General features: G+C 42.1%; 5 protein-coding genes across 8 annotated transcripts; 2 read left to right on the top strand and 3 right to left on the bottom strand.

Annotated features, from left to right (window-relative positions):
* Positions 1–4,786: 4,786 nt before the first annotated feature.
* On the top strand, positions 4,787–9,077 carry RAMAC (RNA guanine-7 methyltransferase activating subunit). The gene is made up of 3 exons (XM_069026011.1): positions 4,787–4,851; positions 6,168–6,342; positions 7,934–9,077. Exons 2-3 carry the CDS (start codon positions 6,176–6,178, stop codon positions 8,121–8,123), a joined length of 357 nt encoding a protein of 118 aa, XP_068882112.1. The 5' UTR covers positions 4,787–4,851; positions 6,168–6,175; the 3' UTR covers positions 8,124–9,077.
* Positions 9,078–25,690: 16,613 nt separating this feature from the next.
* On the bottom strand, positions 25,691–28,577 carry C10H15orf40 (chromosome 10 C15orf40 homolog). Its single transcript, XM_069025564.1, has 4 exons — positions 28,491–28,577; positions 28,285–28,411; positions 27,362–27,489; positions 25,691–26,489 (listed from the first exon to the last, which is right to left on the bottom strand). The coding sequence occupies exons 1-4, from the start codon at positions 28,560–28,562 to the stop codon at positions 26,397–26,399; spliced, it is 420 nt and encodes a 139-aa protein (XP_068881665.1). The 5' UTR covers positions 28,563–28,577; the 3' UTR covers positions 25,691–26,396.
* A 403-nt stretch (positions 28,578–28,980) lies between these two features.
* BTBD1 (BTB domain containing 1) lies at positions 28,981–42,373 on the bottom strand. Its single transcript, XM_069025616.1, has 8 exons — positions 41,940–42,373; positions 36,912–37,068; positions 36,565–36,670; positions 34,954–35,151; positions 34,506–34,698; positions 33,878–33,965; positions 30,984–31,130; positions 28,981–30,106 (listed from the first exon to the last, which is right to left on the bottom strand). Exons 1-8 carry the CDS (start codon positions 42,338–42,340, stop codon positions 29,948–29,950), a joined length of 1,449 nt encoding a protein of 482 aa, XP_068881717.1. The 5' UTR covers positions 42,341–42,373; the 3' UTR covers positions 28,981–29,947.
* An 8,539-nt stretch (positions 42,374–50,912) lies between these two features.
* On the top strand, positions 50,913–70,919 carry TM6SF1 (transmembrane 6 superfamily member 1). Of its 4 annotated transcripts, none has more exons than XM_069025329.1 (10): positions 50,913–51,062; positions 52,993–53,096; positions 53,585–53,682; positions 54,655–54,758; positions 55,603–55,685; positions 57,027–57,148; positions 61,657–61,761; positions 63,797–63,889; positions 64,869–64,988; positions 70,547–70,919. In XM_069025329.1, exons 1-10 carry the CDS (start codon positions 50,971–50,973, stop codon positions 70,736–70,738), a joined length of 1,113 nt encoding a protein of 370 aa, XP_068881430.1. In that variant the 5' UTR covers positions 50,913–50,970; the 3' UTR covers positions 70,739–70,919. The 4 variants fall into 4 exon arrangements, with proteins under 4 accessions (XP_068881430.1, XP_068881431.1, XP_068881432.1 ...); XM_069025330.1 differs by having other exon boundaries at positions 70,667–70,919; XM_069025331.1 differs by lacking the exon at positions 50,913–51,062 and adding an exon at positions 51,477–51,575.
* Positions 70,920–71,158: 239 nt separating this feature from the next.
* HDGFL3 (HDGF like 3) lies at positions 71,159–109,319 on the bottom strand. Its single transcript, XM_069025333.1, has 6 exons — positions 109,206–109,319; positions 86,873–86,949; positions 83,477–83,615; positions 82,031–82,189; positions 80,313–80,459; positions 71,159–73,476 (listed from the first exon to the last, which is right to left on the bottom strand). Exons 1-6 carry the CDS (start codon positions 109,287–109,289, stop codon positions 73,471–73,473), a joined length of 612 nt encoding a protein of 203 aa, XP_068881434.1. The 5' UTR covers positions 109,290–109,319; the 3' UTR covers positions 71,159–73,470.
* Between the last annotated feature and the right edge of the window lie 413 nt (positions 109,320–109,732).

The raw sequence follows: 109,732 nt of genomic DNA on the forward strand, positions 1-109,732 counted from the left end.
CCTTCCCATTTGTACAGTACCTACATCTAGGAAAGAACATAACCTGTGCACCAGATGTGCTGTGTAAAACCTCTGCCTGCCCCCCAGCCCCAGCATGTGTGCCCCACGGGGTCTAACCCACCTCCACCCCAAATGAGGAACATATGGAGCACCACGAAGGGCAGAAACAAGACTTTGCTTTGAACTACATTCCTCCTATCAAAGGGTCCTCTGTCTTGCTTTCTTCTTCTCCATTCCTCTGGGTAATCATGAGGAAAGAACCGAACATTCGGAAAAGCCTCCTGGGGACAAATTCATTGCTAGTGTAACTCTGCTGAAGTTAATGGTGTTGCACCTTGGATTAAAATGGCACCATAATATTAAAAACCAGAGACAGCATACTACCCTGTAATTACTGTCTAAGAGAGAAAAAAACAATAAAAATGATTCATTCTTATAGACCCCAAAGGGCACAGCTGGCTTAGTCAGTTTTAAAGGCGAAAATAAAGGAAGGCAGCTAGAATGTAGTGATTTTTAGTTTGTATATATGTATATAAATATATAAAAATGACAGTCAGATTTTAATAAAAATATGCTAGAAATATAATTTAATGTGACTGTGGGTTTTAAAAGACAGACAACAGAAGTAGCTCTTAGGAAAATTAAAGGCCTTCTTTCATACTGGCATAAATTAGGAATAAATTCCTTCTAATCAAGCATTACACTGTTGTAAGCTTAATGCAAAGGAATTGGGCCCCACGGCACCAAAATTGTTATTCTGTAACACAATCAAACACCAGGAATTGCATTTTCCCCTTTTTAAAAAAGGACAATGTTATTTTTTTAGCCAGTTAACATTTAAAGGTCATTGTTACGGGAAGGAAACATTTCTTGTATTAAGTTTAGTGAAGTTGTTAGAAACACACAGTCTGTTCCTTTATGGACTTCACTTTACAACACCATATGGAGGTGTGTGGAAGACACTCTGAAGCTCAGTGATACTGTACAGTATAACAGCAAAGGCAAAGCAGAGATCTGACAGAAGAGCTGCACGGGCTTCAGAGGCATTTGTCAGCAGCAGCCGTTGTATCTCCGTCTTGTTATTTCAGTGAGGTTCATCTAGGCAATAATCCTTTCCAGTCAAAGGAATAAAACCCCATGGTGACAACTCATCTTCTGAGCACAGGAGGTCCTAGAGAAAGAGCACAACCCCCAATATTTCTGCAGATTGGCTAAAGAGTATCTCTGCTTACCTATCTCTCAGTGCAATGAACGATTGAGCAAACACTTGGAGCTCATTATCGCTCAGATGTCCCCTGGTGGTCTTACAGCCTCTCGTGCCCACAGAAACACAGCTTTCCTTTATGTCTAATCAATAACAAGGCTGCCACGCATGCCCTTTGTACCTGCTGTAGCCAGAACACAAAGTCTTGCTCTCCCTAGCTGTGCCAGACATCACCATTTCCTAGAATAAATTACCTGGGGAAATCAGGTTTCGTTGTACAAACAAACCAGGCTTTCAGTTACACAGTAACTGACACATTTAAAAAGAACGGGGGGAGAGGGAAATTGGCTGGCAGGAAACCACCCAGCAGTTTCAGCAAGCTAAGGAAAAAAATCAGAGTTTTGAAGAGAAATTTTCACCAAAACATTTTCTGATATATTACTCTGTTATTAAAAATCCCCAGTAGGATCCATAACCATCTATGGAGGTTTTGCTGCTTATTCATTTGTAGACAAATATTCCCTCAATCTGACAGGCCCCAATTACAAGTGATGCTAGTTTCTTAGCTGATTTCTCAAAGTAGATATTAACACTAAAGAAAAATAATTCCTCCTGTTTAAAGATATAGAAATGCACAAAACATTATGTAGTTCTCCTTTTCTCTTGCTACTCAGATAGACACATGCTGACTTTTCATTTAAAGTGTGACAGCTGTCAAGCTCTACTGAGACAGAGCAATGAACACAGTCTTAAAGAAACAGAAAACTGCAAAATATATAAGATTTTAAACAAATAAAATTTGAACAATATTTTCCTTTTGCCCCTTGGTTCTGGCGGGTTATCCTGTAGAGCAGACTTACCTCCTTTCCCAAGAACTGTCTGTAATAAGAAGGGCTAGAAATTAATTTTCAAATGAAAGTTGAGTATAATGAAAATACATGAGTCCAGAAGCTGGGGATGTAGGCAAAATATCAAATACAAAGTCCTGTGACAGAACAGCAAGAGTTATCAAGGCTAAATAGCTATAAAAACCACTGTCATTTTCCATTGTTTCAAAGCAAACAAGACTTAGCTAGTTTTAGCACATATTCCTTTGTTCAGCCAGGAAGATCCATTCTACAAAAGCTTAATTAATTTCCAATAGGCTACAAGGAAGAAGTCTTAGTTTAAAATTTAGAAGATAAGACTTAATCTAACAGCACGTTATTTAACATAATGAAATCCACAGGAAAAAAGCAAACCCTTCGAGGCCTTATCACACTGCAGTAGACTTCAGAGATGCTGATTATGAGATGGTGTTCACACAAAAACAACACATTAATTACTCAGAGAGCCTTGAAGTGAGCAGAAAGATTGCAAGAGTGGATTATCAATTTCTCTGTCTTGACAACACTTGGAGCTTGACCTTTTAAGTACTCAGGCACCTAGTCTGTAGGTATGTGCTATGTGAGGCATTTAGTGGGTGTTGAAAGGTCTACCCAGTGACAATACTAATTTTTGAGTGCCTTTATTCCTTTAAAAATCATCTGTCATTTGGGGTTTTTTATATGCAGTTTGAATTTCAGAATAACATCTATGAGAGACCTTAGGATATTGCCTGGATCATGATCTCCTTCTTGATGTTATAACCCAAAGCAGGCACAAAGACATGTAACGAAAAAGAACAAAAGCAAAAGCATAATGTATACATATATACTATATGTAATTGTTTGCCATTCCCTGCAAGTGTTTTTATATGCAAAATATGCTGATGAGAGCACCTTACCAAAACTGTAATTTCTGAAGGATAGTGCTTATAAGGATTACAGGGGCCCATGCCTTCAACAGAACTTATAATGTCTAAATTATGTACATGCTTAACTGTATGGATGACTTGAGTCTATAATTAAAAGTTTAATATTAAGTTTGATCTTTTAATGAAAACTGCCACCCATGAAACAGCAGACTAGAGCCTCAAAAATAAAGAAGTGTGTACCTTTTATTAAGAATCATCTCATTAACTTTATGCATGAAATCCTCTGTAGACACACCTGAAACTGCAATATCCAGTGATCAAAATGAAACATGTCTGGAGAATAAAATCCTACTTACTTCTGCCCATTACAAAAGGGCAGTCAGTAGGAGAGGGATTATATGGGAAAAACTTAAGTGAAAAGATACTATTTTTTAGCCTCAATGACAATTTGTTTGGCTTAGAACTAGCTAGCCAGGCTAAGGTGTTTGCATTATGCTGTTTGGATTGAGGTCATCATTTCCTATTCTGCAAGTGACAAACACACCTGCTGTAGGTCACACAGGAGAGCAGATTGTAATTATTGCTGTTTATATCAAACAAAGGGCACTTATTCTGTCCTAATATTTTTGGAGAATTGGATGCTGCTATTGCTGTTGCTGGGGTATTTTGCTTCAAGTGATCTACCTGATTATCAGTCTCTATGCTTTGCTAGTGCCTGCGAGCGATAGAATCTCTAGCAGAGCTTGTAAAAAACCATTGCTTTCTGAAAGGGTCCTATAAAAAACCCATTTCTTATACACAGCACAAGAGACCATTTAAAAAACATTGGCTTAAGTGTTGTGGAAATTAGTCAGCACTGCAAAGACATCGGCGCTGTGGGAACAAGGCAAACTGGAGACCAGGGACACCAACACCATTTCTGCTGCGGGAAGGTCTCGATGCCACCAGTCCTAACCTCACCCGTACCACAGGTGACAAGCCTGAAGTTCTGAGGCTCACACATGACTTCACCTGTTTTAAGGGTGACAAGACTGACCGCTATCTACAGCATCAGCTGGGAGCGCAAATGTGTTGCTGGAGCAGGCGCCTACACAGAATTATTTTGGTTTTCACGGAATTATTTACCTGCCAAAAAGCTTCACGTCATCTTACCTTCTTCACGTAGCAGTCAACACATCCCTAAGCTTTTTTATACCAGAAATACACTTAAATGGCATTACAGAGAGCCACAGGCGCCACGCTCACTTCACCTTTTTCATTTGCACCCTTCTGTTAAAACCCAGACGTTCCAGGCGTCGCCTCCCCAAAGCCCGCGTGGCAGCGAAGGGGGGCACCACACAGACCTCAATACGATCGCTGCCACCGCGCTTTGGACCCAACCCTAACCCGGGGGAATCGCTTGTTCCACCCCTGCCCACCCCGGTGTGCCGTGTCCCGCCCCGGTGTGCTCCGTCCTGCCCCGCTGTGCCCCGTCCCGCCCCGGTATCCCCTGTCCCGCCCCGCTGTCCCCTGTCCCGCCCCGCTGTCCCCCGTCCCGCCCCGCTATCCCCTGTCCCGCCCCGGTGTGCCCCGTCCCGCCCCGGTGTGCCCCGTCCCGCCCCGCTATGCCCCCTCCCGCCCCGCTATCCCCTGTCCTGCCCCGCTATCCCCTGTCCCGCCCCGCTGTGCCCCGTCCCGCCCCGGTGTGCCCCGTCCCGCCCCGCTGTGCCCCGTCCCGCCCCGCTATCCCCTGTCCCGCCCCGCTGTGCCCTGTCCCGCCCCGCTGTGCCCCGTCCCGCCCCGCTATCCCCCGTCCCGCCCCGCTGTGCCCCGTCCCGCCCCGCTGTGCCCCGTCCCGCCCCGGCGCGGGAAGCGGCGGGGCCCGGCCCGGAAGAGGCGGGATCGCAGCGGCGGCTCCGGCGGCTGAGGCGCGGTGAGGGGCGGCGGGGCGGCTGTGGGGGAGGGAGGGAGGAGGGCTGTGAGGGAGGAGGGAGCGGGAGCGACCCCCGCGGCCGCCCCTCAGCTCTGCCCGGCCCGCTGTGAGGGGAGAGGCCTCCGGCGGAGCCCTCCTGGGGGAGCCAGCCCCCTCCGTCGCTCCCTGCTTGGCCTTGGGTGCAGGACGGTGCCGGGTGTCCCCGGTCCCGGCCCCCGCGGGATGAATGTGATATAAACAGGACAGACCGTGAGGGGAGCAGCTCCAGCTGCTCAGGAGGAGCTGTAGCGGCGGGTCCCCAGGGCAGTGCTGCCCCCGCCGCCCTCACCCCGACTGCCCTAGACTTGAGGAGTAAAGTTCCTTGGAGATAGCTCGTAATAAAAACTAACGAGGTTAGCTCCGGGCAGAGGAAAGGAGGATGCATCCTGCAGGAATAACTCCTACACCTGCCTCAGGGAGGTGTGCGCTGCGTCATTGGCGGGGGGAAGGCTGCGCAGGGGCTCTGGAGGCAGCAGACACCGCCTGTCTGGGGCTGCTGAAGGGGAATTGGGGCCACAGGAGCACCGCACTCATTCCCCGGGAAAGGCCTTAGGCCCGGTCTGCTCATGGGTACAGCAGACAGAAGCCCCAAACTGGGCTTGGCCATTGAGGGTGTGTATTTTAGCTCTTGTGTTCCTGCCAGCAAATCTTTGGGAGACAGCAGAAGAGCTTATTCTGGAAGTCCAGAGCCAGACACCATAAATGCTGTAAATTACATGGGGCTTGTTAAAACACTGGGCTTAGAGCCTTTCTCAGTATTTACTATTAAGACCAGATTTTGCTGATGTAAAGTCCCAGATAACACCAACATCTGAATAGGAAATGCATATATACAAAAACAAGGAAACTAAAGCCTTAAACACAAATCCCATCAGACAGGCATACTGTGAGGTAATTTAGCATCCTCTTAGGTGGTGACCTTTCCCTGAATCAAGTTATTAACACATACGTTACTGTGAATAAATCTGTTTATTTTGCCTGTCTTGCTGGTTATGTGTATCTGTAGGCTTTGTGTGATCTTCTACCTTAGCAAACTTTTCAAGTTGACTGCAGGAACGTTTTTCCTGCTAAAAGTGGATCAGGAGTAGATGGGGAGCGTGTTCTGAAGTACTTTTTTCTGTGAGACATCTGTGTTGTCTTCCCAAAACCCAAGAGCTGTGTTAATCTGAGTGTAACTTTTCTTTGTCCTTCATTTTCACTATGTGGATTTTGGTGGCTATTACAATGACAGACTTCATACCTTGCTAAAGCCACTTTTGTTGTGTTTGTGTTTAAAGTTTTCAGAATGACTTCCTTGGCTGACATGCCCCCGAATTATGAAATGATGTTTGCTCATCGATTCACATCAGATGATGAAGAATACCAAGAATATCTAAAACGCCCTGCAGATCCCCCTCCTATAGTTGAAGAATGGAGAAACAGATCTGGTGGCAACCAGAGAAACAGAGATCGGTACTGATTTTTCTTTTTAATCGTGGTCATTTCACAAATACAGTTAAATGATCATTTATTTCAGAAGAAATATGGGAGTCTGTTCTGTTCATACAAGTTATTTCCTTGTTACCTCATAGGTAACTATGTTTAAGAGAAATATAGTCTTCTCTGAAAAGTAATGAGGTTTTACATTTTCTGTGTATTGAGTGGCAAAGTTTTTGCATTGTGTACAAAAGTGATAAATTACTTGCTTTTTAGTAAAGAATGAGCTGGAACCACTGAACCCATTGCCCTGGGGCTTGTTCCTGCTCACCCAGGACCATTTTTCCAGAGGGGAAAGATGAGATTTCTGCAAAACTAAGCACCCTGTCTTATGTTGGATGATAACTGGCAGGAAGGTGTGCAAAGGAACGAGCTAATAGTGTGATTATCTGCTCTAGCTGTCCAGAAAACATTTCATTTGTAAGCTAAATGTTTGCTGTACTTTTTAAGATTAGGCTGTATTTCTTTTATTCAGTAGAAGTGACTGTAAAATCAATCATCCAATCTGTCTGGCAAGTACAGTGTTACCTGCCAGAGCAAATGACTTTGAATTACTTCTTTAAGATGTAATTGCAGCTTTTTACTGAATTTTGGACAGATTTTTGAGTGACTGAAAAACAACAATTACAGCATACAGTACATTTGGGAATACTAACATCAGCCTTTAATATAAAGTAGTTAAACTCAGTCCAGCCAGGAATTGGAAAGACTCCTTAGCTAAATATCTAAATAGGATTTCTGCCTTATCTGAAGGAGGACAACATTCTAACTTCTTCTCACTTGAGAAGCTTGTCATTAAGTTAAACACAGGATCACAGAGTAAAAAAAGGTGACTGTTTAAGATGTTCTTAGAAACTCTGTGGCTCTTTGAACTGATGAACTCTTACACCTACACTATGGTCACAAAGTGAACTTTATGCAAATGTTGTTTGTCTACACCACACCATTCCCAAACAAAATGACTGACGCAGCTCAAGCGTTGATGGGAATTGAGATAGAGCTGAAAAGACAAACTTTAGATTGAACAATGGCTAAATGCCACTGATAAGGTACTGTGTCTTGAGTGTGGGAATCTGCAGGAGACTGTGGTAGCAGTATTTTAGTATGTGTTTTAGGGAATATACAAATTCCAGGACTCAGTGCTGTTAGGTGGCTGTAACTGTACCTAAGCCTGCTTTGCCAAAGCTTTCAACCACGAAGCCACTGGATGGGACCTGGCTTTGATGCACTACGGATGTGCCTTGGGGTTGTTTTTTAGATTTATGGTCTGTTGGAGTCTCTGTTCAAACTTCCAGCAGTTCACCTAATGCCTGGGAATGGTTTGTGTAAGGAAACAGACTGTCCTTCCTAGTTTAGCAACTAGTGTGTTGGGTGAGAAATTCATGAGTGATCTCAGATGACTGTAGATATGTTTTGATGAGTTTGTCATACAAACATACAAATATTTGAGTGTATTAAGAGTTACATGACGGTTTTCATGAAAACTGCTAAATACAACAATTCATTATCAATCATCTTTTTAGACTTGATAATTTATGTCAGAATTTGATATATCTCCTCACTGCAGGTTTCAAGATGGCAGATATTTTAGAGGGGACAGATACAACTGGCAAAGTGACTACAGATCTAATCAGAGGCCAGAAAGAGGTTGGGGTAACAACTACCAGCAGCACAGGCAAGGACAATCCTACTCATCCCACTACGGACAATATGGCTACAACTCCTACAACCCAGGGCCTCGTTACCATCCCTACTGACATCCTTGTGGGTTGAACGTCCAGTGATGCTATGTAACAAATTCAGTTAGCTTTTAGTTCTCTTATTTTTTCCACAGTTTTGTAGATAACTGAAGAATCAGTGTAAGAGTCCATTGCTGTTTTTCTGTAGTGTGAAATGAAAAAGAGAACTCCTTTTATGAATAATAAAAGCATATTATGTGGAGTTTGTTTAGAGTCTGTAGATTTTAGATTAAATTTCTATCTCATTCTTTTGTCTGAATATGTACTAGTACATGTCTTTTCTTCCATCACTGAGATTTCTCTCTGTTACATTTTAGAAACCAAAACAGGTGAGGGGAGGATAGCTGTGGTTTGTATGCAGCCTGTAGCAGTGGTGCATTGCCTTAAGACAGCTCTTTTTGAAAATAACATACTGTGTCTTTCCATGGAGAGAATTTCAGAATTCCTTAGTTTGGCTTTTGACAGTGAGAAAAGCTCAGTTTGGTTTGAATTTCAGATGCCTTAAAACTGAGAAGAGAAATCCTATTACTGAAATATTTTATGGGGTCGGCATGGTGTCTGTTGACTCAATGGCTTCAATGCATTTGCAGAGTTCCTTTTAAAAAGTGATCTAAAAGTTGGATAAAAAATAAGTAATTAGATATATATCTTCTTGTAGCAGTTCAGTGATACATAACTTTTACCTGAGAAGTAATATCAAACTTAGATTAATCTGTGTCATCTTCAAATAAATTTGGTGTGTGTGTAACAAATTTTGGAATTCCCATTTCAGTAAAGCTGTAAAACTTGGACGCTACTGTAGTTTGTATGAAATACTTTGTGCATGTTATAGAAGAAAAGAACTATGATCAGTACTGGTCTGTACTTTCTTCTGTGTGGCATAAACAGTGCAGAGTGTTACTCAGTTCTTAGAATTTAAGATTTATGGGTTTTTTTAAGTATTCACACAATAAAAACAGAGTGCACATGTAAGGATGTTTCTGAGTATTTCTGAAACCTGCTTTTGAGACATTCAGGATTGCAGCATTTTCTCGTCAGCCAACAGCTGAGCAAGGAGCTGGACTGACGGATAAGTGCTAGCACTGGACAGCTGTGGGCTTAAGTTAGCAGAATGGCCTACTCAACAGCAATCAGAAGGATGAGACACGCTGTAATTAATTAGAAGTCTGGAGTGTTAATCCACTATCTGCATTCTGCTCTAATAGGGTCAGAGTTCTCTGTTTACCCATTTACGTGATCAGCTAATTTGTATCAGGGGAGCAGTGCGTGTCTTTGTACTTGACATTTTCCTCAGCTGCTGTGCAGAAACAGGGCCCCATCCCTGCTGACTGCTGTAAAAGTCATGGCATTATGTGATAAGGAGCACAAATTAGTGCATCTTGATTTGAAGATAAAGTACAGAAGTCAAAAGCAGAGTCCCCCAGCTCATCAGATGCTTTTAAAAGCTAAAGGGTGTGTTTACACAGAAAGAGTCACTAGAGCTCTTACATAGGCTGTCATACACAAGTGTCTTCACTGACCTGCTAAGTACTTGTTTTCTGCTTTTCTTGTAATACTGTTAGCTCTGATACAGGTTTTAATATCCCACTCCCTGAAGTATTTGCCTCAAATTCAGTTAGAAATCTTTTCACAAGAGGTTTGTTTTTCCTCTAAGAAGTTCTACTGGATGAAATGCACTTCTTTGAATCCTCATTAATACAGTGGAGCCTTTACAAAGGGAGGTACAAGATCATACAAAGTTCTTACCTCTGCTCTGTGGAGAGCCTGCAAGTTGGTGCCCTTGGTGGAATTCCCTTTTAATGCAGAATCATGTGCAGAGTGCCAAACACCCCAGGCTCCTGCCTCCAAGGAGGGAGTGCATCTCTTCCTGCAAAGAGCCCGACACTGCCAGCTATGCCGCGGAAGTCAGGCTGTACCAGGATGTTCTTCTTCCTCACCATCTGGAGTAGCATCTCAGGTTGAAATGAAACGCAGCAGAAGGAACAGATCTGTTTCATCTGTTGCCTTTCCTCAAGCTCAATAACTATTTTATTATTTTGATTATCTTTCAGCTAGTGAATAGGGAGCCCTAGAAGGGTTTGGGTTGGAAGGGATCTCAAATATCATTTAGTTCCAACCCCCTGCCATACCTTCCACCAGGCCAGGTTGCTCAAAGCCCCATCCAGCCTGGCCTTGAACACTTCCAGGGATGGGGCATCCACAACTTCTCTGGGCAACCTGTGCCAGTGTCTCACCACCCTTGCAGGAAAGAATTTCTTCCTAATATCATCTAAAGCTGCCCTCTTTCAGTTTGAAGCCATTCCCCCTTGTCCTGTCACCACGTGTCCTTGTAAAGTCCCTCTACAGCTCTCCTGTAGCCCCTGTAGGTACTGGAAGGTGCTCTAAGGTCTCCCCAGGTTCTTCTCCAGCTCTTTCCATCTTCGTGACAGTGTTGTGAATCCCACTTCGCTGGCTGTGCAGCAAAGCATTCCAAAAAAAGGCCAGGTGGTGTAGTATGCCAGAAAATGGCAAATCCAATTTTCAGCATTGTGGGTGGACTGTAGAAGCAGATAGATCACGATGGTCTAGGTGGAAGCTATGAATTAGAATCACACATTTTATGGTCTCAGCTGTCTTACTTTGAGTCTCTTGACTGAGACCAGGAGAGAGACAGGCCAGTGCAGCTTCCCAGTTTGTGCTTTTATATTCATAATTCCCACATGCCTCACCAGTAGAGCTCTCAATTCAACTTTAAGGGCTTGTATTATTTACAAAACTTTTCCTTAGAACAATTATGGCAAAAGTTTAATTTGAGGAGGTGGGGGGAGAGGAACACATTGCTAAATAAATGCACGCCTTGCACCAGACAGAAAAATACATAAAATCCAAAATATATTACCTCAGTTCCCATTTAGATGAATTAGTATTTATGATAAAGTCCAGTTTACCATCTCTTTCAAGCTAAATAAAACCAGCTAAGTATTGCCTGCAATTACAGTTTGTGCATTACACTGTGTTACAGATGATAAAACTGAAGCTGGGCAACTTCAATATTTGCAACTTCAGACACTATAGAAATTGTTTGCTTTAACTGTGCTGGAGATTGCAGGGTAAACATTAAAATTCAGTGTCTGGAATCTGACTTTAAGAGATTTCTTCCATCTGACATTTGCTCAGACATCATAATTACCATGAATAAAACAAAGATAAGTGTTATGTATTAAAAAATGACTGCCACGTTACCCAGAGTGTGAATGCAAAGTTCTGAATAGGGCTTTGCAGCAGTTCTAAATCCATTCCTGAAGGCATATAACAATTTTGCATGGACTGTTAATTGATACTGAAGAATAATCATGCTAAATTACAGGTACTATGGCAAATAGCTAAGAAAAATCAATAGCTTTTGTACAATTTCTTAACTAGCATTTTAAAAAATGCTTAAAGGCTTTCAAATCACAGCTAAGCCCCTAGAAACTTGAATGCAAAAGAATGTGCACAGTAAAAAAAAAAATCTTACTGTGATTTGTGAGATCCAGTCTTACAAGTTTTCACTGCTATTCAACCTCTATTTCATTCTGTCTGTGCAGCTGGGAACAAAAATGTGCAGATGTGCTTTGAAAGGTTAGTTAGAAGCTGAACTACTTTCAAGAAGCTCTCTAGTAGAGACTGCAGACCAGGCAGACAAATGTCATTTCAGATATAAATATAATCAACATTCAACTCCTTGAACAAGAAAGATACTTAATCTACTGTTTAAATATATTTTAATATATTGCAGCAGTTATATATTTGAATATATTTAAACTCATACTATTAATTTGCTAATAAGTATTCTGCTTAACCAAGAAACATGTCCACATTTGCTTCTTATACTGAGATGTTGGAAAGGAAAAGCTTTTTGTATCAAATTAAAAAGAAGGTTTTCTCTGTCACCATCCCTATTCCTTAAGTAAAACAAAAATCTCCGAATTACACAACTCTGGGGAATTTTTCTGGCTGGTCCAACTGTGCTGTCACACCTTCTCTAATGCTGACAAACAAGAGGAGTATGAACATGAAGCAAGAAGGAAGGGAAAACAGGACTGCACCTTACAGCAGCTACTGACCACCTTAGGAGCAATTTGGCAAAACTGCATTTCCTTTGCCTTTCACTTGCCAATCAGGAAAAATTGCTATAATCTGTCTCCTTGTCCCTGAAGGTTAGAAGAGAGCTACATAACCCTGCTTGAACTATGCACAGTGCTGATACTCTCATGCCCAGAAGCTGAGCAAGATTATAGGGCAGATCAGGTTTCCCTGAAAGCACCTAGGAAAAATTCAGCCTGTTTCAAAACACACAGAGGGAAATCCAGAGATCAAAACTGAGTCCAGCAGCTCCAGCACTGCCAGGAGAGTCGATGGCAACCATGCTGTGGTGGTGCACAATGATCTTGCCTCTCAAGAGGCTTATTTTTTCATTAGGCTCTGCAGGCTGGAATGTATTTTTGTGTTTACCATGGCCTATATTTTTCTTCAGAAAGCCTGGACTGCGCTTAGTGGTTGTCAGTCCTCATTTGCTTGTGTGAAAGAGCGATGCCAAAGTGTTATTTCTGTGCAGCTCGCCCCTGACTAAGTACCCTGCCCTGTTAAAATGCATATTTCTTACAAGAGATGGTGGAAGTTGCTAATACCTACCTTTTACTCCAAGTCTGATAAACACACAACAGGATAAATCATATCACCATCCTCAATGCATAACTTCCATGTTATTTTTGACTAGCATGAAAACAAATGAATGTTGTCTTTATCCTAACACAGAGATGCCTTTTTTTAAAATCAAATCATACTTCAGCAGCTGGCTTTTCCCCCCCAAGTATGGGTTCCCTTTTATTTTGGGGGTTGCTGTTGTATACTGTAGAATTCAAACTTTGCTTCATTAATAAAAGATGTCTCAATAACAAGGATCAAAACTGATTCTGCTCATTGTTTGAAGAAAAAACCTTATCTATTCAAGAAATGAGCTAAAGTCATGAAAATAACTTAGTTATTTGTTATAGAACTACAAAAATAATTAATGCTCAATCTCATCCATGAAAAAAACAATCTTCAAGGATTCAAGCAGAACCTTCAAACTGAAACATGTTACAAAGAATGATTAAGACACTAAGCTTTTTCAATGCTCTTATTCTGTGTGAGGAAAGACAATATGGTATTTAAATATCCACATAAATCAAATACTTAAGATTATAATCAGTACTGCTGAGGTAAAAGTTAAAAGCCCAACTATATTTTAAGACATTTCACACAGCTTTTGGCCAGGTTTAGCATGATCAGAAAGTGGATCCTTTTTGTCCAAAGTCATGTCTGAGGTTTGTTTCTGAAGAAATGCTTGAAACGACACATTTTTCTATTGAAAATGTGCTCAAGAAAAATAAAATTACAGTAATAATTGCCAAAAGCAACCAGCCTCAAATGATTACATATTCTTTTTACGTAACAAGAAAATTATTTTTTCCACAGCAAAGGCCTGGTTTTCAGTCCTCATATCATCTTGATTTATGAAGGCCACTGAGACCTAAACCAAAGCACATTGAAGAATACTGCTTCAGTGGTTTTAATGGTATGAGCATTTAAATACAGCATACAAAACCCCTGGAGCTTAGATGAGTTTAGTGCAGGAGCTCTGTGGGGACACACATTCTTCTCAGATCGAGTTCATCTTACTCATTTGCAAGCCACACACTTGAAACACCCGCTCTGAAGTGAGCTGAGGGAGCATCAAGCCTGGGGAGCACATATGTTCCTCTAAACCCCAGCTGAACTCCTGTAAGAATGTAAAGGAGCTTTACCTTAAATTGCCAACATGGGCAAATCCTATTTCTCCAGCCCTGTGGCTCAGAGGATACTTCCATCAGAAGGATTTTTTTTTTTTGGTATGTTCTAAGAGAAAATGGGAGTGGAGGGATGGTGTTAGAGCACTGGCAATGAGGGCAGGGAACATGGCTGAGCTAAAGGATTCTTTCATGGCTGTTTCCCCATGTATCCTGCAAAGGACAGTAAGGAGTGTTGAGATTTGACTGCTGGTCATCAAGTGACTTTATGGCCACATCACAGCCTGAGGGGAGGGAAACAAAAAAAATGAAAAACAAAAACCAACCAAACAAAAAAACCACCAACAAAACAAAACAAAACAAAATTTCTTCCTCCACAGACTCCAGGGACCTCCCCATCACAGAACAAGCTGGCAAAATACAGAATCTGGACACAGTTAAGCAGCTGGCTTATTACACTGGCACAGTTTAAGTCCTTAAGTAAGGTGGACAGATCCAAGGGACAATGAACAAATCACTGTTTATTACATATGCTGCAGTCTGGGTAAATCCAATTGAAGAACCTCTTTAGACCCCACCAGTAGGATTTCAGGTTTTAGAGACAAAATGGATTTAGTGCTAGATAATAAAAGCTAAACCTAATCTTACTTCTCTGCACACCTGCATTAAACATATTCTCACTACTGACCTAGAAATGCTTTTTAAATCTGATACTGTTTTCACTCTTGCCTTCCTATCACTACCCAGGCACCAGGCCAGTTATTTCAGATATAGCTGTTTTACTAGCTTCTCATATCTGAGCACTTCTGAAGACAAGAACTCTTAAAGCTACTTTAAAATTCTAAAAAGACAATTTTGCCACAGTTCCAGTCATTCTTCCAGAACTAAAAAGAAAGTGAAAAGGATGTTTTCAAAAATAGAACCAGACATGCGTGTTACATGCTCAGCTACAAATCACATTTAACGCTTTTGTGTCTCAGCTTCCAACTGTGGTTCTCTGCCCTGTTTTCCTCTTCTGTGCTCTGCATTTTGGCTACAAAACCTACCAGGCAGCAGCTACTCCATATAAAACGTAGGTATGGTATATAAATCTCAGCTGGGGTCTTTATGTCCCAACACAATGAATTAGAAACAATCTGGTGAGCAAATTAATTTATTTGTTGAATTTAAAATATTTTTTAACTAAACCCAAAGATACTATGAAGGCAGTGACTTGTTTTAAACAGTGTCTTTATGTCACTCCATAGTTATAGAGTGTATATATATGTATATACGGGATTCTGTAGCCTAGAAAGCTCTCAAAGCTAGACCTGCAGTAAACACTATGTGATTCTAATCCTAGGGGCACAGTAGAAAAAGCCTTAAAAAATTTAAGCAGCATAAATACAGCCTCATCATAACTAAGAAGTGTGGGTACTCCAACTTGATAGTTAACACTGAATTATATAGAGGTGAATTAAAAACGAGGGGGCAATCTACTCAAACCAGATTCCACATCAATAAAGCTTGTGACAATTACTGTATTGAATGTGCTATTAATGTATATTTCATTGATTTTATAAACATTCTCATACACATCATACAGTCACAGCAAGGGTGAGCAAAATTCCAGACTTAGAAGTAGTACAGTGCTTGCTTTTTTTTAAAAAATCCAAGTAGATGCAAAAATGTTGATACAAACAACTAAAATTACATAGTTAAACATCTGAGTTTCAAAAAACATAAAAGGTAAAGTTGTTCTTTGCACCTACAGGAAAAGAAAAGAAAATACAGTGGTGAAGGGAGGAATGGATGAGTCAGCTATGATGGAAGAGGGGATGTACTGGTGAAGGAAAAGAGTGATAGATCTGCCATTGCAACAAAAGCCTCTTATCAGAAATAAAGTCTTATTCTAGAAGAGCCTACTGAAAGGTCAGTGTCCTTAGTAGCTGAGAAGATGAAATCATATAACTGAAGGTTAATTAAAAATCTATTTAAAAGACATTTGTAATTGATGAGAACTGGAGGACAAAGATGGCATCACAGACCATTGGCAAGAGAATTCCTCCATATGGCATCTATTTCTCATTAATTCTCTGGGGGAGGATCCTAGACATCCCAGCAGGTCCTGTCGTGTCTTTGGATTCAAAGCTGTCCACGCACTCAGCTGCTCTCTGGCTGAACTCCACTTTTGCTGCACATAATGCACACAGCAGTGCCAGGAACATGGGCTGATGAACAGCTTCTGTCTCCTTCAATCACACCTCCCATACCACGTTTGGAAGGTGGAAACCTGTCCCTAACCACGCCACCCAAGACATGGCTCAGAAAATATTCTCAGATTCTTCACATTTTCTGCTACTAGTATAGAAACTTTCAGGATTCCCTCTGAAAGCTATTCTTTGAAGCCCTGGGGCTCATTGCCAATTCCTTCTCTCAACAACAGCTTAAGCCTGAGAGCTCTTCACCCACTACACTGTTTATCATCAGCTATGGATTGGTTATTTTGGGACAGCTTCATTGTGGAACAGTGTGTGGCGGTGACTTTGTAGTATTTTTGTCTGCACCACTTGGGATAAAAGCAGCCTATCTAAAGATCCCAGCTGAGTTCAGGATCCTTACAGCCCCTACCATTAAAATCTCTATGGAGCACCCCTACTATTGCTTGCAAGAGACAAGAGGAGTTTAATATGACAACCTCAGTAAATGACACAAGAGTGCCTCAGTTTCAAAAGCTGAGAGGAGGTTATTAAACAAAAGAAAATTACTGTAGGTAATAAAAATCACTGACACCTCACTGGGAGTTGCCTGGTTTAATACAGACAGGGTGGAGAACACCACAGACTTCAGAAAGAAAAGGGTCCAAAGAGCAGAACTGATTCAAATTCCTATGGATTAAGCAGCTAAACAAACCCCATTTTCTTCTATGAGCATAACAGATATAAATATATAGGAGCAGTCAGTCCACTGCAGCATGCTGAGAACCTAAACAAATGTTACAATGCATGAAGGATCTCGTGTGTGTAACATCTGCACCACAGCCGGGGTGGGGAAGTGCCACGCTGGGGCTGCTGCTTCCGCGGCCCCCGATGCCCCGTGCGGCCCCGTGCCACTGCCAGCCTGCAGGCAGAGCTGCACCGTGCACAGTCTGGTAGCAGGGCTGATTATCTGCCAGCAGCTGATAAACTGCACATTCCCATGCAGTAACAGCACGGCCTTCTGTTTTAACTAGCAAAACACTACAGCAGAATCACTTAGCTGTAGTTATGATTTTATTTAATTCATTAAATTGTTTACTCTGTGTCCACATCTTACTCCATTTCCAAGTCAAATTAACACATCACTTCAGATTAGGATAAGCAATACATCCTGAATACTGATACAGGCCAGAATGTGATTATACTAAACTCAGTTTATAAATCTTCTTCATTGACTCTTTATCAGGAAAGTTCGCTATACACAAAAGTAAATAAAGGAATAAACCAAAGATCATATACTTAAGAAACAATTAAAATGGGTATTTTAAATCACATTTGTCACTTTCTAAAGAGCTTTCAAATTTATATGACTTTAAATAATAATGATTTTGACAAAAAACATTTTTCCTCTGTGAAAGGTATTAACAGGAAATTGAAAAGCTCAAGGAAAATGAAGTTCCATTTTTAACATTTGTAATGAGCCTACTCTGACTGTGCAGTGGGAGAGGTATTTAGCATGCATAGCCTGTCCTCCTCCTTGGATGCTGTCTTCCAGTTTGGACTGGAAGCACTGTGTGTTAGAGGATCATTAGCCAGGGTCATGTACATCATCTCTCCTCACAAATGAACACTGTCAACACTGCAACAGCCACAGAGACACTGTGCAATCAGGGCCCAATGTACACATTGTGGCTCACACATGACAAAGCAGACAGACTGAACTGCACAAAAGAAATCTGTTTTTCCCTAAAACACACCCATCCCAAAGCAAGGGCCAAGGCAATGGCCTCATTGCTGCAAGGCTCCTTGGAGCTGCTCTATCCCACATGCAAAGCACAGACCTACACAGACACCTCTGGCCATGACAGATCCTGCCACCAAGTGTTACCACGAAATTCTATTACCTGGCTTCCAGATGGACAGTGTTCTTATCCCTTGGATTACACAAAGTTTCAAGCACGTGACAGGAGCTTTATGCTGTGAACACATAACGAAAGAAGACTGGAGAAAAATACCACCTTACACTGCCTTGTAGAGCAGCCAGATTGCATGGTGAGAGGTACAGAGGTATATGGAAGAATTGCTTTATTCACACTTATATTCCTGTCTCTGGGCTCTAAATGCAGTATCTCGGATTATCTCTACTACTGCACGGCTAAAATTACAGGAAACTAATTACTGAAACTGAATTAATTTCTGCTTAGTTTTTCCCACACAAACCTGTCTTTTACATGGCACTCTTGACCCCTAGCATTTCAGAAATCATTTTAAGTTCCTCTTTTTGCCATAAAAGAGAGGAATGCAATGCAGTACTGAAGAAAACTGAGCAAGATTTTCTTCTCCTTCCAGGAGTCTCATGATCCACTCTTCAATCTTTTTCCATTACTATTTAATGGTATTATAATTACTGTTAGTCTCCAGTGTTCAGAATAATCACAAAACAAATACAACCTTGATTATACTCATATTATTATTTGTATTACAGGGGCAACAAGAGATTTTGAGCTTTACCAAAGGAACAGAGGAATATGCATCTCCAAGAACCCCCCCCCGCAAATCTAGAATGAGAATTTGTAAGTTATTATAAACAGAAAAGACTGGAGAAAAGGGGCAAAACCCAGAGGTTTCTATACCTTGTTTATATGCTCTTATTTTCTTACCTAGAAGTCTGACATTTTTCTTTTGAAAAGATTCTGTCCTTCATGAAAATGGACACATAAGGCATATAGGATAATCAGCAGTCCTACTCTCTACAATTGGCTCAAACCTCATTGTTTAGGACAAGTTCTTCTCTAAAACCCTTAAATATAGTTATCTCCTCTGCTGCCAATCCAACGTTCGTGACAGTCTTGATGGCTTATTCTCTGCTGCCAAACCTGCCTCCAGTCACACTTTTTTGTTGCAACTAAGAAGTCGCAGATTTATTTATCCTCTGAAACTGTGGGCTGTATTTATCCTCTAAAATTGAACAAGCATGTAGCATTAGACCAAAGGCTCCTTTGTGGAGAAAGCACATAATCTGGAAGACAGGCAGATGGGTGTCTCTTTGGCTTGATGCTGTTCACAGACAGCAGAGCAAAGGAAAATTAAGTGTTTGATTCACTCTCTCACATACTACACTATCAAGTGAGTCAGTTAATCAGAAAACCTGATTTAACCATTCTCAAGTGATTTCACTTAAACCATGAAGTGTCATCCTCTTTTGCTATTTGCACTTTTTCCAACAGTGACAATCCACACAGCAGAAGGGCTAGGTCTGAAATTCAGAAATCAAAGGTGCCAATGATGGGCATGAATTTCTCCAAGTTCAAATTTATCTTTAATTAGCATCTTAGCACTTCCTTTTCTGACACAGAAGAGCGTGTCTCATATTTAGAAACATTTTTAATACAGTCCAGAGCTCTCTTCTCCTGCAGAACCAGCTCACCATATCCTCTAACCTGACTGAGCACTTCTGGCAGCAGCTCCTCCTGGTGCAAAAGGTTGGAGGCTGGGCTCCCAGGGCTGCCAATTCAGCGTCAGGTGAACCTGTGGGAGACCTCACAACAATTTGGACAAAGCTCTGCAGACAAGACCCAGGAGCTGCAGTTGGCCTACCCTGGAGATGTGCCAGCCCCTCACAGCAATTACAAAGTGTTAGCCCTGCCTTGCTGTGAGGGGTAATAGTTCAGCCACCAACACAAAAAAATATTGGCAAGATGTAGCTGCCTTTGTAGAATCAATTTACTTAAATAAGATGGGAAGGCAGAATAGATGAACTACTTATGAGCAGTTCACCAACTTTTTCATCTGAATTTGTATTTTAACCCATACAACTCTCAACAACAACCACATCAATAGATGCTCTTTTTAAACCACACATCAGTGGCCCTCACATGAACCTGTAATTTCAGAAGATGAATCTTTCCTGTTTGAAAATTTCAGATTGGCAGGATTCAGGAGTCACACTAAGAGGGCCATAGGTAATATCCTTTTTCCACCTAGATTCCCAGATTGCCAGTAAGAAATAACTGTGAAACTCCTATTGCAAATTATTAGATTTATAGTCTTTGAAAACCTGACAGGTTTTTTTCCCCATTCTGACTTGAGTGCTGAACAGCAGAAGAGGTGCTATAAAACATCTAGAGTCTATTATGCCCTTTATTCTGTGTATCTTCCTTCCCAGCAGGGTTTAGAAGGACATGCAGAACAAGCCTGCAAAGCCCATAAGCCAAGCAAAATTGCTCCTAGCCCAATAAATTAACCTTTGATTAACAAAATTATTCCATTCCTTCCTCTCATGTTTTATTTTCTTTATTTTTTGATTTGAGAAGTTAACATGTTATGCAAACCCAGGCATCAAACAAACAAGGTCTGTTTCTTCACAGAGTCTCATCAAGGTAACATTGGATAATCACAGGGCAAAGCCAGAAACCCAGCCTGAAAATAGCTAAGTCCTTAAAATGAGCTAACAGGAATTGCTTATTTTAAGTTTGGAAGTCCAAGCATGTAAAACCTGGAGCACTGCTCTAAATTCCTCCCCAGGCAAAAAGACCAAGTTGGTTCACTGAAGTGAGCAGGAATTATATGCAGCTGAGAAACCAAAGGTTTTCTACAGGTTTCCTGTGGAGGCCTACCTTACAGCAAGATCAGCAAACAAAAATATTTTCAAATTCAGATTTGCAAGGGCAGCCCCCTAAAGCTGGCAGAACAGCTTATGGCAAGCTCTGGTATTACACATTCTTTTTGTCTTTAAGTGCACAAAATGTATATCAACACCTCCTCTGGCAGGCTCACTTTACTTGTTTTTGCATATTTAGGATTTATATACTTTTCAGACTACTGAAAGTAGTGTTTAATTAGATCTTAAACCTTCTCTGCTTTTACACACACAGGTACTCGACTACTGAAAGACAGGCCTTGCCTCATATCCACAATTTAACAACAGCTATTGTCAAATTAATGTTTTCAGATGTTCTATTTTCACATTTATCTTCTGCCAGAAATATTGCCTGGAATGGTATAAAATAAAGAAAAAAATTTATTCTGGCTGGTATGTGACAGCAATCACAGTAACCAGAAGTCATAGACTGAGAACATCATTATAAGCTGATCATCTTTTAAAAATATTTAACAAAAAGCTCCTGGGTCTGCTTTAGCAGCTGAACCTGAACTCAGTGAGGAAGTGACTGAAGGGAATCAGACATTCTCATTAAGTGAAATTAGCCAAGTGCAATTAGCCTGGCTGGTTCCCTCTATGTATTAGCATTTATATTCAGTCAGTGATGAGCCTAATCAGGTTTTTCGAACAAAAAGGAAAAATCTCGTCAAACCCCATAAACCTATCAGGTTTATTAGTAACAGTTTGCACTTCCATTGTAAAATGGCAGTTAAGAAACTGAAGAAAATTGTCTGTTCAGAAGTGTATCTGAGTAGCTACCAGCAATCTTTCCTCATGGCAGGAACATGACCTCACCTAGTGCTGGCTGATTGCTGCCAGATTTACTGGAGACAAAAGGAGACATTTCATTAAAGGGCAAATGCCAGGAGGCTACAAAGAGCTGCCACAGGGCCTCACTGGAAGGGACAGGCTTGGACTCTGATTGCAAAGATTGTATCACAAGGTCTTTTCCCTCCTTCCACAATGAATGCATCTCTAAGGGCTGTCAGGCTCAAAAAACAGAAAAAGAAATGTGGTGGCATGTAAGGAGATAAGTGTCAGCAACAATGCTGATGTGACAAATAAAGTGCAGAAACAGCCCCAGAGAGCCTGGTCCTGCTGGAGGGCACTTACCTGGAACAGCAGGAGCAGAACTGAAGGTGAGAGGCAGCAAGAGAGCCCAGATGTGGTAGGAAGGTGGCTGCTGGGGCTGAGCATGTGTGCTGATACCTCCATCAAATGTAACCCCACAGACCTTCTGAACATCAGAAAGGAAGCAAAAAACCTTCATAGATTTTAAGACAAACTATGGAAAGTAGCACTGGTGGAAATAAAAGGGTTCCACACAAATAGCTTGTTTTATAAAATTCAACTTGGCAATGCCCCTGTCAGACAGCTGGGCACAAAGTATGTCCTAACGCATGTTGAGAGCTTTGAAATTTGTTATAAATTATGCTTCAGTGCATCCTGGTTTGCAAAGCACTATAGCAACAAAATCTGGCCAAAGGAACAGCATTGCTGCAGCCCTTCCCACGTGCACTGCACACCTACTAGGTATTAGAAAAAAAACAACTTAATTACAATCACCCCAGAACCATAGTTTGTAACCCCAGCTATTCTCTTAAGGCAGACAACTGCTTTATCTGAGCAGCAGGAAATGAGGCTTTGACCCTCTGTTGTTTGTTCTTTTTTCCTTGGGTCCACAGCTAACTGCTCTCTTTACAGCACGTTTCTATAGTGACCAACTGCTGAACTGATACTCAATATATTTCCCTTTTCACCTGCCATACTTCAGATTTGGAAACTCAGAATGTTATTTAAACAATATTCCAAAAACTTACCCTCAGGCTGTAGTAAGATGGCACAGTGGATACTTCATCACTCTAACTTCCCCAGCTCTTGAAAGAACAAATAAATGCAGCATTTATAGATCAAAGAAAATTTATCACAGCTCAGTAACAGTTACTTGAGAAGCCAATAAACAAGGGACCAGGAAGAAATGAACTCCCAGTATCTCAGAGAAGTACCAGACCCCTCCTTTCAGGCAAGCATTTCATTTCTTCAGCAGCTTTTTGGCTGTTTATTGTGCCTCAGTTGTATGAAGAGCACTTTGCCCCAAATGCAGCCCCTTCCTAGAGAGTAACAACCAGGACAGGTTTTACAGGAGGATAAAGCACTTGTGTTCCCCAAAGGAGACAGGGCAGCCCATTTTAAAACAGTCAATATCACAATGAATCATCCTCCCAAGGGAAGGACTAAAAACATTAAGAGTGGAATACAGTAGGTAGAAGTAATGAAGAAAAAATTTTAAAAACTCAGCCAGTTCAAGGTTTACACAAGCAAATAAACATTATAAGAGGGGAAACAAGAACGAGATGTGAAGAACTGAGCAGGAAAATCAGGTGTACCTATCTTCCTGGAAGCAGGAAGACATTAAACTGTGCTTTCTGCTAAATTGCTGCTGCCAGTTCTTGACAAAGTCGTCAATTATCCAGGATTATTTAGACTGATGATACCTGAAAAAACGAGGATTTAGAAACACTTGGGACTAAAAGGAGGGATAGGAATGCGCTGCAGATGATAAATGGAGTGGATTGAAAGAAAAAGAGCAAAGAGGCCAGTTTCAGAGGGTATAATTAAATATCCTTAATTAGCATATTACACTACTACAATGAAACCTACATCCAAAGCTGGATTTTAGAAAATAAATGTAACTGAGTGGATGAAAGACTAAGACCCTTCCATGCCATAAAACTGGCACAGAATTTATTCAGATAACTTCTATTTTGCTAATGTTTAAATAACTTAATTATACTTAAAAATTGCACTGACTGCCCAGGCCTGCAAGCAGTAAGATACTGAATCACCATCAGCCAGATTTTACTGAAATTGGTCAGACCATGCATTAGGGAAAGAGGACAGTGTTTGATTTCAATAGTTGAGTAATCATGTAGCTTAATGCACATGGATAAAGCAGGTACAAGTAAAAGTTAGGCAGCAACTGGCACCACAATGTTAAATTTTTAAATTGGTCCAGGAATAAGAATTTATTTTGAGCAGGGATTTGTAAAGTGTTTTGAAATTCTTGGAAGAAGCTTCTTACAATATCACAAAGCTCTTCTCTATTAAAAACATACTCTGCTGGAGTAAGGGATATTTGCTACCACAGTTTTTTCAATAGAATGAAAGACATTTTACTGTGTTCATGAAGAGACAGTTGACAGGTTAGGATTTCAATGCAAGATTTGTAGGAGCTACGCCTAAATCACAGTTTTGGCATTGTTTGGTCACACAAGTTGCTTAACCCTTCTCTACCTCTCTTTTGATATACAGTGGACCAGCAGTTCCTGCCTCCCAAGTATTTCACCAGGTTACATAAATCCACAACCAAGATGTTAGGGATATGACTGGAAGACAGCACAAAAACCACTGACATAAGAGGCTGTCAGATATTAAATATGATTCTATGATTCTATATGGCAATACCACAGTGTTACTTACACTGCCATTCTAAAATAATTTTGGCTACTCATATTAAATAAATTGTACATTCCCAGCATGTAAAGGCTTTATTTGCCACACTACTAGAATTCAAGTTACTTTCATTGATTAGGAAAAATAAATGCAGAATGCCAGCTGAAGGTGTTTAGGAAAGGTGAAGAAACCAAGGCAGAAGCCAGCAAAGCCTAGGCAGAACATGTTGACAAGACAGAGAGGGCACTGAAAAACTAAGTTAGCTATTGTAGATAATCATCATTGAAGATCAATGTACTTCAGAGACTGTATCTGTCCACACAGCTCCTCCCTCAGTCTGTGCCTGAAGTCATGGGAAAGTGTAATACATTATTTCCATGGAGTATAGAAGCTTTCAAAGAAAACTTTATAATGTTGCAGCATCCAATTCCAAATGTAATTTATAAATAGAGAATTCCTCAGCCTTTTTATTGTTGTTTTCTACTCGTGATAGGAAGTTTAGGAAATAAGAGAAAAAACCCCAACAACAAACAAACAAACACCACTTTGCCTTGGTTTACTTTGCCTTAATTTTTCTGCAAGACACGGTACCCCTCTGCTGGGCAAGAGCAGATCTAACAGCAGAGAGGGGTGAACCAAAACTGATGGAACAGTAAAACAAAATCAGCCTGTGCAGACTGAAAAGAAAAGTAAGGAAAGAGGACTGAGGCAATGTATGGCTGCCCAAATGCCTGAGAAAGTAAGGGGCTCAGGTGGAAACCATTAAACAGAATTCAGAATTTAGACTTATTTCTCCAGAAAGTAACATTTTTCATAACTTCTTTAAAATGAGTCGTCTTGGAGCTGTCATCTTGACAAACACCAGTGCTCTAATTCCAAAAGCAACCACTGCAATATTTAGGATAACAGGAAACTGAAAGAATTCCCTAAAGCAAAAGAATTTTTGCCCATGAGAAAGCCAATTATGAGAGATGAAGCTTGTACAGTATCAATCTGGTAATGCATCTGCATAAATGCTTATGCATTCATAACATTATTTTCCAGGACAAGCTATGACAAACCTTAAGCAAACCTTCAGAACAGTTTATCTTTTTTCCTTTAGCCATTACATTCTTTTTAACATGACAGCCACAGGACAATTGCAGACATCAGCAGTGATGCAGAGGCAAAAACAAGCCCCTACCAGAAATGTGTGATATCACACACATTTTTTGGGAAATGCCAGTTAAATCTTGCTCTGACCTCTGAAGAGTGATAAAGAGAAAAGCTCAGCCTTCTTCTCATCAGCCCTGAAACTGGAGTATAGTTGCCCATTTTGTTTCAGACTTCTTGTTCTGTTCTACAAATGACTCTGCTCAGTTCTCTAGGGGTTGCACAACTACTCATTTTTGTACTACTCATCAGATTGTAACAAAAGGCTGTTTAAGAGTAGCATTCCATTACATGACTTCTAGGAAACAACTTCTTTCTTTGTTAAAAATATAAACACAATCCAAACTTTGGTAATACTTTTTGCCCCTTTTATTAAAAACAATCATTACAGGTAACATACAACTGGCACAGATACACATGATCATATCTCTACCTTTAAGGAATCTATTTACAGACTATTACAAAGTGACCCCAGGTGTGCAATTACTGGGTTCTGCATTGGTTTTTCATACTGAAAACCTCTGGTTTTCTTTCAGTTGTTCAGGTGATTCTACTTTTAGCTTTTCTGTGTGATCAACAACAGCACATTGGCTTCAAATACATTTATTTTAGATGTCTATAAGTGCCCACAGTGAAAAGCTGCACACAGTACCTGCTGTAAGGTATCAGAGGGAACAGTCTTCTTTATGTCTCTGCCATCCAGACTTGTCCTTTTGTACCACTTTTCACATTGAAGGCTGTCACTCCAAGCCTCTCACTTTGTTAACCAATGTTTGCTTCACTAAGAAAAACATTTCCTAAACCATTTGTTTAGGGACCAGGAAAGAGGACAACTCTTACCCACAGGAAACTCTCCAGAGCAGAAGGAAGTCTGTAGTGACAGAAGCAGATACAGCATCTCAGTTTTCTAACCAAACCTACAGAAAAACTTCAGCTATACAGGGGGAAAGAAGTATCTCTGTAGTCATTACCCACATTCTCAACAGCACTACGTTAAGTAAGAACAAATATCAGTCCATATACCAAGATGCACTGTCCCATTTCCTGCTCTTGTTTTAGGTCAACTGGAAGCTTCTTTTTTCAGTTTTTCTAAAATCTCATCTGGTGTCATTGATACCAAAATCTTCACCACTTTGTCACGTGATTTACCCCCCTGGTTCAGACAAACACAGAAAAAAAAACTATCTTTCAGAGAATTACCCTTTAAGTTAAGAAAACAGTGCTATTTGTAAAATGTTGATAAAAAAATTAAGCAGTTTGCCCGTGATTCAGGAAAAACAAGACTCAAAGCTTTTCATCTCTACCTTTTCACAACACAGTGCTCAATTCTTTGGTCATCTTACCATTTACCACTACTCTTTAAAAGACTTCTACAACTACTCTGTTAAACCAACAGATAAAAATAAAAAGCACCATTTTTCATTGTGCTCTTATGGTCATAAACTATAAATGGAAATGGCTGGAAAGGCTGACTTCAAGTACAATGAATTAATAAAATAAACTATTTATTCAGTGCAATGAATAAAACAGAGTTTCCACTCACTGAAGTAAAGACATGTAAATTCTAACACAGAGAAACTCTTGAGGTCCAGCTACAACCCAAGTGCTAACATACCCTCTTGCTTATATGTGACAGTTAAATGTCAGAACATTTTGACTCAAATACAGAAGTTATTTTTTTTAAAAAGTGAAAAGTTATTAATAAAATGCACATTCTCTGCAAGACAAATTTTGTGAACTCATTTGACATGAAAAGAAGAGAATCTTTGAAGAACACGGAACACATGAATTACAGATTTGCAAAACATTATCATGGTAACTCTTTTGATTAAAGGATCTCAAGATCAGCCATAGTTCTTCCTACACTAAGTTAGTTCTCAATGAATCATTCCATTAACTCAACTAAACTTTTTGAAGTGTCTTTCAGACTGAACTTGGAGTAACTCCCTGTACTCAATGTGTGAGTTTCAAAATCCTGAATTTCAATTGCAGTAGGGCAAAACTGAAAGGAAGAAAAGGAAGTACCTTCTCTAAAGTAACGTCACTCTTCTTCACTTCAAGCACCTTAGAGAGGTAGCGACACAGCTCTGCATTTGCCTCCCCTTCTGATGGAGGGGCAGCAATAGCTACACCTACTGCCTCAGCCGTCACATCTGTAACAAATAGTGTGAGGAGTTTATGCTCAAAATATTTAAAACAGCTAGTCACTGTTCCCTAAAAATGAATGTTTATGCTTTCAAAAGCATTTTAATTTAAAACCAAATAAATGTATAGATTAGCAGGATGACATTTCCGTATTTCATAAATTCCCTCGACTGTCAGCCAGTACAATCAAATATAAACCCTTGACATCACAAGCAGTGAAGCCTTCATGCCGTATCAGAGTGCAGTCATGAATTACCAGCCTTCTCACACGGGGGCACCGCTCGGAGCTCCTCCCAATTGCCCATGCTGGTGCAGGTGTTTCCTGCTCGGCACCACGTAACAAGACTCAAACCAGGTTACCGCCCCAAAAGCCGCTCGTTAAATTAGCTGCTCAGGGAGTTACACTGTCAGTAAGTTCCCTGTGTCCCCAGCGGAGCCTGGACACTGCCACAGCCCGCGGTTCTCACACACACGCGGGGTGTGAAAGCGGTTCCAATGCGTGCAGGCGCAAGCCCAGGGCTGCACAGGGAGAACACGGTTTATTAGAGCGAACTTTTACGGCTCTAATAAAACCGCACAGACTCCTGGGACACAAAGAGCCCGCACTAAACCACGCGTGCCAAACCGAAGGGTTTAGCATCACGATTCACCCCGTGCTCACCGCGCCACCCAGCGCTGCACACGGGGGACGCCAACCAGCTACTCCCGGAGAGCCGAACTACTCGCTTTAGTTTTCGGGTGGGATTTTGTGCGTTCCCTCCCTCCGTCGCTGCTCCCCAGCGTGCCCCGGCCCACAGACCCACCTGTGACGGCGCTGCAGCGGGCGCCGGGCTTGGCGCGCACCGCCACCCTCACGGAGCCGCCGCCCGCCGCCACCACCGGTCCCGCGGCGGCGCCCGGCTCCGCGGGCCCCTTGGCGGCTGCTTTTCCCTGAAACAGAGGAACAGGCGCGGTCACCGCGGGCACCACCCGCCCCTGCCCCCCTTCCCTATCCTGGCCCTGCCCGCACCTTCCCGGGCATAGCCCTGCCGCACCGCACCGGCGCCGCCCGCACCCGCAGGAAGCCGGCGAGGCTCGGCATGGCCGGGGCGGCCCTTCCGGCAGCCGCGCTGGGCCCGCCCCGAGGCGCCTGCGCGCTCCGCCCGCTCCGGCCGGGCCTGGCCCCGGCTCCGGCTCCGGCTCCGCGGCGGCTCCTTCGGCTCCGCACGGCCCGGCCCGGCCCGGCTCCGGCTCCGGCTCCGGCTCCGGCTCCGGCTCCGCGGCGGCTCCTCCGGCACGGCCCGGCCTGGCCCTGGGCCCGCAGCGGCTGCTCCCGCACAGCCGGGCCCGGCCCCCCCGTCCGTGCCTCGGAACAGCCCCGCGCCCAAGGATAGGAGAGTGCACAGAGCTGGGGATTTGACAGACACTTGTTCTACACACGGGCTTAGGACACTCCAAAGCTGCATGACCGCCCGGCCTTCCCGCTTAAGAAAGGAAATTTTCTTATTTTTTCTCCTGCATTCTCAAATTATTACTTTAGTATAACTTGGGGGAGGGTACAGGTCTTTGAACACGAAGACATTCTGTTACTACGTGGTACATACTGCAAGACACTGAATACTATATATATACAGCAATTGCATCAAATTATTGTATGCAGTCTATAAAACTCGTTGCACACAAATAATCCTTAGGTTTATACTAATTTTTTTTAGTACTAGAATATCTGATGATAAAATAACATCATTACAAGTCTTGTATTCTCATTTTCACATTATACATTTTTTTATAGGCACATATGTATATACAGTGGCTATTTGCATAACCAGTTCTATATTCCAAAACAGCCCTTCTGAATTAAGAGAGATTAGGAGAGATCTGTTTGTTGCTGAATCTGAGTTAGTATTTATTTCTTCAGTGCAGCTGCAGATACTCTCTGCAGTGCAAAGTCCATTAATTCTCCATGGCTCTTGGAAAAAGTCAAGATGATGGCAATATGAGTCCAGCTTTGCTGATGTACTTAAAAAAAAATACAGTAGCAATCCATGTCCATAGGGTCAATCCAAGGTCATTTTGGAAAGAAGTGCAAGATGGGACTACAGCAGCAGCTTTACTGTCTTTTAAGGACAGATTGGAAAAAACATACACAAGTTGTTCATAACAAGTAAGAATTTTCCAGTTCAAAAAATGAATTTTACTACATGAGAAACAAAGGGGTGAAAACACAAAGTAATTAATCACAAGGTACTATTAAAAACAAACTTTTCAATATACAGGGTACTTATTCCACTTGACATTTTGTTTAGAGGAAAAGCTAAATTACAATCTACCAATAAATGCAGGAAAAAAAATTGCTTTTCTGGTAGCCCTCAAACAAATTAGTTTTGTTTTTACACATTGATGTAATTTCACAGAATTTTTAAACTGCTGCCAATAGTGAGCTGAAGTCCACTGACACACCAACACATTCCAGATCATCATGTAAAACTAAGTATAAAATATTATTTCTGGTATCTGTCCATCTTCTATTGATGTACCATTGTTGTTACCTGGTGAACTATAAAAGACAAAGCATGTTTTGCTAGCAGTAGGAGATTCATGGATCACTTTCTTCAAACCTTTTGTTCCATAGTGGGAATCAGGACCCTGAAAAACATCACAAGAGATTAGCAACAGAATGGAAGCGGGCAAGACCTAAAAACTGCTGATGTTCAAACACTACTGACTCAGGCTATTTTAGTAGTATAAAATTTCTGTACCCACATCACATAAATTATGTACAAAATCTCAGACAACAGAAGCAAGGGCCCTGTGTCTAAATAACAAAAAATATATTTCTCTGACAGCAGACTTAAACCAGTTGATTTTATCCAACTACTAATGAATACTTTCTAGTATTTCTCCTTATCACAAAGGTTGTCTATATTCTCACTTAGTTCCCTGCCTCAGCTGCTTTTAATGTGCAATATTTTTTCCAACCCACTCAACTCTGGTTTCTGTATTGGTAATTATATTTAGAAGAATATTAAAAATTTTTGGAGAGATAAATTTGTCCACAACACTAAGGGGAGACTTTCTGAAAACAAGTAATTCTTGCCTATTATTTCAGCACTAGTATATAAAAAGTGATGAAAAAACAGCTGTTTTCTTGACTTTAGCTAGTGGTTAGAATATCCTTGAGAAAAGAAATCAAACTTAAATTTTGATAGAGAGCTGCCAGATTACATATTCTAGATAGTGCTTTTTTTCTCACACAGAACCAGCTATTAGAACTCATTCTAACTCCTACATCAAGCAAAAAAAGTGGGAAGGCACAAAGGATCCAGTTATGAATTCCATGCTGTGGCACAGAAGAGATGTAACAGTCTTACAAGTTACAGTGGAGTTTTTACTACATCCTTCTTTAGCCCTAAACTTAAAACAAATTCAAGATCTAGAAGACACTTTCCCATCAGAAGACTGATAAAAGAACAAGTCTTGCATCAAAGTTAACACTTTCTTCTGTCCTGTTAGACATTCTTACTTTCAGCGTTGCACAAGCTGTGTAGCAAACCGTGGGCAGAATCTCGATGGGCTCTTTGAACATAACTCTGAAGGTACTGGCTGTTCCATCACAGCTAAATCCAGTGTCATTCTGTCCTAGCGTCTGATTCTTCTCATAATCAATTATCTGGACAAAAGCATGAAAAGTGTATTTTTATGTTGACAAGCGTGAGAAAGGTTCTGATTGTATGCACATGAGAAGATTACAAGCAAACACTTGCCTACCCCACCCTGCCTAACTGCAAGGACAGTGCAGTCTCAGCTGGAAAGAAGCTGTGATTTCCTGATACCACTGGAGCTGACGCAGCAGGTCGGAACAGTGGCTCACGAGTTTTACGAGGGCTGTGGGCGCTGCTCCAGCCAGGTTAAAGTCTGTGCTTGGGAGATGCAGAGTAGCTTTCAGACCTTCAGCTTCTGACCTTCATATACAACATCTAATCCTGTGCTTGGATTTGCTGATCTCTGTACACATACACAGCCCACATGAGGGAAGCTCGTTTGCTGGCTGTGGCTAGTTTAGAAAACAAGGTTTTACAGAGCATGTAGGCAGCCAATGACACCTTCATAAAAGAAAACATGAACTTGTGCTGTTATGTTTTATACAATTTATTTTTTATCTTGACTCAATACAAAAATTACACTCAGAATACACCGTATTTATTTTGGCCTCAATTTCAGTGGCAAATAGGAATCACTAGTTCAAATGCAGTAATAACAGACACCTCCCTTCCCATTTTGGATTGCAATCCTGATCCATGCTGCCCAATACCTCTTGCAGAAGTTGGATATCAGAGCTTTAGAGTAGAGCACTTCTCGTGATTACTGCACTAAGAAGAATCCTATCAGCTTGAATAGGTTATTATTAAATTGCCATATAATTTTTAGTATTACACAAATGAGATGAAGCTTTATTCTAGGCAAAATGTACTTTAATTTTTTCCCCAGCCACAATCAATAGAAATATTAACAATTACAATGCTGAAGTCCTAAGCCCTTTTCACATAAAAGATGTATTTGCAAGATACATTATCACTACTTTATGACTAGTTTTAAACGTTTAACTCTCTGAAGCTCTGCTAGAACTGATGCAGAGCCAAGAAGAAAGCTAGAGGCACAAGACTTAAATAACTGTCTGAAAAGATTGTGACAAGAAAGTTTCAGATTCATCAGTTATTAGGGGTACTTCCAGGATAAAGAAAAACTATATAAGATGGACAGCCTTAATATGAACCATAAAGGTTTATTTAGTCTTTCAGTTTGAATCAGGAAGATCTTTTTCAAGTGAATTTTCTGATCATTCCCACTTAATATGCATTGGTTTGCTCTGAAAATATCTAAATTATTTTCAGATTAAACAAATCCAGCAAATATCCTGAGGGAATACACCGAACGCTTGCATCTGCTAACAGGAATTCAGCTGAGAGGTTCAAAAAAGGGTTTATATGAAGTAAAAATCCCCAGGTATGTTTAGTATAGCTGCTAGGTTCCTGAGATCAACTCTTTTTGTCCTAAAGATCCTGTCTAGTGCACTATGCTACTCATTTACATGGATGTATAGTTTGACAAAACCAAACTGAAGGTACTTCAAATAGAGGAATTTGCAAGTGAGTTTTTAAAGTGAGGAATGTGGAAAAGCCAAATTCCTTCAAAACCTCATTCCAGATACATTCTGTTTGGAACATCATTAAGAGGAAAGGCACAACACTTTTTCCTTAAGAGACAGAAATCCCTATCCTTAAGTACAGAGTAGTCAGATAATAATAATAATCATCATATAGGAAGCAGAAGACAAATTTTCATTTAAACAGAATGTCCACTAAGGAACTGAAACAGCAATTCCAGCACATGCTAGAAGTCTAGAAAGATAGGGACAATAGAATTTCTGCCCCTATATGAAGTCACAGACTATTTATTTCACAAAATTTCTCATACACCTAATAAATCAATGTGGCATGATAGTACCAGGTTATGAAATACACAGCACAGGGTAAAACTGTGCCAGTCATGGAATGCTAATATTTGTTATAAAGCTTAGAATCAAAACAAAACTAATCTCTGCAAGAAAAACAATTCAAATAGACTGAAATTCCACACTTAAAAAGGAAAAAAAATAGAGTGCTGGATCAATACTACTAGAAGACAATCCTGACCACAACATGCTAAGGGATCTAATAGGCCACAAGAGCAGGAAATACAACTTTAGTGGTGTCTTCAGTTACCCGCTGGGACCGGGCAAGGGTCACATCAGGACACGAAGCAGGGGGACATTTTTAGATGCTATCACTGGCCACTTTTTGAGCCTGCTAACCAATTGCTCAGTAGGAAGAAACACATCCCTTGATTTGGTACTGAGCAATGAGTAGGATCAGATTCAAAACTTTATAATGGAAACACTATGTAACAGTGTCCATAATATACTTAGAGTCAACACTCCCACATGAACAACAAAAGCAAATCCCCCACAGCTTTGCTAAATTTCAAAGAGAGGAAAATGAGGAAGCTTGTTCAAAAGAAACTAAAAGGAACAATTAGGAAAATCAAATCCTTTTAAGAAGCATGCAGGCTACTGAAGGACATAACATACCCAAGTACTGTATCAATACATATCTCCTATTAGGAAAAGCTTGAGAAAAGCTGGATGTTGGAAAACACCTACACTGAAAATGACTGAAGGACAGGAGAATACAGGAGAAAGGGAGCAGAGTTTCACAGTGTTCTTCCTTTTGCCTAGTCACCCACTTATTCCCACTTGTGACAAAACACAGCTTAGACTCCTGACCTATCGATTGCTCCCTCCCAAATATAGACCAAACCTTTTGCAAGTGCTACAAGTGTAGTTCCTGTACAAGCCTATTTAAACATAATACACTGTACCTGTATATTAACTTGATAGTCTGTGGGTCCATGAATAGATCCATATAATCCAAATCCCACTATGGAAATTCTTCTGTTAACTGTGAACCTGGTAAGGCACAAGCCAAGAAAGGAATTCAAACAACTGTGGTGAGTATGTTACCTTATTTCAAGTAGGAAAAAAACTCCCACTGAAGAGTAGGGAAGCAAACTAAGAATGGTATTGCATTTCTTTTTTAAATAGCATTTTTAATTTAGATTTCAATACTAAGAAAAATACTTTGTCAGCTAGTTAAAAGCTTTGCTAATTCCTCAAGATATTCAGTATTACTAAACAAAACATAACCAGATTCTTTTCAGTATCTCCAAAACAAATACACATAAGACTTGGTATTTCAAAAAGGAATATACAGGTAACACCCAATCATTCTAGAATGCACCCAATCCTCCTAAACCTCATTCTTTGCTAGTTTGTATTTTATATGTGTAATAGCCCAAGTTATTAAAAAAAAGGGAAAAGATCAAACGTGTGCAACAGAGCCAGCATGTTTGCAACTATATCTTATATGAAAATGTCAAAGTTGAATGATTTGTTCCCTTTCTTCCCACACATTTCTGCCTCTCCTTCAAATAGTTTCCGAAGTCCTACCTAATCCGGTCGCTTGTTCCACTGTAGCCCCAGCGACTCTCCACCTGCTGGAACCTATTAATGCTGCATTCTTTCCCTCTAAGGCAACACCTTGGGCGGTCAATATAATCTACTTTAGGTTTAGGATTGACAGTAAAGTGCAGAAAGAGATTTACTACTTCCCGATCCGACAAGATTCCAGATTGAGCAGGGCCTGTGAAAACATAAAACTTCTAAGATGATTTGAAGGATTACCCCAGCTGTTGCATTTAAACCACACATATTCACAAACTGAAGACAACAACATTATTTTCCAATGGCCAGAGCATAATCTGCAGAATGTTTTGCTTCCATTTGTGCATCACAACTCTTATTAGTACAGTATTAATAACAGATTTGAGTGTTAAGCATCTAAACACAGTTAGACAGTACTGAAAGATGGTCTAAGACAAAGAACTCCAAAACTCACCTGCTGCAAACTCTTCGATAGTCATTAGTGGAAAACGGATTAAGGAAAGGGCTCTTCCAAGGACTTTTTGTTTGTTCCCAAATGTCACAGGCAGTTGTTGTCTTTGACATTCTGCTTCTGCCCAGCGAACAACAGCTCCAAAGAGCCTACTTTCTCGAATACTGAGAGTGTCCCTTTCTAGAACTGCACATAATGTATCTAAAGACAAAACAGTTAGCAGCTTTAAATCAGTTTTCATCCAAGGCAGTAACAGTGCTACATTATGTAGCTTAAAATACTGAGCACACACTAACATTTATAATAAGACTATTAGCTTTGCATATTGTTACATGTTATATGTGTGTATATATGTATTACATATAATTTACCTTACATAAAAAGTAATCTCTCAATGACACATAGACTTCAAACTAAAAATTAATTTTCCTGCTATGAAGACAGCATATGAACTTTCTTCTTGATTCCTAAGAGTGTAACTAACCTCTGTAGTGATAACCAATATCCCAAAGAATTTCCATGGCTAGGGCAACATCAAAACTGGAAGTGACCAAGCAGTGAATGCACACTACTGAAAAACCAAGTTACTCACACTGACACCATCATACTCTCATCTGGGCAGCCAGCTGCCCATCTGGATCAACTATAGCCACAAGCAGCAGTGGTGCACACAATACCAGTTTAAAGATACATGAAAGTGATCTTAAGCATTGACATATTTGCCATCCACAAAGCCTGAAGGTGAAACAGAAGATCTGAGGCAAGGTACGTTTTACAAAAGCAACTTATCCTGTATTTATCACTCCTGGCCTTCTTTGAATAACAGGTATGCACAAATTATCATGGAATACAAGTAAAAAAAATAAATGGGTTTTTATATTCTGAATCTTGTGTCTTTGGGAATTTTTATCTGCCTTGAATTTAAGTAAAGCATGTTTGCAGTTATAGAAAATAGCATATTAGAAAGTCAAAACAGATTGAGACTTACCAAGACTATAGGTCACTCACAGTCTTGGTACAAATCCCACTGAACATGAGTTAACAATGACTTTACAATTTCTTTAAGCAGTGAAATACCTTCCTTCAGTCTGACTTTTTCCCAGAATCTAGCTGAATTGCAGTAAAACCGTAGACACACAGAGTGGCAATGAAATTGAGTAAGCAAATTTACAACTGCTAGCTTTTGATAGAAGATTAAACAGAGAAACCAACAGTTTATATATTAATTTTTTAAAGCAGGTTCCATTAATTGTACCTGATCTGTGCAACTTTGAATAGATAAGTACCATGTGGCAGCAGAACAGTGTGACTCCTGCTGCACATACAAAGCAGGTGTGGATGCCTCAGGGATGAGGCACAACCCTCAGCAAGTGAAAGCTTTGGCTTCAACGTAAAGTGTGGTGTCACCACAGTGGGAGCCCTGGGACACCACCCCTGCTCCAATGGGGACACAATGCAGTGGAAGCCAGCTCAGGAGTGAAGCTCAAAGGAAAGCACTGCAGGGGTGGATAACCAAGAAGGGAAGAAGTGCTCGGGACTCTGTATACTCAGATGGGGGAAGGAACTATCCTGGGGTACTGTGATTTCATGCTTGGAACACTCAGAGTGACTTACCTATGTCGATATCTGTAAAGCCTTCTGCACTTATGGCATCCATTGTGCTTTTGTCTATTGTGTCAAGACAAAGACTAGCAAGCTGAGGTTCATCAAACAAACGAGCCTGAAAAGATAAAGAAATGCATCTTAAGCATAAAGCTGACAAACTGCTAACCTTAAAAAGCAAACTTTTTACTCTAGTATAGACATAAATTAAAATAGAATGATTTGTCTAAGTACTCTTTGTGTTTATACCTTGAAGAGCACTTAAAATCTCAAAGGAGTACATAATTAAGGAGAATTTATCATTTCCCTCCAATTACCAATTTTCCTAGTAAATCAAAATTAAGCTTAAATTTACCTACTTGAGTAAGCAGCATAAAGGCATTATCTGCTCGGAGATGCTTTGTTAGGAAATCCACACAATGTGCTTCCAGGGCAGGGACTGCATACTTTTTAGCAGTGTATAAAGTAGTCATGACTGTTTCTGGACCAATTTGAACTTCATCTGAATAAAGAAACCTATAAATAAATACACAAATACAGATCATAAAAACATATCTTTAGCGGGCAGCCAAACACAACAATCTCTCTGCATTTAGAAAACAGGCCAAAGATTTGCATTGTATACAGTGCAACAGTTGACCTCACTGCATTTTTATAAATAAAGAAGCTAAGTTAAAGGGTTGAAGAAAGACTATTATGTTAACCTAATGGCATACATTTGTTTTAAATATGTATTACTCCCTCGGACTGATCTGGCTGTACTAGTTATACATAGCTCCCCAACTGTAAACAACAGCTGAGCTGCAGAATTACTTAACCTACAAATGCATGCTCTCAGTTCATCAGGAGAATATCAATGCACAACCCTCTATGGCTGTATTCTTGAAATTCATTTACTGACAGTGTACACTGGCTTCCCCTCCATGAGGGAATAGTGTCAAGGACTTAAATTGTGAGAACATCTTATGTCAAAGTTACCCCTCTGTAGTATTCAGAGAGGAAAGGGAGTACATTCTAGCAGATGACCTTGACTCTTCTATTCCTGCCACAGCAAAACACTCTGGCTTGTCTCTACTGCTTGAGGCAAGAGGATTGGTTAAGATTTTAGCATAAGCTGTGAACCAGAAGATAGGAGCCTCCACCAATACCAGGAAAAACCCCCATTTCCTGAGCAGTTGTTATTTGAGACTAGACAAGATCAGATCTATTTTAAGGTTCTGTATGGAAACGATGACTTTTTAAAAATAACTTTTCTTACAAGTGACATTTAAGATAATTTTAGCAAAATTTCATCAGCCTTTCAGATAACAATCAAGAATAGTCTGTGATTTACAAAAATACATTTGTCCCCAACACATAGGTAATTAAACATAAAAACCAAGGCACACTAGCAAATGCAAGAATTCCACAAGGAAAACTAAGCCTTTCCTTTATATTTCTTAATATTTGTTCTTCAGAACATCCTGGAATGAATGACACATGGAAACAGAAGGTGTGTTTAGAAGGTTTTTTAAATGTAGCAATAAGCAGTTTGTATCCAACAAGAGAAACTTGTGAAAGTAACAGACTTGTTAAACCTCCTTGCAACATAGAGAAATCAAAGTAATACAAACCTAAAGTTTCACAGAAGTTCTTCACTGTTTCCATTTCTTATACTACAAGGAAATTCTAATTGTCAGTAGTTGCTAACACACACTAAATATAGTGTCCAACATTAAATTTGCTGCCACAATACAGGTACATATTTACCATTACAAGACTCCACTCTTCTCAAACAGCCAGCTTGCACATCACTTTGGAGATGTGAATGATACTCTAGATTAATTTTTTAAACTGGATTTAAATTGAACAGCATCTAGGAAGAATTAATTTAATTAAATGCTAACTTTTTTCCTAAGTAAAAGTTTCATACAGCTCAATTAGAACTGATTTATGAAAGCTACGAACTATTATTGTCTGTTGATGAAAATGATGGGCTGACTTGCTAGTCACAACTGCTGACAAATTTACTTTTAAGAAACTAATATTTCATAGGTACAACTTTTGCATACTAAATTGACAAGTTCTTCATTAAAGCACTAGAACGGTGCATTTACATTTTGGTTCTAAGATTTAAAATAATCAGTTTAATATGCCATAACTTTCATTGTATGACTTTATAGGAGCTTAGAGTCCAAATCATCTAAGTTGATTAAAAGGCTGTAAAAAAAAGCAATACTGCCATGCAAACTACAATCTACATTTTAACTAATCAAAAAAAAAAAAAAATCCCAAGTTGGTTTTGGAACATGATTTTGACTTTATTCCTTAAGTGAATCCAATCTGAAGCCAATGAAGTGACACACCAGAGGAGCTCATCTGGCTTGTGTTTCACTTTCTGCTCTACCTTCTAAAGAAACAGGGTGCAGTTCTAGGTGTGTCTTCCCTCTAAAAAAACCCTGCTCATATGTGGCAAGAGCTGTGTCTCTGTTAACTCTCCCCTCTGTGGCACGCCTGAACTAGCACAGCTTTATGTTTACACCACTGTTCCTCCTCCACTTAACTCAGTGGCACCGAAGATCACTTATCCTTATTCCCTCCTCTCTTTCCCTTTGAGACACAAACAACTTAATCTTATTGGCATGCAGGATAAGGGAATGGGAAGCTGGGGGGTGTATGTGCATACTGGAAGAACATTTTTAATGACCAGAACAAACCATTTTTCCAAGTGACCATTCAATCATTCAGTCTACATAAGTCTCTCATACATTTTATGCTCCTTTTCTTTACTCTCAGGTTAGCACTTCCTTCTCCCCTGTTTGAGCATCCTCTCAGTAGCTGAAATGTTTTCACCATTATAAAAGTACACAGGAATGTTTTTTTCCTGTTAGTCATGATTACCCCTCTATTTACTGCTTGCCAAAAGTCTCTGCAAAGATTTTTTAGAAGACAGACTGCTAATTTGTGCCATGTCATCACTTTCCTTTATCCTATGATCAAAGGACAAGTTAGCTTACTGTAAAATATGAATGAAAATTTAAAAAAAAATCTTATTAAAACCAACAAAAAGAAACCCTAAAGCAGAACCCTACTGAGACAACTTGAATTTTTTTGATCATTGCTATTCAATTTGCAGTTAGAAACAGGAAAAAAAAAGTTGTTTCACTGGGAAACAGATCCCAACTTTGTGACTTTGATATTATTTCAGTTCTTAAGGATTTATCTGTCAAACTACTTCTTTTATTCATCAAAAAATCTTTGACTTTAATTTAAAAGTAGCCTTTGCCAGTAGATCTTTATGAAACATAAACTATAGACATGACTTGACAAACCACATGAGTAAATAAAATGGAAATGAGCTGAGGAACATTAATTAGAAAATTATCCTTTTAAAGTTTTGCATTACTTAAACATTTCCCTGACCTTATGTTCATTTGCTATGTGTATTCAAAGATGCTGACTTAATTTCTAGCCAGTATACCTCAGACTGCTATTTGCAAACATAAAAGAAATGTCCTGTGAAGGGTAACTATCATTATGTGACCAATTTACTAATGATAGATAAAAGAGGCCAACAGTACAAGGTATCATTCCTGCCTCTTTCAGTCAACACCAGGAAAAGACCCCATATTGTTTCCAGCATGGAAAAAGTCCAGTACTGGCATGTATTAAAGAAGTTCTCCTTAGATATGTTTTTAACAAGGTATTGCAAAGTATATTAATTTCAATATAAGCTGAGAGAAATATACATAACATGGAAAAATGTCCTAAAAAGCTGGCACAGACAGCAAACCTGAGATGTTTCAGCAGTCCACCAGTGTGGTGATACTCAGACAAGATACAAGCATAATCAGTTTACTGATGCAAGCCATTACGCACTGGCAGCTCTACCGACACAAGATGGCTTTTGTTTGCTTCCAACAACACCTCTTCGTTCACTTCTACAGTTTTGAAATACCATGCTTCTTATCTTTACTTAGAAATCTCTTAGAAATCTCTGTTTCTGTGTTTCTATTTTTACCCAGACAAACTTCTCTGATTGTAGCCACTTTTCACTGTCCAGTGTTTTTGCACATATACAAACACGAACATGTGCACTGTCATTTACTTTTAACCTTGGAAACCAATCTGCTCTCATTCCCCTGCACAAACTCTCCACCTTTGCTAAAAATCCACTCACTAATTGTAAAAACCCACTAAGAACAGCTCCTTTGCTAATAGCAACAGAGAGACATTGCTGCTGCATGGGGGTTTGCCGGGTTTTGTGCACATCACTTGCTTCAGCTCCTGTGTCCATGATTACCGAAGGACTAGGTGACTCTTTTAATTGTTCCTATCTGTTAGGCCTCAGCAAAAGAAGAAAGTTTGCCAAGACTTTGGAGTTTTTCCTATTACAAAAAACTTTGAGTCTCTACATACTTATTTCCAGGCAATAATATTACTTGTTTCCCAAATCTTCATAACAGAGAACTGCTTTATGTATTTTTTAGTTTTGCCTAGCAGTGGTTTCTTTGATAATAACCTTAAGGTTATGCAGTTTAGTCGTGTTACCACACCACAGCCCAAGGCACAAATAAACTATTAGTAATTGTTTCTATGAACACCATAAATTTTATTTGCCACTACACTGAGTAAAGAGAAATGGTAGGTGAACTCATCAGTTTCGTGAGCATGCGAACTAGCAGATCCTATTCTGCCCAAATAGAAATCACTAACACACTTTATATCATTTTTGCTATCACTGCACTCCCAGTCTCACACTCAGATGGTCTGGGAGTAGAAATCAGCTGGTTACTGCCTTCTGCTGCTTGTTCCCTCTCTGCCCAAGTATGACTACAATGGGTGTTATTATGGCAAAAATATGTAACAACTTATAACCATCGCTGACAAAGAAAAGTGAACAGGAAGATGACTCAGACTTCAAAGTAAGTATCAAATTTCAAGTAAGTATCAAATGAAACGAAAAGCTTGGTACAACAGCCTCTGTCCCTTCTTAGTTATTAGAAGATGGCTGGATAGTTGCAACACCAAGGGGACGCACTAATTCTCATCATTTTACTTAAACAAACCAAAACATTGAATCCAAGAGCCCAACCAGACACCCACCAAGTGCTTCCCTAAACGGACAGTCAGCTGCCATGGAATTAGGGCACTTCTCTTGGGAGAACAGTGCAGGCTAAAGAGCAAGAAGGGACCAAAACACGTTGGAGCGTAACCTTGCGTGGAGCCCACAGGGAATTTCCGCGCCTTCCCCGCATCTCCCTCCGGGGACGGGCAATAGGGAAAGGCCGGGCTCCGTGGGGACAGGAGCCGGGAGGGGCCGCGGAGCGAGGAAAAGGCACCGGCGGCCAAGCGGGGCCCCGGCGCGGAGCCCCCTCCGTGCGCGGCCGCCCCCGCCCCGCGCTGACCTGAGGAGCGCCAGGAAGGCGGCGGGCTCCACGTCGGGCAGCTCGATCTCGGCCGAGGTGGTGGCCATGCCGCCGTTGAACATCGCGTCGAACACGGCGCTGCCGGCCGCCAGCACGAACCGGTGGGCAGGGATGCGCTGCTGCCCGGGCCCGGGGGGAGCCGCCCCGCCAGCGCCGCCGCCGCCGCGGGCGCTGCCCTTGCCCACCACGAAGTGCACGTCGCTGAGGAGCTCGTTGGAGAAGAGGAAGGCGAAGCGCTCCCGCAGCGAGCCCTTGGTGGCCTGCCAGTTGTACAGCGGCTCCCGCTGCAGCACCGCGCCGGCCTCGGCGGCGGCGACACCCGCGGCGGTGCCGGGCGGCGTCTCCGCGGGCACCCCCGGGCCGCCCCCCGCGGCCGCCATCGCCCTCGGGGCCGCGCCGGGCCGGGCCGCGCCGGCCGCTCCCTCAGAACCGCCCGACGTCAGCGCGCGGCCCCGCCCGCCGGCCCCGCGCACGCGCCGCTGCCCCCGCAGGCCGGGCCGGAGCCGCCTGGTCTGACCCGGGATGTGTCCCTGGACGTGCCCCGGGATCTGACCCGGGATATGCCCCTGGACGTGCCCCGGGACTGTGTCACTCGCCAGGCCCGTCAAGGCGCCTGGGACCGCCCTCGCGGACGGAATGCGCTTCCAGGGCCGCGGAGAAGGAACAAGCGGACGCGCCGGGTACAGAGCGCCGCGGCAGGCGCGGAGCTGATAACGCTGCCCGTGGGAGCGAATCGTGGCAGTGATTGTGTTTGGGCACGTGAAACGCAAATTCATTTTCATAACGCCTGCTTCGCTGTGGTGACAGGGAAAACAAGGGCTGGTGGCCTATTTTAACTCTTTCTGAAGTAACGTTGAAACATTGGCGGCTTTTGGCACACACGCCTTAGAGCCCTTGCGCACGTACAGTGTGTCTCGACATTCCGTGTTTTAACTTCTGAGGAGAAAAGTGGAAGCAGAAGAGGCCGCGGCGGCGGTGGCAGAGCGGCAGTGCGGGCTCGTGCCCCAGCAGCGCTCGCACATCCACCGCCCTTGGAGCAGGGGCGCGGGGAGGGGAATGAACCTTCACGGGCTGTGCGCTGTCGTGCTGGCTTTTAGGAAAGAAAGGAGAGAGGAATAAGGAGTGTTGGCGTCTTCCCAGCCCTGTCAAACCGCTGCTGGTGCAGGACTGAGGCAGTTCCTTTTGCCATCTGCTGGGGCTGTGCTGTAACCACAGCGGCGATTTCCACGGTGGCGCTGGGAGCTGTTTGTCATAGCTCCCGACCTGTCAGCATTTATGGAAACGTGTGGCTAAAAGAGGAATAGAACATGTCACCGCTCTGCATTCAGGTTTATAATTAGGACAAAACTGAGACCAAGCGAATGTGGTCCGTTTCGCAGAACAAGTTTTTGAGAACCTTAAGCAAGATGGAAGCAATTTCAGCAGGGTAAACTATAGTGGGAAAGGGCACCAGAAGATATAGTGTACCAACCAGAAAGCAGCAGCTAGCTTTGCACAGAGGCTATATTTAAAAATATAATCATACTGCTGACTTAGAAGAATGAAGGTATCGTCTCTGCACTTTTCTTTTCCCAAGGTGGGCAAAGAAGGGAAAGAAGGAGAGCCCCACATTCCCTTGATAGCTTAGGGACAGAGATGTGAAACACTGACACCATTGGCACAAATGGATAATTTCCATTGAAATGGACCTTTTTTTTCAGTGATGGGATGACCTGGGTATTAATGAGCGTTTCTGTCTTTTTGCTTTTATTGTTCTGTGCTCACTCACAGGTTAATCTGTCAGCTGAGAGCCAAGAGCCGTGACTCCTCTGCTTAGAGAGGACCTTGTTTGCAAAAAGTGTCAGTAACACTCTGGAGGAAGTTAACAAAGATGGAAGAGGGCTAAGGAAAAAGGGAAAGGTACACCAGAGATCTAAAAGGAGGTCGGCTGGGGCAAAGTGTGCAAGACAGCTTCAGGGATGAGAAATCAGTCATAAGAAGGCAAAGCTATGCAACATAGGAAAAAAATGGAAAGACCTATGTGATGGCCTGAGAAAGAAAATGGAGAGAGAAAATGAGGGGGAAAAAACAGAAATAAAAATAAAATAAAATAAAACAAAAGTCTAAAAAAACCCCAAACAAACAAAAACCAAAAAAGGAAAGGAGACAAAGAAAAGGAGAAATGTGACCAGGATGTCCATCTGATCTCTTCAGCTAAATGCCAAATGCACTAATTTAAACAGTTTTGAAAGTGAGAACTAAGAAAATATTAAGTAAAATATTTCCTTTTGACACTGGGCTTTTATTCCTGTAGACAATGAGCCTCAGACATTTGTTTCACCTTGTAATCTTTGTGCTAGCTTCCTTGAAAAAAAAAAAACAGCCAGCTTTTCTTTGGCATTCTCAGTGGGTGGATCACAGCCATTTTTAAATGTGATGTCATGGGATTGTATTTGCCAGTCCAGATCAGAAATAATACACAATGCTTTTCCCAAAAGGGCTACACATGAATGCCACTAAAATGCCATCCCATTATTTACTTTCTTAGTGTGTTCAGGTTTTGTCTAGGAAATATAGCAGAAATTAGTATAGGAAAAAGATATTTATATAAGCAATTCCAGAAAAAAGTTTTTTGTTTGATCTCATGTATCAAAATAGTTACAAATCAAGGGCTGCAAACAAAAGTTCAACAGTATTATGTTGTATAGCTGTGAAGGTTGTCCTGATCTCTAGCCAGCAAAACAGAAGGTCAGGGAGTGTCTACACTTTTGAGCAGCTCATTTTTGAGGTCTACATAATAGCCTGAGCAAGCCCATGCTGACCTGGTGCCTTTTCTCTGTGGAAATTGTGAAGGAAGTACTCTCTGAGTCTTGAGGTTCCTTTACCTGTCAGCAGGGACAGAGAGCACAAAGTGTGTTTACACGTACTGAAGAAGAACCAGAGAATGCCATGATCAAACTGCAGGGATTTTTGAGATACCTGTGATGCCAGGGATGTCCCAGAGCCACAGGAATGCCTGCCCTGTGGCCCTGGCCTTCCCTGCCCCTGAAACGGGGCCAGTTCTCAGAGAGCAATCAAAAAGGTTTAGGTTACTAAGAGTATTGTTTTCAATCATTTGTTGCTGAAATGATTTAAATTCTCCTCCCTTTCCTTCTTTTCCCCACATGAACTCAGCTTTGTGTATGCTCCAAGGAGCTGTTTGTTGTTATGATCAGAGTTTTTGAGCTGGCACATATTTTCACAGTGATTAGCAATTGTTCTCATAAGCAGTTAGCATCCTTTCTCTGCTTCAGGAGGGAAGAGAATAATTCAGAGTAAATCACAGATTTGTTTCTGATTAAGCTTCCTGGCTGGGGCCATTTGATGACACATTTTCCTTTCCATGCTCAATTAGACTCTTAAAATCCCCTACCTCTGATCCCTGCCTCTGCTGTGAATGGCAGACATGCATATTACTGTTCCCATCACTGAATTAGCAGTAGCATTACCGTTGCTCAGATGTGTAATTTTTAATAACTATGGTTAATAACAACAACCACAAAAACAATGTTATCTCCTTGGGCTTTTTCTTGTGGTTGTTATGGTTCTCTTCTTGCATTAGCCTGTACTGTTGGGATGTGGGGTCTGAAGATAACAGGGCTTTTTTTTGGAGCACAGGATCCACTCAGGCACAGAAAACAGTCTTCCATCTGAGGAATGCTAAGGACAGGGATTAAGTTTTATTCTTATGTCTTGTAAAGTGCCTGTATAATGTTGATTTTTAAAAAGCCATAATAAGAGCAACTGGTATTTTTTTCTCTGCTATGAATTCACCCGTATTCTAAATGTGACCATGATAAATATGCAACTTTCTCAGAATTTTAAAAATTCATAATTCTTTGCCCTATCATTTCTACAAGTAATTCTTGTGTCTGAACATTTTATTGCACATTTTCAGCTGTGCTGGCTAGCTGTCCTGGAGTATTAAGGTAATTATGTGTCTTGTGCACTGTATTATATTAATACTTTTCTCATTTTTAGTGATAATACTAATGATTTCTACTTTAATTTCTATTACTGTATTGTAATTATTACTTACAGTACGCTGTTGCCATAAACATTCCTACTAATCAAAGCATTTCTGTGAAAATTTTCACAGAAAATTGTGGCTTAGAGATGTGTTCAACTGATACAGATATGACATGGAAGTTTTTGAGGACTCTGGTTGTGGAAGTAGCTCTTTCATTTCTCATTTGACACATTTATGTATTTCAAGAACATACAGCAAGGGGCAACAGCAACATTCATCACATCTTTTCTCTGAAAGTAATTACAAAACAAAACCAATTATTTAAGCCACAGAAGATTCTACTCACCACGTACCTATTTTACATATAATTTCAAATACTGACATGGCTGGTTCTATGAAAAAACCTATATTTAACATATATTTTAAAGCATTAAAAATATTCTGCTACTCCATTGCTGGAGAAGCAAAGGAGAGGAAATTATTTTATTAGTTATTACCACCATGTCTTTATGACTGACCACTGACTATTTTGTGAAGCTATTTACCTTTCAATCCCTGCTAAATGTGCTGAGGCACAGCAGTGTTCCAGAGAGAATCCTTATTTCCTGCACTTCTACCAGGCTATTTAACTAGCTGCTTAATTTCCACATAATTAACAAGATTCTACTGAGAAATGACACTTGCCTTTACAGTTCAAGACAAATAGTACAATTGACATGCTCCCTTTTAATATAATGCCTATTAATTTTCCTCTGGCATGTCTTTTTTCCTCTTAAGATCATTGTTTGGTGAATAGAGAGGTTGTAGCACAAAAATCAGCTCTGTTTTTAAGATAGTGATACTCAATTTTGTAAGTGGAATGGTCACAAATCACTAATTCCTCCTTGGATTCTTCTTTGATGCTGTGATTGCTGCTGGTGAATCCCCCCAAATCCTCAGCAGATCATTAGCACATGGCCTCCTGACCCCCAGTTCATACCATGTGAGCTCTGATGCACCATGCAGCCTGAGATTTACAAGACAGCATCACTTATCACCTGTTACACCCTCAGCTAACAAGAAATTCAGAAACAGAAGAGGTTGGCTTTAAAGCTGCTAAAAGATTGCAGTTATGTGTGCTCTAAGCTGCTCTCTCAGCAAATTAACACATTAACAAAAGACCCAAACGTGAAGCTTTTAATTAATCTCTTAATTCATCTCTTAATCCACCATATTTATCTGGACTATTGGTTACTGACTCCTCTTGCCTTAGAATCTCACTTGTATGTACAGGAAAGTAGACCCTCCAAAATGTATCAGCTCAAATTGAATGACACAAGTTGTTTTGTACCAGGATGGCATTTTGTAGCTGGCATCATAATGCAATGAAAGCTTGCTGCTTGGCAGAGCCCTGTGTGAACACATGAGCTTCCAAGAGATATAAATAGTGTCTCTTAATCCTTGCATTGATCTTCATGAGCTTGCTTAACATTCAGCTACCTATGTTTGTTTAGATTACTTGGATTTTGATTTAAAATTAAGACAACTATGTCTTAATGTAATGTTAAACCCTACAAGTAGTCATGATTCAGTGGGCAGTTATCAAAGATAAGAGGTGTTTCTTAGGCTAAAAGTAGACACAAAGACCTAATGGCCAGTTAATCACCTAGTTTGTAGCTGACCATTAATAAATACATATTTTTACATTCTCCACATTCTTTTGCTGGCGCACTTACAAATGTCTTCTCAGTCCTGACATCAGAACTGATCTGCCACCGTTTAGTACAGAGACAGGAGAGAAACAACTTCTATATTATAAAAACTGATTAGTGTTCTAATTGAGAAGCCAACAAACAAAAAAGCCCAAGCATATTGCTCATGAGTTGAGCACTGCCAGCACACAAGTGGAACTGGCTTCTTGCTGTGGTCAGGATTCCCAATGAGGAATCTGACATGTGGCATAAGGCTGCTACTTGTGATTTGACAGAGTTGGGTTGCCTATTTTAAAATGACTATTTAGACAGAAATGATGTAGCTTCTGACATGAGAATGTTGCAGCGTGGTCAAGGATCACCAGTTTTGGCGCTGTGCTGCTGGAAGTACTATCTTTCAGATGAAACATAAGTTGAGAACTCTAGGAATCTCTTGTTGTCAATCAATATGATCCTTTGACAATTTCTGCATGGGAAGGGGTCCCAATTTTCATGTTTTCATTACTCCATTTTGCTGTCTGAAGCTTCACTGCAGTTTGGGTAGCCTATATGTATTTTTCAATCTTATTCTGACATCTAATATTGCAAAATAGTTAAATAGTTGTTTGAGTTCCTACAAGTCAGGGCATTCACATGCCTCATGATGATGTTACATTTATAAAATTCAGGAGGGAAAAAAAAAGAAAAAAAAGATTTTGCAACACCAAGAAATGAATATAATTGAGTATGTGACAGGGAGCTGGGAGGTTACACTTATTCTGGTGACAGCAGCTTATCAACAATGCTTTCATATAACACTTTAATTAGTAATTATGTTGTTAAAGACACCCTATTCCTACCTTCATTTTTATATCACTGTTCTGGTACATGTGAATAGAGGGTGGTGTTTCAAGCAGTTGAAGTTGAAGTTCTTCTTTCCCCTTCCTCCCCCACAAGAACACTTAGAGTTGTCAAAAAATGCATGTGTTAGTTTTTGAGGACTCCTGGTTTTCAAGTGAGGGTGTTGTTTGATCAGTGAGATCATTTGCTCTTTGACTTAATTTCTGACTTAAGCCTAATTTTGAGCTATTTGCCTTTGGGGAAGTTGATCAGTGATTTTGGACTGCTAACCAAGCAAGTTTTCCTTTTTCTGTAGAACTGGTTTCAACTGTAAAAATAAAGTCACCCAGAATGCTGGTGGTTTTATTTTCTTCTTAAAGCCTGAAATAGAAGCCAGGATATTTTGGCACAGAGCAGGAAGGCCAGAGTTAGAAGGAACTGTAGCTAGAAAAAAGAAGATTTCTGATATGGAAAGTGTGGTATACCAGAATCCACATGTTCAACACTATCATGGGTGGACTTGGGGGCCTCCTCTGTCAGGACATGGTAAGGAAAGATGGAGCTGGAAGGCTCACTAATGTTTTTTTCATAGGGTGAGAGATTAAAATGAAAGGGGAAAACATGCCCTTTTGAACAAACACTTCAAATTTCCCGTTTCAGGGGTTGCTTCTGCTACCAGATGCTCATAATTACTTTTCTAATCAAAAGTGGATAGATCTCAACACAATAGACTCAAATAATGCACCTGTAGAGTTGAGTTGCTATGTGATTACCATAGGATGTGCCTTGACATTTTCTACTCAGAAGTTTAATAGGACTTGAGGAACAAGCTGGATGCAAATCAGAGCTGGAATATACTGGCAGAGTGGTAAGGAAGAAGTTTCCCATATAGTGTTTGACTTCAGAGACACACGAACTGAGAAGCAAAGCTTGAGACATGAATCCTGAGACTGCACTGTGGCAGCTGCATACAAATAAGCAGCCTATACATTTGAAAGCTTGAGAAGTAAACTGGCTGTGCATTGAAAGGTAGGCATTTGGAGGTGGTAAATTTAGCCCTGACTCATCCAATGGCAATTTTGACACTTGGGTGGACTAAATTACTTTTAGGAGTTGCATCATGTTTTTACCAGATAGTTTGATTGAGCATGGTTTAACCCATTTGTATACCTATGGCCAGATTCTAGATCTTTCTCACTTGAAATAACTACGCAAGGATTTGTTTGTGTGTAATACACAGGGCATAGATACGTTCTGTGAGAGATGTTATATCAATTAGTCTGTTGCTTAAACTGACCCAATTTACTGTAAAAGACTTAGAAGACCCTTTATTTCTCATAGCTGTTTCTGAGAGCTAGTGACAGTTTCTGCACAGCTTTATCCTTCAAATAAAGAGTTCTTTCCTCTCACTGGTGTTAACTCCTCAAGTATTTACAGAGAGCACTCTAAGCCAAGCTCTTCAGCCTTTCCTGACAGACAGATGCCCTGTTTCCTCAGCCACCTCAGCAGTCCTCCTTTGTATCATTTCAACACGAGGGAATCTGAATCGCGACCATTATTGCAGAGGGTGCTTTTACAACCGTGTTAATTCTTCCAGAAAGAGCTTGCCTGGCACGCCAGAAGTGCATTTGCTGTTTTCTTCAGGCAACACATTCTCACTTGCCAATGTCCTGGAATTAAACGCTCAGTAAGTTCTAGGAACAGCGGTTTTCATTTCTGTTTGCCTTGCACACAAGGCTCATTCCACCACTGACACTTCAGTGTTGATACTGAGGTATAAATAAAGTTTGAAGCCAGAAAGAAAAGGCTGACGGATAAGGTCAAAAATATACCTAGCTTTTGCTAAATTATTTTGGCATTTAAATGGAAAAGGTGAACTCACTTTTTCTTTTTTTTTCCAACATTTTTAAAGCACTAGTGTCCTTGTTCTTAATAACCCAGCTAAATACTGATGCAAAAGAGATGCATCATTTTTTACGGGTTTCTCAGGGAGTTCTGCACTAGCCGGACCAAGGGACCCTCTCTCCATCCACCACCTCTCTTGAGACCGGATCGCTTCGGGGGTCCCGCGCCCCGGCTGTCGCCGCCCCGGTCCCTCGCAGCGCCGTCAGCCCGCAGTTAACCCGCGCCGCCCCTGTCGCGGCGCTCCGCTCGGCTGTCACAGCAGCCCCTCGGCACGTCGCCGCTGTCGGTCACCGGAGGAGCGTCCGTCCCCGCGGGGCTAGACCCGCACCCCCGGTCCCGAGAGAGCGGCATCGCCCGTCGGGCAGGGGCGAGAGGGAGCGGGGCGAGCCCCGGGGCGGGCGGAGGCGCTCCCCGAGCCGCAGCGGGCGGCTCCGGTTTCCCAGGCGGATTTCACCTTTGCGGCGCGGGGCGGGGGGGCGGCCGTCGGCGATGGGGCGGGCGGCGGGCCGGGGCCGGGGCCGGGGCCGGGGCGAGGCGGCGCCTCGGGCTCGGGCGGCGCTGGGCCGGGCTGGGGCGCGCAGGGCGGCCGCCGCCTCCCGCCGCGGGGATGAGCGCCTCGGCGGCCACCGGCGTGTTCGTGCTCTCGCTCACCGCCATCCCCGCCACGTACCTCTTCAACTGCCTGGCGGCCACCGGCAGGTGAGGCGGGACGGGCCCGGCGGGGTTTGCGGCGGCGGCGCGGGGGGACGGGACGGGACGGGGCGGGCGGCGGAGCGGGGCGGCGCGGGGCGGCCTCGCCTCGCCGCTGCCGGGTCCTGCCCGCGTCCTCCGAGGGAGCCGAGCCGGGATGCAGCGAGAGCGGCCGCTCGCCCCGGGACCCTCTCGCCGCCGCTTGCCATCACCCGGAGCGTGTCCCGGCGCTCCCGCCTGCGGCTGCCCCGGGCCGGCCGTGCCCTCTGTGCCGCGGCCTCCCCACGGCTCCTGCCCGGGCATTCGCAAACAAAATCCACTTCTATTTCAAAGCGAGTGCGAGAGCTCGCCAGCCCCGGAGAGCTCCCGAGCCGCAGGCTTCCCGCAGGCACCCCTCAGCCTGCGCGTGTGACTGGGAATGACCGTGTGCCCTCGCTCTGCCAGAAAACCGGGATCCCTGGAGAAACCGCAGGACTAGAAAGGGAAAGTCTTTCCTCATGGCAAAACCCACTTCACTTAAAGGTCTGTGTGGTATTTTGTGATCCCACAGCCCGGGGTGTTTTGCAACTTTACTGCACAAATATTTGCTTCTTGTTTTTAGGGTTTTGCTACATCTGTTCCTTCCTCATTTTCTTCCTTCTGGCCGATAACTAAATTTTTTTGTTTTTCATTGCTAATGTCGAATAACACATGGTGACTTACTTGATTAACTGCCAGTATTTATTTCAAACTGATAGACTGCAGTGAAAAGTCACTGCAATATTAACAGCTGTAGCGGTATGAAGAAATTCATCACTGGGAAAACAGACTATCCGAAGATTCAAAGCATAGAATAAATCAACAAGCTAGTACTGCTCATCCTGACTCAGAAAGTATGTGTGTATATTTTCTGAAATATTTGGTCTTGCAAATTCTTTGCAATAATTTTAAGTCAAGTTTCACTAAGGCTGATATTGTCATAATATAATTTGTTTCTGCACAACCTGTTTTCTTGACACAGAGTGGTACTATGTAAAAAATGATGTACCAGATATTTTTAGCTTATGCTTCTGGACTTTGCCTAATTTTCTCCTCCATTTTTTTCCCTTGCACAAGGACAAAAGTGAAGACTGAGGAGGAGAATCTTGCCTTAAAGAGAGCTAAATATAATTTACGCACTTAGACCTATGAAACAATTTTAAACTGATTTTCCTAGCTTGCATTTTCTTGGGGAAGGAGACAAATTTGTTTTGTGCCAAAGATTTTTTTGTGCTTTGTGCCACTCCCACTTTTCATGCAGTAACATTATAGCTCCATCTCCAGGGAAAAGATCCTCTTTCCTGAGCCCACCTGCACTGATCACGGAACCCCGCTCAAGTGGTCCTGCCTTGTAGGGCCAGAGAGACCTCTGGAAGCACTTCCACAACTGAACATTAAGCCCAGATCCATCAGAGGTGCCCCACTCTGCTACTCCTATTCCATGGACTGATGTGTTTTATTTTAGAATTTCTAATTTCCTGAGTAGATAATTTATTGCTGAGGTTAGACAAAATGTCCCCAATGATCCTTTCTGGCCTTGAAATCTCTGTGGGTTAGATCCTCATCTTTCATTGGCCTTTAATTTTCCCATAGTTTCTGTTTATTTTTGCAGATACCAGTATGATTTTTGTCAGACAAATCTAGATTTCTGGATATGTTGTTTATCTAGCTATTTTCATATTTTCTTTTTTTAGCTGATCACATGTGAAAAGAGAGGCACATAACTTCTGCAAAACTATAGGATGAATACTATGGCAGACTATGCAATAAACTTTAAAAACTGTATTTTAAAGTATTAGAAGTCACCTTATGAGTATGTGCGTTTGAGGACAGCAAGCTGAAGAAGCAAAATTCTACCTGTTTTTCTTTTAAATTCTTCTCTTTTTCTCTCTCTTTTTTTTTTTTTTACATGCTGTTACAGTCCCTGGGTGATCGTTGGCGTTGGATTGCTTGTTCTGGTTCTTATTGCTCTGTCAGCTCGTGTTGTTGTCAAGAGAAAGCCACCAAAAGACCCACTGTTTTATGGTATGTCCTGGTAAAGCTGAATGTCCTGGCTCACTGATAGCTTTGGTCTAGGCTGCCATGGCTCATGCACTTTGCCTTGCTCACCTGCAAAAATGGCAAGTCGCGTTTCCCTCTCCACCTCCTTTTTGTTGTCCTTCCTCCTTTCCAAGTGATGACCACAGTCAAGGCTGTGAACTTCACGTGACCAAGATTTTTGAAAGGCTGCATGGTCCTTTCTGCAGACACTGACCTTCCACGGAGGCTGTGCCTACAGCTCGACAGAATTTCACATTCCTCAGAAAAGCTTCCTAAGAGCTGTGTTGGCCAACCAGTAACTAAAAAATACTGAGCTATGTGGGAAAGTCTTATTGTGTGTTAATAATCTGTGACCTCAAAGCTGACACATCCAGTTCGATAGATCCCTGCTCGACTGAATTAATTGGACTGGGAAACAACTGTATGATTCCAAGTATTTATTAATTTATTTTTTCCCCTTTATCTTGTTACAGTTTATGCTGTATTTGCATTTACCAGTGTAGTGAATCTAATAATTGGACTGGAACAGGATGGAATTATTGATGGATTCATGACTCATTACTTGAGAGAGGTAAATAATAGTTTGGCTTACAAATGTAAATAAAATCTTCACTATAAATAGCTTGGTGTAGTATTTGTCACAGAAAAATAGCCACTTACACATTTGAAAGGGTCTTGAATTTTGTAGTTGACCTGCTTCATTATTGCTATGGATAAAACCTTCACTGACTTGCAATCTACTGACTCATTTGGGAAAAATAATGTCGCTTTCAAGCTCCATTGTTGTTACACTTAACTTCAGTAGCACTGTTCTGTGTTAACTTCTGTGGGAATTGAATGGACTGCACATGATTGCAGAAAACCACAGATAGCACTCACAGGAGTGCATGAGTACTGCAACACCAAAATGTGTTACCGAGAGAAAACCAAAATCGCTCCTTTATTTCTGCCTAATCACTTTAATAAAAGGAATTAAAGTAGAGTTAGAAAATGGTGATGCCAGATACCTAGTCAGCAGAATCTGCTGGCTGCTGAATATCAACATCCACCAAAAATAGCTCAGTAAGAGCTTGACAGGAAAGTCACTGAAGTCATTGAAAAGATTCCATGAACTTAAGCGTGAAATGAGTTGCACCCTACAAGGTTATACATTGACATCCATATATTCAGTACTGCTGTAGATCTCCAGGTTGCTAAATATATCTGTATTTGTTCTATGCTAAATCTATCTTTATTTTGTAGTTTTTAATCGCTAAAATATGGAAAAGTCATATTTCCATAACGTGGCAGAGCAATGCTGACAGTCACACACAGGAGTTTCCCCTTCCCTCTTGCACCCTTCATTGCAAATCTAGAACTCGTGCAATTTTCCTGATCCTGCCTAGGTCAGGTCAGTGCTTGGAAATGCGTGGTGGTGTTTCAAGGCTGTACCACTGGCTTGAAAGAACGCCAGTTACTCTTCTGAACTCGTTACTTGCTGCTCTTTATTCATTGTTACTCTTGCCCTAAGCACTGTGTCTTTTTCCAAATGGACGTTCCCCAGGGCGAGCCGTACCTGAACACGGCGTACGGCCACGTGATCTGCTACTGGGACGGCTCCGCTCACTATCTGATGTACCTGCTGATGGTGGCAGCCATTGCATGGGAGTGAGTCTTGGATTTGTGCACTCTTTGCTTTGCTTGCCTTCTCACATAATCTACAAAGGCCTTTCTTTTCCATGCAGTGTTTAGATTTTTCTTTCGGGGTGGTTTCGTGTCGTAGGCCAAAGCAACGCTGTTAAAATTCCATTACTTCCAGGGGTTCTATCCTTGCCAAGTTACCCTTTCTCTCAGCTGACTAAGCCCAGCAAATGCATGGAGGTGCAGCCTGTCTTCACCCTGCAGCAGAGTGGAGCACATCTACATGTCTTTGTGTTAGCTAAAAGCTGAAAGATGATGTGCATTAAAAGCATGTGTGAAGAAAAATTGTTTTTCAAATAAAAGATTTATGGTAGGAGTAATGTATTGCTTAGCACCACGATGATCTCTCATCCCTGTTAGTGTCATGAAGTTTAAGAGCAAATGGTTATTTCTAGAGATTCTTATGCTGCTTTCTGTTGAATAAAGAGTTTTAGATAGTAAGTACTTAAATTCCAGAGGCAAATGTACCTGCTGGCAATAGTAGCATTACCAGTATGAAATTAATTATGAATTCTTTTATAGTCTTGTACAGCCTGTGATGTGCAAACTCATGCAGTCAGCCTTCAGAGGAGTGACACATAACAGCAAATAACAGAGTATGCCCAAAGCCTGTACTGTTCATGTGATAACCTTCTCCCATATGAATTCCTCCGTGACCCCTCTCAGAGGCAGCAATCCACTGTTGACTTGTGGTACAGATTTTAAAAACCTCTACTTACTAAAATTAAACCATGGCAATGAATATAATATTTAGAGTAGGGAATTTTTAGAAACTGTTCAATAATGACGTCTTGTTTTCTTTTTTAAACAGACAAAGCTATAGAACCATTGGCCTCTACTGGCTGGGTTCCATTATCATGAGCATCATTGTCTTTATGCCTGGAAATATTGTGGGTAAGGAAGTAATTTATATGACCAGCTTTATCCTGTGAAACATTTTCTAAATTCAGCATCGTGCTATCTATATTTTAGTGCAGTGTTGGTTCATTTCTGTAATAATATGAAAGGAATTTTAGGAATATCAGTAAAGAGATGCAAGATACTTCAAAATTTAAATATGAGGAAGAAAAGATGGAGACTAGGGGAGAAAAAGCCCTTTAAATTTACTTTGCTTTCAAGGGAAAAAAAGGAAATATTGTGTTTTGTTATATCTATTAGGCTTTCATCTAAACCAGGTTTAAGTAATGAGACAATTCTGTCTCAGTATCATAGAAATATAAATCCTACTTTGCATAAAATTTCCAATTTGCTTAGAAGTCTGACTTTCCAGCAGCATACAAGAGGCATCCAAATCACCTTTAAAAGTAAAATCTGGAAGTTATTCCGTTTTCAAACTGAATTTAACATTCCTAGATTTCTAACATAAATCTGTGCATAGCTGTGCAGTTAGAGGTGAGGATTGCAATAAAAATATTTACATCATTGTTACTGGCAGGTGAGCCATTAAGGGTGAAACCTTTCTCAATAAAAGATTTCCTTTTTAGCTAAGGAAACTGTTGCAAAGTTGACAAATGCTCAGCTGAGATAAATGTTGATGTATCCAAAACCTGTAGTCAGTTTTAGGGAAGGTCGCTCTGGTCCTGCTTTTTATGACAGAAGAGGAATATTCATGGTGCAGGCTGGGGCCAGCCCAGCTCCCTCCTCTGAAGGTAAACTCACCACGGAGAAAACAGCAGATTTAGTGTGACTGTCCCTTCCTCTTTCCTCTTGGGAAAGCCTCTCAAGAGCGTGCCTGCCACCTTCCTTTCTGGCACAGAGAGTAGACAGTGTCAAAGACACACATTTTCCTGGTTTACCTGAGGCTGAGGAGAGCTCTCTGAAAGTTTTGTCCTCAGTACAGGCCTGTGGGAGAAATCAGCACTTTGGAAAACAAATGCAGATCTTGAAAAATGGATACATCCCCCCCCTTCCCATTTTTAAAAGAACAAGGTCTCTATTTGAAGCAGGTTCCATTGAGAGATTTGAAAGCTGTCCCATCCTATAGGATTACCCAATGCAGAGTGACAGAGGTGGCTTCCCATCTTCTCAAAATGTCCCTAATTCTGAAATGGCTTCCTGTCTCATAGACTCTCCTTTACCTGTGTCTCTACTTCTGTTGGGCATGTGACTTTCAAGAAGATTTGTGTGTTGATTTCTAATGTTTTGTTTCGGCTTTGATGTTGCATAGCATATTTTTTAATTCTTCTGCAACAGAGCTTACAAATTCTCATAAATCTTGTAATAATTTTTTAACAGGCAAATATGGAACAAGAGTGTGTCCTGCTATTTTCCTAAGTATACCATATGTCTGCCTCCCCATATGGGCTGGGTTCAGAATTTATAACCAACCTTCGGTGACTCACGACACTCCAGTCAAGGTAATTTTATTGTATTTCAGTGCTGGCTACTGTTAGGGAAGCTGAAATATGCTGGCTGTTTCTGGTGGGTTTTGTAGGTCCCCTGGTGAGCATGGAATGTGCTGTGACTGTTCACTCTTATGACAACTGCTGCTGGGCTGTGAAGACACTGCAAAAATATCTATACTGCAGGACTATTTCATGATGGTGGAATAAAGAAAAAGCAAAAGAATCTCATGTTTAGAGTAAAGAACCCATTCATAGGTGTGATTGTGTTTCTACTCTCTATCTGTTCAGTTTCTGACTGTTTCAGTTTCTTAGCTGATGGAAATACTGGTGTTTACTAGCTTCATTAAGCACTACAAAATCCCGTAGAAACACTGCAGGAAAGTACTCTTCTGCATATGACTTACAGATTTCATGTAATTTAATGATTTTTTGTATGTGCTTTCTGTAATATTAGATTTTACAGGTGAGACACTACATAAATTGATATGGAAATTCTTTACACATTTCTTATAAAGAAATCTGTAAAAATGTTAACTCGAAATTTTTAGACTTTTGTCTTTGAAATTACTAGTTGGGTTGCAATAAGATTAACTGAGCAATCAAAACAATGCATTAATAGTTTATGCACTGTTTTATTTCAAAAAAAAGAATTAAAAAATCCCTGCAGTACGTAGCACAGAACAGATCTTTCAGTTGCTGTAAGCAAGCCAGCATACTGCTGCAGCACTCCGTATCAGTTGTAAGCAATATAATCAATTAATATTTTTGCATCACAAGAGCCCCTGAGTCTCAGTCAGGTTCATTCAGTAACTGCAAACATGGATAGAGGTGAAGGATTGGTTGCTGTTCAGGGCAGCTGAGTGCCAGCAGCAGAGCCTGTGGCACAGAGTGACAGCAGGTGAGGCAGGACAGGCCTTCCCAGAGAGGTGTGAAAGACATCATCCAGCCATCCTTTCAGCAGGAAAGAGAGGGACAGACAGATGTTCACATCTCCTCAGGGCTGAAGAACAGCAAAGGAATCACAGCTTTCAGGGCAAATCCCTATGAAAGGCAGATTGGGGGAATCTTCAGGTGCTAAAGCTACTCTCCTGCACGGGTTTGTAGGAAACCACATGTCCCATCCCAAAGCCATTTGAGCTGATTTGTTTGAAGGAGTCACTAATTCTGGCCAGAAGCACTTTCTTTAGACTCATCAAGTGTAGTTAAAGGTAGTGATGGAAATTTTTACTGCACACATTAGTGAGAGCAGCCTTTCTGTAGAGCATGGATGAAGGTTTCAGTGTGATTTCATGGTAATAAGAATACCACAGAAATAGACATTATAGAAAATATGTGATGGGCCCATGACTTGCTGAAATGCAGCCATGTCTCCTGGGCTTACCAGGAGCTAAACTGATTACTTAGGTTTGATATTTTAATTTATTATATATTTCAGAGAAACTTAGTTCTAAAATTCTATTTCAAAAAGAGAGTGCATGAAAAGATGGTGATGTTAAAATTTAACATTGCCCTTCTTTGTAAATTCTTTCTTGTAAACCTAAGCTTCCTTGCCCAGAAGATTATAGGAAAAGCCTTTATTCCATTCACTGGAACTTCATAACCCACCCAAGTTGTTTATTTTCCAGAAGTTGTATTTAATCCTCATAGGTAAATTATGCTCCATATCTGAGCATGCCTTTAAATCTTAATGTGACAACTTGTGAATTTTCATATGACTCTTTCAGTCCCAAATTAACAATTGTTTCCAGGAAATAATTGTGTTTAATGCTACTAATCAGTGGGTTGATCATTTTAAGTCCTGAATATATCAGTAGGTCATTGGAATAAGCTGTAAAATTTAGCTTTTTTTCTAGCTATCGTTATTCAGAGTTGGCATTAAAAAAATTAGGAAGAAAATGTAACAATAGTTTTAAACTAACAATTGTTAGTATATAGGAAAATACTTACATGAAAGTAACAGAAGCAAAGTGTATTCTGTTGGCCAAGGTACACATTGCTATAATATTATTACAAACCTGTTAGCTAAAAAAAATAATCACTGTGGGGGCAGAGGAGAGGTATTCAAGTTTTGGGTGTTTTCTAATGGAGGGGGGTTCAGGGGAGTGGAAGGGAGCTATGCCCTCATTTGGAATCAAACCACCTGTGCTGTAGTCTTTATAAAGCCCAATAGATTTATCTACAACAGCTCAGAAAAGTTTAATATAATTCAAAATTCTTTAACAGAATTAATACACAAATTCAGATTTGCACATGAATTCTGAAGGGACTGACTTTTACAGACAGCACACACAAGATTATTCCAATTCCTTAAAACTGATGATGTCAGAAGCCTCTCAGAAGTTATGGAAAATAGCTTTTTCCTGCAAGTGACAGAAGTTGCAAAGTGTTCCTACCCACTTCCTTGCTGCACAAAGGAATCCCTGGGGCTGCAGAGATCTGAGCAGAGTTCAGCGTTGTTTGCAGTTCATGGGAAACCTGTGGCAGGCCAGATCTGCTTGGCCAGTGTTTGTAACATGTAATTCAATTTAGCACGGGGTGATGGGGCTTTGCTGGGTAAAAGAAAGATAAGGAAAAACTACTCTGTAGCTGAGGCCTGTCAGCAAAGTGCGTCCTGTCTTTCAAACTCCTGCTTCTGCTTTTTTTTCCTTTTTTTTTAAGCCTTGCATTTTCATTTTGTTTGCATGTCTGTATGAAGAAAAAAGGTGTGAATTTTCTGTACCCTGGCAATTTCACAAACTAGTACTGCAGCAGAGGCTGCTTCCACTTATATTGGCTTTGTCTCCAAACCCTCTAAGCACAAAGTTCTATTGTAGCTTTGTGGTTACATTTAATACTTGAAGAGGAATACTGAAATATTTGAAAAGAGGAGCGATACATACACACACACACACACACACACACACACACACACACATATATATATATATAAGTGCTTCACACATAGTCCAAAAGGGAAAGAAAATATATCAGCTTTCTATTATCCCAGGTAGTCTACAACTGAAAATTATTTGTAACTCAGCCATGAGAGGCCTTTTCTTTTATAGGAATACACATTTGAATTTAGGCATTCTTTGCAGGTAATATTAAAAATACTCCTACACTGTTACTGTGAATACTGTGAAGTGGCACCATAGTGCCAAAACCTGTTACTTGTGTTTGAAGAGCAAACAAAGGTGTCACTCTTTTTTTTTTTTGTCTGAAAAAGATCCTTTGAAAGAAAGATCCAGAAAAAAAATTGTTATGAAAGGGATGGCCTATCTGTTTGCAATAGCCTTATTTTTGTGAACCTGTAATCCAGATCTTGTAGCATTTACTCAGAAATTGTGCTTGCAAGATTGGTTCTCCCATTTCAATAACTTTATTGTGAGTATCTTGATCCTGTGTGCTTTTAACTGTGCCCCTGCATCCTAATTTTTGTTTTGCACTTTGGAGACAATTCCACAAGTGTATAACAGGAAGGAAAGCAGGTTTTTCTTTTGCTGTCTGCATGCCAACAAATGGCCAATAAAAAGGAAGAGGAAATGAGTAACACATATACATGGGGAAGTTTTCCCTCTGAACTACAGAAAGATACTCTGATGTGTTTATAATTTTGTCTGTGACTACACACTGCAGAAAGTGTAGCTCAGACTACTTCAATGGGTCTTGTAGGTTTTACTGTATAGGCAAAGGGATGCCTTTGGCTCCCCCAAGCCACCTTCCCCGTTAGATACTGAAATGGCCTTTGCTCCTGCAGTGTGAACCCCTCCCCTCCCTGCAGCAGGGGGGATTCCTGTGCTGGGGAAAGGAGGCACAAGAGCAGAGCCAGAGGCTGGAGGTGCCTCAGTGCCCATCCCAGGAATTCACAGGGCCCAGGGATAGAAGAAGGGAAGGGTTTCCACGTACTCGATGCACACACATTTCATTCTCTATTTCTGTGTTGCATGCTAAGATACAATATTTGCTCACTGAACTCAGCAGAGGACTCAACCAGCCACAGAAAAGCTTTTATTTTATGCCAGTGATAGTCCATTAATTTTAATAGTGTCACAAGCTGCTGAAAACCAGCATTCAAAAATGAGATGGACCCAGTCTTTTTACAAAGCATACTAGATTCAACTTCAAATGTTTGAGACAAACCTACATTTCCAAGGCTTTTCTACATGGGGACATTCAGGAAAACATATTATTTCCAATTATAAAAAGACAATTTTAAAGAAGTCATGCTGCTTTAAAGCCTTAGGTGATTGCAGAGTTAGTTCATTTGATTTTAGGTTGCTTGAAATGACACTAATCTGTATTGAAATGGCTTCAGTTGGATCCATCCATTTCTAGAGTTTATCCAGATTAATTTTCCCCACTACATCCTATAAAGTCTGAAGTCACCTTTTTAGTGGAAATCTTCTGTCTCTGAAATCAATGGATAGATGTGATGGTTCATGATGTTTCACCACTCCACCCTCTCTGCAGTGACTGATCTGGAGTTAAATACACCTGACATGGAACCAGGAGGTCCCCACTAAACACGTTCTGTGTTGCAGGTGGTTCAGGAAGTCCAGAAGAAAGGACTCTTAAGACGACCAATAGATTTAATGTTAGCTGCATACCTCATTCTAGCCACGGGGTTTTGCATATTTAGGGGCATGGTAAGTTGAACATATTTTAATAATTTAATTTTCAGTCAAACTTTTAAACTTGAGCCTGTATGAAAAAGCATGCACATTGTGGCCGAGGGAAATCCTGTAACATTGGGGTTCAAGTAGGCCTTAGATATAAAAGGAGAAATTATATATGATAACTAATGGTGCTTTGCTTCTCCATTTTGTGCTGTGTGCAGCATGTTTTTCGAATGGAGGTGCACAATCACCAGAGTAAATAGCATCCCAAGAGGAAATCAACACGACCTAAAGCTGTTTTCATTGGTCTGTTGTTACATTTATGGCCAAGAACAAACAGACAAAGCAACTAAAGGAATTCTGCATTCATGTTTTTCTAAGCAGTAATGCATATTTAAAATTATGTACAAAACCACATTAGCTTACACGGCATGAGATAGAGGAGAACATTTCCACCTAAAAGGAAAAAAAAATTATCCACATTACCTGAACAACACACATTGTTTCTACTTACCAAGAGACAATTTTTTTTAAATTGTTGCTCTCTAAGTATAGTTGATTGAATTAAAATTTCTGAGGGAAGTAAGTAAGCAGTACTGAAAATGCTTTCAGGAGTAAATCCAGCAGTAGGGAAATCTATTCCTTTGTCAGCTCTAATGCATTTTCTGTCTTAAGCAGAATGAAACTTGTGTATCATTCAGTGAGCACAGCTCAAATGTTTAGGCATCTCAGATAACTGCCTGCTTGCTTGATTTGTAGATTTGATCCTTTCTAGAATAATTCAAGTAGGTGATGATAAATACCCAAGCAACATTTTATTTACCTAGTGCAGATTGTCCTTTTGTAGTTGTGCTGCTCACATTCCTCTCTCACCTCCTGTTTCTCTTAAAAATTGCTTCTCAGAAACACTTTTTTCTTCTAATTTGCCAGACTGCTTTATTTCTTATAGATCATGTTACTTCAGAGCACCACTGATACAGGTTAAATCAGCTGGTTTACCTGTAATTTCACTGTGCAAAATGTTGGTCTCAGAGTCTAACTTGGTTCTGCAGTCCCACTTCGTTTCTCAGAGGAATTTTTTTGTTGTTGATTTTGAGACCCTGGTAATTTCCTTATATATTTCCTTCACCAAACAGGAACTGCTTATACATACAGGGATCAACTGAACATCTCTGTATAAGCTGCAGCAACCATAATTTTGTGAAAAAGTTCATAAAACATAATCCATTACAGCCCACTCAGACCTGCTTCTTGGATGCCTGTGTTGGAACAGAACAGGGGGGAATATTGACTTGTTTGTGAAGTTTTGCATCACCTCCTCAGAGCTGCACAACAAACGCACATGAAATCAAGTGGTGCAAAACTCTCTGGTCAGCCCTGCAGCTCAGGCATTAACGATGCCACAGACATGCTCAGGGGCAGCTGCTCCCATGGATTGCCACTCAGTTTAGAGCAGGACTTTCTGTAGTAGTTTTAAGGCCTCCCATGAAAAGGAACTACTTTTGCAGTCTCTCCATGTTTATTTGGAACTTGTTCTTTCTATAGGAATGTAAAATCCAATAATGTCTCCTTTACTACTCTCAAAAGTTGTTACTTTAAGTAACACCTGTCTCATGCATTGCTCTCCACTGCTACCTTGTCCCAGTGCAGCTCTCTTCTTGGACTACATCCACAGTTTGCTGTCCTAAAACTGGGTGCTTATCCTGAAGTTTCCGCTCTTGGAGCAATTTTCCATTGGAAAGTTCATTTGGTGGGATCAAAGGCTATTAATCAGAGCAAATCAATAGCAATTATACTTTTACTACAGCATAGCCAACTGACCAAACTCTCCTCCAGACAAAATCTTCAAAGCAGGCTGCCAGCATTTCCTCACAAAGCCACTGAGAAGGAGCTGAGAGGAGGCTGCATTTCACCTTTTAACTGGTGATCACATGGATCACCTTCGCAGGCTCCAGGGTAGCTGTGTGCTGCAGACCATGAGTGCCCCCCTAGGGCTGGTGACACGTGTCAGGTTGGCTGGTTTCAGAACAAATTGATCACAGGAAGTTTTAAAACTTCTTCTCAGATTGCCCTGGACTGCCCTGCTGAGCTCTGCCGGCTGTACATTCAACTGCACGAGCCCTATATAAAAGATCCCGCTGCCTATCCCAAGCTTCAGGTAAAGCCCCCAGCATGGAGCACAGAGTGGTAAGGAGTGGTTTGTAAACTGGGGCAAAGATGAAGCCACGGGTTTCAGAGATGATAAGATCAATATGGGAATCATCATTCATGGCAAGTTAAAGGGTATTTTCCAGCACAGCCATTGTAGGATACCAACTCCTTGTTGTGATAAGCTTAACTTAGGTTCAAATCGGTTACGTGGAGTTATACATCCTAATTACTCAGGGTTCTCCTAATGCAGCTCATGAAACAGACCACCATACTTTTTATGTTCATTCCCCTTCCTTAGAAAGGCAAAGTAGACTTTCAGTCTGGAATTATGGAGCAAGAAGGGGTGTAATAGGACTAGATTCCTAAAGCTCACTTTACACTTCTGTCCCCAGTGACACACTTCTGAAAAAGGGCAGTTAATACCAAAAGCCTTGCAGATGAGGGAATGCTGTGCTTTTATTTTGTAGTATTTGATGTTGACAATCCTTTGCAAGCCTGGCTGCTGCATGGGGACAGGGCCCAAAGCAGTCAGAGGACACAGGGATGCAGGGATTAGTGGAGCCAAGTGTCTCTGCTGGATGAGCTCTTTCTGGGAAAGGGTGGCACGGCTGTGTCTCACAGCTCCCAACTGAGACTGCAGTGGAGCCTGACAAAGGGACTCCCGTGTTCTGTGGACAAGGAGTTAAGCCAAGCCACGCTTTTTGACATGGTCTCAGGACAGTAAGTGGCAGGAATACGTGTCCTGGATGAAGTGGATATGGATGGGACAAGGAGACAACAGCCACCAATATTAGGAGAGACCTTAGGGTAGCTGGATCCAGTCAGCAGTATCCAGGTGTGAAGGTAGAGCTGCAAAAAGCCCTGGGAATCATTGAGGCCAGGAGTGTAGTTTTGAGTAGTCTCAACTCCTCAGCAAGCAGCTGACTGATTTTTAAATGCATCTCCCTCACACTGCAAAGCAACTAATATTTGTGTTTGAAATGCAGATGCTGGCATACATGTTCTACTCGGTGCCATACTATGTGATCGCTCTGTATGGCCTGCTGGTGCCTGGCTGTTCCTGGATGCCTGATTTGACTCTCATACATGCTGGAGGACTAGCTCAGGTATTTCTTTGCAAAATGTTCACTTTTAAATTACATAATAATAAGTAGAGACCTATGGAATCAATAAGGGGCCCAGGGCTTGATCTTCTCATGCAGGTTTTGTGCTGATGTAACTCAGACCACCTTTTGTACCTGTAAAACCCCCTTAATTTAAGGGAGTGAAAAATCAAATCTACCACGTGTCTCTAATTACCACATTCCTGCTTTAGCAGACTTCTCTCCTCCAACACAATGTTTTTATTGGGCTCATTTAAACCTTATTAAGCACCATGCACTCTTTAGCTGGGATCATGAAGAAAGCCCATCCTAAAGCTGTGACAACCAAAAAAACCCAGCAAAACCCAAACACAACACAACAGCACAGTACATTGTTTCCATCATGTGTGTTGGCCAATGTCTTGGGATGACAGCCAAGGAGGTAGTTTGAAATATAGAAATGGAAAAAGTATCTCCTTGTCACACAAAATGTAGTGTCAGTGGATGATGTTGATAGAACTCTGGGAGCTGCCTGGGCCTCAAACTTCAGTAACACCCAGATGTGTTTGTGTTGCCAAAGGCAGACAATGATCATATTTCTTTTAGTCATTCTGTTCTGGTTCTCTTAAATAAACAACTGTAGTTAATTACTAAATGGTTCTGATGCTTATGAGAAGACTGACCAAAACAAAACAATCCAGCAGGAACTAGTAAATGACTTATGACAGATGGATGAGCATTAAACAGATGAGGCACAGGGACAGTTGGTTTGTTCTGTACGTAGGAAATGAAATGTGTGTGCTCAGAACATCCAGGCAGTGCAGAAAACAAGCACAACAACCCTGCCACAATAGTGACAGCATAGGGACACAGCAGTAAGTGTAATTTAAATGCCACTATGAGACAAACACAAACCAACACTTTGTTCCTTGGGTCTGAGATAATCATGGGTACCAACTACAATCCACTCTAACTGCCAATAAGAATGGTGGAGTGACATTTCCTATTTGGGAGCAGTTACCACAGAGAGTAGGACTTCTTTTTTCTTCTCTATCAGTTTATAGAGAATCTTGAACTATCATGTGATACCAAAATAGAAAAACAGAATCTGGCAAACATTAATGAGGAAGTTTAAATGCTCAAAAGGTATCATAAATACTGTACAACAGTGTTTGGCCTAAATCTCAAAAAAAAAAAAAAAAAAAGGCACAAGCTATCTAAGTAAGCAAAGGGGTGTTGGGAACTTTCCTCTACTGACAGATTGCTCAGGTTTCATGAATTGCCCAGACGATCAGGAAAGAAACCACTCCTTCAAAGATTTTTTAACACAAGGAAAAGTAAATCAGAAGTCAGAGCATGATGACTATCCCAGCCTTGCAAACTTACCAGAAAGCCCAGCCTCCCAGTCTGGAGGTGATTTTTTTTTGTTGGTTTTGGGGTTTTTTCCCCCCTTTAAAATGTTTCCTGCAACAAATACTCACTTTTTAAACAGCCCTTTGTATCTTTTAGATGTGTGAATGGTACATTTTGTTGCTGAAGTCTAAACCCCTCTGTTGTTCTTCATGGTTCAGCCTCAGGATGTCAATTTACACATTAGACTAACACCCAAAATTTCCCATTTCACTATTTAAAGCTCGTCCTGGCACCAGCAAAAGCTGTGGGCTGACAGAAACTGATTAAGAGAACTATATGTTGCTGTGCACTGTCCATATTTTATCTTGCTTCAAAAAACATTTCTTGACATTTGGGAGGGTTTTTTTTTGTAATTTTTACTTCAATGCACTGCAGGATGAACTTCAGCCATCCTACAAGTGAACATGATTTAATTGATTTGACTTGGTAAACTGTGACCAACCTGGGATGTAAAATGCATGTGACAATGAACTGAGGATTCTTTCTAGATTATTTGGGGGTTTTGTCATTTTGAGGCACAAAACACACTTCCAGGTTTGTGTGCTGTTATCTTAAGTTAAAATACTAATTGGTAATTAAAACATATGTAATTACTGCAACACATTTTGCTTCCTCTCACACAAAAAGGTCCGATAAAGATAAGTATCTGATGGTGGAAGCAGTGTGCACTGCTCCCCGGGAATGAACACTGCTCCTACAGATGGGGAACATGGAGATTTTAATTATTTTTATTTCTATCATTATGATGTACTTTTTACAAAAACAAGTCACAAAACACCATGTGATGCATCTAAACTAAAAACCTCCAAAGTGCCTACTAGCCTTTCACACAGACACACATTTACTGTTTTTCAGAATTACATATAACTCTCAGCTTGAATGACTCCATTACTAACATTCAGACTCCAAAACCAGTTGTGACCCAATAATTACTAGACTTTCTGAAGCTTCAGGAGGAGCTCTTTGAATTTCATGAGTGAAGTACCAGGAGCTTTGATTATACAAAAGGGTTGGAACAGCCTCCGAACTCGATGAAATTGGTATTTCCTTATGCAAGTGAGCCACATGAGAAGGGATGAAGAGCCACAGCCTTGCTAGCTGAAACTGTTCTGTCTCACCAGCTCTCTGCAGCCCATTTCTCCCTTTTCTCAAATGTAGAAAATTTTCCTCTACTCCCTCTTAGTGTTTTCCATAACTCTGCCATTCTCAGTGGCTACTTTCTGCAGTGCTTCTTGTCTACCAGAGACCCTAAACCCAAGGAATGTATTTTTCTAGGTTACTCTCTCCCCCCTCTAATTTGGTGGCTTTCTTAGGCTCATGAGACCAGGTCCAAGCCCTTCCAAAGTTATAGTCTTTGCCTGATTTTAGTCAGTCTTAGAGAGAAGGCACAGAGTAAAGAAGGACTCCTAACCTTTTTCTGGGTCCTTCTCTGTCCTTAACTGCAGGATAAGAAATACTTGAAATACTGCCTATGATTAGGCAACAAGGCAAAAAATATCATAAAAAGTCCAAATCCAAACTACTTCATACAGACAAGCAGGTTAACGAGCAGCAGGCACTCACAGACTGCAGCTGTCAAGCTGGGCAGTGCCACATCCAGCACCAGGCAGCTTCCAACTGCAGTGGGAATGCCCGAGGAGCAGAGGGGCCAAGGCCTTGGCAGTAACAAAGGCTGGGTGTCAGACATGTAAGGCTACCTTCGAAGGTGACCTGCAGCATCTCATTTGGTTGATTTCTCAGCCAAGGCTCAGGGGTTTGTTGGAGCCTCACAATTCTCCCCTTGGAGAGGATTCAGTAACAGAAAGCACCAAGGAATGGCTTATTTGCTGAGAGACCCCAATCACAGCAAGGTAACACAACAGACTCAAGGTTTCTCTCACTGAGCACCAGCCTATGGCACACAGACACAGAGCTCTGCAGGGACTGACAGCTCAGAGTTAGGGGTTTGGTGCTAGTCTGCCTGGTACTTGAAGGAAGAGCAGGACTGGGCTACTTGTGAGCAAGAGATCTGCTTTTAAGACATATATTCCCTGCCCCAAGTAAGGAAAAAAAAAGAGGGGAAAGAAAAAAAAATAGCAGAGAACAGTTATAGAAGAGAAACACATGAGATTAAAGACATAACACAATTTTCACAGAGGCAAATCAAATAAATTAAAAAAAAAAAAAAGTGACTTCACAGACCTAAATATCCTCCCTGGTAATGAAGGAAAAAGCCATGTGCTACAGTGAAAAATAAGTCTAATAAACAATAACTTCATTATATGGTACATCATTAACTATTAAAAAATCTTTGCAGGCTACAGACAGGACATCATGTTACTGCTTTTTGGTTTTACAACAATTAAAGCTCACTAATGTGCCACAACTCTTGTAAGAGATAAGACCACACAGTAAGGCTTAGATACTCAGGCATCTTGGAGGCTCTGGGAGTTCTGGGTCTCTCAGAAGCATCCCCTTACAGCTCCTTCTGACAAGGTTTATTACGACTTTTGAGGAATTTACTCTCAACTTACTCTGATGCACAGCTGGCCATTCTCACAGGCAGGCAGGCCTCACAATCCCCCCCAGAGAAGTAGCAGCTTGGCAGCTCGTTCACCCCAGACAAGGCTCTAAAATGCAACCCAGAGGCTCTCAGTGTCCAGGTGAGCATCAGACAGCCCAAACCTCCTGCCTGCAGCCTGCTGGTGGCTGTCTGTCCATCTCTGGGAGTCTGCTGCCCTGTGCTACGAGAGGGCTTTGCTGCTGAGCTGCTCTGGCTGCCTGGGCTGAGAAGGCTCCCACACCAGGAGAGGTAGCAGGGATTTGAGCGAGCCCACCCAGGTGCCAAAGGCAGGGCCTGCCTGAGGCAGGGAGAACAAATGGGCTGCAAGAGACAGAGTGAATTACCAGGCCGGTATAAAAAAGGCTGCTGACAGTGTGCCCCTGAACATCTGTTTGCTGTGTAATAGCTATTTACAGAAACATGCTAAGTGGCACTCTGCTGAAGTGTGTTTGTATTTGATTTTGTTGATTACTTTGTTTCCTGGATCAGGTTTGCTCAATGAGCTCTCCCAATTCAGTTGAGGTGCTTGGAATCACCTGAAAACCAATTTCCTTTTCTGTTTTGATGGATGGTCTCAGCCTAACCTTTTCCTAGGGCAGTGTATTGAAACACCTGCACGTTATTTCCCTTTCTACTTTGCTGTGACCAGAACTGTGTTCTACGTGAGGCCAAAATGACTCCTGCTGAAGCCAGAACAGAGGATGTGATTTGGCCACAGTTTCCTCCTCTGTGTTCCTAAAATCCTGGTGTCCCAGTGCTCTCCTTATGATCAAATTGATGTTTACCTTCTCAGATCTCCTCCACTGCTAACTGACTGAATAATAATAAAAAAAAAACTGGACACACAATAGTTAATGTGAATGAGCTGTGGCTTGAAATAGCAGGTAACAGATGGAAACAAAAGACATGGACTATCCTGACACTTCTATCTTTAAGTGTTTGTTTATGCTAAAAATATGCTTCAGGCCAGCAAGCTTGTCTGTGCCTATAACCTTCACTGTATGCTCAACCTATACTTCAGAACAGCCCCAGCCCAAACCCCAAATATTGCAGACATTTTCTGAAATCATCAGGAGTTCTGGGATCAGAATCTGGAACAATCTGGGTTTAAGATTAAAAAATCCAAACCCAAACTAGAAATAACATAAGTTCCAAGATTTTACTTTCTAACTTTATTCAGAGTGAGTGTTTGGCTGCTCCCACTGATGTCTAACTCCCAACAACCCTCCCAGGCAGGTGGGTGAGAGCCCTCCCCCCTGACTGGGCTCTGTGGGGATGTGGCCACTTGTCTGGGGAAGGATCGTGGACCCTCCTGCACAAATTGCGACCCAGAAAGCCAGGGTGGAATCCTGTACCTGATGGAATGACCACGTGCATAAAACAAACCTCTTACCATGCCACTGATGGTTCCAGTTATGCCTCATACACCCAGATATTAATGGTTTTAGTTTAGACTGTATTTTTATGCCGCTGTGCAAAAGTATGACGGATAATTCTGGAATAAGAATAAGGGCTGGCTTGGAAAATGTCACTGGAGATGCAGACTTGCATGCAGATTATGCCATCTTTCCAAAAATATACATCAACTTTACCTTTTTTTAATATATGTGTTATATACACACCACAGGCTCAATTTTCCCATATTGGTGCTTCTCTTCATGCTCGAACTCCCTACATCTACAGAGTCCCTGAAGAAGCAAAAGAATTTTTCCTGATATTGAACATAATGTATGGGATTCTTCCCCAGCTGTTCGCTTACAGGTGTGTCAACAAGCCAGAGTTTTTTATGAAACCAAAGCAAGAAGAAAAAACAGAATAGCAGAACTGTTTCCAGCTCCTGTCCTTGGCTCTGTATATAATTGGGTTGGGATGAAACTGAACTGCTCAAATGGAACCCAAATGAAGCGTGTAAGATGTGTAAAATTGCACAACTGTGTAAAGCTGCACGGCCTGTTTTGTTTATCCTACTGAAAAAGGGAAAATAAAGACGACTGCCTTTAGCTCCACTTCTCAACATTGTGACTTTGCGTGGCAGTGGATTGCCAGTTCCCACAGCTATTTTTAAGTAAGCTGCTTTAACAGTTTTAGAAATACTGCATGAAGTTAAATAATAATAATGATGTCAGTGTTTAGCCTCCGCACGCTGAAGAATAGCAGTGCTAGCAGTCCCTGCACAGAGCTACTGCACAACATGAAGGTCAGCATTGTGAAGCATGAAAAATTAACATACATAACTCTGTCACATGCACATGTTTTATTTGTCAAAAAGTATGTCTTGTGGGTCAGCCTTGTTAAAAATCCCAAGAAATCTTTTAAGAAGCAATCAACTCTTATGGTAAGACCCCATATATGATAAGCAAATCATATAGTTTTGTTAATTCTCTTAAGGATTCACTTCTGCAAGGACTGCTCACCTGCTTGAAGCCGAGCAGGTGCTCACCAGCACTTGTGGGCTGGGCACAGAGGGCTCAGGGCCGTGAGCTGCTGGGCTCAGGCCGTCCGTGCGTTTCCAGAGAGGAGGGGTTTTGGCTGTGTCTACTTTTGGCTACTTTTGCTAATGCTGCTGGCTCAGAAACAAGCAGCAGCAAACACAGCGACCTTGGGTTGGGCAGCTTATGTTTCTGTTTGCAATTACAGCTATTTCTATGCCTTCTATGTGTATTTATATTAAAAGCAGTACACCTAGTGCCTTTCTCACAGATGAAACTAGCTGATACGTTTTAACTGGAAACACTTTATTTGGGGCTGTTGACTTCTTGGTGGTTTTGATTGAAAGAATTTTATTTGTAAGCCTAATCAGTAACAAGAAAGCAGTTCACGTGCCTGTGTGTTGCACCCTGCATGAGGGGACCTTCAGAGCACTGAGAAATTCAGGCTGTAACACTCTCCTGCTGAAGGCTGCCGTGCAGTTTCTAGCAGCTATCAGAGGAGAGGCCCCAGGTTTTACACCTCCAGCCAAAGGGGCAGGTCCAAAACAACCACAGCACACCTCAGGCAATGCTTGTTGGCACCCAGCATCCCTGGTGCAGCTCCTTAGGCTTTGGGATAGCTCTGTCCAGGGCCTCTTTCCAGGGAAACAAACCCAGCGCCGTCGGGCTGTCACAGGACGTGCTGGCTCACAAACAGGTATTTGAGCCTCTGATGTTACTTCTGATGTCTTTAAAGAAACTTTGAATACATTCAAGGTGAATTTAATGACCTCCTGTTATCCCGAAAAGGCAAAGTACAGAAAAAAATAAAGATCTCACCTGCACTTGTATCTATTATGGTCAACTCATGTTAACAGAATGTTTTGCTTTAATACTTGACTTACATTAATACCTCACATTATTACACGTATGAAGCCAAATATGACGCTAACTTAGTTGCTTACAACCTCAAACCTTACTCCCAATACACATTCCAATAAATTTATTCTGTAAAAACAATACATTTTTTTTGTTTCCTTTTTGTTTTGTTTTGGTGTTTTTTTTTTTTTTTCCTTGTGGTTTTTTTTTTTTTAGTTTTTTACAGTAAACTCATCAACTACAAACCTTGAATACGCAAAAGATGTTCCAAGGACAAGCATAACAAGGATTGATAAAACCAGACTAAATATGTTTTCACAATAAAAGCTGGCATAAAAATAAATAAAAATCTCTATTATCACAATAGCAACAATAATGTACACAGAGTAATGGATTTGGAATGCTTACTTACTAGTCTAGTTCTATTTCCAAAAGGAAAAAAAAAGCCAGAATGACAGCATCCTTTTTTAAGCCTTTCATTATTTAAAATTGATGTTTTGTTTTGGTTTCCCATAGGGCTGTATATCACAGTAAGCTTAAAAATGGAAAGCATCCAAATGAATGATTTCAAATTGTGTTGGCATTGGAAAAATCCTTGTATTAATCTAAAGAAACACAAAAAGACTTTCACTAACTCCACATATAGGAACTAAGTCAGATAGTGTACATTACATCATGGTTTGGAGAAGTATTAAGAGTATAACTAGCTAGGTACTTCTAATAAGGAAAGGTATTTTATTACATTATTGAACTTGGCGGTGATCTCAACTGAAGAAGAATTTTTCTTTTATGTTGTAAACTGATCAAAACCCAAGAGAGTATGGATATAGGAAAATTTAAAATTATGTTTGTATGTGGAAGATATTGTAGCATTATATGGAGGGGACTCATTTCTAAGATTTAGTTGTGTTTAAAAATGTTGATTTAGAATGATATAATTTGGAGTTGTGCCTTTTCTGTCTAGAAAAGGAATCTAAAACATGTTCAAGTATGCGGTATCTTCATAACCTCAGCCACTGGAAAAGGGCAACTTCATGCAACCAAATAATATGAAAATCAAAAAGTAACCCTTAGAAAAAAGGGTAAAAATGTCATTTCTGCAAACACAACAGATAGGAATGTGAATAATGTGCATACAAACTGGGATGCTGTTGATGGTACTAATGAACAGATGTGGTGACTCATATCAAATCCAAGAATATTAGACAACCAAACATGTAACCTTCTTGTGTTTTCCCTTAATATTCAGCAGTCATTATGTTGGTTAAGTCTGAAAGAGAAAGAGAAAAAAGTCACATTTAATGTAAGAAATAACATGCTGCATCAAACTTTATACAAGTGGTATCATAGTTCAACACTTCAAAGTCACAGGTACAAGTAACCACCTGGTTGGTTCAAACAATTTTTTTTCTAGAGAAAACTGCTTGGTTACATCAATTAAACATCACTACAAAATATTAAAGAGCACAGATTAAAAGTAGACATTTAGGGCTGTATTCAGTAAGCAGCCCCAGTGATGTACATGGGTGGGTTTTTTCCCCGCAGTCACTCCATTACAAATCTTGTAGCACACTTCAGGCACAGCCAAATTTTGCTTTTTTCCACTGCATTAAATCACTGATGGGCTTCATGCAGCAGCTCAGGCACTGCTACATTCCTGGATGTCCTGCCACAAGAACACTCTCTTGTTCAAACACATGAAAGCTTAGCAAGCATGAGCAAAGATAAACATTTTCATTGCTAAGGGATCCAAACGCTGCTTCTGAAAAGGAAACAGTTTGGCTCCAGTTCACTGTAAGGTGATGACAGAAAAGGAAGGAACTCCCACTTCCACGGCTGAGTCAAGGTCATCTCTTGCTTTCCCTGACATTAGTGGGATCAGGATCAGACAGTCCTGGCATGATCACGGCAAGTGTCTACAAGTCTCGGTTTCCTCCAATTGAACAGAGATGGCAAAACTCACCTGATGGCCCTGGGACACGTTACTTTAGGCAGCAATGTGACAGCATGCAGTGCACCATGTCTACCCACCCCTGGCCAAGGCACCCCTTCTCCTACAATGCTGCAGGATCTTCCCTGTGTTTGGTCAGTGCAGTTCTCTCCTGTGACAGGTGGTTTGTGAGCAGTAAAGATGGAAACCTGTGCTTTCCTTGTGGGAGGCCCTGGTACATCCTGACTAACGACACACAATCAGGGGTGCTCAGGCATGCAGCGATGGTTTACAGGAACTGCCTGAGCCCTGACTTCCCCAAAAGGTGCAACCATGTGCTGCTCATCCAGCACACTGCACTCCAGAGACCTCTCTCCTGTTTCAGAATCAGTGAGATCATACTTAGAGATGCTTTGGAGATGTGGCTTGGAGGGGTTCACTGCTGTTCCCTTCCCTTCAGACACGGACACCCATTCAAACAACTACATGTGATCAGTCACTCAAACCCTTCCTTCTGCTAAGGTTCTCATGGCAGCTGCTGCCCAGCCCAGACAGGGAGGATGGGAGGTAACACAATTGCTTCCTATGCTGTAGTTCTCAGATCCAGTACAGAAAGCTGTCCTTTTGGAATATGAAACCTTTGCAATTATTAGCCACAATTCTCTTCTGGGCTATGTCCAGAAGACTGGGTAGGCATCATTCTTACACGGGGTGCTGGGAATATTAATACTCCTCCTCCACACTGTCTCACAGATACAGCTGCTGGGCCACAGTGTGGCACGGGAGGGACAACAAAGAGACAGAGAACGCAAATGATCCTCTAGGGTTGTCACAGTTCCCAGTGCCATCTTCCAGCATGGCACACGTTTTGTCTCCTGGGGGCACTGCCGGGTGCCCCAGAAGCAGAGAGCCCCATGGGCAGCGGGGCTGCTCAGGCCTCGCTCCCGGCCCTGCCCTGCAGCAGCTGCTGAGCGGGGATGCGGCAGAGCTGAGCACACGCCGGGGTCTCCATGGTTTCACGTCTCTTCAGAAACAGATCAACTCTCATCATCTTTGTTTGAACAAGTCTCTCAGCTTAACTGCAAGCTATGGTACAACGTGTGCCGTGCTGCCCAGCGCTACTGCACACAAAGGAGAGAGCACAGGATCGGACTGATTCCAGTGCAAAGTTTCTGTTATCGATGACAGCACAGAGAAAACAGAGCAGGGAACAAAACTAAATCCACAAACTGCCATCTTTTTTTCTGGCACTGAAAATTTCTTCCTTAACAGTGTCTGGCAACTAATTCAGCCATCCTGTACTTTAAAACTGCATGGGCAGAAGGATAATTATTTACTTGCTCTGCACAATAGTTGTTATTCCGTGTTGGTTTGAGGTCAAAATGGTTACAGGATTTGATGTACACAGAGCTGCAAATATTTCATCTATACTGGCTGCTTTAATCTCAGCTTGCATTCAGACATTTATATTTCTCCTGAGTTATGTCCCATGTCCTTAGCCAGTAGTGCTGTTATCCTGAGCTACTGGAAGGCAGCAGACAACACAACTCTTTACATCATATACTACGCCACTATTTGATTTTTACATAGAAATTTTTACTGTGCAATAGTTATATACATTCTTACAAATGTAATCTTTTGCTTTGAAGGCTAGATTTTAGCTTGCCTCAAATTGAAGAAAAAAAAATCAGACAGAAAAACATACTCTGTTTTCATTTTCTGTACAAAATGCTTTTACATTGAACCGAGCCCAAAATGCTATGCTTTCAATGCTGATAAGCCCCCAAACCTCCTATGCAGCCTGAACAATGTTATTATTGGTAAGCAAAGAAGAGCAAAGGAATGAACCATCTCAAAACCACATCAGAAGGACACAGTGAACCTGTGTTTCTCTCTGGCCAGATTGGCCATTAAACTTGTACTTCACAGCAGTAACTGGGATTGTTGCTACCCCACAAGAACATCACAACAAAAAAGCCTGGACACAGGCTGTTTTAAATATGTTCTCCCAAATGCAATGGTATCAGATGGCAATAATTCTGGACCAGATTTTGATCCCCTTATTCATGCTGGCAGTTGCCTCCACAAATAGATCCACTGACTTAGTTGGTAACTGATTGTCAGTGTGAGTGAAAGGATCACAGTCCTTTACTCCATTTTAATATTCAGGTTGTACCAGGAGCAAGAAAATGTATTTCATTTCCAGCAAATTTATTCTTCTCTGAAGACAGTAAAACCATTTGCCCCCTGCACTTGTACGCCAAGAGAATGCCTCCTTTTCCCACACACTGCCCAGACTGTCACTAAAACAGTGAATACCAAAAGGAAAACTTGCCACATACCCTCTGTGCCAACCCTGACATTCAAACACTCTCTAATAAGGCCAGAACCCCAGCCAGATCTCAAACATCAGTACGTGGCCATCCAGAGAGTAAAAGTAAAAAGCAGTTTAGGTGTTCAGTTATAAAGATTCAGAGTTATGCCAGCCAAGAGCTAAAGACACAAGTCACCAGAGATTTAAATGTGGAATGTAAATCTGCTGCCATGAATTCACTGATTTACGAGCTAATTTAATACCATGAAAGTAAACAACATAGAGCCATGAATATCTTTCCATCAGAAAATTCTCTTTATGAGGTATTCTGAGAAAGCCAAAACAATTTAGTATTTAACAGCAGAAAAAAGTCCTGGTGAGATTCTGTGACCAAAGATTTGAGCAAACTCTGGGATGGGCTGTCTTAGCTAATATACTATTAGTTAATTAATATTGGATGATTAACCCCTGAGGTTCAGGCTCTGCATCTTTCTGGGGGAGGAATCAGCCAAAGAATAGCAGTTAGGGAAAGAGCTTGAGAAACAGGTAGTGACAATTACCAACTGTGGCTGAGACTGAGGAAATGTTTCTTTATTGAGAGTGCCTGTAGTACTCAAGAATAGCTGAGAAACTAAGGGATGGAGATAAAAAAAAGAAAGCACCTTTGTCTACCCAAGGGATAAAAAGAAAATCACAAGTTGAGCCCTTGAACAGTATGAAATTGGCTGAAAAAAATATAATAGCTTTGAAAGTACTTTTATTTGCTCTGGGTTTGAGTCTTCAGGAAGCCATCACTTCGCATTTTCAAGCTTACCTCTACCACCTGGAGGTTAGAATTTTCATTAAAAAATATAGGTGAAGGTGCTCCTGCAATCATTTGACTTCAGCTGTTAGGCCTTCAAGAAGATCTCTATAATGCTGAGGGTATGGGTCTGATTAAAAGGCAAGATTCCATCTGATCTGAGGAGGGGAGATGTGTCTTCAGCCTGCAGTCCAGGCGTTCTAAAAGCTAATTACTACCTCATTATTAGTAGTCTTATTAAGAGAAAAGCTGCTTGTCTCCTTGAGGTGACACTTGCATGGTCTGAGGCCTGGGAGGTGCAGAGCGAGGGGGCCAAAGGCGCTCCCAGCCCATGGGGATCACCTTGGCTAGGGCGGCCAAGCCACATGAGCCTTCCAGAGGTGGCCCAGCCTCTATGAGCATGAAACACGCTTGCCCTTGAGATCAGGGCCCCCAAGCCTTGTTTTGCTTGTCTCTGCCTTCAGGGTATCTGGCTCTACACCTTCTTTCGAGCCCTGGTTTGCACCCCGTGCCCGTTCCGGAGGGTCCTGGCGCCATCTCATGGACACACCAACGTCCTGGCGTGGCCGATTTGGGGACAGCGGAGCGGTGGGTGCCACACACCGCAGAGAGGAAGCCCATCCTCTTCACACTGCCTGCTGCTGGCCCAGTGCTCTTCTCACGAGCCAACTGATTCTAAAGAGACCATTTATCTTATCTATGGTGGTGTCTTTTAGCAGACCAAGACATTCTTCTGAATTCATGTGTGTGAACAGAAGAATCATATCCCAACTCTGCAGGCACGTGTTGGTCTCTTTCAACTTTGCTTTCTACAGCAGAGAAGTCCAAGAGTGTGGGCCAGAGGAACTCAATGTCCTGCAGCAGAGCCCTGGTCTGGGTGTCCAGCAGGATGTGGCTGCAGTGTCCAGCAGGACAGCTGGCCCCCTGCCCCAGCTTGCCAACCCGGACATGTCGAGGGACTGGCTGTTTAGCGCCAACTGAAAGAGAACCTGCTGCTCTTTCCCCAAGTGCCCTGTGTCTTCTGAAGGCAGACCTAAAAAGACACCCGGTCTGGCTCTGAGGAGCAGCAGGAGATGGAGTGTCCCCTCCTGGTCCTCGAAGAGAACTGCACTACTGACAAAAGCTCAATGAAACGCGAAGAGATTCACGCGTGAAATGATGATTTTGCATCAGAAATGCCCAAGGTGAAATATGTGGATCAGGATGTGAACTCTTCCAAACTTATCAGTGCTTTAACCTCAAGCTGCCCTTAAAACCATATTCCCCTTGTCTCTTGAATCCATATTACTAAAACTCCACCTTTTCCAAAATGTTAAAAGCATCCAAGACCTAGTAACAGACTGCTTGCTCAAGCGGGAGTTCAAGGCTAAGTGCTGGGGCTGCAGAAGCCAGAGCAGAGCCACCTCCCCACATGGGTATGACAGTGTTGACCGTGAATATTTCTTCGAGTTGATGCTGGCAGGAAGGACAAGACTGTTGACAGTATTTCAGTATTTCAGCACAGAGGCTAAAATATCTGCAATACTAAAAGTTCTGAGAAGCACCTCGATGTTGTAGCATGCTGGACTCTACCTCCCAAGCATGTCACAAGCATGTCCCACACAGAAGAAAGAGCCATATGAATGTTAACAGCCACAAAGCCAACATCCTGTGTGACTTTTTTAGCCACTTAAGTCTGTGACTGACCTAATTCAGTAAGCATTTTGTCCTTACATGGAAAATGTGCCTGAAGTTCACAGGCACATCGTCTGTCACTGCCACAAACACGGGAAACACAGCAAGCCCTCCTGAAGCTCTTGCTACCTCAGATGCATCTTACGAACAGTTTTCTCACTCCAATACCTGTTTGAAGACATGGAAGTGTCACAGGGTTCACTAGTCAGAACGTGGGCCACACTCCTCAGCCCCAGCCTCTGACACTCTGTGGGTGAGGGGCTGGGAGGGCACAGCCAGGCAGGGTCTCCTTGCATCAGTCTCTGGCTCGAGCCAGCAGCTTGTTCAGAGTGAATGGGAGACACTCAGGGCACGTTTTCCTCGTGACCCCATGAGCCACCTATCAAAGTCTTTACACAGCAGAGTCACAAAACAAATACACTGCACTGCAGAGAGACACGGGGAAAGGAAGCTCTGGGAGGAGTCTTTTAGCAGGAGACAACAGCAGCTCCCCAGAGGTTGTGTTTTGTGAGAAAGGGCTGAGGCTGAGCACACAGCTGGGTGCTAAGACACCTCAGCAGTGTCAGATGAGAGCCTGTGCTGGCTGGCCTCCTCTCACACCTGGGGATTCGTGTCACTCAGCTCCTGCAACAGCCCAGCCCGGCTGCTGCCCACGTGGCAGAGCCTTGGCAAGGGAACTGCACAAGGACTGGTTCTGAGTCGGAGCAGAGAGGCTTGTGCTGCTCCCAAGGCTCAGAAATAGCAGGGGCTGTTAAGGGTGGCTGAGTAACCAGTTGCCATGCTAATCCCTGCTCAGCAGCCTTCCTGTCTTGTTGTTGTGGTCACAACAAAGCAATATTGATATGAACACACAACTGACACAAACACACAAGGAGACTGTATGAAGCTGCTCTGGAGCAGACTGTATATCCTGTCCTGGGAAGTTCATAGCCAGGGCATGCCCTGGAACCCGCAGTGTGCAGTCTGTAATGTGCACACAAACCCTCACGAGCTCCCAAGAAGACAGTGGGACTGCACAAATTAAACAAGTGTGAAAGGGTAAGCAGGCTCCCCCTGTTAGTGAGCCAACATGCATTATGCAAACAGTCTGATTCTGCTCTCACATCAATTTTGCATCATTCCAGCTCATGGTTTCCAGTAGCTCCTCTCAGCTGGCATCTATGCAAGTGTGGGAACAAAAATAATGCTCTTTTCTCTTTCAGTTGTTTCTCTAGAGTAAAATTTGTACCAGTGCAGGCACCAAGACCATGTTTCTGTTCTAGACATATTCTGAGCACTGAAATGTAACCCAAGAAGGTGGCACGTGGTACACACAGGTCCCCCCTGGCTCCAAAGCCCCCCGGGAGCAAACTGCATGGGAAGTGAATGACAGGAACAGAAGATTACCCCTTCACTGGTTTTCTGCAAATCTGAAGAAGTGTTTCTTGTGTCATTGCCTGCATCCCCAGCATCAGAGCTGCTCTTATTTTCTTCCTCTTTGCAGTCCTTATCATCTTCATCTCCAGGAGATTTCCGTGACTGCTTGGAGGATTTCTAAAATGATCAACAACAAAGTAAAAATTAAAACTTGAGCTTCAGCCATAGAAACACACTTCTGAAATGTATGTGGAATGCTGTCTGATCATGCAGTTCCCCATTCAGGGTGAATATTGGGGAGGATATGTGGGGTAAAAAGCTTTTTTCAGGTGAAGTAGCTGGAGTTACTGCCACCAATGAAGGAAGTTTCTGTGGAATTCTGTGTTCAGCACAGTTTGGCAGCTCAATTGACTGAAAGACAGACACAGTAATAGGAGCTGGGTATTAGTGTTGGGTCACCTGTAGGTTTTGTTAGTTAATGAAACAGATGGTGCCAGCTTGACAAAAGTTTTGATTGAACACAGAGATGTAAAATGAGACTAACATTAGCAGAGCTGCTTTCCATACTTTTTTTTAGCGCTGTCAGCTTTAATATATTAACACTAGAGCCATGTGGAACCAATACATCTTTTCTGCTCCCTTTATGTTATGCAATTCTACAGCACAAAAGGATAAATTGTGGCATTAAGCCACCATTTTCCTAATCCTCTGTTTGCCCAGAGTCTTCTGGAAAGAAGATGGTAGACCAGACCTGAATTTCTAATGTAAAACACACAAAGGGGGTGAAATTACTTAATACATTTTGTTCAGTGGATCAACCACAAAAATTCACACTCTTCCCCCAAACTGAGCCTGGATCAGATTGTTTGCTTGCTTCTTCTCATTTCAGTTAGTTTTCACTTTCAGAGAAGAATAACATGAATGTGAATAAATTGACTCTGCCACACTTTCCACATTTTTTCAGGCAATGTACAGTCCTGGAGGCACACACAGCACCAGAGGAAGTGACTATAATGTTGGTCCCCTTCACCCAGGTGACAAGTGAGAAGTCTATCTGAACCCAAAGGTGTCACTTCTCAGGGGATTTTGTCCACCAGCAATTGTGAGACAGACACATTACCCTTAGCTTCCTGATTTACACTGTTACTGAAGACATTAACAGGGCTGGTAGGTACTACAGTGCAGGTCTTTTATCTACAAATCGAGCACCCTAGTCCCTGCTTAATGAATTAGTTCTTCCTCCATCCTATTCTGTATCCTAGACTGAAGTGTTTTACCCTCAGCTACAAGAGGAGCAGCAGAGCACATCTGACCCTCCCAGATCTTTCAGCATCTGAGGTATTCTGGGAGAGGGAATCTTGAATTCTCCTGGACAGGAGCCAAACCTGAACTCATGACTCTCAGGAGGCACACTCCTAAAGCTTTTTTTTTTCATAGGGAGAGGCTTATCTAAGATGATCAAACCTATCAACCCATCTTTCCATGGGTTTTCTCTCCAGCCCTTCTGATCTCCCTCCCATAGTTTCATCTTCCTCTCAGTGTGTGGGCACTCGAACAGGGCAGAGTATTTCAACTGCTGTCTCACCAAGGCTGTCTACAGAGTAAGAGCACTTCCCTTTGCCCATTTGAACACCACTGTTATGGTACTGGAATCAAACTCTAAAGGAGGAAGGACAGATTTCCATGAGGTGAACATTATTCCAATCATAAATGCACATGGGTAACAATAGAAATACTCAGAAGATAACCTTTGAAGTGTAGGATTTTTTCCGTTTTGAGCCGGCTTTTTCATTCTTTCTTTTTCCTTTTCCATCCTCTTCTACCCGATCGCCTTCCTCCTCACTGCTGGCATCTGCTGTATTTCCTCCTTCTCCTTCAGTTTCTGATGAGCTCTGTTGCTGAATTGCCTTTAAAATAACAACAACAATAATAACATAAACAATAAAAATACCACTAATGCCTAGTACTTGATTTTTGTTCTGCATTGAAGGTAGAAATACTGGAAATGGACAGCTTACACTTTAATAGTCAGGAAGAGATCAGGTTATTCTGGCAATTATCAGGAAAAAGGGCTGCAAAGGCAATTTTCTCAGTCACCACTTGAACTCAGTTATCACATGCAGATTCTGGGATAGCATGTTCTGAAGGGTTTACACAGAAACAGAAGATCTGATAATAAAAATGTGTTTGCTGGAGGAGAACTAAGAGCTGCTCAGTGGAAAGACCTGGCTTGTTCTACTTTGGGAAAAACTACTAAAACTTTTAGACTTTGTCTGCAATAGGAGAGAGGTTTTGTGAGAGAAGATGGCTGTTGCACTCTCCTCAAAGGGCAAGATCTCAGTGTTTTGGAAAGGCAAACCCTGACCAGCAGGCTGAACACTCTTTGACAGCCCATCTCCCACAGACTATTCACTGGGTTTTTTTAAAATCCCCAAGTGTATGCAAAACATGTGTAGGGCTGAAAATATGAAACAGGAACTGAGAGAGGCCGCAGCTTTTCTGCAGGTGGTCTGTATCTCTGGCTTGTAGGGTTTTGTGATAATAATGTAATAGGTGTTTGCCTTCTTTTGGAGGTGATTCCTGCCTTCAAAGGACGACATTTTTTTAATGAGAAAAGTTCTTTGTTTTATACAGCCCACCAACTACTCTTCTCTCCCTCCAGCTTCACTGACTTTCTGCTCTGGAGACCCAACAGGGAGAGCTGTTGTACAGCAGCAACTGTCTCCTAACAGCAGCTTAACCCTCCACCTCCTCACTCCTCTCAGCTTTGGCACTGTGTGTTATACATTACCAATGTAAAAATCAAAAGTGCAGTGACCTTAAGGTCTGTGTAAAATACATGGAGCCTGATATAAAATAAACAACAGAAAGAAGAAGTCAGAAATTATTCATGTTTGTACAGGAGTAAATAAAACCACCCATTTTTAATTCAACTAAATCTGTTGCAGAATTTTCCACTTCACCACCCCAGAATATCATAGAAAGCAAAAGGCTCTGCAGTATGATTAAAGTTCCATTTGTCACAGAGTGTGAGACCACAGTTGTCTTTACATTACACAGTTAATAAAGCTGTGAAACTTTCTTGCTCCATCAAAACCAGAACCTTCCACATCACTCTTAAAATGTCCACTTTGACACGAAGTCAAAGAAGAAAACAAGAAAGATAAGGAGGAATAGGTGTGAAAGTCATTTACCTGATATCCAGTAAACTTTACTCCAGGGTTGTTTTCTATTTCCCACAGGCCTTCATTAAATCCTTTTCGCTTGTTCGATTTCCCAAACTTATCTTTATATTCTTTATATGGGAAAAGGTCTTTGGGCCCCAGGAACGCACTGCATTTTAACAGAGGTAACATTCAAAAAAGGACTTAAAACTCTCCTCTTCAAAAAAATCAAAACATCAACAGTGCAAATGTTTTCCCTATTCTTCTGCTCATTCCACAGTTTCTTTTCTAGTTTTATTTATTTATTTACTTGTCACACTGGCTTTGAGTTACTGCTGTGAGTCCGATTTCATGGATTGGCTCACCATCCTGATGTCTGATGTAGTAAAATCATGCTGGGTATCTCTAGAAACAACTAAAACATCTCTATTCTATTAACTACTGCTGGGAACTGGCATGAGCAGTTGAAACAGTTTATGAAAGGGATTATATGATGTCATTGCTTGCGATAGCAAGGGACCAAACTTCCAATTCCAGTGTTACAAATCCAGAAAGACCTAAAAATGCCACATGAAAAGTCAAAGCATGTAAGGAGTGCCTAGGACCTGTGAGTCAAACTTTATCCCTTGTACTGTGGGATAGGAAAAGCAGTGGCATTTATTATTATCTATACTGCCAGTAAGCCCAGGAGCTGCTTTCTTGGAATTAGCCCCCCCCATACCAAATTCTGTACAAACACAATAAAAATGCTCTTTCCCAAAAATCTTATAATTTCATATAAGACAAAAAACAATGGACAAATATAGGCAGATGAGTAATACAAGGAAACAATGAGACACACAGGGTGCCTGTGGCCAAACAGATTTTTAGACAGCACAGCAAAGGAGGGATTTTGTGCTCTGCTGCTGCCTAAGTCAGCTACGCACTGGGCCAACTAATTTCAGGCACAGGCACCATAATGCAGGGAAAAATAATTATAAAAAAAAGAAGAATGATGATTTATCCTGCATTTTCTACACACATTACAGTAAAACTCTAACTTCTTAAGTCTTAAACTGAAGAATGCATAACTTTCTTTTATCTACTATATCTACTGCATTCTGCAGCGTGACATTGAGACTGTAATCACAAGTCAAATTAAAACAATGAAAGCAAAAAGACCCCTTCATTCCCACATGTAAAGATTCTGTGTCATCAATGACCAGAGCTCAGCAAGTCCCAGTGTCCTTCACCATAATCACTGTCCTACTTTCCTGATGATCTTTGCAATTAATATTAACTCTCTGGTCTCCCTTACTGTGGGACTGTGGAGCTCTACCATGTCCCACACATTTATTGTTGTAACCTCACCACGACACTGGGAATCTGCCTCTTTTTTGCAGATGGGCTTCTGAGGCACAAAGATTTGTCCAAGGTTAAACTCAAACTGATAGCAGAATACAGAGGAAAAACCAGCTCTCTTCAGTCCCAGTCTAACACCTTAATCACAGGATCATATTTCTTCCTTTCTGTAATCATTATTTCAGATTAATGCCTGATTTATGCCCAGCATTAATGAATGTGCAAAGTTCCATTCACTTAAATCATCCCACTGGCCAAGAAGTTTGCCAGTGCAGAGCCACCTGGTTGCTAAAGGCATCAGAAGACAAGTCCCTGAGGAAAGAGCTTCCTTCTAACTCCACGTGAGGCAGCATGGGTTCCACACTCAGTTGGATACTGAGAAATTATCTTAATTATATAATTACAAACATAATGCATTTCTACCTGCAAGCCAAACAGTGATCTCTAAACCAAGAGATGTCATGTTAATATTAAATGCTACAGTAGAGCAAGGGATCTGAATAAATTATGTTATCTCTGCTTTTGCCAATACTAGGAGACGTCTTCTTGTTGTCAAAAATACAAACAAACAGTTCTAACACAAATAACAAAGGAAAACTGTATGAAACTTACTATGAGCTACCTTAACTTAGCTCAGCAGTAATGTATGGAAATGTTCCTACAGCCTTTTATGTACAGTAAACACTGAAAAACTGTCTACATCTTTGTTTGAAATACATTCATTGCCACTGGGAGAGTATAAGTTTCTACTGCTCTGCTATAAAACTAAGGAGCTGCAATCCACAGATCATTTTTAACAGTTAGGCTTTTACATTTATAAGGTAGGAACTACAAACTGTTTTCCTGTTTCAGATGATACAGTGAGATCATGAGCTCACAAAATCCAAAGAAAAAGAGATTATCAGTTTGGGATTCATTCATTTTGGAATAAAAGTGGTCAGTTTTTTCTTAAATGGTTCTCAAAAACAATGTTTCCATTAAAAAAAAAATACATTTTGGTTTCTGATTTGAAAGCATTGTAAGTTTATTTGAACTTTACTCTTTTCAGATTATTTTGTGACCATAGTAGTAGACCACAATACATCAAAACATCAGGTTGTTTCATTCCAGCAATGGGAAGAAATATTTTAACTAAAGAGAGGCTACTATGAACTTATTAAAGCAGAAACTGCCTTTAAAGATTTTTTTTTTAAATAAAATGTGATGTATGAGCTATGGAACTTATCATATTCTGGAATAATATTAAAATTCAAAAATAAACAATAAATTTTTAATAAAGCTTCAAGCCTCTAACATTGAATTTAAAATATCATCAGAATTTCATTTTTTCCAGTTTTAAAGGAATTCTAGAAAACATGTTACCTGCAAATGGCGAAGGAAAAGTTTTAAAATGAAAATATTTCATGCAAAATGGAATGTGACCTATTTTTTTAGCTACCTCAGAGATAGAGACATGTACATTATAATCTTGAAACTCTGTACTTTGTAGCATTATGACAAGACCTAACTTACCTCTTGTGCTCTGATTCCCTTCTCTCCCTATCAGCTCAGCCAGCTCAGTTCTTCTATCACTTCTGTGAGCTCCATCCTACAATATCCCCAGCACAAATCTCCCAGGAATGCACATATTTGAAAGCTCTGTGAGGACTGCCTGAGACTCTGGGGTCTGCTTCCTTTCAGATCACAAACTCCCACGAGAGTTCTCACACAGGACACGAGCTCAAACATGTCCAAACACAAGAGCCTGATCTCTGCTATCATGGACATCCAAGTAAAAAATGTTTGCCCCTGCCTCTGAGTTCAGGGCTTTTTCAGACCCTTTAATAAATCCATGCCAGTATGTTTCTTTACAGGAAACACAGGCTTTTATGTTTAGCTCATGGTAGACCATGAAGGCAGCAGCATTCCCAACTACTTTCAGTTTTCACTCCCTTTTGTTAATACAAATGAGTTGGGCTTGTAGGACCTCTCTCTAGGCTCCCAATGGCTTCAGTCAGGATTTGCTCCAATGCAGTCACAGGAGATGATGTTAGCTGCAGTAGAAAAAGACATTTTCAAAGGAAGAGGTCATGTTCATTCACTTACGTTTCATGAGTCCCAAAAAAGAAGATGGGGTATTTATTTGCTGGAGGCTTCACGGCTCCTTCAGGAAGTTCATCAATCTGTAAGACAGAGAAAGCAGTGGAAAAAAGATTATTCCCATAGGTGGTGTCCCTCATCCAAGAATCCCTACCAAACTGTGGAAGTGCTAGCACAGGTATCCTGCAGCCCTGGGAGGTCCCACTCTGTGCTGGGGTGGGGAAGGGAAGACAGCTGCTGGTTTTTCAGGCAGGCAGGTCATACAGAGTCAGCATATGACTGAAACACTACAGGGAGACAACAGAAGACCCAGGAGCACACACAAAGTTTTAATGATTTCATGGGCATTATAACACACAAAGGCAATAAAATCAAGTCTGCTTAATTTAAGTGTTAACTTCAGATGCTGCCTCATCAAAGGCATCGAAGTCCAGAGGGTAATCCCACCTGTCTCACCCAGCCACCTCAATAACTTCTGCAGCAAATGGGGAGCAGATGGCATCTCTGAGACTCTGCAGCTGGAAAACTGGACCATCCCCCAGTGGTGCTTCCAGTGGTGATGGTGCTACACAGTGCAAAATGTGTAATGCACGCCAGGGACGAGGGCCAGGGACTCTCCTTCCCCTGCAGCACCCTGATAGCTGGCTTTGGTTACCACTCCCCTCTCTACCCTCTCCTTTCACATTTTACCCCTGGCCTCGTATTTCTCAGGATACAGCTGCAGAGCAGTGACAGGAGGGATGCTGAGGGTGCTCTCCTGAGACAGAGCTGGTATTGGAACAAACCCCTCAGGCTGAGCAGTGCCCAGACTCTTTCTCCTAATGTCTGAGTGAGAGCATTGGTTGTGAGGCAGGAGGTGAGGCCCAAGACTTAATCTTGTCCATGTCTAATTTTGTAGTCCTCTGCAACAGAAATAAGAGAGTCCAGGTGCCTACCCACATAAACCAGAAACACAGCACAGCTTTAAATAAGATCTAAGAGCCTGACTTCCCAGAAATGGCACTTATGAGCATATGTGGGTGTGTGAAATTAAGTGTCCAGAGAACTCTCTGGCTAACAGAGAGCCTAATGAATCTAGATATCTACAGGGCAGCACCAGTGAGCAGGTGAATGGCTTGGTGCCTGGTCTAAGGCAACTCAGTCTCAACATAAGCATATCAAATCCTGCCAAATGTCACTGCAACTGAGAGGGAAGTGCTGACATAACAATGCTATACAAAATCTGCTCCTCAGCAGAGCACAGGGATGAAACCTGCATGTTTTCACTCAGGAGGCCAGACCCACATGTGCTTTCCTTCTCTTTTCTTGCTGAAGGACCCCTAACACTGAATTCTTACTGACTAATAAGCACCAGATTGTTTTCAAAGGATGTTCTCTTTCACAGTAAAGCATCTGCTTGGCTATGTACCTCTCAAAGGAGCATGAGCTTTTGTAAGAATTCAAACCCTTTTGGTCTTTCTGCAAGGACACCCCTTGGGGATGGAGAAATGAGAGCCACGTGTGGAACTGTAACATCACAGGACTCCTTTCTGTAAAAGAAATGGATGCCTATCTTTTAGGTGGAACGTTCTCTGAAGCTGCACCAAAATCTGGAGATCTGAGAGCACTTCCAAACCACTCCTTGTATCTTTCCTGCAGTGCAACTCAGGGGTGTGGATGGTGGGGCTCTGGCACACTGGGTCATATGTCACCATGCACCCACTGCCCAGCACAGTCTGAAGGAGACAATCCAGGATTGCCACAGGTGTCACATGCCTTGTGGGCACAGCAATTACCCACTTCCCGTACTTAGCAAAGCTAATAATTTGATAAATAAAAGGAGAAGCTATTATTTAAATGCACATAGAAGGAAGATACACACTGGTGGAGGATGAACACGTGCATTTACTTTTATCTCAGCTGTGTGTAAGAAGGAACTGAAACAACATGACAGGCTTCTTGGTGCCCTCTTTATCATCAGGAGTACCTAGAAGAAAAGCTGCCAAAGATATTACTTTAGAGCTCATCATTTTCTGACATTAACTAGTTGTTTTTTAAGAAAGTGCCCACAATGTTGCTATTTGCTCACAATTCATTATTAAAATACAGGTATTAGACTAATTATAAGAGTGATAAAAAAGACTGCAGGGAAAAACCACTGCAACTCCCTTTCTAAACTGATAGCAAGTCAGGGAGATATTGCATGTCTGCAAAACATTTTATGCCTCCTTAAAGATGGAAGCATCTACATGTCAGAGCAAAAAAGGCTGTGCTGGCAGTTTACCAAGTACAGGGAGGGGTAACACACCTCGACTGTCTGGATGCCATAGCCATCCTCCTCTTTATTGCAACAAGGAAGATGTCCAGATACCAGACCCCAGAAAAATGTGGACTCCTTTGACTGAGACAAACAGTGTCTGCTGGGACTTGAGTGCAAATCTCATTTGGCCACTTGAAATGCGGCGCCAGCTCTGGGCTGCATTACAGAGCAGCACAGCCCAGTTACTGCCTCAGCCCTCTCAGAATCTCTCATGAAATAAAGTAAACAGCTGTAAATGATCAGTAAAGGAGGGGAATGAAGACATGCTTAGTAGGGAATGCTGATCAGAAGGGACTGGGGATCTTACATCACACAACGAGCTGTGCTCCAAAGCAGTGAGGATCTCCTAAGCAATATCCCAAGTGGAGTTAAGCCTTCTGTCTTATTCCCAGCACTTAATACTGTTAGCTAAGGAGCAGCACCAAATCAACAAAGGAGAGAACACACATCTGTCACGCAGCTCACCTGCTCCTCATTTTGTGGCATATTTCTTTATTCATCCAAGTATCCCTTCTGACTATGTATCATCACAGGAAACCATAAAAAAGCTTTTCATAGCTTTTGGGAGTTGGCATACACATACAAACACATGCAGTATAAATCTGCACCAAACAGCTCAAGGAGAGACTGTTAATGCTCCCTCTCTAACATTTCACTCTGCAGCTGAGGTCAAGACTTTTCCTGCCTTCACTGATGTTGCTGTGAGCTCCCCAGCTCTGGGGCTTATGTTGCTAGTACTGTAACAAGGTTGGATATAAAGTGACAGTGTTATCTTAGGGCCATTGAACTCCATGGCAAAAACTCCAGGGAATTTAGTGAAGGATGAGACCCTCTCTGCTATTAGGAAAGATCTCTCCCCGTTTTACCTGTTTCACACAAATCCCTGCATTAGAGACTGTGAGAGGAGAGCTTTACCCAGTGTCCCTATTCCCAGTAAAGCAACCTTAGTCCTCTGTGAATGTGGAGTCCCTAAGTGCTTATTTAGCTGCAGAACAACCCTCGCACTCCATGATGATTGCTGCTGTTTTGTTGTAGCAGAAAGCAAGCAGTACAAGCAACCATACTGCAATCTCCTGCTGCTGCACTCAGTCACAATTTATTCCCGTTCTACAGGATGTTTTGGTTAAACATGCTGCAGATTTGGATCCGATATTTTTCCCCATATCAGCAAGATCAAAGACAGAGAGAGAGAGGGAGGGAGGGAGGGAGAGAAAGAGAGTGAGCGCATGAGCACAAGAGTGAGAAAAGCATCGCTGCCTTGAACCAGGAACAAAAGAGGGAAGAGCACCCATACTGGAACACAGTGTTGTAGTCACAGAAACCTCACTAATGACTAAAGCATCTGTCTATCAGAGAGCCAGACTGCGACTGCGTTTTGCTCCTGGAAGGAAACAAACAGATTCTAAAGCACCTGCTGTAACCTGCAATCAAACAGGAGCTCCATCCCCGCCTGAGCCAGAGCAGAGAGTGGGCTGGAGCTTGCTGCCACAGAAATCAGTGCGAGCAGCGCATGGCGTGCAAATCTGATACATGCATCAGCAACACCATGGGCAGCCGCTTCAATTATGGCTAAAATTAAAGCAGGTGGTTTCAGATTTCGAGTTTTATCCCCTTAGCTCCCGTTGCTGTCATCTGCTTAATGAATAACAATTGCTTTCTTTTTGCACAACCTCAGCATAGCTGCACTGCCCGGCATTTGTTTGCCAACCAACCAGCAGAGCTTTAAAGATGTAACTGAGGTTTTTTCCAGTAAACAAATGCCAGGCTTCTAGGGTCAAGAACACTGAACAGAAAATTCAGCTTGGTCCTCTCAAACCAGAGCAGGGCTTTATCAAACAGTGTTGCTAATGACTACCAATGTGGAGGCAAGAAATCTATCAGGATCCTTACACTGTAGTTTACAGGCTAGGATGTGGATGCAGCAGAGTATTTTGCTCTCGATGGTGCTGAGCAATTGCTGACTTCTCAGGGAGTATTTCCCACTGCCTGTCACAGGGTGGGTTTGGCAGCACTCACACTGCAGTGCTCCCTTCCCGCTTGCCACGAGGTTGGGCACCCTGGGGAGTGAGGCGCTGGCTGGGTGGGCTGGACTGGCGCTGCAGAGCCAGAGCCCAGCGAGAAGGACAACAACAGTGGCTCGCAGCAGCACAAATCATCCCCGTGCCTGGCTGTGGGATAACGTGGCATGTTCCTGACAGGCGGAGGAGCTCGCTGGGAGGGCTGGTGCAGGAACAGAGGAAGCTGCACCCCCTCCCGGGTGTTCTGCTCTGCAGAGCTCTACATTCCCTGCAAAATGGGAAACATGTCTCTGCGAGACACGAAGAGAGAGGCACGCTTTGTCTCTGCTGTGCTGTGCACAGCCGCTTTGGGGAGGCTGATGTTACTGCAGCGGAGAGGAAGAGGCAGCTCTGCCCACCAAGGCGGAAGGGCATCCCTGAGGCATCTCCTTCCAGCTGCAGGGGCAGCAGGTGTCATGTTTTATGGCATCACGAAACCTCTGTGCTGTGGATAAGCTGCCGTTCAGAAGCAGGAATTCCAGGCTGTCAGGGTGGCTTTCGACCAGACCCTGTCCTGTTGCATTCCAACGGAATTTTACACTGAAATAAAAAAGGCATTGTGCAAAAATACCTTTCAGGTCCCCATTTACAGAAAAAAGAAGCTTCACATCAGCATGCGGAGATGCTTATTTGGGCACCCACAAGAACAAGTCCTTTTATTTTGCAGAAAGAGGGAATTAAAACTGCAGAGCAGTAATCACTGATTGTTTTGACATAGTGTAAATGCCTTTGATTGGCAAAAGCACACAGAACCATTGCCGAGATCAGTATCTCCCACTGAAATCCCTGGAGTTACTGCACAGCAGTCGAGTAAAGGCCTATAGTATTTGCTGGAAAGTGGTTCAAGTTGCTTATTATTGCCCAACACATGCAAGCAGCTTGATCTTTTACAGTTAGCTTATTAGCAGAACTCTAGATGGATAAAAGCAATACTCTTCAAAATCCATTATTAAAATAGGATATTTTGCTTTACTACAACATTTTTATTCCAATGGATTTATTATGCTTTTTAATAGCTAATGCTACTGGGAGTCAGCAGTATAGCAGTATCTTTTCTAAACCATTATTTAAAATACTGTTCTGTAAGATGTAAAATATTAATTTTTTTTTCCCCTAGAGGATCCTAAAATGTAAAAAAAAAAAAAAATCCAACCTGCTTCAAGCTAAAAACTGTGACTCAAATTCCATAGTGCTTAAATTGAAGAGCAATCCAACTAAAGCTGATTGCAGACTGCTGACTTTTTCTCTCATGTGTCAGGACTGGTATTTGAAGCAGAGCACTACTCCCCAATGTACATCACATACCTGAACTCCTAGGGTGGAATGCTGGCATATGCACTTTTTCACCCATTAAAAAAGATAACCCTGTGAAGGGTGAGACTAGAAGCAGAATCCAACTTAATAAGGTGGAATCGCACAGCTACAAAAGTAAAAATTAAAAAAAGTCTCTGGGCATGGAAGAGTGCCACCAGCAAAAACAAAAAGCAAAACAAGATTAAAACCAGCAGAGCATACTTTTGAGCACTGCTGAAAATGGCTGAAGGGTATCCTGCAGACAGCCAGAAATGACAATATAAAGACATCAATCCTCCCTTTTTTTCTGTGCATGCTCAGGACCTCAACGAGATAGAAGACAATGAAGGGTTAGTTGGAGTCCAAACAATGCTGGCAGCAGTGTCTCACTAGGAAAGATCAGCAGTCTTGCAGCTGAGTTCAGCCCCTTTACATCCCTAATTAGCAGCATATTTTGAAGACAGAAAGTTGAAATACGCTTTCTGCAGAGCTGCTTTAATCTCCAATATGAAAATGGGGCCAGAGCTTAGTTCTGCGTGACTGGTATCTGGATGCATGACTTTGTAGATAACTGATCCATTCATGTGATTCAAGTCCTCTCTGCACTCTTGGGGCTGGTGGACAGAAGACTGTCAGAGGAGGAGACTTGGGGGATACAAAGACAAGTCTACTCTCTGCCTCTGGCCCCTGGGATGACCTTGGCCACAAGAATCTCTGCATCTCCTTCAGTCTCACTTTTATGAATGGGGACTATGGGACTGTTCTCCTTATAAAGCACTTGAGGTCCACGGCTAAAATGAGAGGAATTCCTAGTAACACATACTTGCAGCTCTTGTCAGAGCTGGACTTCAGGTTACCAAACTGTAATCCTGCCAAGGAGCACACCCCAAAGTCAGGCTGCTGCAGAGATGCTCTGTTTTCTCCAAATGAAGTGCTTCCCTGCTACTGGGAATGAAGCAGTGGTGCTACCACTAGGATTCTTTTTTTCCCAGTCTGTTCCCTAAGGAAAGAAAAGGATTTGATCACGCTATTTTCAGTCTGACTCTTACCTGCAATAACTCAGGGACACACCAGACAATTTTGCCAACCAGACAAAAGGAGAAAGGCCAGAGAGATATTAAGTTTCCCCATGTTTTGTGATAAATAGGCTGTCCAACAGAAGATGGGCAGACAAGTAGTCCATATGCTGAGAGACAGCTGGCAATGCAGGCTGAATCAAAACATCAGACATTAGGAAATCCACACAAAAGCAAGCCATAGAAAAATAAACTTCTTAAGTTTCATGGCTCACAAAATTACTTTTTATTTGTGTATGGGTAGGGAGAGCTTGTTTATTTTAAACAAATATTGCCAGCTGTGAGGCATTTAGCATTTACTTTTCCTCCCTTTAAGCACAGTGAAGGCTTGGTTCTCCTTTATCTGAATTGTTCCTCAGATACCAAAATATTGTTTGCAGTGTACATCCACCAAAGCAAATCAGAGTGAGCCCACTAACACCAAATGAAAGCAGTTTCTGATGACAAAATTTGGTTACCCTACTTTACCATCTTACCACAAATATTTTTGTCTTGAAATATACAAGTGTGCAAGAAATGCTCATACAAAAGTGTTTAGAAGACATACAGCAAATAAAAATTAATTAACCAGTCAAGACATCAATAAGTGAGAAATTTTAGGGACTGGACATTCACAAACATTGTATTTCTGTTCTCCCACTCACTTCTTAAAAGCCAAAGGGACATGGAAAGTCATACAGTCTTCCTCCCCAAAGTGTTCAGATAAACCCTGCCACCTTCTGTATCTCATCTGCTCGAAGCAGTGCATGGGTGATACAAGAACTCTTTAGACCGAGGAATATCTTTTTGCCTTCCAATATTTACACTAGAATGTTACTATTTAATTGATTGGTTTTAAGGAAGAATGTTATATTCATGAGGTAGGATTTTTTTTGCCAGTTAACTTGATCAAAACACTTCCAATTAGATGCAGCCCGCCTAGAGTGTTGACATTTGGTCAAATACAACTGAATTTATACTTTAAGCTCATTTGTTCCACCCAAAGCTCCATATTCCACTGTCCAATCTTTTATTAAAAGAAGTGTTGCTAGTCCTTACACTCCCATCAGCATACTTAAAGCCAAAAGGTAAGCAAATTTCCAGAAGACTGCGTTCTCCTAGACTTGGCTGGCTTAATTTACCATTTCTTTTCCAGTATCATTTTCTACCCCAAAAAGTCAGTTGAAAAAAATGGTATTTATGCAATATTCCCAGGCTGAAGAATACAGAGCATCCCTGTGCAGTATTTGGTCCAGCTTCCCAAAAAATACACAAAACCCTGACACTACAAAACTTGTGGCTAAGATTGCTTTGGGTAAGGAAATGTGATTGATGGAGAACATAACCAACCCTCCAGTTTGTCACAGGTGGACACACACATACCAGAGACAAAGAAAGGAACAATCTGCTTCACTTACTGCAGCCCCCAGCTCATGCTAGGGAGGATTCAAGCTTGAGACTCTGGAGATTCCACTGTTACCTGGGCTTTTGGGTACAGAAAACCCTCCTGCTTGTCTCCTCTGTGACCTGTTTTCTTACCATCAGTTGCAGCTAAGGGATATAACATCAGGGGCCTGAAACACTCCTTGCCACTGAACAAGTGCCTGCATACAAAAAATGCTTACTGTTACTTGGGAAAAGAACACAAAATCTTCGTCCCTTGAAAACACAGAGCACTTTTAGTATCCTGCAGCCCTCTGAGGTTCAGGTGCAGCAGCAGAGACGAGACTATGAGTGTCCTACCAGTCCTCTAGAGGGAATGGAGACACAGCCAAGCATGTGTTTGTCTTCATTATGCTGCTCTCTGTGGACCCACAGAACATAAAGACTCATGGTCTTAATGTGCTCACACCAGAACATCTATTTGCAGGATTTAAGCAACTCCTTCAAACATCAAGTTCTGTTTCTCGGGATCCTGAGCCAAAGCACCCTGTTACCTACCCAGCCCTGTGCAGGCACGGGCAGCCTGCACCAGCCACACAAACGCATCTTCTGCAGGCACCGGCGCTGGTGCAGCTGACTCCAGAGCCCGGTGCTGGCTGCAGCAGCACAGCCACGCTCACAGCACCCAGCCTCTGCACTTATGGTGCTCACGGGGAGGTGGTGGCCTGGGAGAGGCCTCAGTCTGTATTGTGGGGCTATGGCAAAGTCTAATCACCGAGCATCACTGGCACACAGGCCAACTGCTTTGTTGTGATGCAAGCAACACGTGAAAAACAACGGCACGTACGCAATCTGGGGGGAAGGAGAAGCAATGAAATCTAATTGTGAAGGCAATGGAGTGATTTGCAATCATTTGGCAAAGGCAGGTTTTTCTGTTTCCTCTGCTGCCAAACTGCAAACACATACCTGCAGAAGGGCTCAGGGTCTCTGAAAGCCCCTGGTCACTCCAAACCTAACAACGGCCTGTAAAGAACTGTTTCCATTACTCCCCCAGCCCCAGCCACCATCTACGGCACAAACCAACCCATTAAACCCCCAGACTATTTTGCTAAGATGGAACTTCTGCCTATGTGAACTGCATTGGTAAAACCATGGAATGAAGAGATTCATGGAGTCACAGTGTTCTTTGTGCAGCACTTGGGCCCAGCTTTGGCATTTTTACTGGGTTTGCTTTCAATCTCTGCTTGGATTTTCAGGAGCTGCCATTAGGGTGTCAAATGCCTCCTTTGCAAAGTCCCTCAGTCTAGGTTGAACTCTTAGGAATTTTAATCCGCCTGCCTAAAGAGACTCAGGAACAAGTTTTTCCAAGCCAAGTCATACCCCTCCCCACCTGCCCATTTTTCTGCTTCCAAAACCTCAGGATGAGAATTTTCATTTAGTTTTGACTCTAAAGTTGCTGAAATTTACTTAGATAGTCCCTAACAGAATAACAACTTTATTTATTAAAATGAATGTTTTCCTCAAACCCCATCCCCCAATCTCAAGCAGCAGCTTACAGAAATGAAACTATATTAAAATATACAAAGCACTCCATTATGTACTGTAGACCTATGAACTTAATTCCTAATTACTAAACCATGTTAGAAAAAAATAACTCAAATGAAATAATGAAAACATGAAAGATAAAAAGATGTATTTTTAGAAATATAAGTGGAATTAATGTCAGAGACAAGATGAATACATCAATATGGTAGTGACCAGATTTGCTAGGGTGGCAGCCCACCATTATAAAGAATATATTTTACATCAAACCCACTAAATACGAGTTTTAAGCACGTGAGTACTCTCTTTTAATTCACATGAATTAATCATGGACTTGAAGTTGCCTATATGTTTATACATGTGTAGGATGAAGAGTTACTTTTTAATATCCGTTGTTTCTATCCAGTATGTTAAGCTGAATAGATGTATGAGGTTTGTGTAAGTATTTTGTGTTACTCTCAAAGAACCTCTCAGAATATGGTGTTGCCATGAACACAAGTTACCTACAAAACCCAGTAACTCAGCAGCAGTCACGTCACGAAGTTTACTCCAGAATCTGCTTTCTTCCTCTGATTTTCTCTAACTTTCCATCTCTATACCTCATGGCCATCACTGTTTCTCATTTCTATCCCAGACTTGGAGAGGTAACCAGAAAGATAATTTTAAGGATACAGGTTGTCAAGGGACAAATTACATGTGTGGAACTGTGCCACATACATTAATATTCAATTTTTAAAACACTCTTTACCTATGAATCAGAGATGGCATCTGTACTAAGCATGCTTTAAAACTGGTTACTATTTTGTTTTAAAAAGCCACTCTGAAGAAACAGCATATTATTCTAACACATATTGTACAAATAAACGGGAAAAGGCAATTACAAATGGAAGAGGACTTGGTTAGTGATACACATATCTGGAACTAGGAAGGACATTAGGGAACACTGCACGTACAAATTTATACTGGGATCCAGAGTGTTTATACAGACCTCATACAAATCAACAAAATCCAACCAAAAGCCTTTCTGGCAGTATTGAAACTTTTAATTCTGCCACTTTCTAATGCAATGGTGATGACACATGATGTGTCCAAACCATGCTCCACAACCACAGAATTTTAGCTCACGCTGCTTTTACCTGTCACGATCCCCAAATCAGCCTCACATGCAGCACTCAGGATGGCATCATTTTCAATAAATCTGTCTTGGTTCCAACCCTGACACCCCGTCATTATACCAGGTCACTGCCTAGCTGACATTTGACAAACAAGCAAACTAACACCATAATCTAGCAGCAAATGTTTCAGAAAAAGTATAAGCTTCTCATTAAAAAATTGTTCCCCTTGTTCCCACATCTGCTAAAGAAGCTGGCATTTCTTCTGAACATATTGCCACTAAAATCTTTATTATTATGGCCTTCTAGAAAGTTAACAGCTAGAGGCTTGATCCTGCAAGCACAGCTGGGCATACAGTTTGGCAGCATAAACAAAGCCATTGTCTTTGTATGATCAGATCCCATCCAGCACAATAAAATGGCAATTATATACACAGGTGAATCCATTCATTTGTGAGGCAGGAAATGGCATAAAGCATCTTCTAAAAGATAAAGAGCGAACATTCACAGCATTTTAATGCTGAAGAGCCCCATCTGACAAATGTGTCTTCTCTAATCTGTTCTCATCTTTTAACAAGGAGTTCTTGTCATTTTACCAGAAGTACCAATTCAAAAAATCTGTTCACAAAACTGACCCACTACCTTACAAACGTTAAAAAGCTCCAGAGCCACACAAATAAATGCAAAGAACACAAAATATTAACAGATAGAACAAACTTACTACTTTGCAGACATTAAAATTCTAACCGTGAGGCTTAATAGCTTTATGCTACCTTCTTCTACAAGCTGTGATAGAAAAACTCACTGTGACAAAGGAAAATAAAATTTGCACATGAGGAAGATATTGAAAAAGAACTTCTGATAAAAAGCAGCAAAAGGGGTACCTGAAAATGTGCACATATGCAAGTCACCTGACCCAGACACCATACGAAAAGAATTATCTTTTGAGTTTGCTGCACCACTAACATCTTTCAAAAGTCCTGGTATCTGGAGAGGCACTGCAGTGAGGAATGTAAGATTTTATTTTTTTCTTTTTTAAGATGAACGTCTGCCTTCTCCCTTAGGCTGTGGCCCTACTTTATGTTTCTGCAGGCACGGCAGCACACATGTAAGCAGTTTTATTGAAATCAAGGACTCTTTATGCAGTCAAACTCATTCTCTGCCTTTGGGACACGGTCTTTAGAGAGCAAACTACTGGGATAGGTATCATCTTCCTTCTGCTATTCCGTAACACCCAGGACAGCCAAGCAGTGGATCTGTGCAGGGCAAGTAACACATGGAATTCCCAAGCCCTTTCCTACTGGGGGATAGTGAAATACAGCAGTAATAGTATGCTGCTAAGAACACAGGAACCGCAGTTCTGCAAACATTTCCACATGCGATTAATCCTGAGTGAACGCTACTTAATTGGATTCCAGATAATAGTGTCTGAAGAAATCCTTACAGAAATACAAATTTACACTGGCTCGGATGGAAACTATGACATCTGGGCTGAAAACCAACTTGCAGCTAATTAGTTTAAGAAAAAGATGACAGAAACATGCCACTACAGTAGGACACAGTGCCTGGCATGAGATGCTTTGCTTAGGTGTGTTTCTTGCCAGGATTTGCCTCCCTTAGCATCTTTTTCCATGTTCTGGAAGAGGCATTTGGGACAGCAAGGGGGGAACCTTTGCAGATATTCAAAGACAGTCTCATGCTCGTAGGTGTGTATGCAGAAATGTGCAGTCAGTTCCCTAAACCCAGTGATTGTAAACCCAGTGACAACTGACTCACAGTCCTGGGTCTGGAGAAGTATGAGCTGCACGTAAACTGAAATTCAGTCTGTAAAAGGACAAACCTAACACAGCTGGGAAAAAGGATTGGCAACGTAAGAGAGAGAAAGCTGGAAGCAGCAATACTACAGGAAGCCAGTAGTGGACCACAAGTTACATTTGAATAACCAGTGTGCTGCAAAGGTCACAGCACTCTGCAGCAATCCCATACACAAACACACGTCCTGCCAGCGTGGGCAGAGAGCCCCACAGGGTGCAACTGCACCTGGGAGAATGACCCAGGCCTCGTGCAGGACACGGCTGGACAGACTGGGAACATGTTAAATGAAGCTAAGGAAAAATACACAGATATTTAGGGCAATGCACACACCAAAAGCAATCCGTGGGGCTGGTGGGATTGATCTATATACAGACACAATTCTGTCCCAAGGAAAGAAGGAGGCCATACATGGACAGCTTTGCTTTTGCTATGGGGTGAAAAACACAGCCCTCCATGCCTGCTGGCTTTGGAGCCTCCCTCAGCCATCCTGCCTGGGTGGTCTCTGCACAAGCAGTAGGAAAGAGAATGGCAAAACTCAAGAGAAGGAAGGATACAAATCTCCTTTTGAGGTACAGTGCTCCACTTTCTAGCATCACCTCATGCTGCTTTGTCAGGACAGGCAACCCAGGGCACATGTGAGTCCAAACACTGCTCCATGGGTGCCTCCCTCCCTTGCTCCCACCCCACAGCTGCTGCAAGGGAAGACACAGTGCCATAGAAAAGGTGAGCTGTAAGTGCCCTACATCCAAACTTTTCCCAGAGGATTAAGCAGAAGAGGAGCTACAGGAACTGCCTCCTAGTTACCAAACAACAGGTTAGAGGCTAGGGTAAGTCAGGAATGGAGACCTGGATTCTTGTTTTCTTCATGTACAGGAGATTCTGGATGAGGAAGATACACCGTCCTCCAAGAATTGAAAGAAGGGGTTGACAGTAACCCTTTATGGAGGTGACAATGCTGTAAAAGACAAAATTTGTGAAGCCAAAAAAAAAAACTTGCAGAAAAGAGCTGCTTGATTCCAATGATTTTGTATGCAAAACACATCAGCATATCAAGGAACTAACAGCAACTCCAGAATTGTTCTTTGCAGCTATAGCTTTTGCTCCTCTCCTTGCACTTTCCTGCTTCTCCCACCTGGATTGCATCTCCAGACTGATGCTACACATCCCTGTAAGGTCACTCCCTGTGTTATTATTAAGTTTCAATATGTACTTATATTTAGTACATTTAGTAATCCAGTCTGATATGGGATTGATTCCCAGAAATGGTTTGCATTATTGTGCAATTATATCTTGAGCTCTCCCAAACTTAAAGTTTCTTCTGCTCATTGCCTTTGGTGTAGTTTTACTCTCTGTATTTTAAGTGGCTTCATAGGTAGGTGCCTTCCAAGCCCAAGGAGGACAAAGTTCCTGACTTTAAAGGCTGACACACTGTTTCCTAGTTGACATCAGTGACACCACAGTGATACCTGTAAGGTCCCTACAGCCTGGAATTTTTTCCTTCCTCTCTGGCCCTACTTACTCTGCTGCATGTAGGGTGTTTTGTTAACTGATCATCTTAAAGAAATTCTTTGGTGTGTGATATTCCTTGCCCTGTTTTTCCTCGTTTGTTATATGATGTCTTCTATTCAAGCAGCCAAACCAGAGCTGGCAAACAGTCTCTCTCTAGGTTTTTTACACATTGCTGCAAGGCAAAATAAACAGTTGTTTCCAGTTTGCATTGTCGGGGCTACAGATGTATGCTAATTAACCTTTCAATCTGCTGATGGAAAGCTGAAAGAGATTTAAATATACTTTTCTAAGGCAGAGACCAAAGTCTATGGACACCTGTCCTTTCTAATGTTGGGCTCTGTGTGGCCCAGAGCAGAGCACGTCATCTCCTCCCTTTATGTTGACTCTGAAGGCATTTTCAGATTTCAGCAGAGCTTTACAAAAGGCCAGGAGGCAGAGATAAAATTCTTCTGAAATTCAAGGACATTATGTGTCTTTTTGGAAAAGCACTGATGCCAAGGATAATATTTGGGTTGACCTGAGACCACTTGAAGGATGGGGAACTTCAGGATGGGGCAATAGGAACTAGTTCATAACATGGGAAGTTCATTGTTTTGTTAACATGCTGCAGTATTTACTCAAATTTTGTACCTTCCTTTTGTTTTCTAGAACCAAAAAGCCCCAAACAAACAAACAAAATCCCAAACCCAGGTCTCATATACCCTTCAGGTAAAAGTATTATTAAGCCTGTCATGTCAAACAGTCTGAGTAGAAGAAAGGAAAACTGGAAATGAATCTGCAGTTTATATCCAATTTCAGTATCAGGTTTAGAACTGGCTGCCACACAACTGAATGAAACAATCTCAGATGTGCAAAGCCAGTACTGCAGAGACCTTCCCAAGAGGAGGAAGCAAGGATCTGTTTCCTTCTTTAAGTTCTAAAAGCTTTACCTCATGATACTGTCTTGTTTGCCAAATATTTCTTGGAATCTTTCAAATAATGGTTCATTCTCGTTGCTCCTATAGTGCTTCAGCCAAACTGCTGGCTGTTGATGCTGCCTCTGCTGGCATCCTGAGCCAGCTGATGTCCTGCCCATGTGCTACACCTGTGTTTGAAGCATCTAATCTTTTCCACGTGTACCTGTGCACAGGACAGGTGGGTCTGGACACACAGGGACACATCCATGGGAGGCAGGGATCAGAGATGGATGGCACAGGAGCAGCCTTGAAAAGTACTAAGGTACCTAAGGAAACAGCAAAGTACTGATGTTCTAACTCCTAACACCTTTAAAAAGCCATCTCCACAACCTCTTCCTGCTTGCTCCACAGACTACTTCCCAGTGTTTGTTGCTATATTTATCACTCAAATTACAGTATTACTGAGAGGCCTCAGGCAGGCTCATTCTCCTTATGCCTCTCAAGTACACAGTGGAAAGGTTTTTACTGCTCAGACACCACCACTGCAAACAGTTAAAATGTCCAACCTCTCCCCATTGTTCTCACTTCTTCAGCATTATCAGGAAGTCCTTTCATCTATCCTCAAATGACAATTGTATATACTTACTGTCAGCAATCACTTGCTTACAAGATTTTTATTACCCTAAATGCAGGAAGACCTGTTAATGTGTTATTATGACAGGAAAATCAGGAAATGAAGAGTTAAGCCTGAAAACTCTGTCTTCGTTTTGCTGTCTGCAAAAAGTTCATTCCAGTTGGGGCTCCTAAAAGGTTCTTTAGCCAATTAAAAAAAAGAGATCTGTCAATTAATGAGGGGAAACTAATATTTCTCCTATCTTTTTGTAGTAGCGACATACAGATTTCACTGAAAGGGGCACTATTCCTTCACCCAAAACATATATCCAATGAATTCCATGAGATCAGTCGATGAAAATTATTCAGTGGCTTCAAAGTAACAAGAAAAAGTATCTAACAAAAAGTCTGTAAAGTATGGGTGTGAAAAACTTTAGTTGCTTATTGCCTCAAAGGTTCTGAGACAACGATCTTATTCTGCATTAGCTTCATTTGGACTTAAAATTGTGACACTGCAGGAGAAAATGTATTCATCTATTGTGATCTACACAAAAAGTTCAGACTTGCACATTTGGTGCTAATTATTTAAACTAATTAAAGAGGAAAAAAAAACAATAGAGAGATTTAAAGAACTGAATTTTAAAGATGTTTCCCCATATACTCCTACCATGCTAACAACAAACATGGAACATCTTGGCCCCAAAATTATTTGTTTGCCAAACAAGAGCAAGGTTTTACTATAAGCTGTGGTTCGACTTCATGTATAAAAACGATGGCATTTTCTGCTACAATCTTCAGATGAAATCTTTTAAATTAAAAAACTGATCCGTTTTAAAGTTAAAACTGATTGCAGGAGGACAGAGAAAGACCACTAGCTACTTAAGCTCCCTACTTTCCAAATATTAGGAGAATTTATGCTCTACTCCTTGTTATTTTTGTTTTAGGAAGTGAAGGAATCAGTACTCAATGAACTGATTAACTCACTGAAAATGCATTCACCCCTACTCTAGGATATGACCAGGTATCTGCAAATAAGTTTAAATACTGTCTAAGCAACATGTGTGAATGTGGTGCAGAAGAATTAGAAAGTAAAAACAATTCCACAAAGGACTTGTTGCCTTAAATGTGCTCTATTCTGATGCACCACAGCAGAACTCATGGAAGTGCTGCCTGAAGAAGCCACGACCTCACCATCAGTTCCTAGGGTAAGCCAGACCTTTGCAGTGATCAGCAAATCACGTCTCATCTCAGAAAGGAACAAACAGAGACCTGCCAGGAAAAACTGCTTGCAGATCTCCAGGGACTGATGTATGAGCGAGGTACATAATTAAAGAGGGAGAGAGACTGAAGAAGCTCTGAGTTGGTAAAGGAGAAGTCACAGGGGACTCATATTTAGTAACATGGCAAAAGTGAGGTCATAAACCAGAGCAACCAAAAGGAGGAAGGGAGAAAAGCACATGGTGAAGGACTGGACAGGTCCCAAATGGCCAAGGAGAAAAGCTCAAAAGACTGCAGACCAAGTTTTGGCAGAAAAACACAGAGAAAGATCTGTTGTCTATTTCGATGGACCCTTTGAAGTTTTCTGGATCTAATCTGATTTTTGTCTGTCATTCTTTGCCAAAAAAGATAAACCCTGCCAGGGAAAAACCCACCTTCCCTTATTCTTATATTAATACAAAAACAAATGGTCTGTTTTAAATATCAAACACTTAAAATGCAGAACCTTTCTTCTATGATGTGTTGGAGAGCTCAATATTTGCAAGCTGTCACACTGGCCATTACCACAGACTAAAGCTGTTTCTGTACCTTGTACTTTATCAGATGATGTCAGAACATAGGCTTTGGTCCTACACCCACAGCTGCACCACAACCAACCCACTGGCTCCATCCATACTTCACTGAACTGGATGACAGAGGCTTATTTACTAAAATATCTGCATAGGGGTGTCCAAAATACATTTTCAAAATTTTTTTACTGATACTGAAAGTCTTCTGTCACTCTTGTAGTAGTCATCTCTTTTAATAGTGTCTAACACTATATTACATTATGATACCACAGGGTTGTGAGCCTTTCTAGGCTGTCATCTCACACAGTCTTTAGGCACAAGCTTACCTTCAAACCCTTCTCCTGAATTATTTTAGTTCATACTTTCAGGTGCCTTACTTTCATGCCTTGTTGGAGGAGGGACACAGTCAACAATACTGCAAATGTACACTGGGCTAAAAACTACCATCACTACACTATGATGCTCAGCCTGTCACTGACACTAGTTCCCATTAAGGTGACAGCATTTACTATGCATTACTCTAAGCAATATACTGAAAATTTCACATCCATTTGCAACTCTAATACATTGAAGTGCCCCAAATCCCATCCTGCCATTGCTATTGGCAGGTGGTTTTTAACAGTGGCAGTCACAGGAGGATTGTTGGCTAAGCAGCAAATGTGGAGTTAAAGTGGGAGTTAATTCAGAGTAGCAATAAAGGAACTGGACAAGACAAACAGGAGCCCAGGAAATAGGAACTTTGCCCTGACAAGATAGTAAATGCACCCTCATAATGGTGTGACACCAACACTTTAAAGGCTGTGCTCTCCTCCCAACACAGTGTGTTCTAAACAGCTTTAAACATCCATGTGTTTTACACTAAGATACATTGTCTTACCTTCTTGGGTCTCTTGTATTATACCAAATAAATTTTACCATCCCTACACAAACTCCTGGTGCTTATCCAGATAGAGTTCTTGTCTCCCCACCTGCACAATCCTAGACTTCTGTTCAATAATGGCATCAGCCATTTATTTGGGCATGTTCTTATTTCTTTGAGGTCATTCCAGACTTTTTCTCTGCTCTCTACAGTTGCATTAACAGCTCCCTTCCTATTTTTAAATCAGCAGCTAATTTCAGCAACTAAGTGCCTATTGTTTCTTCAGGGTCACTCATAAAACAACACCATTATCGATCTTTCTGAATCTACCACTAGTTTTTCTCTTTTATCTCATCTGAGTGACTATTCAAGGGACAATTTCTCAATAAACCAGGACATTTATCCTAGATAAACTAGGGTGTCTGAAGAAAGAGATTTTTCTGCCTACATGTGCTAATACAGCTCCTATCACAGTAGTATCAAAGAAACTCATAAACGTTAGTGATTTTGTCTCCACAACACCTTTTTAAAGGAAAAAGTGTTGTTAACTGTCTTTTACAAACTAGGCAGTAAGACACAGGGGGATTTAGTGCTTCAAGGGCAAAGACCACTCATGAAATATACAATGAATTAAATTCTTATTTTCTACCTTTTAACCACAATGGCATCTTCCCTCTATTTTTGCATACTCTCTGGATACACAATTGTTATTTGTTGGATTACAGCAACTGATGACCTGGCCAGCTGGTATTTATTCTGCATTTTTGATGAGCATCTGAAGACAACAGACATCACAGACAAACATGAAAACCACGTTAAACCAAACTGTATTTCCTTTACCATTATTATTAAACTTCAATTCAATTCCAAACCTATTTGTTGTCCTCCAGTCAAGCCAAAGGAAATTTTGGCTTTGCACAAGAAAATGTAATACCAAAACTCAAAGCAGCCCTTTCAGGTAATAAGACCTAAGTGACCTCTTTCAGCCATCAGGTATCTGACCATTATTGCTTTGGCCAAGTGTGGCAAATTCCGTCCTTCTCAAATGAATTCTAGACCAATCCACAAAGAAACATTAAATGCAGTTTGACTGGTAGAGCACTCCATCCATTATAAGACACAATTTTCCAATGGTGCCCTGGCGTATCATCACTGTTTAGCCACTTTCTGCACATTTTTTCTCTCTTTACTCACAGGGATGGAAGTCAGGTTTGTCAGGCTTGTTCTTGCTGATCTCTGGATCAACATAGCTCCAAAGAGAGAGGGTGGAAAGCTAATGTAGGAATTGAGAGGGCTGCCTGTGCTGGGTTTGTCTGTGGTGCTGTGCCACGTGGAGCTGGCTGAGCCCACAAGCACCGTCCCTCTGAGAGACAGGAGTCACTGAGCTGGGGGCACGCCTGCACTCCTGCTGCTGGAGCCTCTGGGACCTGAGGTACCTCCTCTGCATGACACTGCCCACGTGCACAAAAATACACGGCTGATTCTGAGCCAGGTCAGTTACGTCTGTGTGCTCCATTAAAGGGCAGGCAGATCACTTCTGTCCTGCTCTAACACTTCGCAGGTTTATTAAACACAGTTTAAGAAGTTTGTCCCTAGACAGGAAATTCATGCCAAAGGTCTCACTGATGCCAAACACCACTTGGTAGGGGCAATAACACTGCCATTTAAATGTATTGTTACTCGTATTATTAAGCTACTATATTAGCATGAAATATATAAGTTTTTATGAGAATACAAAGATCAAACATGCTAATTGCATAATGAATAGAGAAGTAGCTAGCAACCACTCAAGGATCTGGAAACAAGTGAATCCCCTGGATAAAGGGCATTCAGTTAATCAGAAGTATCTGAGTTGCATTCTCAACTCAAATATTTCTTTTCCCCTTATTTGTATGCAATGACGTTTTCTGGGAAGCAAAATAAAGACTAATGTCCTCACTAGGTTTTTCCTTAACTGAGAAAGTGCACATCAGGAAAACTTGGCAAAGAAGATGAAGAAAAGTCCTGGCAAAGATGGCATGAACTGTAATTTTAACAAGGTTCAGGTAGACATCAGCCTGATCTACCATGAAGTTGTATGTATTGGCACCACAAGTTACAGGAGCACATTCTGCGTCTCTAGACACTCTGCTGAACTAACACCCAGTACTAATGCTCCCCTCTCCTGACAGCTCTCTTCCTACCTGATGGTAGTCTCTGGGCTCTCTACAGGTTCTGCCTCTACTTGCTAAGTCATGTTAAAGCTAGACACTGCTTTGTCTTCACTTGAACTTCACATCCGGTTAGTCTGCACAAAGGAAGTGAGTTATGTGAACAGCATACCTATTTTTTCCTAGTCAGGATGCACTTTGTTGGGTATTATTGCCATTCAGGTACCTACTTAGTAACCCAGTCAAAAGCTTTGACCAGCTGCATAGCATATAATGATTTTTTGAAAGGAAAGAAAATGCCATTAAACCAAAAGGCCCTGTTCTGCTTCTGAGTAAACAAATGGGAGTTTTACAAAGGCTCAAAAAGGAATGGGATTAACATGCTTCAACGTGGTAATGGTCTCAACTGTTCACATTAAAATTTTCACAGTAAATTAAACCATGACAGAGGTAGGAAAGAAGTCAATTTTCAGTGGCTCGTGCTGTTTTGCTGACATAAACTGCCATTTTTTAGGTAGTATATCCACCAACCTGTATAATGATAGAATTATAAAACCACAACCCGTTGTTGATTATGTTCGGCCTTTTGCATGCTAATTTTAGCCTGCTCTGCCAAAATAATTGCATGCACCACCTCATTACCAGGCTTCTGGATATTTAGAACCCTGTCACTATTCTTTTTTCACCAACCTTTGCTTCAGCCTGCTGTGTTGGCCTTCCCTCCTTGTACAGTGTCTGCTGTTCAACAACACTTCTGCTTCCCAGTTCTGCCCAGGACACCCTTCCAGCACTTATATCCATCCTTTTCCTGGGCTGTCTTGACAAGGGTAATGCTAAATGTCAGTTCATCTCTACCCTGCTCATCTGTGTTTCCCTGCAAGTTGCATACAACTCTTCACTATCTTCATGCTCCTTACAGTCTATAAAGAACAGCAACTTCCCTTGACTAGCGAATGATGGCATGAAGCACTCCCCAATCATCCCAGCAAGGCCGGGGAAGACAAGTAAATACAGACTCACTGTTTGATGCCTGCCAAGAGTTCCCACAACACGTGTTACTTAGTGAGTTTACACAACAGTGACCAAAGAGTAGAGAAGGGACAGGCCATGTAAGTGTGCCAGTACCAGACCCCCCAGGGAAAGCTCTGCCCTGCGTTATTGTAGCAGCACCAGAAATGGATGTTCAAGTACAATCGGCGTTTATCTGACCGCCAAATGACCACGATGCCTTTGCACCTCAGTTGTATCATGGCAGTGTAAAACAAAAAATGACAAAGGCCTGTGAAAGAAAGTCAACCCAGGAAAGGGCAAGGTGCGGCGGGAGGTGTGGGAGACCCAAAAAGCTTGGGTGCAGCGGCGTGTCCCCAGGGCTGGGGAGCTGCCACAGAGCCAGACCCCGCGCCTCGCCCCCTCCAGACCTGTCCCTGCCCCGGGCCGTGCCCCTTCCCCGAAGGTCCCCGGGCCCGGCCCGCAGCGCTGTCCCGGCCGGTCCCTGGGCCGCGCTGGCCCGGAGGCGGCGGCCGCCCTGCCCTGCCCTGCCCTGCCCTGCCCCGGGCCGCGGGGGGCGGCGGGGGCCCCCGAGTCTCCCGGGGGAGCCGGGGGCCGGGGCGAGGGAGGGCGCATAATAAACAGCATCGTTGTCATGCAGGCAGGGCTGCCGGCTCCCCAAGCCTCCTCCCCGCGATAACAACCCAGGTACAGCCCGCGCTCGCCCCCCTCCCTCCCCCTTCCTCCTCCTCCTCCTCCTCCACCTCCTCCTCCTCCTCCTCCCGGGGGGCCGGGGAGAAATCTACAGATCAAAGAAAAGATGCACAATAATAGCGGGGTGGGCGCGCACCGCGGCCCCCCGTCCGGCGGGGCCGGAGCCGGGGCCTCCGGCGGCTCCTGGCCGCGGCCCGGCCGCTGCCCGCCCGGCCGCGGGGCGAGGGGGGCGGCGGCGCGGGGCCGGGCGCCCCCGCCTCGGTACTCACCCGGGCCGGCCAGTGCGGGTACCCCTTCATTTTGGCGAACACCAGGTCTCCAGCCTTGTATTCTCGGGGCCGCGGACGAGCCATCGGGAGCCGCCGCGGGAGCCGCCGTGTGTCCCCCCGCCCTCCCGCACCCCCCGCCCCGCGCACGCCGCCCCGGGGGCAGCCGGGCGAGCCCGCGCGGGGTGCGATGCGCCCAGGCACGGGGCGCAGCCGGGAGCGGGGCCGGGCCGCGGGCGATCCCCGATCTCTCCGGCGGCGGCGGCGGCGGCGGCGGCGGCGGCAGGAGGAGATGGGGTGTGTGTGTGTGTGTGAGTGTGTGTGCGTGTGTCTGTGTGTGAGTGTGTACGCGGGGGAGGGGGAGGCCTTGGACACAACCCCAGCAGCCCCCGGTACCAGGGAGCGGGCTGGCCGGGCGGGGGCGGCCGGGGAGCCCTCGCCCCGCGGCGGCGGCGGGCGCGGCGCTGCCCGCGGCCCCCCCGTGCGCGCTGGGCTACGCCGCCCGCGCCGCCCGCTCCATCCCCGCCGCA

This window comes from Aphelocoma coerulescens, chromosome 10 (genome assembly GCF_041296385.1).
Source record: "Aphelocoma coerulescens isolate FSJ_1873_10779 chromosome 10, UR_Acoe_1.0, whole genome shotgun sequence".
Taxonomy (NCBI): domain Eukaryota; kingdom Metazoa; phylum Chordata; class Aves; order Passeriformes; family Corvidae; genus Aphelocoma; species Aphelocoma coerulescens.

What these genes read in the sequence shown, in the direction of transcription:
- RAMAC (XM_069026011.1), top strand. Translation starts at nt 6,176, where the DNA reads ATGACTTCCTTGGCTGACATGCCCCCGAATTATGAAATGATGTTTGCT. An exon ending in AACCAGAGAAACAGAGATCG is followed by an intron (nt 6,343 to 7,933) that starts GTACTGATTTTT and finishes TCCTCACTGCAG; the next exon opens with GTTTCAAGATGGCAGATATT.
- C10H15orf40 (XM_069025564.1), bottom strand. Translation starts at nt 28,562, where the DNA reads ATGCCGAGCCTCGCCGGCTTCCTGCGGGTGCGGGCGGCGCCGGTGCGG. An exon ending in GCAGGGCTATGCCCGGGAAG is followed by an intron (nt 28,412 to 28,490) that starts GTGCGGGCAGGG and finishes CCTCTGTTTCAG; the next exon opens with GGAAAAGCAGCCGCCAAGGG. An exon ending in CCGCTGCAGCGCCGTCACAG is followed by an intron (nt 27,490 to 28,284) that starts GTGGGTCTGTGG and finishes TATTTGTTACAG; the next exon opens with ATGTGACGGCTGAGGCAGTA.
- BTBD1 (XM_069025616.1), bottom strand. Translation starts at nt 42,340, where the DNA reads ATGGCGGCCGCGGGGGGCGGCCCGGGGGTGCCCGCGGAGACGCCGCCC. An exon ending in CCTTTATGCTGCTTACTCAA is followed by an intron (nt 36,671 to 36,911) that starts GTAGGTAAATTT and finishes TTATCTTTTCAG; the next exon opens with GCTCGTTTGTTTGATGAACC. An exon ending in CAGCTTGTGCAACGCTGAAA is followed by an intron (nt 30,107 to 30,983) that starts GTAAGAATGTCT and finishes GATGTTTTTCAG; the next exon opens with GGTCCTGATTCCCACTATGG.
- TM6SF1 (XM_069025329.1), top strand. Translation starts at nt 50,971, where the DNA reads ATGAGCGCCTCGGCGGCCACCGGCGTGTTCGTGCTCTCGCTCACCGCC. An exon ending in GTGGCAGCCATTGCATGGGA is followed by an intron (nt 54,759 to 55,602) that starts GTGAGTCTTGGA and finishes TTTTTTAAACAG; the next exon opens with ACAAAGCTATAGAACCATTG. An exon ending in TTTGCATATTTAGGGGCATG is followed by an intron (nt 61,762 to 63,796) that starts GTAAGTTGAACA and finishes ACTTCTTCTCAG; the next exon opens with ATTGCCCTGGACTGCCCTGC.
- HDGFL3 (XM_069025333.1), bottom strand. Translation starts at nt 109,289, where the DNA reads ATGGCTCGTCCGCGGCCCCGAGAATACAAGGCTGGAGACCTGGTGTTC. An exon ending in TAAAGTTTACTGGATATCAG is followed by an intron (nt 82,190 to 83,476) that starts GTAAATGACTTT and finishes GTTATTTTAAAG; the next exon opens with GCAATTCAGCAACAGAGCTC. An exon ending in AAAAATCCTACACTTCAAAG is followed by an intron (nt 80,460 to 82,030) that starts GTTATCTTCTGA and finishes TGATCATTTTAG; the next exon opens with AAATCCTCCAAGCAGTCACG.